General features: G+C 35.5%; 4 protein-coding genes, 3 long non-coding RNA genes and 1 pseudogene across 15 annotated transcripts; 5 read left to right on the top strand and 3 right to left on the bottom strand.

Annotated features, from left to right (window-relative positions):
• The first annotated feature begins 34727 nt into the window (after positions 1-34727).
• On the top strand, positions 34728-36809 carry LOC149494772 (uncharacterized). The gene is made up of 3 exons (XR_016321612.1): positions 34728-34830; positions 35821-35892; positions 36669-36809. It is a non-coding gene; the product is annotated as an uncharacterized LOC149494772 (long non-coding RNA).
• A 738-nt stretch (positions 36810-37547) lies between these two features.
• On the top strand, positions 37548-39389 carry LOC149494773 (uncharacterized; annotated as a pseudogene).
• Positions 39390-42519: 3130 nt separating this feature from the next.
• On the top strand, positions 42520-44832 carry LOC149494774 (uncharacterized). Its single transcript, XR_016321611.1, has 3 exons — positions 42520-42622; positions 43844-43915; positions 44692-44832. It is a non-coding gene; the product is annotated as an uncharacterized LOC149494774 (long non-coding RNA).
• Positions 44833-52814: 7982 nt separating this feature from the next.
• Positions 52815-77458, top strand: LOC105644225 (phosphatidylinositol deacylase). 5 transcript variants are annotated; one of them, XM_089723651.1, is made up of 19 exons: positions 52815-53116; positions 53321-53676; positions 54773-55016; positions 55463-55653; positions 55741-55912; positions 57281-57418; positions 57490-57664; positions 58726-58871; positions 60184-60360; positions 60579-60689; positions 61185-61304; positions 61661-61817; positions 68245-68408; positions 68495-68581; positions 73827-74155; positions 75277-75358; positions 75652-75794; positions 75895-76168; positions 76726-77458. In XM_089723651.1, exons 2-19 carry the CDS (start codon positions 53381-53383, stop codon positions 77047-77049), a joined length of 3330 nt encoding a protein of 1109 aa, XP_089579777.1. In that variant the 5' UTR covers positions 52815-53116; positions 53321-53380; the 3' UTR covers positions 77050-77458. The 5 variants fall into 5 exon arrangements, with proteins under 5 accessions (XP_089579777.1, XP_089579778.1, XP_089579776.1 ...); XM_089723652.1 differs by having other exon boundaries at positions 53341-53676; XM_089723650.1 differs by having other exon boundaries at positions 53351-53676.
• Positions 77459-79231: 1773 nt separating this feature from the next.
• On the bottom strand, positions 79232-82839 carry LOC105644226 (uncharacterized). The gene is made up of 3 exons (XM_012229507.4): positions 82019-82839; positions 79835-79952; positions 79232-79738 (listed from the first exon to the last, which is right to left on the bottom strand). The coding sequence occupies exons 1-3, from the start codon at positions 82735-82737 to the stop codon at positions 79520-79522; spliced, it is 1056 nt and encodes a 351-aa protein (XP_012084897.1). The 5' UTR covers positions 82738-82839; the 3' UTR covers positions 79232-79519.
• Positions 82840-84317: 1478 nt separating this feature from the next.
• LOC149494775 (uncharacterized) lies at positions 84318-98412 on the top strand. Of its 5 annotated transcripts, none has more exons than XR_016321651.1 (8): positions 84318-84458; positions 85265-85348; positions 86146-88308; positions 88843-88884; positions 89221-89306; positions 90144-94464; positions 95382-95465; positions 96263-96466. It is a non-coding gene; the product is annotated as an uncharacterized LOC149494775 (long non-coding RNA). The 5 variants fall into 5 exon arrangements; XR_016321650.1 differs by lacking the exon at positions 88843-88884 and having other exon boundaries at positions 86146-87062; positions 87390-88308; XR_016321649.1 differs by lacking the exon at positions 88843-88884.
• A 22481-nt stretch (positions 98413-120893) lies between these two features.
• On the bottom strand, positions 120894-122134 carry LOC149494776 (receptor-like protein 9DC3). Its single transcript, XM_089723737.1, has one exon. It carries the CDS (start codon positions 122132-122134, stop codon positions 121055-121057), a length of 1080 nt encoding a protein of 359 aa, XP_089579863.1. The 3' UTR covers positions 120894-121054.
• Positions 122135-122173: 39 nt separating this feature from the next.
• LOC149494777 (uncharacterized) lies at positions 122174-124096 on the bottom strand. Its single transcript, XM_089723738.1, has one exon. The coding sequence runs from the start codon at positions 124094-124096 to the stop codon at positions 122174-122176; it is 1923 nt and encodes a 640-aa protein (XP_089579864.1).
• Positions 124097-144179: the final 20083 nt, after the last annotated feature.

Consider the following 144179-nt stretch of genomic DNA (forward strand, 5'->3'; position numbering starts at 1 on the left):
ATTTAAGCTCTGAATTTGAAATTTTGACTCAATCATGTTCATTGATCTAAATTATTTGTTTCTAGACTTTTAAACACTGATTTTTATGAGAGTTATGATGTATAGGTGTGTTCTACTCTAAGTTATTTAAACCTTGGCATTCCTAGAACAAAACTTAGAAATCTCTTCGAGGCGAAAAATTTAAATGTTTACTTTTTGAAAAAGATGATTTATGCAATTTTTGTTGAAACCTATATGTAGCCTAGACCACCTGAATAAAAATATATGACCTTTGAAACCAACTTTGAAGCCTTAAACCGTAAAATTTTCTTCTTCACCCTCAATAAACCGAGCCATTAAAGCCAAATTCAAATCTCCTACCCTAAGTACAAAGGATTGTATGATTAAAAGATCGACTTTTAAATTAGAATATAGCAACAAAAGAGGGAGAATTCATCAATTAATACTAGCAAATAAAGAAAAGAAGAAAGAATCAAGAAAGAGGCACATGAAAAGCAATCAAAAGAATTCAAGAAGAATAGAAAAAGGCAAGGAAGAAAAAGTGCCAAAATATTAAGAAAAGCCCTTGCCCAAGATGCCTCTAGCTAGTAAGAAAGTTTCAAAACAGACACTCCCTAGAACTAGAAAAAGTTTAATTAAAATAGAATCTTGTATGTTATACATTCTTTTGTACTCCTTGTCTACCTTTTATCCCTTTCTTTGATTAAGCAAAGTTTACACCAAGAAAGCCCCATTACAACCCAGAATAAAGACCTTTTGATCTTTTAATCGTATGCATTTAAATCGTGGAGAAAGGATGACTAATTCTGCATATGGGAATGCCACTGTTGCGCTATCAATTGTCTTATTTTTAAAAGGTTGAAAATTCTTTAGATAATTCATGTCCTATTTATCATAAATTGAATAAATATTAGTGTTGACAATCTCTTTAAACTTATATTTTACTCAATGAACGTGCTTTATTCAAAAATAAAAGTCAAGCGTAAATGTGAATAGCATGAAGAACAATTGAGTTTATTGACTTATTTACTAATCATGATATCTTGAAAAGTTTATTGAGATCATCTCCAACCATGGTAAGCTAGTGTCGTCAAATTATTTTCTTTTAGTTTTGTTGCTTGAGGACAAGCAATGGTTTAAGTTTGGGGAATTTTGATAGGTGTTAATTTTATAGTGTTTTAATATAGTTTTTATTAGAATTTTAGTAAGCTTTTATTGCTTTAATTTGATTTTAAATCACTTTTAGTATAATTATGTTCAAAAGCTTCCTTGACTTTTAATCCGCTTGATCTAAGAGAAAATTGTAGGAATTTGGCGCAGAAAAGAACTTTATAATACAAGGCACTTAGCTTCTAGCACGCCCAGGCCGTGCTAAAAGGCACAACCGTGCTAGAAGCCAAGGAAACCAAAGGAGAGACAGAAGAGAGCACGGCCAGGGTGTGTCAAAAGGCACGGCCGTGCTACAAGGGGACCAGGGCGTGTCAAGCATAGCACGCCCATGGCAACTCTAGGCAGACTTCCAGAAAAAAAAGCACGCCCTGCCTGTGCTTTGTAGCACGCCCGTGCCTCAGTGCTTCACTAGCCCGTGCTACCTAGCACACCCTGTGCTTCACTAGCCAGACTTCCAGACTAAAGCACACCTAGCCCGTGCCATGAAGCACGCCCGTGCTACGCAGGCGGAACCAGCGTGAATTTAATACGCAAATCAAGCTTTTTCTCACATGGGCCGACTTCAGGGAGTTTCCTAAACACACTAAACAAGACCTGGACCTATTCTTGGAGAAAAAGGAGTCCTAATCAAGAAGAAATCAAGAACCTAAACAGTCATGATCTCCTATAAAGGATTTTGCACTAAATAAGGATTCCATTTCCTAAAAGGAGTCAGACTTGCCTTCAGGAACTCTATATAAAGAGAGGAACTTCTCCTAACAAAGGATCTCGTTTTTTATGCAATTCTTTACATAATTCTCTCTCTCTCTCAAAGACTTCAAGCATCAAATAATTGTGCCAAGATTCAAGGAAGCCATCAACATAGTTGTGATACAATTTTTATTCTAAACTCTTCATCTTGTTTCTTTCTTTTATTATTGTCTTTCATTATGATGAGTGATTCAAGAATGATTGAGTTAAATTTAATTACTATGTCCAGCTAAACTCTTATACTAGGGATTTGATGTAACTTAATTCGATTCCAGTTTATAATATTAGATTTATTTTTCATTGTTCTTGTTATAACTTATTATTGTGCTTAATGCTTCCAGGCAGAAAATTTCCCCTGGATTGAATTATTTCAATAATCACATTCGGAAGAAGGGTTATTGATATGAAAAAGATAATAATTTACTTGAGAATAATAACTTGATGCGGGAGCTATATGGTTTGACTCAAGGGGGGTTTTCATAAGTTAATAAATTATTAAGTTGTGAACTCACAAAACAACCATAAAACCTAATGATCTGATTTATGTTTAATTTCTCTATTAAAAGTTAAGTAATTAAATTGGATTAGAATAGCTAACAATAAATCGGGAGAGCTTGTTAGCAACTTTAGGGTTGTTTCTCCTACTTGAACAATTGAAGTTGATTAATGAACTAATAGAATAAGCTGGATAGAATTAAGTGAAATCAAATTCCCTAGTAGTTTACTTCTCTGATTTCTTTTCACCTGAATTTTGTGTTTGATTTCTTCTGTTTCTATTTTAAATTCTATTTACCTTATAGCAAATCTCTTTTATCATCGTCTAAATAATAATAGGTTCACATAATTTTGGTAATTGATAAACAATCCCTGTGGATACGATACTCTCTCACTCTATATTACTTGTTGCGATTTCGTACACTTGCGAAAAAAACGCTGTCAACTACCTGCGTGACGCGGCTGTTCGTGTCCAACAACCCTTCATTCGAACTGGACTACCTGCGTGACGCAGCTATTTGTGGACTCAGTAGATATCCTTATTTTCATATTTGTATTTAGTGTGATATCATGAATAAATAATTAATAAACTTGAGGATTTGGAATAAATCACAAATAGTTCCGTCACGTGAGCGGTAGTTCCGTCACGCGACTGTTCTTCATAGAACACCCGCGTGACGCGACTGTTCTAAGTGCTAGCAACAAATGGTACAGTTCCGTCACTCGACTGTTCTTCATAGAACACCCGCGTGACGCAGCTGTTACAAGTCCCAGAATAGAAGATAAGAGTTGCGCTACGCGGCTATTCTTCGTAGAACACCCGCGTGACGCGACTGTCTTCCAGTACTAGTACATTTTTATTATTTTTGGTGCAGTTTCATTTCAGTAAATAAATTTTTTTTTAAGTTTAATCCGGGAAATGGTCAATAATGGGTAAATTGAGTTTTAATCAAACCAAGTCAATTAATTATTGGTGATTATGAGATTTTAGGATTTATTTCTCATTGTTTATTGATTATTAAATCTGGTTTGTGGCCCACCTTTAACCGTAAGGCAAGAGCGGGTCTTTTAATTATTTTATTTGATGAGTATTGTGGATGAATGATGGATGGATGATTAATTTATATATGAATGCAATGAATGAATTTATTTGGGACGATTAAATAATTTTCCGTATAGGAACTCGGTTTGATTTATTCGGGTTGGGTTTGTATAAATAATTTGGCTTTTCTAAATTAAAATAAAATTAGAAATCGTAGGTTAAAAGAGGCCGGTTTTCCGGGCGTCGACTTCCAACGGGTCGACGTACCCAATTCCCTTATCTAGAACCTCATTGGTTCGCTTGACCAGTCTTTCTAAATAATAGGCCTTAAATAAACTTGGGTTAAAAGAAGCCATTTTTACAAAATTGGAAACGGTCCCATTACCGAAAAAAATGGGTGGCGACTCAAAGATTTTATAAGACCGATTTATCGGCATCGCTTATCCAAAAAGATTTTTTATCACCTTCTTCCAAAACAATAAACAATAAATAAAATAAATAAAGTCGTTTTCCGAGGTCCTTCCGGGGTTGGGATTTCGACGAAAACAGTGTGGATACGCAGCAACGGTACAAAAAGTGAGCTGCGTCACGCAGCTCTCGGGTCCGTAACGCAACTGTTAGTTGCGTAGTTGCGTGACGCAGCTTTGTTCTGTTGCCCTACCCATATAAATATAGCATTTTTATTCTTTAAACGGAACTTTTTGATTTTTGGACTTTTGGAGATTTGAGAGAAATTCTTAAGAATTAAGCTGCGGCTAGGGTTTTCTGCAAGAACTCCAGTGAGTTATCTTGAAGAAAATCAAGCCATTAGAGATTAAATAGATTGAAACACAAAACAAAAAGTCACAAAAAGAGGAAAAGAAAGAAAAGAAAAGAAAAAAGAGTTTTTGCTTTTAAAACTTGGCAAAGAACATTTCTAGGATCCTGAAACACTATTCCTAAGGCACCCAAATCGCATTCCATCCTCAAATCTGAGGGTTAGGTAACCATCTAAACTCCTCTTTTTTTTTAGTTGTTGGGTTATTAAATATCTTGTTTTATTGGTGTTTGGGTAGTTTGATATTGGTTAAGTAGTATTCTGTCCATTATTGAGTATTTCTGAGTAATATTAAACAAGTTTCGATAAAAAGAAAACGTAAAAAAGGTAGTTTGAATGGTAGTTACGGACCAGAGCAGTTGCGTCACGCAGCTACTACCTGCGTGACGGAACTGTTCATGTCCAAAAGAAGTTGACTTTGTCCTGACTAGCCGCGTGACGGAACTGTTCGTGCTCAATAATTTTATTTCGTTTATGTTTTGTTATTTAATATTATGTTTTAAATAAATGGTTGATGAATTTGAGAATTTTGATAAAGTCACGACACGCAACTAGGAGTTTCGTCACGCAACTGTTCTTCCATAGAACAGCTGCGTGACGCGACTGTTCTAAGGTTCCAGAATAATTTCATTTTTTTTATCCAATTTCGTGTAATTAAATAAAAGTTCTATTTCTTTTGTTTATAATTCAAGAAATAACTGATAATGGGTAGATTATGATTTAATCATATCAAATATATTAGTATTTTATTATGCATGTTTATGGGATTTTAGGGTTTATTATATTTTAATTGAGTATAATATATTTTAAATCCAGTTTGTGGCCCGCCTTTAACCATAAGGCAAGAGCGGGTCTTTTAATTATTTTAATTGCTATGGGTTGAATGATTGATGTGGTTTGAATGATGATGAATGATTATGAATGCAATGAATGGATCTATTTGGGACGAATAAATGATTTTTCACCTAGGAACTCAGTTCGATTTACTCGGGTTGGGTTTAAGTAAATAAATTGGCTTTTCTAAATTAAAGTGAATTAGAAGTTGTAGGTTAAAAGAGGCCGGTTTCCCAGGCGTCGGCTTCCAACGGGTCGACGTACCCAATTCCCTTATCCAGAATCGCATTTGGTGCGCCTGACCAGTCTTTTAAAATAATTGGCCTTACATAAAATTGGGTTAAATGAAGTCACTTTTACAAAATTAAATTAGAAACGGTCCCATTGCCGAAAAAATGGGTGGCAACTCGAAATGTTTTATAAAATCGATTTATCGGCATCGCGTTCCTAAAAGGTTTTGTCACTGTTTTCTTAATAAAAAATCACATTTCCAATCCAAAAATAAATAATTAAAGTGAAACGAGCGTTCTTCGCATCGCTCGGGGGCGGGGCGAAAACACTTGTTAAAATCATTTATTGTAAAAACTCAAAAACAATATCATTGTAAGACTCATTTGTTTAAAACATAATATCTATGTCACTTAATCAAACTCCTTGAGTTTGAAAAAAAAAAAAAATTCTAAGCAACAATTTAAAGGTGCTGTTTTTGCCAAACTATTCCCTCAAGTAGTCGATTCACTTGATTTTTATAGTCCAAAAATGCTTTGAGTTTTTTGTGATAGAATAACTTTGGTATAATTTTTTATTAGAAAATTTCAAAGTGAAATGGAAGTATCTTAAATGGGTAAGATTCTAAAGTGAGTGATTTAGTTGTTAATTTACAAAACAAGTAGAATAATTGGATTAGGAAAGTATATTGCACAAGAAATCCGTAATCTTACTTGTTTAAAAACTGGTGGTCTATATCATACTTTTTGAAATTTATTAATTCTTAAAGTCAATTATCGGAAACACATTTCAAACCATTCGTTAAACCCATATTTCAAAACAAAACTCAACATGATTCTTTCAATAGCAGATCCCCTATACAAGTTTTTTTTTTTTCTCAAGGCTAGATCCCTTCTTCTTATTTTGCCATTTATTCACATGAAGTTTGAATCCTGAACTTTTTACCATTTCATAACTAGTGATACTCATTAACTGTTAGAAATATTTCCTACCGAGTCCTTGTTTGTTCTTTTATCGCCTAGCTCCTCAATAGTAGTTCCTACAGTTGATATGCCCTCAAAATATAATGAAAATAATATTTTCAAACTATAACATCATTGAGACCAGATAGATAAAACAAAGGATACGATCACAATAACATGTACACATTTTTTTTTCAAATACATTAAAATTGCTTCCTTAATCAAATTTATGTTTAACTTAAAATGTAACTCAAGGAAACCATCGTCACTCAAAACTTAAATTTTTTAATTGAAAAGCACATTCGTGATTTAAATGCTTAAACCGAGTAAGTTAGATATATGAATCAAATCCTCCTATGGTAATTTGAAAGTATGAGATTTTTGTTAAAATGAGACTAAATTTTTTTAAAAAATTCTAATCCAAATAATCATAAAGATATTTAGATAGACAAACATATCAAGTTTAAATCATTTAAAGCTATTTTTTCCACTTGCAAAGCCTCCTTTTTAATTACCAATCATTCACAAAGTTAAAAAGTAATAGTTGCTCTGAACGTCAAAATCTTTTCCAAAAATTTTGTGAAATTTTGGTCCTGCATATTTTAAATCAAATAGGTAGAGTTTCAAAATAACTAAAGAAATTGAGATATAACATTACATCATAAAAATTAAAGTCAATTTACAAATTCAAAATTTGTTGTTTTATACTTTAAAGCATTAAATATCTCACAAGAATTAAATCTCAAAAAGGTTTAACTCAAATATTGTAACAATAATATTAATTATTAGAATTTGATATTAAATATAAGTTCAACTTGAAAGAAAATGGTCATGTAGCATCCCTTCCCGGTCCACCCGTTAACCCGAATGAACTGAGCCGAGACGCTACAATCTGGTTGAACCTATGTCCTGTCATGCTGATATCATCCTGTATGCTAAATATTATGTCATGTTGTTGCTTTATACCTCAATATTTACTTAATATTTACAAGACATTACACTATTTTCCAAAATGAAATGGGCCCAACTATGTGCCCTGTACATGCCACAGAACCAAAATATCAAAATCAGTAGCTACCCTGAAGCCTGGGTCTTCAAAAGATGAATTACAGCAGTTGTAAAGATGACTCTCTATGGTCCAGACCCAAAACCTACAAGTTAAAATAGGTAACTCGCTGAGCAAATAAAGCTTAGTGGATATCAACTTAATAAGAACTAAATAAATAAACATGTAAGCATACATAACATTATTCTTTCATGATCTTACCTACTGTTCCTTATGTTGTATGATTTGCAACTTTTATTAAACATCGTATAATTTATAGATAATACAATCTCATACTGTATGGCTCCATAAGGTTGCAGTGAAACCTAAGTGATAAGAAGAACTGTATGAAACTGGATGAATACTGTACGGCTGGGCTGCTATGTCCCGTATATAATCATATCCACTCAACGGCCTGTAGCCGGAGTACCAAACTGTATGGGGCGCAGATCTGCTATCCTATGTCGCGACATAGCCTTATCTACATGGTTTCTACCTAACCTCAGTGGAGCATATTATCCGTATTTCAATAAAATAATAAACATATGAAATTATTCATAAAATGCGCAAACCATACTGCTTACCTGTATGCTGTCTCCTTCTGTACATTGTTAACTTGTTTCATGCTTTAAAAAGATTTCATAGACAACTACAAGTAATATCTGATGAGTAATAATGCAAACAATTGATCACTTGTAAAGGAATTTGCATGGAAATAATCTGACTGTTGCGCCCATGACGCAACTCTTACTAATCATTGTGTAACTTAATTTATACCATTTAGATTAAGAAAATTCTTAATTTTAATTTAAGTTAACTCAGAAGGTTAAAGTTGGTAATAATCTTAGGCTGAATGAATCTACACATGCATTCCAACATCATTTCTAATGTAGCCTTGAAATCTGCCACGCCAGTCTGTACATGTTTAACAAATTCTAGCATAACTCTTTCTACATAAGTCCAATTTAGGTAATTCTAAATTCTATGGTTGGCTAAAAAATTAGGGTACAAATATGTCTTCTATCACATCTCTTGAATATGTTGGTAAAGTAGTCAAATATTGAGCTAAAGTAGCAACTTCCAGTCCTCCGAGCTTTTGGTTTCCAGCCTGCACAATTTGTACCATTTTGGTCATATCTTTTAAATTATACGTCCAATTTAGGTAATTCCTAAGCTCATGGATAGCTAAAACATAAAGGAACAAATAACTCTTTTATAACACTTCCTAATTCCATCGTTTTTGTTTTTAAAACCTATGATTCAAGACATAGAAAATATTCAGCATTAAAATAAACTTGACCTTTGCTGAGTGTTTAAGACATAAATTGAGTTATAGGGCTTCAAATTGAATGAAATTAGATTCATTAGAAATATAAGACAAAATCATACAAATGTTATGAAGGGATCATAGCCCAGATCAATGTGTAAGATGGTAAAACAAAACTAGGAACACAGACCAACAGTCTAGACCTAATTCAGTAGAACCAAATCCAATGTTTATTGAATTTCTACTTATCCAAACACTCAAATTAAACCAATTCAAAACCAGAGAAGTCTCAAGACACAGAGAAACAACTCTCATGAAGAACTCAAAACATAATCTTGCCATTATAGCGGTCAAAATGGGCACTCAATTCAGTGATGCATGTGGCCCATCATAACATAGTCAGTTTGGGTGTTTCAGCCATAAGTTGAGCTATCTATATCCAAATTAGACACAAGAGGATGGGTTGGAAAGCTCAGAAGTAGATTGAAAACTTTCATGAAGGACTCAAAAACCACTAAAAATTAAAACAGATCGAAAAATAGTCCTTAATCACACCCAATAACACTTTTTTTTTCCAATTTCAGCTTACTTAAATCATATACAAGGTAGAGATTTCTACCGCATACTAAATACTCATCAAACATCATCTTAAGAGCATAAACCAACAAAGAAGAATAATAAAACTTAATGCCTTATTCATCAACAAGTTCTGCCACTCTTGGAAGATGAAGAAGAAAATGTTTTCCTCATCAATTCAACATATAGGCATGCTTAGAAATCTCCCAAGAACACATTTATACCACCAAAGTTCAATAATCAAATCATTTCATATAAAATTCCCAATTTTCACACAATAGTATAAACTTCACAAAATAAAAAATTTAAACAAGGTAAGAGTGTTTATGAACACTTACCTTAAAATCAAGCTTGGAATACCCAAAAATCACCAAATCAAACTTTAGTCTTACCTTTATCCAACTTAGATAGCTCACCTTGTATTGAACTTTAACTAAAACTAAAAAATTCTTCAAATCCTTAAGCTCCAATACAATGAATAACCTTGAATCTTGAAGAGGAAGGTCTTGGCTTGAGTTCATATGGTCTAGTTATAGTGATTTCTTGTGAGAGATTGAAAACAATAAGGAAGAGAATGAGAGAATAAGGTTCGGCCAAGAAAGAGAAGAAAGAAAGGAATTCACGTTGAGGAGAAGAAGAAGAAGAAGAGAAAATGGTTGCTCAAATAATTAAGCAACAAGGGTATTTTAGTCTTTTCTCAATATTGGATGGCTAAGATTAAGTCAATGGTAATCTAATCCAATGGCTAAAAATATTCTCCAATTTATTTCCTTCAAAAATATTATTTATCTTCACAAAAGTCTCAACTTTACTCCATAAAACTAATTCCTCTAACTTCCTTAATTAATATAACACCATCTCAAATTTACTCCATAACAATAATTTCTCTAATTTCCTTAATTAATATAACACCATAATTCACTATTCACTAATTATCTAAATACTCTAAAAATATTCACTACTTACTTTCTACCCATAAAAATCATGTATGTATACTCCAAAAATATTAAATACAATATGACATATAGATAGTAATTTTTTCGAACCAAAATAATACTTATACCCAGACCGATGACACTATTCACAGACCGGTAACTTACTATTTCAGACACAGAAAAATGGGGCGTTACAGGTCAAACCAAATATCATTCAAAGTTACGAAAGAAAATGTGAAGTAATCATGAAAATTTCCTTGAATCAAACTATTTATGGTTCAAAATTGGCATTTCCTTTAAATTGGATTTCAATGCACATCTAACTAAAGGAACTTGATCAGCTAAAAAGGAACTGCCTTAAAATTTCAACTTTATGTTCATAGGATAAAATCTAAGTGCTACAAGACAACAACCCATTCACTGATTCCAGATTTCTTGGACATTTATGTCATCATAATAAGTTCTAAGTACTTATTTCTAAATTTTCATCGTAACATTCTAAATTTATTCAATAGTTTATAGAAATTCCTATTGTTCACATACACACTTGTCTTATTTACTTCATGGACGGACTTTTGCTTAAACCATCCCCTTGTTACCTATTCCATCAGTTAATGATATAGTCCTCATTAGAAAGAGTGCACTGGTTGATTAGGCTACTACACTTCTTCCAATTTCTCATGTGTCTGCAAAGCTTAATAAGGAAATCATAAAATATTATTTATTTATAAATAATGTTAAGTTTCGCCATAATTTTCCTTGTTTCTATGCAATTATGGATCTGCAACCACTTTAGTGCACAATGCGCCCACCTGCACCAAAACAGAATCGTCCAGAATGCCACTCCCTTGGTTACGACCGATCTCAATATGGGGTCCTCTATGCAATTCCTAAATTTCGTAATTGATTTTTAAGGCCCATCTTATGCACTGATACCATCACAACCCATATCTAAGGGTGCCACTCCTAGGCCCGTAGTAAGCCTAAATCCGTTAAACCAGTACCCAGCTTTTATCAAGACCTTTGACCCAATGACCAAATCCATATAAACAAGGTTGTAGGCCCATTCAAACATTTTGCAATTAAATTCAAATATCCAATAAATCCATTCTCACAGTTAATTAATACATCATAGTTACATTTTGTGAGATAGAATACGTATATTATTTTATTCAGTTACAGCCCAATCGGGAAACAATTGTGGAATCTCTATATACATTTTCAAATTGAAAAGGGCATACATTTCTAATTTTTAAAATGCGGTTCAACTCATTTGTATCCATGGGACTTTCTTGGCTTCTTAAGACCTGCGAAAAAAAAAAAGGCAAGGGTGAGTGCCAAACTCAATGAGTAGGGTTAGATAACTCTCTCACCCCACACAGTCACGCATATGATATTCATGTTATGCAATCTGTAGCCCTTCGGCTAATAATGAATGAATAAACGAACATTTATGCATACTTATCAAATAGTGGACATTAGTCAACGGAATCACCCATTATAAAAAAGGATAATCCTCACCCCCAAAGCATGCTTTAAAATAATTTTTGAAGAAATAATCCATGATTCTTGTGCCAAGTGCACTCAGAGAGCCCACCCCTATTTGGGCTTGAAGGATCTGTCCGTCCAATTTTTCTTTCTTTTCCTTTCTTTCCCTTTTTCCCTTTTCCTTTTCTTTTAGTTTTTCTTTTACCACTAATGCGCATCAAATTAAAGAATGCACAGGTGGGTGCCACTCCACCCGCTTACGGCCAACTGATGACATTCTCACCATGCCCATGCTCTCACCTTAGGGTGACCCACATCATCCTAACTCTACGGCACATCACATACAAATCACAACCATTCACGACATTTCACATCATTCACACGGTGTATAATATCAGAGTTCACCACATTTCAATGCATATAAGTATATGTGTTCGATGCAGCTCATGGCATACAAGCCTATATGGTGTTTCTACATGTATGCATAAATATAAATTGCATGAGCAAGGGGAGTTAATTTACGCATGTCCTTCCCACTGGAACTGCTGCAAACAACGTGAAAACGCTAAAGAACGAAAGTGCCACTATGGCTGAACCTTCAAGTTCTTCTCCCTCAAAATCAACACAGTAATAGCTCAAAACAAAGCCAAATTCTTATCTCTTGTGTTGAGTAGATTAGTTTAGAGCCTCCAATTGTCAATTTTCATGAAGTTTGGCCAAAGAACTGAAAAGAAGCAGCAAGGAGGAGCTAACGCATGAAGAGGAGAAGAAAAAATAATAAATTTTTAGGGTTTCCTCGCTTTTATACTCCAATTTGGTCCAACCTAGGCTTGATTTGGTTTAAATCGTTTTATATTCGGTTTCCTAAGATTTTGGGTTTAAGTCTGGTTTTCACAATTTCAAGCTCGATTTAGGAGGTTTTTCATTTAATAAATTAATTTGTAATAATATTTTAATGAATAATTGAGAAAATTCTCAATTCGAGAGTTTTGATAACAATGTTTTTTGGCTTGAGCCCAGCTCTTCGAATTTGGGCTTGGAGTTTAATTGTTCAATACTTGTGGCCCACGTAATTGAAAATCCAGATTTTTAATCTAAATAAAATTCGAAAGTTTGAAAATAAAATTACAAGTCATTTCATGGACAATTAATTATAAACAGTTTTAATTAGGACTTATATGTATGTCCTTGGATTTTTTGTTTTGTATATATTGTGCATGGACAATTCATTTGATTATAAACATCAAAATCAACATATATATATAGATTGATTTTGCTATTAATATGCTTCTAAAGTGAGCATCTATATTAAATTTTTCATATAAATCCAGTAATTCAAATGAATTGAAATTAACATAGATGATTACTTATTTGATGGGTAAATGCATCCTATTACCTTTGCATGTTAACATAACCATCTTCAATTATAATGCCTCATTATTCATAAAGAGATTTTAAATTGACTTCACTTGCAAAGTAGGTCAGTTGTTGATATAAAATATTTGAAAAGGATTACAAACACTATGAAAAAATTAGAGTCTTATTTTTATTAGACTGACTTACGTAAATGTTTTCTTTCCTTTTTATTTTTCGAATAGAACCTCCCTTTTGTGAGTCTGATTACTATTAGACTCACTTTGCCTATATGTTTTCTTTCTTTTTTCTTTTGTTCAAGCCACCTCCCTTGTGGACATAAAAATTGTTTTGTAGCCTAATGAACCGAATGAGGGTTGTAACTCGATTGGCAATGAAGCACATTGCTTGGTGTGGTGGTTGGGGTTCGACCCCTCTTCATATTAGTTTTTTCCATTCTTTTTTATCACGTCTTCAAATTTCCTTTTTTAAATCTTTTCTTTTTTTTAAATAAAAAATTTAAACGTGTTAAACCCACAAACAAATCATTTACTGTGGTCCCTAACATATTATTAAAAAAAAAAAAACTTTATAGCCCTTCTTGCAAAAGTCAATATGAATCCATTACTAAGTATAAGAGATAATGAAAATTTGAATTTCATTATCTCTATACAAACCCTAACATATAAAGGGCAAAATGGACATTCCAGGTCTACTTAGTGGAAATGATCCGAATCATCATAATCTATTGAGCATCCCTCTTTAAATTAATACTTCTCCGTTTTATCTATATAGAAAAAGTCAAAAATTTCTCTATGATTAAGGAGGTGGACCTTTTGTGGATTTTTTTTTCTAACTTACCTATGAAAATACAATTAAATGGTCACCAAATTTCAATAAAAAGGTGGTAAAGGATGATGGAGAAGATGGTAAAGTATGAGAGAGAGAGGATAAGTTACTTAAATGAGGAATTTTATGGCTCCACTATTATTGTACAAATGTCCAAATATTTTGCTAGGTTGAATATGTAAATTAACCCATGTACTTTTAACAAAAAAAACCCTTCTGAGACCCTCAACTTTTGTTTGACTCATTGAACACTTCAACTTATAAAATTGTACCTATTGAGTACTTTATTTGACTCATGAACACTTGAACTTATAAAATTAGATCGATCACATAATTATTGAAAAATTAGATAATGTAAAATTATTGTCCAAAAGTTGGGTTAACAACATATCAAATCAATATTTTGCATATAAAAGCCAAAAATAGCGTCTGGTACTCGAACATTAGCTCAAGGCATTTTCTCTACCCCTTCTTACCCTGAAAAAGTAGGGACACCGTGCGTCCTTGAACCGATAACCATCTTTCGGCTAACCTAGCCTCCTTATAATTTACTGTTTTTAGTGTAAGGAAGTGTGAAATTATTACAAAAAAATGAAGTTTAGGGTGCCACAAGGTTAATTTTATAGTTCAGGATGCCATAAGGTTTTTTGTCAAAGTTCAGGGGTTTAATGACGTATTCGGCCATTTTTGCTACAAGTGTGGATTAATTATTATGTGTTCGTAATACTTTAAGTTGTTTGTAAGGTAAAGTTATTTACAGGGACCAAATTATACGTGTACACAACTATTAACATGTGCAAACATTTTATTGTAGAAGTTGGCAAATAACCTTGTAAATATGAGCACAAATCATTTATATTTTCTGGTTATCTCATTAACAAAACCAGCAAAACATGATTAAATTAACACAAATATAAGAGTTATTTTTGCAATTTCTATTTTAAACATCATTAAACAATCACATTAGCACTTTAAAATGATACTGAACATCAGCATAGTTTAGGTTGTATCTCTCTCTTTAACCATTTAAGAAGTTAATTATAGGGAATATAAATGGGTACAACAATTTTGAGTTAAGCATTGTCGTTTAAAGGGAATTTTTCCTTCGTTCTGGATTTATTAGAGTTTTGTGTAAATCTCACTATACGTGCATACTTAATTATTAAGCGTATACATAAATCATGTACACAATTCAGACTATGTTTGAACTCCAAAAATTTAATTTATGTACATAATGTGAACAAGTTCTCATTTTCTTATAGCACGGTAAAATTTATTGTGGAACATTAATTGCCCAACCACAATAATGTCTTTCACTTTCTTGAAATTCTCCCAAAGTTAATGTTTAAACTAAAAACCAAAATAATGACATATTAGACTTTTTTCTTTGGCATTAATTCCAAAGTTACCATTTTTAGTAATTTTCTATATATAAAAAGCACATCATAAAAGGGAATTTTCTCCATACAAATAAAATGGAGGGAGTAATATATAAAACATTAAAAGGGTAGGGGTTGCATTGCTCACATTCCACCCTCTCTAGTGTGAATGTTTTGTAAGTGGATTTGAATTTAAGATAAAAATGTGTACTAGATTAATTGGTTAAGGTGTAGATTCAAATACTTATTAATATAGGTTTGAGCCCAAGCAGTGTTGCTTGGATATGTTTTTTTCCCCCTTTTTTTTGTCATTCTCCATATGTTAGTTATGTAAATTTGTTAGCAAAAGGTGTGTTACCCATTCAGATTAGTTTAAAAACATATGTTAGTCATGGAAAACCTTTTGCTTTCTCTATCTTTCTTTTTTCATCTTTCTGCATATAAAGGAAGATCTTTCATTTTCCTTCAATTTTCCCAAACGAAGCTCAAATCGCATGCTCATAGCTACAAAATCTACTCATTACTTATTATGGTACTTCAGAGACTTATCTTATAACGATCTAAATGGATCAATAATCAGTCAAGAGTAACAGATTACTTTCCGACCAACATGTCATCTCTAGCAAACTTTAGTGTATATGGTGAGTTTCAATGATAGAGGGAGGGAGGACTGGGGGGTAACTTCCCCTGTCTCCTTTAGATTCTTCCATGTTACTTAACTTGTATGATTCATTAGGTAGCTTAGTGGGTTTGGATGCTAATTTTAAGATTAACTAACTAGTGTTCAATTCTAAATAAAAATATATAACATATAATCAGTGTTCAATTCTATAATATATAATCTTTTTTAGTTTTTATAATAAAAATAAGTCTACAACCACTTAAACTATCATTCTTAGTATTGTAATATTTATTATTATTTTATTAGTTTTTATACTAAAGACAACCCACAACCGCTTTATCTCAACTACAATAAGAACTTTCATCCAATTACGAAATTAAATTAATTAAATTTTAAAAAGTAAAATATCATATTTAAAGTTTTTTCTAATAATTATATTCATCCAACTGCGAATTGGCTTTCTTCTGCTGATTTGTGGCATGCTTCACAGTGTTAGTGGCGCATGCCATTTGAGTAGTGCTTTGCACCACTACTTAGTGGCTAGCGCCACGGTAGCTTATGGAACACCCTTCTTTGGTATTGTTCGTCACTTTTGTTCGAGTTATCTGCAAGAAAACATAAAAATACGTCCCTTCGCACTTTATTAGCATACTTACAGTGTTTTATTTTTGCAGAGGAGCACAAAGCGTGAAAAGTCATGCAGTAACACATATGCAGTTAACAAGTGGTCCGATTGGCTACCTCCTTGAGTTCAAGACTGGGTTTGGGATGCAGGATTTGGCCATTTCATTGACACGCAACCTCAGATGCAGGGGCAGATAGTCCCGACTAGTATTGTGGTGCTTATGGAGCGGTGGATGGATACTACCTCTAGTTTCCATCTACCCTTCGGTGAGATGATGATCACACCGGTGGATTAAACTGCCATTACTGGACTACCTTTCGGAGGACAGTCTATCGTATTTGATGACCAGCTGAGGACTCTGGATCAACTGGGTTTACGAGAGAGTCTTCGAGCTGCATTAGGCATGGAGCCTACCATTTCCGACAAGAGGGTACGGTATGAGAGCATCATCTCCCATTATGAGGCCATGCCCCAGGATTGTGTAGTTAAGATGGACATGGATATGGTAGACTAAGCTTTTCTGTTTTACCTACTGTCGACTACCTTTATTCACAAATCATGGTAACGACGTGGATCTAGTGCTTCTACCCTGACTACAGGACTTCGATATGACTAGGCAACTTAACTGGGGTGCTGCCACCTTGTCATATCTGTATTATGGTATGGATTTATGCTCCGTGGAGTGCACTTAAAGGTTGGCTATCGGCAAGCCATTGAGGTATTTTTTTTTTTATTATTCTCTTTCTTCCATGCTTTTATTCTTTTCGCCTTATTTATTACTATCTTATTTGTGGTATAGATCTGGGCTTGTTAGCACCGTGTTCTCCCTATGTCGAGGTTACATGGCTTCGAGGCTAACATTAGCATGACATCCCTCCCTCAAGTCCGGGTATAAAAGTTCAGTCGAAAGTATGCATACACCACATCGAATATCTCGGTGTTCCGACAGCTCTTGAACGACCTAACTTGGGACCGAGTAAGTGTGCAACTTCACATTATTCCTAATCTTTTTCTTTTTCTCTTTTTTCTTTTCTTCTCATTTTTCTTTTTCTTCTGTCTTCTTCTTCCATTTTTTTTGTTTTTATTTTTTGTTTTTATAGATAATGAAGCACCTGTGGGGTGATGTAGCTGATTGCCCCAATTTCATTCAGGTTGCCATCGTGTACCAGCAGAGGCGGCTTCTCCTTCTTGATTTATTCTACGATATGTATTACCTAGGTGAAAGGGTGTACGAATGGGAGCTAGGCCCAGATCAGAGAAGAGTGCCTCATGACGTGCCATACTACATGCTTTCCTCTAGATCTATCCAATTGGAGCAAGATATTGTGGCTGCTCAGAGGGGGTTAGCTGCCACTGTCCACTTCGCTGCTTTTGTACCAAGTGCTTATGCCATCTTTGTACGGACCCAACTCCTAGTCCATCTTCCTCCTCCCGCTGAGTTTGATCCATTTGTAGAAGCAGAGAGTTAGATAGGGGACATGACAATGCCTAGTACAGGTGAACTTCATCCACTCTTGATATTCTGTCCACGGCTTTACTCTAATATCTGTTTTCCATTTATTCACTGGCTGTTTTTTTATTCTTACTACAGCGCGACAAGCGTGCGGAGGAGGTTTTGACTCTAAGGCTCCGAAGATGGTTGTCGCAGTCGTTAAGCTAGAGCATGGACCGAGTGCATCCTTTTCTTTTATCTTGGATTGCACAGGTCAGACTACTTAGGGCATGCTGGAGACACATCTGGTGAGTTTGTACCGGATGTCTGCACCTGGTTGACCCATGTGAGTACCTTCTGCTTCTTTTATTTCGATTATTGCTTTTGATTATTTTGCTTTCTTATTGTCTGACCTTGCTTCATCCTGTAGGTATCCATTACCAATTACAATGAGGTGAGCAAATTGTACGAAGCGGCATGTCTCAAGCTTACTGTGGTGAGGCTTTCCAATGAGCATGTATTTGTAAGTATAAACAACAACAAAAAAAAAAAAAAAGAAAATATGCAATGCATATGCCATTTTTGCGTGTAATGCAATTACTGATATCTATGAAAGTACGTAGAGAGCTAGCATGGCGCCTCCAGTAGGTCGAGGTAGGGGAGCTCAGTGTGGTGGTCATGCTTATTGTAGAGCTGGATGCCAGCCAGTTGTTGTCGAAGAAACTGAGGATTCTGGTAGCGAGGACTCGGAGGAGACCACTTTAAATATGTCTTGAGGGAGCTGCCCCAACATATTTCTGCTTGTTTTTCTTTTTTCTACTCTTTTGTATTCGGATCCGGTTTGGGGAACATTTTGTAAAGAATCATTATTTTCTTATATTAGAGGGCCAAAAACCATTTTCTTTACATATTTCCGATTAATATTAGAGTATTTATGCTTCGTAGCTGATAATTACATTGCTTGTTGAATCCGAGAAGTGAAAATAATAAGGCAATATTTTCTGCAATTGTCTGCCAAGTAGTTGCGTGTGCTGCTAAAGTTGCAGTGGTAGCTAGCTGTTAAGCTGTCCTTTTATTCTCTTGCTATAAAAGCCCATAAAACTTGTTCACGTTACAAAAGCTTTTTTCTCTTTTCCATATGAAGCTCTTCACTCAAACACTTCCCCAAACTTCCCATTTCTTTCATCTTTTCATGGATCAATCCTTAACACCTGTATTTGAAGCATTATTCTGCAGTCTTAGCTGTAAGGATTGGGAATCGCTGTCACCATTCAAACTCAATTGGTTGAGTTACTACCAGAACATTCAAGTTCAACCTAGATTATTGTAGTGGTTGATCAACCACTTTGATCCTTCGGACAACTTATTTTGGCATAATGACTTCGAGATGTGTCCATTATTTGAAGAACTCAACATCATTTCAAGGAGAATACCTGTGATTAAAGAAATTCCTGTGGTGCTCTGGCTGGACATAGACCTTACTTCATTGACTCTGCTTGTCTTTGGTTTCTCGGCTTATGAGATACCGTCTTATGACTTTGGAGCTGATACCGTGCCCCTGCGATCATTTTTAGAAGGTGCAATGAGTATGGACCACAGTAGCCCATTCTGGACTTCTCTTGTCTGCTTCTGCCTTCTTAGTCAATACTTGCTACTCAATGGCATCGATGGCTATGGTAGCCTTAGGCTGGTGCCCATAGTTGAATAGATGGCTAGCAAAGACATTTACTTGGCTCTCAAAGCATACTCGGGGCTCTAGCTCGGTGCTCGGTCCGATAGGGAGTCTGCTTCTACTACAGGTAAATGCTTTTCATTTTCTTTTCTCTTTTATGCTATAACTTTTACTTAAGTCGCCCTTGTAGGTTTTCGACTTAACGAGCTTTTCTCCTTTTTCATCATTATTTATTATCTATTTTTTTGTGCTCTAACTCTTTTTTAAGCCGTGCTTGTGGGTCTTCAACTTAACGAGCTTTTCTCTTCTCTTTTTTTTGTCTTTATTATATTTTTTGTTTCTCTTTTTTCGAATGCATTTGCAGTTGTGGTCTTTTGAGAAGCTACAGGTGATGGCTCCACCACCGGACCATTTGATGTTCGATTATAGACCACGAGTCTATGTCTGACGTTAGTGCCAATTGATTGGTGAGACTATGGAAGAGTGGACTGCTATTTTTCAGGATCTTACCTTCGAAGGAGTCAGATGGACTTGCCCCTAGTGGTACCTAGAGCGAGTCACAGTTTCCTCTCACATACTCTGTGTGGCCCTGTGTGGATTATCCATGACACTTGCTTATTATCCTAGCCACGTAGTTAGGCAGTACGGTTGTCATCAAGCCGTCCTCGATTACACGCGGTTCAAGGGTGCCTTTTTACACAGCGGTTTCTATCTCGCTTTATTTCCACTTGGCCGAATCGTATGCCTATACCCATTACTAATGTGGCCGATACCTCTTCCTCAGACTTGTACCGTGCTTGGCTGCAGGCTTATTCCAGAGTCGGTGCTGATTCAGAGTCGGCTAATCTAATGATAGCTAGATTTCTGTTAGGACCTGACATGTAGATGCTTTTATCCTGATTTTTAATGAAATGTGCAATTTATGGAATGTACGCACTTATTCTAAATGAAATGTCTTTTTTTTCTTGAAATGCTTGATATATTTCCTGTTATTCTAAATCATCAGGGTAAATTCATGACATTTGCATATTAATATAAAATTAACATAACACACTTTAAAATTAATAAAAACACAAAAGGTGAATTTATTAATTGGGCTTTGCCATAAACATTTTAAGTTACATATAAAATTTCTTCAACCTATCCATATTGACTGGTTGGGTGAACTCATTGCTTTCCATGTCTGATAGCTTCACTTTGCCTTTGGAAAATATCTTCTTGATCAGGAATGGGCCCTCCCAGTTAGGCTTAAAATTTCCCCTTAGGTCGTGAGTTTTGGCTGCATCTATTTCAGAACCAAATCCCCCACTCTAAGTAACTTTGGATGAACTCTCTTGTTGAAGTGCTTAGCTATCCTCCTTTTATACAATTTATCCATGAAGTGGGAATTAAGCCTTTTTCCATCTAGGAGTCCTAATTCTTGAAAGTGATTTTCTGCCCATTAATATTCTGAAATCTTGGACTCCATCGTCATGTGTAAGGACTGCACTTCTATCTCAGTAGGTAGTACAACTTCCATTCCATAGAGTAAAGAGTAAGAGGTTTCCCCATTCGTAGATTTGCTTGTGATCTAGTATCCCCATAAAGCATATTGTAGCTTGCTAGTCTAATCATGGTGATTTTCTGCCATCTTCCTTTTCTTGATGTTTTTGTTTGCGGCCTTGACTGCCCCATTAGCTTGTGGTCTATAAGGTGAAGACTTGTGGTGTTTGATTCCATATTTCTCTACTAGTGTTTTCACTTTTTCTTGGAATTGAACTCCATTGTCTGTCACAATATGATGAGGGATTCCATATCTACAGATCAGGCTCTTTTCAATAAATTTGGCCATTTGCTTGCGCCTATGTTTTTAAATGATTCTGCTTTAACCCATCTTAAAAAATAGTCTACTGCAATCACTATAAACTCATGTCCATTAGAAGCAGGTGTTGAAATCCTAATGATATCTATTCCCTAAGCTGTAAATGGCCATGGCGAAATAGAAGGATGTAATTCTTAAGGTGGAATATGACTCAAGTCTTCATGAATTTAGCATTCAAAGAACCTTTTCACAAAAGAAATACAATCCTTTTCCATTGTCGACCAAAAGAAACCATGTCTGAGAATTTTCTTAGCAAGTGCTTATCCATTCATATGGGTGTCGCAAATCCCTGCATAGATCCATTCCATAATCCCTTTGGCTTCTTTCTTCGATATGCATATTAACAACACCCCCTCTGACATTCTTTTGTACAACTGACCGTCTAAGACTACAAATTGTAATGTCAAACACTGTATAGCTCTTCTGTCATCTCTAGTAGTTGAATCCGGGTATCATCAAACGCAGGACATCATAACACCATGGTTTCTCTTCCTCCTCAATATCCATAGTCTTTTCGCCTTCATAACACGGCATGCTACCCGAAGACATCATAAACGATTTCTTAGGCATCACTAAAATCTCTTCCCAAGCTGATGCTAAGTTAGCCAAAGCATCTGGTACTCGGTTGTTTACTCTGCTTGTATGTGTGAAGGTTACCTTCTTGAAGTTTTGAACAACAATGTGAAGATGGTCAATATATAGCTTCAACCTGTCCTCTTTAACTTCCCAGCCGTTAGCATGCTCAATGACCAGTTTCGAATCACCAATAACCTCAATTTCTTTAGCGTTAACTGCAATAAGATCTTCCAACCTAAATAGGTAGGCTTCATTTTCTGCCATATTGTTTGTGATTGCAAACTATACCCTCTTCAACATCGAAATAACTTATTATGGAGATTCTAGCAAGACGCCTACTCTAGGTCCTTTACTATGAGTTGAACCATCAAAGTAGAGCTTTCATCCATTTTTTTCTATCCAAGTCAAATGTTCATTGGGAAAGTCAATCTGCCACTATTCATTATCTTAATTGGATGTGCTGTTAGAAAGTCTGCAATTGCTCATCCTTTGACGGTTTTCTTTATGGCATATTCAATATCGAATTCTAATAGTAGGATTAGCCATCCTGCTAGTTTCTCCACTAGGGTTGGTGTTCCATATAAATATCTAACTGGATCCATTCTTGATTCTGCTATCACTTTATAAGACTGAAAGTAGTGCCGAAGTTTTGTGGTAGCCCATACCATTACTAAGCAAGTTCTTTCAATCAAGTTATATTTTTGTTCATTTAGAAGAAGCTTTTTACTCAAGTAACACACTGCCTTCTCAACACCGGCTTCATTTGCTTATGCTAACATGGCTCTAATTCTAGCATCTTCCATCGTCAAGTACAAAATTAAGGGTTTCCTTGGCTTTAGTGGGCACAAAACCGGGGGGAGTTGACAAATATTTCTTGATTTTCTCAAAAGCTATTTGGCAGTGATCGTTCCATTTTACTGGCTGAACTTTCCTTAAAAGCTTGAAGATTGGATCACATATTATAAACAACTTCGATATGAACCTGCTGATATATTGAATCTTTCCCAGAAAACTTCTCACTTGTTTTTACATCTTAAGTGGCTCCATTTCTTGAATCACCTTAATCTTGTCTGGATTGATCTCTATTCCCTTAGGTCCTACTATGAATCATAGCACTTTCTCGGAAGTCACCTAAACACACATTTCTTCGGGTTCAACCACAGCTTGTATTTAATCACTCTATCCATGAAGTTTTCTAGGGCTGTTAGATGCTCTTCTGGTGTCTTCGTCATGGCAATCATATCGTCAATATACACTTCTAACTCCTTGTGGATATGTCATGAGATTATGTAGTAGCCATCCTTTGGTAAGTAGCCCCAGCTTCCTTAAACTAAACGGCATCACCCGATGGCAGAAAGTACCGAACTCTGTCACAAATGTTGTCTTGACCTTGTCCAGTAATGCCATAAGAATCTAGTTATACCCTGAAAACCCACCCATAATAGAGTAGCATCCTATCATTGTTGCACTGTCAATTAAGAAATCAATATGAGGGAGAGGAAAATCATCCTTCGGTGATGCTTTGTTCAGATCCCTATAGTCCACACACATTCTGACCCTTACGTCTTTTTTAGAAACCGGGACTATGTTTGCCAACCATTCTGGATAGTGAACCACTTCAAGAAATCCTGCATCTATCTACTTGGTCACTTTCTCTTTAATTTTCTCGGCCCATTCTAGTCTTAACCTTCTTCTCTTCTGTTTCACTAGCTTGGCTCCAGGATACAAAAGAATTGTGTACTCATCTATTGCATTCAGTCGATCTATGCAGAGTGAATTGGTCCCTAAGGAACCCTCAAAAGGGCTGCCGTTCGATGGGTACACGAAAGTGACGAAGTTGCCCTCATCCCCGTCCCATTATGGAACAACAGTTCATTTTACCTAGTGACAAAGGAACATGAATGACCAACATTCTATCTTCCAAAGACAAAAATGGCACCAAGCCAGGCATTCCTACCCCACCTGCGGACTAGACTAATCAATCTGGAGAGACTATGAGCAAAACTCTTCAACCTTGTTAGAAAGCCAATCTTACTAGTCTAAAACCTCAGTTGAAGCATAATTTCATCGACAAAGGCAATTTCACATTAGATCCGTCTATCTTGGCATATCCTCATAACTCCATGTGAAGGCTTCCTTTTTGTCCATGAGTAGACTTTGAAATTTTGTGTTTAACTCTGGTGTTAGGTTTGGCCCAATTAATAGAATTTGTGGATTATCTTTTGTGCCAATATTAAATTCAAGCATGCATAATGAGTTAATGTCAAATATGCGCATATGCTTATCTACTCGATGAATGGAACCATTAGAAAAGACATCAAACAAGTAAGCAAAATTAAAGTCATTTCATTAAACAATAGAGAAAGTTCATTATAATTGGATTCATCCTTAACAGACATTAACACATCAGAAGGGGCCTCAGCTTCTTCAAAACTCTCTTCTATGCAGGTTCAATGGAGCCATGGGGTCCTCTTCTTCTTCGATACTTTCCTTTCCTTTATTCTTCTCTTCCTTCCTCTCTTCTTAGGCAACTTGCCCTCTTCTTGTTCCTCTTTCTTTCTTTCCTCGTTGGCCGTTTTTGGCCCCTTAACCCCCTCTTTCTCGGGTGTCTTCTCTTCTTCCTTATGTTCTTTCTCTTCCTCAAGCTTCTTGGACTCAACCGCCAAGAAATCGATAACATCCGCGAAGATCTCTAGACTAGAGTATCTCTTTCCCTTTTGTTGAAAAGGCTCTATTGGCATACATGGACAGGAATGCTCACTCGATCGGACGAATCATCTATCCATGTCCAACTAGTCATATGTGCTCTATGGTGTGCTCCCAATTTTGTACCTCAAGCCCATGCAATTTCTTTGAGTGCAGATTTCAGGTAGCTCCGTAATGCCCTGTTGATCTTTTCCAAGTCCTTTCCATTCTTCATAATTCATCCTCTTCATGATGTTAGAGACAGAGGGCCCCATGGCAATGCTCAGTATAGCAATCTGAAAACTAATCCATGGAAGGATAACCTGCTTATCCACATTTAGCATAGCTATGCTTCTTTCACTAGTAGCAGGTATGGTGATAATCTTCCCCTTAAATGGAAACTTGATTTTCTAATGTAATGTTGAAGCACTCCTCCCAAGGAATGGTACGATGGGTGCCCAAGCAGCAAGGCGAAAGTTGGAGGATATCGATGATGATAAATTCAGTCTCCTTTTCAATCAGCCCCACCTTGATCACAGTTTTGAAGATGCCCTCTACTTGTCTCTTAGAGTCGTCATATGCTCTAATCACAACATCAAAAGGTTTTAAGTCAGACATTTCTAGCTTGAACTTGGAAAGCAGTTTTAATGGAGACACATTCAGAGCTGACCCATCATCTATCATCACATTTTCGGTCACTCTCCCTTTGACCTCAACTTTTATAAATAATGCCTTGATGTGATTCCTTCCTTCAGGAGGAAGTTCATCATTCGAAAAGGTGATAGTGAGGGGATTATAGTGCACTATCCCTACAAAATCAGCTAGAGAGATGGATGATGAAACCGAAATCTCTACCATAGCTTTTAGCAATGCCTCTCGGTGTTGTTTAGAAGATACCAACAAGTCCCAAATCCTTATGTTTGCATGGTTTCTTTTCAGTTGTCTCATCAGGGCATCATCTTCTACTTCCTTCTTCGCCACATCCGATGAGCTTGCTTTCTCATTTTCTTCCCTCGGCTTGATCATATCCATTTGATAAACTCGACCACTGCGGGTCATATGATTCACTACTCTTGCTTCTTTTTCATCCTTGCTACTCCATATATCCAAAATAATAGGATTCACTTCTACTTCATCCTCACTTCCTACCCAGACTTACTCGCTCTGTTCTGACCATTCCTTATCGTTATCCCAAACATTCAGCACCATCACATAAATTTGCTCCAAAAGCATCTCCCTCTCTCTTTCCTCTTCCTCCTCTTTAAACTCAGCCAGCACCTCCTCGGGAGTCTTTGTACACTCAACCATATATAAGTTCTTAGGAGGTGGCACGTTCCTAAAATTTAGGAGTGGATTAGTCCTCGTGCTAGGCTTTGATTTCTCAGGATCAGTAACTTTGCCACTGTCGATCAGATCTTGTATCTCATGCCTCAATTGCAAACAATTATCCGTTATATGGCCCTCACTTTGGTGGAAATGGCAATAAGCATTCTGATCGAAATTCCTTGGCAGAATTGCTGGAGGAGGTATGTTCATCCTTACTTCTGCTTCATCCTCACTTCCTACCCAGGCTTACTCGCTCTGTTCTGACCATTCCTTATCGTTATCCCAAACATTCAGCACCATCACATAAATTTGCTCCAAAAGCATCTCCCTCTCTCTTTCCTCTTCCTCCTCTTTAAACTCGGCCAGCACCTTCTCGGGAGTCTTTGTACACTCAACCATATATAAGTTCTTAGGATGCGGCACGTTCCTAAAATTTAGGAGTGGATTAGTCCTCGTGCTAGGCTTTGATTTCTCAGGATCAGTAACTTTGCCACTGTCGATCAGATCTTGTATCTCATGCCTCAATTGCAAACAATTATCCGTTATATGGCCCTCACTTTGGTGGAAATGGCAATAAGCATTCTGATCGAAATTCCTTAGCAGAATTGCTGGAGGAGGTCTGTTCATCCTCACTTCTACTTCATCCTCACTTCCTACCCAGACTTACTCGCTCTGTTCTGACCATTCCTTATCGTTATCCCAAACATTCAGCACCATCACATAAATTTGCTCCAAAAGCATCTCCCTCTCTCTTTCGTCTTCCTCCTCTTTAAACTCGGCCAGCACCTCCTCGGGAGTCTTTGTACACTCAACCATATATAAGTTCTTAGGAGGCGGCACGTTCCTAAAATTTAGGAGTGGATTAGTCCTCGTGCTAGGCTTTGATTTCTTAGGATCAGTAACTTTGCCACTGTCGATCAGATCTTATATCTCATGCCTCAATTGCAAACAATTATCCGTTATATGGCCCTCACTTTGGTGGAAATGGCAATAAGCATTCTGATCGAAATTCCTTGGCAGAATTGCTGGAGTAGGTCTCGGTGCAAGCAGTTTCAACAAACCCGCTGCTTTCACTTTCTCAAACACTCTGGAGAGAGGGGTGCTAGAGTTGGAGAATCTCCTTGGTGGCACATTAGTAGCTCTCAATTCTAGAGCGACTGTTGTGTTCTTGGTGGTGCTTGGAGTCTTAGCTGACTGATTGAACCCTTGAAACCCAAACTTATTGAAACTTCTAGTGCGATTCTCATACTTCTTTTCTTGCATTATTTTATCTTCGATGGCGGTTCCTACCTCATAAGCTTGAGAAAACTCTACCAATGGCATATAATATAGCTTCTCATGGAAGACTGGCAGAGTCCCCTTGATGAACATTTTGATCTGCTCCTTGGTATCTGGACAGTTCCTCATTTGTGTGACCTTGGCTCTCCATCTAGCCATGTAATCTATGAAGGTCTCATCTTGTTTTTGACCTATTGCTTCCAAATCTCTCAAATTGACGTTCATTTGGAGATTGTAAGCATTTCCTTGAGGAAAACCATAGTAAGCTCGTTTCAATCTCTTATTACTCTCTTCTCGAGATTTTCATACCAAGTTTGGGTAGACCCAATTAAGGGCATCGAGAACATCTTCAATATTTCCCTCGACGGCAGACCCGTCAATTCCATTATAGACTTGTATTGCATGAGATGTACCTTCGGGTTACCATTACCATCATACTTTGCCACCTTTGGCATCTTGTAGGTCACAGGGATAGCTTGCTTCAATTCTAACTCCTCCTCATCATCATCATCGAGGTCGACATATTGGTCCATTCCCTTAGATCTCATAAACATATGCAACTTCTTGAGCTTCTTATTAAGTTTCTCGAATTTTTTCAACACGACTGGCTCAAACTCGGCCTTCTTGGCAGACATCTTCTTAAAGAAATATTCATCTTGCCAAGTGTCGTCAATATGTTCCATCTTATCAAACTCATCTTTAGCCTCTTCGTCTTCTATTACCACTTGCTCTTTTCCCTTATCAGATCTCATGAGCTTCTCAAGGCTACATGCCACTATTTTCTCAATCATCTTTTCAATTTTAGAAACATGAATGCTTAGCTCAGTCATTTTATCAGCAGAAGTAGAGACTAAAACTAGCGAATGTTTTTGACCTAGAGAGTTTTCAATTTCAAAGCGAGAGCCCAACGGACTAGAGGAAGCTGCACTTGATAGATCAAAGGGGGTTGAAGGTTCTTCAACTCTAATCAACTGGCTATCTGTCCTTAACCAACTCACTACTTTCAGTGCTTTCTCTCTTTGTGGAGCTATCTTGACTGCACAAAATGAATGTTAGAAAACATGACATGATGCATGTATGCATGCATGCATGCTTATGAAATGGTATACAATAATGCGATCATACAATCACAACATCGTGAAATGCACCTAATGCTATATTCCCTCGTGGCTTTATTATGATTGCTCAAATCCAAAATCAGAGAAAGGCCCTTGAGAACTGTTAGGAGCAAAAAGTGTCTTATTTCATAGCCAAAATACTCATAATGACCTTATTGCTTATTCTTTTATTTTGTATCCTATTCTTTTATTTTGTATCCCTTTCTTTTTGCCTCAAGCATGATAATACTTAAGCAAGATTCTTTATTTATATACAATTGAGATTTTTTCTTTTTTTCTTCTTTTTTTCATTAATAATATTTGGCTGAAAAAAATAGACTCTTTCATTACTTTTCCAAAAGTGAACTTCTTACATTAATTGTTCTTTTGAGGCATTAACTAAATATTTACGATTTTTGAATCTCCAAGCCTAAGAGGTTTGATAAGGCTTCGGATCCTCTAGAGTGAAGTGGCCAGTTTCCATAAGGCGGTTGGTGATATTGAACATGAGCGTGAATCGCGCCTCTACACCATGGAAGAGAGTCATAGCTTCAAGTTGCGCTTGCTTGATTTCAAGCAAGAGTTGATGAGCCTCTTCTAATTGGTCGTCCTTCGTCAGAGTTGGAATCGTAGGAGCTTCCCTCTTAGCCATTTGTCCTCGGCCTTACAGTCACTATTGGAAAGAGCTCTTTTAGCTCGTTTTGCCTCCAACACTTCTCTTAAGTCTTTCGGCCTTTGGCGCTTTGATTGTTGGGATCGAGCCATGATGGAATATACCCTATATTGCTATAATAAATAAGTTAAATGATGCATGAATAAATCATAACACAATCATAGCAATTATATACAAACAAAGGGGGAATGGGAGTAAGGAAATGCATGACCTCCACCCTTATATCTACCACACACGATTCAAGGTAAGGTCTTTTTCTAAACCTTAGGACATATAGGTTAGGCCCATAAACTATCATGGGGTTTTGGACCGACGTCTCTCGCATTTATTGGATGAATGAAACAATCAAATCTTATTATGGTAAACCTAAAGGAAGGAACTAGGGTCATTTACATATGCTTAGGTCGGGCTTATTAAGTCTTGGGTTCCATAAGTGAGAATTGGTTATTTCCTCCCATTTGCTTTGGGTCTAAGCATAATGGTGATAACAGATTGTGCCAATTCTTTTGATAATACCGAAAGGTACTTCACTTACGGGTGGTGTATATTAGTGGCGAATCCAAACAATGGAGTAGAATGAGAGGACCACAACCCCCAATATCACCGTTAGGGTTTAGGGTAGAAAGGAGATTAAGAAGAGAATGAATGCATAAATGCCAGTTTATAGGTAAGAAAAGTAAACTCAATTTGAAGTTAATAACATTATTAAAGATTTGAATAAGTGGACAACTTTCAGAGCAACTCTCTTACTTGAACCCAAAACCGAGAACCAGACATTATGGGTTCGATTCCTAGTGCAGTCGCCAGGATGAGGACGTCGGATTTTTTCCAAAAGATTGGAAAAAAAATCAAATCCAATGGGCTTGGTTAATTTTATTTAGCAAAATGGTTTTCTTTTATTAAATTCGTTTAATCCTCGAAAAAAGGTTCTCTTACTTTGGCAAGAGTTTTATTTTTGGAGTCGCCACCCTTATTAGGAAAAATTCTCAAATTAGTCGATTTTTTGGAATCGACTAATTCAGTTTTAAACCATGGACAGGGTCGGGAATTAGGTAAGAAATAGGAAGGTGTTAGGCATCCATTTCGCCCTGTTGAACCGGCCTCCATGTTGTCCAAACATTCACAATAATCAATAATGAGATTAACTTTTAATTGATATGTAAAAAAAGATTTTAATGCAATTTTGTAAAATGATGTCATTCAAGCCAATTATTGCAATCATCAAACATGCAAAGAAGGAGGGAGGAGAAAATATTACAACCCAAACCTAAAATACAATATACCCTTAAGCCCTTCAAATTTCCCTAAACCCATAAATTATTACAAATAAACAATAATAGGAATCCTCATGGACCCCTTACATTAAGCTTAACATAATGAATAAAACAATGATCCAAACATAAATAATAACAACCACAAAATAATAACAATCCAAGAAACACAAGACATACATTCATTCAATAATGACACAAATGATGAATGTTAATGTTAGAATGTTCTAATACTAAAGTTAAAGGTATTAAATTTACATAAACTAAAGAGCATTAAAGTAAAGTGCATAATAATTAAAGGACTGAAATGTAAAGTGTTGGAATTTAAAGAATAGTAATTAAATGACTAGAATTTAAAATGTTAAATAGGATTTAAGCTCATGGTCTTGATGTTCATCTTGTAGGATGAACAAATTCATCAATCATTAATCTCAATCTTATTTTATTATTTATTTGATCATCCGAATCAAAAACGAGTTTTATGCTCTCTTTAAGCAAGGATGCCTAAGGCTTAATTTGATTTTATCTCAGAATCAAAGCATGATTATTGGTTTCATATTGTTTGGCCTCTGAAATGAAGGTTCATGCGCCACTGGGAATGGCGAACACCATATGTAATGGTGCACGGATCTTGCCCTAATCAGAGAACTCAAAATAGATGTTTTAGAGCCTTCTGGGAAGAAGTGACGCAGGGACCATGCTTGTGGCGTGCGCCATTACACTATGGCTTGCGCCACAGCGTGTAGCTGGCGCCACTAACACCTAGAATGCCTCCTTTATGGTACTAGACTTGAAAACGATGATTTAACACCAAAATGAAAAGGAAAAGAGGAGGAGAAAAGGTTTAAACTCTCAGCGTATCTTGTTTTGAAGAAAACTTTGGGATTTGATCGCAAATGGTAAGAGATATCCAACCTTGATCTTTGATCAATGATCTGAGATTAGTTCGATTGATTTGTGTTTCGGGAAATATTGATTACCAAACCCACTATAGTTCTTTGTATAAAAAGTCTCCCTTAATGCCAAATCAATAACACTTGCTAATGATTTGGGTTGAGCGGTTTTTGAGAATCAAAATTGTAAGAGTTTGACTAGGCCACCTAAAATTTCTCCCTTAACCCATTCCCATGCCTCTATTTAAAGGCAAATGGGGGGTGTTGTCCATTTTTAGGGCTTAGGTGGCAAGTGCCACTGGTGGGCCCTGAAAATGGGCCGGTCCAGTTTTCACGAAATCAGTCGGGTGGAGCGCAAAATGAGACAGTGCATCGGGATGCGCCACGGGTGTACCCGAGATGCATTTCCGGGCCCTGTTTCGATGCAAACCCTGAAAACGTGAAAGTGGCCCTATGGGTTACATTTCTTAAACTTGGATCATTGGCTGGAGAATCAAATTCATCAAATATCTCAAACTCATTTTGTCACAAAAAAAGTTGTTATCAATGAGTCTTTTTTAGGCAAAAATTGAGCGTCTACAACAATGTTCTCCTGATTCTTGCTATTACGATTTGAATGTGTTCCTCTTGAATTGGAACTCACAATTCCATTACCATTAGTTGAATAATTAATGTGTATAGCATATTGTCTTCCAGATTGCAATACCATGCATCACAGTAATCATGAATAATTAGGAAACACAAATAATTAAATGCATTGAAATGACCTGAAATTAAACTTGTTTTTTGTTATAGGGACATAAGAGCGAAAAAATAACGCAACCAGAAGGCTGAAATGGTAAATAATTTGGATCCTTTGAAATTAATCTTTGGTAAGGAGAATAATTTTTAGTGACATGAGAAGGAAGAACATTTATTAGCATGGCACTTTGCTCAAAGAGAAAATTTCCAAAATTTTAATGGTAAATTGGCATGAGCAAGAAGAGTTAAAGAAGTGTCAACTAAGTGATGAATTTTATGTTCAACAATGCCATTTTGTTCATGGGTATATGGACAAGTTGTATGATATCAAATTAGTATTAACTTTGCTAGTTGCAACTGCAAGTGTGGAAAGACATTTTCCTCAATAAAGATTGTGGAAAATCGGTTACGTAATAGAATGGATGATCAATTGATGAATGATTTTCTAGTTACTTATATTGAAAAAGATATATTTGATAGTATAAATAATGAAATGGTTATTCAGTGCTTTTAAAATATGAAAACTCGTCGAGGACAGTTGTAATTTTTTCAAGATTATATATATTATATTAATGTTGAGATGAAATTAGCCCTATTAGCCAAAGTTTCTAACCCCACCACTGCATAAAAAGGGCTAGATGTGACACTCCCTTTTATTGATTTATTCTTTTACCGTTTTCTTTAAATGCTTTCTTTACTTCTTTTTATAATTGTCATCCATTAGTCCATCTTAAAATCGTTTTCACTCGACAAAGCATGAAACCTTAAGCCAACTATTTGATTATTTTAACCCGAAAATCTAGTTTCTGAATCCTTCTTTGGTTTGGATGATTAGTGCTTTTATCTATTTGGACCAATGTCCGGAGTCAAATTAGGATTTTCCTTAGATTTTTTTCCTCAAAATAAGAAATATAAGCGGCAACTCCTTTTCAAAAGAAAGCAATCAAATTAAATAGGCTTCACACCGTGAACCTAACTCAATATGAATTTTCTGATTCAATATTTAGAGGATTGGACTAGGCATTTGGGTCGAGGCCTCGTAATCCCATAACTGCATATTCCCTCTCCAAAGCTTTCAATCCCCCAAATTTTAAAATTTATCTTCTATTTATGGGTTAAATTTATCTTTTATTTATGGGTTTGTATGTTTTATATAGACAAATCATAATGCTACATCGGCTTATTGTGGATATGATCCAATCGATGTTTTTAAAATCGGACAGGATATTGAACCGCCGTGACGACTGGATCGCGGTTGAACTAAGTCAACTTGGTTCAACCGGATTGTTTTCCTTTTTTAAATAATTATTTATAAAAATTTTGTAATTTGCTATTAAATTGACTTGAAGAAAGTAATATTTTAAATTAACTTTGTAATTAATTTTCATTGATAAGTTAAATTTTAATCTAATTATTATCAAAAGTTAGAATTTAAGTGTAAAATATAATTTTTTAAAATTTAGATATCAAAATAGATAATAAATTTATAGAGCATATCATAAAAAGAATGATATATAGCCAAAAGATAAAAAAGAAAAAGAAAAAGAAAGCAGCGATTTTAAGATGGACGAATGGAATGCTTTCTTTACAAGATGGACGAATGGTATGCTTTCTTCTTCTTCAAATGGAAATTCATAAATTCTTTACAAGTTTGGTTCCTCCATGGTATTAGAACTAGCAATATGGTTCCAATCTTTTTCTCTCATCCATTAAAAACTCAATAAAATATAAAAAATGGGCAAGCATGAAGTTGGGCGACCAAACTCAATGAAAAAAGAAGCTTCAAACAAAAAATAGAATGTGACGAGTGAGTTCGGTTTTCGGGTTTACCCGATTTTTATCGGTTCGATCTGGTTTTTTTATCTTCTGGTTATTGATGTCAAAACAGATTGAAACAATCAACGATTCACGGTTTAATCGGTTCAACCAGCCAGTCCGGTCCGATTTTAAAAACATTGGATCCAATAGATTTGGTCCCACGTGTTTTCTCCTGTATCTAGGGATGACAATTTCACCCGACTTGACAGGTATTCAATATAGTCCAACCCTATTTTTTTGCTGATTTGAGTAATGTATAAACAGATTTGGGACAGATTCGAATAGTGATTTTAGAACCCGCACCGGGTTCGGATCAGATTTGGGTTCAAAGGTCGGGTAATGGTTACTCGATAGTACCCATTCCGTTACCCATTTGATTTAAAGCAATTTACCCATTTGATTTAAAGCAAAATTTTTATGATGATTAGCAAAATTGAACCCATTATCTCCATGTAATGTTTAAGCTAGTAGAACACCAAGTTACTTAACATCTGTAATATCCTCAACTTTGTAGTTCCTGCTATTCTAGCTTTTTCGATGAATTCGGTTATCCGAATGAAAGGAAAACTTAGAATAATGGGAAACACTATATATTGAGGATGTGAATATTAATTAAATAGTAATTAATGTGATTACAAATCAATTTGAAAGATTAAAGGAAATAAAAAATGAGTTAAAGAGGAATGACTTCTTGGTAAAGCACGATTTTACCCGAAAAGCCCGAAAAACGGTAAGTTCAGTATGACCTTTCTTAAGTGGGGTTTAGAATATTAAATACACTTGGTTGATACTTACTAAGACTAAAGTGAAGTGATTAAAAATATTAGAGTGCCAAAGGATGAAGGGAAAACAAAAGGGAGGATGATAGTGCAATTTTCATTTAAAGGATATGGAAGGAATTTTTAATAATGTTTAGTATATATTATTATGAAGAGATGGAGATAACCACGCCATTTTCCACCCACTTTTACAGCCCAATTCGTTCAAGAAGAGAGGAGGAGAGTTTTGAATACAAATCAAGCAAAAAGGAGGTGAAAATCAAGGAATTTTCAAGTAATTCTTAAGAAAAGGTTAGTTATCTTCACTTCCTCCTTCTTTTCTATGGATTAATTTGTGAATTCCATGAACTTTGAAGTGAGGTGCTTGCTTGTTCATTCTGATTTGTTGAAGATGAAGTGATTAGAATTGATTTTAAGGTGATTTAAGATGAGTGAAACTAGTTATGCATGAATTCAAAGTCTAATTTGCATAATTCACCAAGAGGGATGATTTTGAGTTTGTATTTGATATGCCATGACCTAGGGATTCTGATATATCTTATATTATGATGTTATGTAAGTAATAGAAGAGTTGAATTGCATGAATTTGTGCTGGAATTGAGTTGAGAATGCTTAAGCAAACATATCATTGCTGGACCTGTTACAGTTGGGCTGTCTGAACTTCAGCTTCTGTAATTGACCTATTTGACTAAGCAAATGAACTTCAAAATTCATGAAATTTTATATGGAGATAGGCTGAGATGTTGGGTAGGTCGTGTTAAAAGGGGAAGGCCATTGGATAAAACGAAACGGAGTTATAATTAAATCAATGCAGGATGCTCAGCATGAGAAAAACTGAAATTCAGATTCTATAATTATGTCATTTGAAAATGAAAATGAGCTTTAAAAATTATGAAATTTTACAGGGAAGTACCCTAAGATGTGGGGAACATGCTGTAAAAATTTCAGGGCAAATGAATATGAGGAAAGTAAGATATAGCCAACGGAATGCAAGCTGCTCATATGCTGAAATTCTGCATGTCATAAACATTGAATGATTTTAGCATGCCATTGACTTCTATTGTTGTAATTGTTAGTAGTATGTTTCTAGGATGTGGTTAAGTGTTGGATATGAAGTGTTTCATGCTTAAACTAAGGTCATATGACACTTGGACAAGCATAGTGAAAAGGAAAGAAAAAGCATGATACTACATTCTAATGCTTAATTTGCATTCCTATAGAAATGCATGTGTGTATATTGTGTAGTATGAAGTTAATATGAGTATTAATCTCATGCTACAGCTTCTGAGAGAAAGGGAGTTGAGGAGAGGGTGGTTGATAGAGGAAAAAGGCTAGGGGAGCCTTCTAGCTCAGGTTAGTGTACTATGCCTTTCCTACTTTTATTTAAACAAAATGAGATTGATTTTGCAAAATATTTTCAATGGATTTACTTTATGAATCATAATTATAAAAAGTATTAATGATTTCACATGTTTTTAAAGAACAAAGCTTATTTTGAAAGCATACGACCTAATGACATATGTAAATGAATTTTATGATTCTTATACCTTGAAAGAGGAGGATGTTGGCCAATTGATAACTGTAGTATGAGGGGTGGCCATGACTGAATGATTTTAGTAGTGTTTGCGAAATGAAATGTTGCCCACAGTGATTTTAATATTATTACATGAGTGGAATGGTTTAAAAGTCTTACAGCTGATATAGACATGGTTGTTACCCCGAATATCACTTCATTTGTTGAAGTTGATATTACGATCGATTGAATATGGATATCATCACTAGATGATATATGATTGATATGAAATTCTCCCTCCATGTTGAGGTTGTAGATTGCTCCCTCTTCTGTTGAAATCATATCACAGATTGAGGTTGTAGATAGCAGGTCTAGATGTGCACATTAGACACTGATGGCCCTCAGAATTGATTCTATAAAAGCTGTAAAGACTACATTATGAATTTATGATTTAAATGGTATTGTTTTGTTTTCTTATTTCCTTTAACATGATGGGTTTATGACTTATGATTCATTATTTCATATAAAGAATTTGATTTCATAAATTTGTGTTTATTTTATAATAGTACACCACTAAGCAAAATGCTTAGCGATAGTTGCTTTTGTGCTATCGCAGGAAAAGGCAAGGAAAAAGAACTAGGAGAAGATCGTTTTTGTTTGATGTAGATAGTATGCTACTGATGTAGCTATTGTATATTTGACTTCTTTTGGAATATGTATGATGTATTAAACATTAACAGAACATCTATGTATATTTGAGCAGAGACATGTAAATTATGATTGTATGAATTTCTATTATGTATCTAAGGTGTGAAAAGGATTTCAGTATGTAATTAAACCATCCATGGGCTTATGGGTTATGGAACCATTTTATGTTTTTGCCAATATAATTGATGTTTAAGAAATCATATTGAGCTTAATGGAAGTTATGTTTCATATGTTTAGTAAATTACGAAAAAAAAAAGAGACATTTCTTTATAATAGATGAAAGAACCAAAAGGAGTTTTACATTTAATAATTAAATCTACTTTTCTACAAGATATAATTTGAAAGAATCAACAGTATTAAGTCCCTTGTAGTATACTTAGTAAGCATTTATAAGACTTAAGTGCTTATTAAGTATGTTACGGGCGACATGCCATGTCTTACAGTAAGGTAAGGTGTGACATGTTTATTTTGGTATCAGAGCAGTTTTAATTGCATATTGGATCATATTTTTGCTGAATATACATGTGAAATGTAATCTGCTCAAATATTACTTGACTGTTAATTGTTGGATAGCTACATCATACAATATTCTAATAAGATGAATGTTTTTCTGTGATAGTATACAGATAGCGTTTTGTTGTTGATAGATAGTATGGAGGGTGTTGGTCAGGGAGATAATTTTAATCCTCCTGAGGAGCAGTCTGAGGTGAGGCAGGAAGAGATTGGTGATGCTCCCGAGGGTTCTGATGTCCCTGTTGCACCAGCTGCTGACCCTATAGCCCAGCAGATGGCTGCGTTATTGAGACAAATGGCAGGTAACTTACAGCAGCAGCAGCTGCCAGTTAGACAGTATGATAAGTTGGTTAAGTATGGGGCCACAGAGTTTTCAGGCACCACTGACCCGATGGTAGCTGAGCAGTGGCTAAAGAGGATTGATAGGGTTTTCTTAAAGCTCTAGTGTGATGATGCTCAGAAGTACGATTATGCAGTCTCTTTACTTCAGGAAGATGCATATGAGTGGTGGAAGACAATTCCTAGGAGCAAAGTGCAGCCACCAGTTCTGACTTGGGCAGACTTCCTGAGGGAGTTCAAGAAAAAGTATGTTCCATCTACCTATGTGGATGCCAGGATAGAGGAGTTTCTGCAGCTCAGACAAGATCATAGGACTGTAGCTGAGTATGAGAGGGAGTTTACTCGGTTGAGCTATTATGCTGGGCGTATGTTAGTTACAGGCAGGGACAGGTGCAAGAGATTTGAACAGGGATTGAAGCCCAGTATTAAGAGTCATGTGATCGGCTTTGAACATGAGAATTTTTCTGCATTGGTATCACAAGCTCTGAATCAGGAGAAGGTTGAGCAAGAAAAGGCTACAGAGAAGGAGAAGAGTGTCAGGAGGACTTTCCCAGGGGCTAGTAGCTCTAGTAGCAAGAAGAGGAGATTCTTTAGTCCATTTCCTCCTAGATCTAGCAGTGTGAGGCCACAGAGCCAGAGGCCGTTCAGACCACCATTGCCACCTCCACGAGCTCCTCCAGTTACTCGTAGTTGTGTTCATTGTGGTAGATATCATGGAGGAGTGTGTAAGTTGACCACAGGACCATGTTTTAACTGTGGTGAGGTTGGACACTTTGTGAGGGATTGCCCTAGACCGAGAACGACTACGGCATATGCAGCCACAGAGGGATCGATTCAAAGACCAGCTGGTAGTTATGGATCTTCTCAGTCTGCAGGCAGAGGTAGGGGTAGAGGTAGACGTAGCATGTCGGCTAGTCAGGGGACAGTGAATCAACCAGAGCCTATTGGTGGGCCAGCTAGAGTTTATGCTATGAGGCAGAGGCAGGATGCCGATTCAGCTGATGTAGTGGCTGGTATGTTTTCTTTATTTAATCATGATGTTTATGTGTTGTTTGATCATGGATCATCTCACTCTTATATTAGTGCTGGGATTTCTTGTTATGTATCTGTTCCTTGTTTGAGATTGGGTTATGATGTGCTTGTATCGAGTCCTTTAGGGCAGGAGGTTATTGTTAATAGATTATATCATGATTGCCCACTCATGATCCAAGGTCATGTATTCCTTTCTGATTTAGTTGAGATGCCCTTTAGAGATTTTGATGTTATTTTGGGTATGGATTGGTTAAATAAATATCAGGCAGTGGTTGATTGTGAGCTTAAGAAGATTATATTTAAACTGCCAGAATATGTAGATGTGGTAATACAGGGCGAGAGACAGATACTGCCTTCATCTGTGATCACTGCAGCTTTAGCTCAGAAATTGATCCGTCATGGGTGTGAGGCATACCTAGCTCACATTGTTGACACAAGGGTAGGTACTCCTAATCTTAAAGACATTCCTACTGTGTGTGACTTTCCAGATATTTTTCCAGAAGAGTTACCAGGATTGCCTCCAGAAAGGGAAGTTGAATTTGAGATTGAGGTTATGACAGGGACTCAACCGATCTCCATTACTCCTTACAGAATGGCTCCTGCTGAATTAAAAGAATTTAAAGCACAATTACAGGAGTTGCTTGATAAGGGGTTTATTCGCCCTAGTGTGTCACCATGGGGAGCTCCAGTGCTATTTGTAAAGAAGAAAGATGGCAGTTTACGGTTGTGCATTGATTACCGCTAGTTGAATAAGGTCACAGTCAAGAATAAGTATCCTTTGCCAAGGATTGATGATCTCTTTGATAAGCTTAAAGGTGCTTCTGTATTCTCTAAGATAGATTTGAGATCGCGGTATCATCAACTCAGAGTTAAAGAGCAGAGTATTCCTAAGACGGCATTCAGGACTAGCTATGGCCATTATGAGTTTCTAGTTATGCCATTCGGATTAACTAATGCTCCAGCAGCATTCATGGCTTTGATGAACACGATCTTCAGACCTTACCTTGACCAGTTTGTTGTGGTTTTTATTGATGACATTCTGATATATTCCAAAGATATAGAAGAGCATGATAAGCATCTACGAATTATTTTTCAAACTCTTCGAGAAAAACAACTTTATGCTAAGTTTTCTAAATGTGAATTCTGGTTAGCACAAGTTGCTTTTCTTGGTCATATTGTATCTGCAGAGGGTATTGCAGTGGATCCTGGTAAGATTGAGGCTATTTCCAGTTGGAAGCCACCAAAGAATGTTTCCGAGATTCGTAGTTTCTTGGGTTTGGCTGGCTATTATCGCAGGTTCGTTAAGGGATTTTCTATCATTGTTTTGCCCTTAACTAAACTATTGCGAAAGAACGTTGGATTTGAATGGACAGATAAATGTCAGGAGAGCTTTGATAAGCTGAAGAAGTGTTTGACTGAAGCTCCAGTTTTGACTTTACCTACTCCAGGTACAGAGTTTACTGTTTATAGTGATGCTTCTCATAATGGATTAGGTTGCGTGTTAATGCAGGATAGAAATGTTATTGCTTATGCATCACGCCAACTTAAACCACATGAGAGGAATTATCCTACACATGATTTGGAACTTGCAGCCATTGTATTTGCATTGAAGATATGGAGACATTATCTTGATGGTGAGAAATGCTATATCTTCACCGATCATAAGAGTTTGAAGTATCTAGGTACTCAAAGGGAGTTGAATTTGAGACAGAGAAGATGGCTTGAGTTGATAAAAGATTATGACTGTATTATCGATTATCAGCCAGGGAAAGCTAATGTGGTAGCAGATGCACTGAGCCGTAAGACTCTTGCTAGCCTGAGAACTACAGAGTTATCTCTAGTCCATGATCTACGGTCTATTAATGCGAAGTTTGAGACGATTCTGACAATTGGGTGTTAGTTAATCTTCAGGTTAAGCCTCTACTGGTTGATCAGATTAGAGCAGCAATATTGACTGATGATAAATATCAAAAGATTCTTTCAAAGACACAAGATGGTAAAAGACCAGATTTTTCTGTCAGTAGAGATGGGTTATTACTCTTTCGGGACCGGTTATATGTTCCTTCAGACTTAGATTTGAGACATCTCATTTTGAAGGAAGCACATGATTCTCCATTTGCTATGCATCCAAGCGGGACCAAGATGTATAGGGATTTGAAGAGGAACTATTGGTGGACTGGTATGAAGAAAGATATTGATGAATTTGTATCTAAATGTCTAACTTGTCAACAAGTCAAGGCAGAACATCAAGTACCAGCAGGATTACATCATCCACTTCAGATTCCAGAATGGAAATGGGAAAGAGTGACTATGGATTTTCTAATGGGACTTCCACTGACTCAGAGGAAACATGATGCAGTTTGGGTTATTGTGGATAGATTGACGAAGAGTGCTCATTTCCTACCTGTAAGATCAGACTATAGTCTAGAGAAATTGGCAGAAATATATATTGGTGAAATAATTAAGCTACATGGAGTGCCAGTATCCATTGTTTCCGATAAAGATCCAAGATTCACATCTAGATTTTGGGTTAGCTTACAGAAAGCCCTGGGCACTAGATTGAATTTTAGTACTGCATTCCATCCTCAGACAGATGGTCAATCTGAGAGGATTATTCAAATATTGGAGGATATGCTTCGAGCTTGTGTTCTTGAGTTTGAAGGTAGCTGGGATAAATATTTGCCTTTGATGGAATTTGCTTATAATAACAGTTACCAGACCAGTATCGGAATGCCTCCATATGAAGCTTTATATGGTAGAAAATGTAGGACACCCCTATGTTGGGATGAAGTTGGTGAAAGGCAATTGCTAGGTCCTGAAATTATTCAACAAGCAGAAGAAAAGATCAAAGTAATTAAAGAAAGATTGAAAGCAGCTGCAGATAGACAAAAGTCATATGTGGATCTAAAGAGAAGAGATATAGAGTATAATGTGGGTGATAAAGTATTCCTTAAGGTTTCCCCTTGGAAGCGTGTTATGAGATTTGGTAGAAAGGGAAAATTGAGTCCTCGCTTCATAGGACCTTATGAAATACTTGAGAGGATTGGTCCATTGGCATATAGGTTAGCCTTACCACCAGAACTCGATAAGATTCATAATGTTTTCCATGTTTCTATGCTTCGGAGATATAGATCGGACCCTTCACATATATTGCCTTTAGAATCAATTGAAGCTAATCGAGACTTCACATATGATGAAGAACCAGTGGCTATCATAGCTAAGGAAGTTAAGCAACTTCGGAATAAACAGATTCCCTTAGTTAAGGTGTTATGGAGAAGCCACTCCAGAGAAGAGGCTACTTGGGAACGTGAAGAAGATATGAGAAGGCAACATCCACAATTATTCAGAGATTTATAACAGGTAAAATTTCGAGACGAAATTTCTTTAAGGAGGGAAGAGTTGTAATATCCTCAACTTTGTAGTTCCTGCTATTCTAGCTTTTTCGATGAATTCGGTTATCCGAATGAAAGGAAAACTTAGAATAATGGGAAACACTATATATTGAGGATGTGAATATTAATTAAATAGTAATTAATGTGATTACAAATCAATTTGAAAGATTAAAGGAAATAAAAAATGAGTTAAAGAGGAATGACTTCTTGGTAAAGCACGATTTTACCCGAAAAGCCCGAAAAATGGTAAGTTCAGTATGACCTTTCTTAAGTGGGGTTTAGAATATTAAATACACTTGGTTGATACTTACTAAGACTAAAGTGAAGTGATTAAAAAGATTAGAGTGCCAAAGGATGAAGGTAAAACAAAAGGGAGGATGATAGTGCAATTTTCATTTAAAGGATATGGAAGGAATTTTTGATAATGTTTAGTATATATTATTATGAAGAGATGGAGATAACCACGCCATTTTCCACCCACTTTTACAGCCCAATTCGTTCAAGAAGAGAGGAGGAGAGTTTTGAATACAAATCAAGCAAAAAGGAGGTGAAAATCAAGGAATTTTCAAGTAATTCTTAAGAAAAGGTTAGTTATCTTCACTTCCTCCTTCTTTTCTATGGATTAATTTTTGAATTCCATGAACTTTGAAGTGAGGTGCTTGCTTGTTCATTCTGATTTGTTGAAGATGAAGTGATTAGAATTGATTTTAAGGTGATTTAAGATGAGTGAAACTAGTTATGCATGAATTCAAAGTCTAATTTGCATAATTCACCAAGAGGGATGATTTTGAGTTTGTATTTGATATGCCATGTTAAGGGGGGGTGAGCGGTGGCTGCAGAGAGGCAGTGCACTCACCTTAGGCAAATCCCACATCGGCTATGCACAAGGTTCACGATCAGTACATAAGAGGGGTGGTAGCTTAACCTGGTAGGCGCCTTTTGGGGTGGGTTGAAAAGCCTGGCCCAAGGGACAAAACCGTGCGGGCCTGCGTGGCCCAAAGCGGACAATACCTACCAAGGTGGGCTGCCCATGACATTCCATGACCTAGGGATTCTGATATATCTTATATTATGATGTTATGTAAGTAATAGAAGAGTTGAATTGCATGAATTTGTGCTGGAATTGAGTTGAGAATGCTTAAGCAAACATATCATTGCTGGACCTGTTACAGTTGGGCTGTCTGAACTTCAGCTTCTGTAATTGACCTATTTGACTAAGCAAATGAACTTCAAAATTCATGAAATTTTATATGGAGATAGGCTGAGATGTTGGGTAGGTCGTGTTAAAAGGGGAAGGCCATTGGATAAAAGGAAACGGAGTTATAATTAAATCAATGCAGGCTGCTCAGCATGAGAAAAACTGAAATTCAGATTCTATAATTATGTCATTTGAAAATGAAAATGAGCTTTAAAAATTATGAAATTTTACAGGGAAGTACCCCAAGATGTGGGGAACATGCTGTAAAAATTTCAGGGCAAATGAATATGAGGAAAGTAAGATATAGCCAACGGAATGCAAGCTGCTCATATGCTGAAATTCTGCATGTCATAAACATTGAATGATTTTAGCATGCCATTGACTTCTATTGTTGTAATTGTTAGTAGTATGTTTCTAGGATGTGGTTAAGTGTTGGATATGAAGTGTTTCATGCTTAAACTAAGGTCATATGACACTTGGACAAGCATAGTGAAAAGGAAAGAAAAAGCATGATACTACATTCTAATGCTTAATTTGCATTCCTATAGAAATGCATGTGTGTATATTGTGTAGTATGAAGTTAATATGAGTATTAATCTTATGCTACAGCTTCTGAGAGAAAGGGAGTTGAGGAGAGGGTGGTTGATAGAGGAAAAAGGCTAGGGGAGCCTTCTAGCTCAGGTTAGTGTACTATGCCTTTCCTACTTTTATTTAAACAAAATGAGATTGATTTTGCAAAATATTTTCAATGGATTTACTTTATGAATCATAATTATAAAAAGTATTAATGATTTCACATGTTTTTAAAGAACAAAGCTTATTTTGAAAGCATACGACCTAATGACATATGTAAATGAATTTTATGATTCTTATACCTTGAAAGAGGAGGATGTTGGCCAATTGATAACTGTAGTATGAGGGGTGGCCATGACTGAATGATTTTAGTAGTGTTTGCGAAATGAAATGTTGCCCACAGTGATTTTAATATTATTACATGAATGGAATGGTTTAAAAGTCTTACAGCTGATATAGACATGGTTGTTACCCCGAATATCACTTCATTTGTTGAAGTTGATATTACGATCGATTGAATATGGATATCATCACTAGATGATATATGATTGATATGAAATTCTCCCTCCATGTTGAGGTTGTAGATTGCTCCCTCTTCTGTTGAAATCATATCACAGATTGAGGTTGTAGATAGCAGGTCTAGATGTGCACATTAGACACTGATGGCCCTCGGAATTGATTCTATAAAAGCTGTAAAGACTACATTATGAATTTATGATTTAAATGGTATTGTTTTGTTTTCTTATTTCCTTTAACATGATGGGTTTATGACTTATGATTCATTATTTCATATAAAGAATTTGATTTCATAAATTTGTGTTTATTTTATAATAGTACACCACTAAGCAAAATGCTTAGCGATAGTTGCTTTTGTGCTATCGCAGGAAAAGGCAAGGAAAAAGAACTAGGAGAAGATCGTTTTTGTTTGATGTAGATAGTATGCTACTGATGTAGCTATTGTATATTTGACTTCTTTTGGAATATGTATGATGTATTAAACATTAACAGAACATCTATGTATATTTGAGCAGAGACATGTAAATTATGATTGTATGAATTTCTATTATGTATCTAAGGTGTGAAAAGGATTTCAGTATGTAATTAAACCATCCATGGGCTTATGGGTTATGGAACCATTTTATGTTTTTGCCAATATAATTGATGTTTAAGAAATCATATTGAGCTTAATGGAAGTTATGTTTCATATGTTTAGTAAATTACGAAAAAAAAAAGAGACATTTCTTTATAATAGATGAAAGAACCAAAAGGAGTTTTACATTTAATAATTAAATCTACTTTTCTACAAAATATAATTTGAAAGAATCAACAGTATTAAGTCCCTTGTAGTATACTTAGTAAGCATTTATAAGACTTAAGTGCTTATTAAGTATGTTACGGGCGACATGCCATGTCTTACAGTAAGGTAAGGTGTGACAACATCCTTATAAAAGATATATACATAAAATATATATTACTTGTAACTATAGTTGTTTATACTTTAAATTTGATTAATAGATAAAATATTATCAGATAGTAATATAATCTTATTCATAAGTAAATTTTAATACAATAACATATATTAAATTATAATATCTTATTATTTTGAATTTATTTTTTTCATAAAATACGTTAAATATAGTCTTAATAATTTAATTGCATTTTTTATAGTTTGGTAATTATGAAATTTATTAAAAATAAAAAGTTATTAATCGAATGGAATGCTAATAATGATATAGTTTGCTTTCGTTCTTTACCGTCACCTCCGCAGTAATTGTGCTCTTCATGCGTACAAGTGCCAGGTTCGTTCTTGGTTTTTTTTATTTCGTTCTCAGTTTATTTTTTTTTCTTTTTGCTTCGTCCCTTTTCCTTTTCCTTTTTTTCTTTTTATATAAATACATATAAATAGATAAAGAGAAATTGTTGAATTAATTTGTGGGTTCAGCCGAGAGATATATGTTTATTGTTTTATTTTTTCATTTGTGGGTTTGTGCATGTTTTATTTGTTAAAGTATATGTGTTAAACGACCAAAGGATGATGAATATAAGCCAATTCGTGGCTATATGAGTGAAATTCGTGTTGGGATTATAACTGATCCCGAGTGGGGCCCGCAGAAAAATGCTCTAATAATTACGTATTGAATATTGACGATCGAATCCACCAGAAATAATAATCACGGTAAAAAATTAAATAATTACCGTAAATGCCAGATGAAAAAAAAGGACACCGAGATTTACTTGGTTCACCCTTCAACTGTTATGGGCTACGTCCACGGGACAAAAACTCTGAATAATTCTTCCACTAAAAACAGTAGGTGCAAAAGAGATTACAAAAATATTGGTACTCTAAGTGTTTCCCAAAAACACCCCAAAAAATTATAATCCTCACTATTTTCTCTCTTTCCCAATTTTAGGAATCCTTTCCTAAAATCCTATACACTTTATGTATTTCTATTCTTTTGTTTTTATACGCTTTGTTGAGTGAAAATCTTCTCCTATTTATAGGAGAAACGCATCCACCGAATGGATACGTTAATCACGCGTCCACTTTTCCCTTTTTTTCTTTCTTTCGCAGCCTTCTTTGACTGCCCAAAACAAAACGTGTTTGTTGCTTTATTTTTTTTTTCTTTCTTCAAACTTGTGTGGGTCCCACATGTTGGAGGGATCTCACAACGATTCTCCCACTCCCGACTACATGGTGGGACTCTCCATTCCTACTGCTTTGACACACAGTCCGAACTTCTCCTTCGGAATGACCTTTGTCAGTATATCCGCAGCATTTCTGTATGTGTGGATTTTCCGCAACTGGAACTGCTTCTCTTGAATGGCAAGTCTAAGCCAATGATATCTTACATCAATGTGCTTCGTTCGTGCATGATACATGGTATTTTTGCTCGAGTCTAACGCACTTTGACCATCACAATAAACTATATATACTTCCTGCTGCACACCCAATTCTTGAAAGAATCGTTTTAACCAAAGCATTTCCTTTCCTGCTTCCGTTGCTGCAACGTACTTTGCTTCGGTCGTTGATAACGAAACACATTTTTGTAATCTTGATTGCCATGAAATAGCTCCCCCTGAGAATGTAAATAGGTATCCTGATGTAGATTTTCTTTCATCAAGATCACCGACCATATCTGCATCTATGTAACCAACAAGTGCAGCCTTTTCACCTCCAAAAGTTAAACATAACTTTGAAGTTCCTCTCAGGTATCTGAAGATCCACTTCACTACTTCCCAATGTGTCTTCTGGGGATTTGACAGAAATCGGCTCACAACGCTAACTGCATGAGCGACATCTGGTCTTGTACACACCATTGCGTACATCAAACTTCCGACCGCTGAAGAATATGGAACATTTGACATATCTCCTTTTTCTTTCTCTGTTGATGGGTAGGATTTCTTACTCAACTTGAAGTGAGCGGCAAGTGAAGTGCTAACTGGTTTAGCATTCTTCATATTGAACCTCTCCAGAACTCGTTCAATATATTTTTCCTGCGATAACCATAACCTGCAGGACTTTCTGTCTCCGATAATCTCCATTTTGAGAATTCGCCTTGCCGATCCCAAATCCTTCATGTCAAATGCTTTTGACAAATCACTTTTTAACCTGCTAATCATATGTGCATCTGGTCCAACGATTAGCATATTATCAACATATAAGAGCAGGATGATAAATTTACCATCAGAGAATTTTTGGACATATACACAAGAATCTGCATCTGTCCTTTTGTATCCTTGATTCACCATGAAAGAATCAAACTTTTTATACCATTTTCGCGGTGCTTGTTTCAACCCATATAAGCTCTTCTTCAAGCGACAAACCATGTCCTCTTTTTCCTTGACCTTGTAACCTTCTGGTTGTTCCATATAAATTTCTTCCTCTAGATCCTCATGCAAGAATGCGGTCTTTACATCAAGCTACTCCAACTCAAGATTCAAACTGGCTACTAGACCTAGCACAACTCGAATAGAACTCATTCTCACAACTAGTGAAAAAATCTCATCAAAGTCAATACCTTTCTTTTGAGTAAAGCCTTTGACGACCAATCGAGCTTTGTATCTCACTAGTTTGCCATCATCTTTCTTTAGTTTGTACACCCATTTGTTCTTGAGTGTTCTCTTCCCTTTTGGAAGTTTCACCAGCTCATATGTGTCATTCTTTTTCAAAGAATTCATCTCTTCTTACATGGCCTTTGTCCAGCAATCTCTGTCTTTGCAAGATTGCACATCTTGGAAGCTCTCTATCTCCCCCTCATCAGTAATCAAAATGTAATCAGAACTAGGGTACCTTGTAGATGGTGGGCGTTCCCTGGTTGACCTTCTTAACTAAGGTTCAACTCCTTCTGGTGGAATGGGGTTCTCTGGCTCCCCCTGCTCAACACCCTCTGCATCATTGTTATCATCTACAATCGTCTTTTGATTTCCCACGACTGGCTCTTCTTCTTCTTCTCGTTTTGATTCTAGCATTCCTCCACCTGTGGCATCATCTGTAGGAATGCTTCCTAGTGTAATATCAATAACACCATCACTTGTGGATTCTTCACAAGTTGTATTTGCCACGATCTCATTCTCATGGAATACTATGTCTCGGCTCCAAACAACTTTCTTTTTCACTAGGTCCCACAACCTATAGCCAAACTCTTCATCTCTATAACTAATAAAAGTGCAAAGAACTGACTTGTCATCGAGCTTTGATCTTTGCTCCTTTGGAACATGCATAAATGCCTTGCAGCCAAATACCCTCAGGTGAAAGTATGAAATATTTCTATCTGTCCAGACCTTCTTTGGGATATCAAAATCCAAAGGTGCTGAAGGTAGTCGGTTGATTAGGTAGACAACAGTATTGACAGCTTCTCCCCAAAATGGCTTAGGTAAGTTAGCCATTTTGAGCATGGATCTAATTCTTCCAACAATGGTGCGATTCATCCGTTTAGCAACGCCGTTGTGTTAAGGCGTATCAGGAATTGTCTTTTCATGCCTAATACCGTGCAGACTATAATAATCTCTAAACTCCTTAGAGATGTATTCACCACCATTATCAGTGTGCAAACACTTTAATGCCACTCCAGTCTCCCTTTCCACCATTGCATGGAATTGCTGAAAGTGCTTGAATACTTGGTCCTTTGTGCGCAACAAATATATCCATGTTTTTCGTGAGAAATCATCAATGAAGGTTAGAAAATATCTACTTCCTCCAAGTGATTCTACCTCTATGGGACCACATACGTAAAAGTGTATCAATTCCAACTTGTTGTCTCTCCGTCTAGAGCTTTTCTGAAATGAGACACGATGTTGCTTCCCAAATAATCAATGATCACAAGGGTTTATTTTACCTTTGGCTAATGGGATGAGAGACTTCTTAGCCAATATATTCAACCCTTTCTCACTAACGTGTGCCAGCCACCTATGCCACAAATTTGGTGAAGCATCATCTTCAACTGTATTTAGTTGACCTGCACATATTGTTGCGTGTGTCTTATACAACGAGCAACATAATTTTCCTCTCGCCACCACCAAAGATCCTTTAGTGAGTTTCCAATTATCGTCACCTGTATGATGGTGATAGCCTTCCTTGTCTAGTACACTGACAGACAACAGGTTCAACCGAAGATCTGGAATATGTCTCACATTTTTAAGGGTTAATGTGCACCCGACACTTGTCTTTATGCAGATATCATCGATTCCCACCACTTGCGAGACACTATTATTTCTCATTCTAATAGTGCCAAAATCTCCTGCTTTATAAGTGGAAAAATATTCCCTTTTCGGAACACTGTGGTATGAAGCACCGGAGTCTACTATCCACTCGGTATCTGCATTTCCAACATGACAGCAATCTGCATCATGAGTGACTAAAGTCACCTCACCATCTTCTACTGAGACTATAGCAGATATATTTCTGTCATTCTCCTGTCTTCGGTTTGCATTATCCTGTTTGAGTAAACGACAATTCCTTTTGAGATGACCCTCCTTGCAGCAATGATAACACTTTCTCATTTCTCTGGACTTGGATCTACCACCTGAATTTTCATGCCTTGGACCTCTACTCTTGCTCCGGCCCCTATTCTCTGTGACAAGGGCTTGTGAACTGGTACTGGCAACATCTCTTCTTTGTAGTTCTTCATTGAGTAGTCTATTCTTTACCATAGACATTGTTACCACACCATTTGGAGCTGAGTTACTCAATGATACCACAAGAGTATCTCAACTATCCGGTAGAGATCCAAACAGTAGGCATGCTTGCATCTCATCATCTAAGGACATACTAGTAACTGCTAACTCAGTTATGAGTCCTTCAAAATCGTTCAGGTGTTGTGTAATTGATCGTCCCTCTGACAGCTTCAAGTTCATGACTTTATGAATCATGAAGACTTTTCCTTGAGCATTCGTAGCCTCGTACATATTCTCTAATTTTTTCCAGAGAACTTGGGGATCTTTTTCATTTCTCACGTGGTTGTACAGGCTAGCATCTATCCATTGGCGTATTGTACCCAATGTCTGCTTTTTTAATTTGTCCCACTGCCTTTGTTTCATTTCTTTTGGCTTTGCACTGTCACCTTTAATTGAATCGTACAGATCTTTGCAATTGAGGTAGTCCTCCATTCTGGATTTCCACATTGAATAATTCGAATTCGTCAATTTGATCATTGCCCCGTCGTTAGCCATGTTGAATTCTGCATCTGACAAAATTTTACTATTCACGAAATTCACTGTTTATGTGAATAGTAACTTTATAGAAAAATGGCAGAATTTACCAAACAAAGGCTCTGATACCAGTTGTTGGGATTATAACTGATCCCAAGTGGAGCTCACAGAAAAATGCTCCAATAACTACGTATTGGATATTAACGATCGAATCCACCACAAATAATAACCACGGTAAAAAATTAAATAATTACTGTAAATGCTAGATGAAAAATAAGGACACCAAGATTTACGTGGTTCACCCTTCAACTGTTATGGGCTACGTCCATGGGACAAAAACTCCGAATAATTCTTCCACTAAAAATAATATGTACAAAAGAGATTACAAAAATAGTGGTACTCTAAGTGTTTCCTAAAATCACCCCAAAAATTATAATCCTCACTATTTTCTCTCTTTCCCAATTTTAGGAACCCTTTCTTAAAATTCTATACACTTTATGTATTTTTATTCTTTTTGTTTTTGTACACTTTGTTGAGTGAAAATGCATTATTAACGCGTCCGCCGAATGGACGCGTTAATCACGCGTCCACTTTTTCCTTTTTTTTTTTTCTTTCGCAGCCTTCTTTGACTGACCCAAACAAAACGTGTTTGTTGCTTTATTTTTTTTTTTCTTCAAACTTGTGTGGGTCCCACATGTTGGAGGGATCCCACAACAATTTGACATGTTTGGTTTGTTAATAACGATTAAGATTGTATAGAGATACTGAGAATGAGATTATTTGCATATACTTGTCATGTACTGAGAATGGTTTGTTAATAAAGTTTTGTTTTTTGCTACTAAAGTTTAATTTGCTCCAAGTAAATTGTTGCTTTTTTTTAAAAAAAATTTTTTTCTAAACTGAGTTTGCTAGTTTAATTTGCTCCAAGTAAACTGTTGCTTTTGGATAGGAAATTACTAAACTCATTGAATTTTAGATAGGAAATTTATCAAATTATTATAATATAAAAGTTCTTATTTCTTTATTTTTTATATTCTTGTTCATGTGCGGATTCAAATGTTTTTTTCGTGCAGAAGAAGATGACGTTGATTGTTAATCCTTGCAATCTTGGTTCTTGAATAAGTGGAGTTCAAGAATCATGTTTATATTAAGAATATTATGTTTACGTAAAATTTCTTGTGTGTTTGTTGCAGGGTTGTTGTATTTTAATGTACTTTTTAATTCAGTAATTTCTTCTTCTTGAGATACTTTTTATTATGTTTTATATAGATTTAGCTCTAATTATATGATAATTTGTTATAGTTTATTATTATTATATTTTAATTGATTTATAGTTAGTTGTTGTTGTTATTGTTATTGAATTTTAATAGATGTTTGATTGTCAAATTGTTTAATTGAGATTGAGATATTGGTTTGAATTATTTACTTAGTTTGAATTTTAATTCTTTTATTTTATTTTAATATTACTATTAATTGTTGTTTTACAATATTATAGTTTAAATTGTTTTATTATTTTAAAGTTGAATTTTAATGCACTTTTTTTTATATTTTTTGTTGCACTTCAGGTTCGGATCCGGGTTCCACAGATTGAATAAATTTATGATTAAATGGTAATTTAAACGAGTTCGGATAATATAAGGGTAATTTTAGATGGATTTGGGATGAATTTAGGTATTATTGATTTATTTTTTAACGGATTCGGGTATTTAAATGAGAATGGATTCGGATAGTTTATTTCTAGTGGGTATCCACCCGTCATCCTTACAGGCTATATTTGAATGTATGATGTACGTTTTTTGAAATTTAGTCCTAGGCTAATCTTTTCTTGGAATATAGGAGATGGAGTCTCAATTCAACTTATGATAGCGAGGAAATTGGCAAATGAGAGTGGAAAGTGAGAATCCAAAATGAAGAGGAAAGACCGTGATGGTCCATTGAAGAGTGAGAAAGGTAAATAAATATGAAAGAGAGTGTGAAGGGATGAGAGAAATTTCCAACATAGTGATAAGACATGAGAGAGAAACTTCAATTTCCAAGGCTTACGTGAAATTAAAAAATTGTGATAGGTTTAAATGAATTATGCCACATAAGTTTTCCAAATCATTTTTCACTGGAAGGTGATTAGAGTCCCCTTAATATTACAAAAATAAAATATTTAACAATTTTAAGTGGTAATTTAAAGATAAAGTACCGTAAAATGATGATCCTCTAAATTGAGATTCCATAGATGAAAATAAGCCTGGTTCTTGCAATCCCCGATGAGGTCAGATTGGTAATTTCAGACGAGCAGGGACCAAAGTGTCCATTAGCGCAAACGTGAATGGCTTTTTGATAATTTGACCCAAAACAAACTAGTCCGACCCATATTCCACTCAAATCCGGCCGTCCATACATCGGATACCCATGCGGGAGGAAAGTAACGCAGAAAGTGCCGAGATTTTCTCTGTTCTGATAGCTCAGATTCGCAAAGCTTTCTTTCCTCTGCATTTCTCCCGTCAAATGTCTCATTACTGATTCCTGTCTCTTCCATCTTCTACTCAAAGCCAAAACCTGAAATTCCAATCACTGGTTCTTCTTCGTGAACGTTGAGTTCTAAGTTCTAAACATATCATCTCAAGTTGGAACAATCAAAACCATGGAAGCCTTCGATTTATGAACAAGGCAAGCAGTTAATCTTCTCTTTTATTTTCTCGAGCAGTTCTACTCAATTTTTCACTCTCATTGTTTCTGAATCAAGTTAATTAGAATAAGGATCTATTGACTAAACTTGGATTGCTTTTTCTATAAAGTGGACTCGTCAATTTTGATGTTGCTTTTTTTTAGCTTATCAAAACTAATTGCTAATGATTTTGGCTTTTCCTAAAGATTTTGAGTAACTGAAGTAGAAATATGCAGAGTTGGTGATATAGAAGATTGATCTGGAAAATGCAAGGTTTGAGAGCCAAGCTTAGAGTGGCAGTTCTTGTTATACTAACCATATGGATTGGTCTATTGGCTTTGTATGGTTTGTTAAAGCCCATTTCAAATGGTTGTGTAATGACGTATATGTATCCTACGTATGTTCCAATTTCTACGAATGATGGTGGGTCATCTGCAAAGTACGGATTGTACTTGTACCATGAAGGGTGGAAAAAGATTGATTTCAATGAGCATCTTAAGCAGCTTAGTGGGGTTCCAGTTCTTTTTATTCCTGGCAATGGCGGCAGCTACAAACAGGCAAGGTCTTCATTATTCTTTTTTTTTTTTTTTTATTTTACTTTAATGTGGTTTGTATTGGCATATGTTGAATTTGTTCAATAACGAAGTGCTGAATGGTGCCTATGTAATGCATGCCTTGGTGCTTGCATATTGTTTTAAAGACTTTCATTTGCAGCAGTATATATGCAATATATATACGTAAAGTCCACAAGGAATTTAGCTGGCCATTAGCTCATTAGTATTTGCTATTTGGCACATTGTTTAGTATGAAAATTCTTAAAAGTTATGCATGCTTTTTAAGCAAGGTTTCTTAACTTTCTTTCCGTGGTTTCATGTTGAATAAAAATCCCAACTGTCCTTTTCATTTTTGTAGTTGCTTGTAAAACAAAATAAAGGGTGATGCAAACTTTAGGTGAAGAGGCTGAGGCGTTTAATAGTTGATAAGATTTGAAATGGTTAAGAGCCTTCTCCTGCTTAGCAATTCGTTTGTTGGTGGCATATATTTTGAATGTCTGCTTCAAATAATTGATGGAAGCAGGTTGGTGGTTGGTGGTAGTAGTTTTTATGCTTAATGTTTATGATGGTCTTTAACTAGTGGATTGTTTGTTGGCTGTGGACATGGTGAAGATTGGAGCTGGATGCACTTATGTGAGGTCTAGGGAGTTCTTCTTGCCTATGAACTGAAGTTTTTACTTTCTAGTCTATAATTTTGCCCTGGCCATAGTATTTCTTCACACTTCGATGAGGGTCAGGTTTCATATTTGTTCAAAGGTGTATAAGTTTAATGGGAAACTCAAATTCATTAAGTGAATTAGAAAGAAGTTGTGAAAGCAGGTTTATTATTCCATTTGAGTTCAAGGAAATGAAAGCATCTTTCGCAATCCCTACCAACAGCGAGCCCCCACCACAAAAACCAAAAAAGAAAAGAAATTGTTAACTTCCTTTTTCCTTTTGTTTTGACATTAATGCATTGAACAAGATCCAATATGAATTCTTATATACACCATATGCAATGGATTGATAATTATATCATGCATTGTGCATTTGTGGATCTATATGCTTGCACACACATTTTTCTTTATTTATCATATTGGCTGTATTGTTTTCCTTACAGGTAAGATCCTTGGCTGCAGAATCTGATAGGGCGTATCAAGGAGGTCCACTTGAACGGACATTTTATCAAGAGGCTATCCTGACTTCTGACGAGGGAGGGTTAGATACAAGTGTAGCTGGTTTTCAACTACCTAACCAGTATGCTAGCCGGCTGGATTGGTTTGCTGTAGACCTTGAAGGTGAACATTCAGCAATGGACGGCCGAATACTTGAAGAACACACAGAATATGTTGTATATGCTATACATAGGGTACTGCTTCTCAGTCATATTTGGATTATTGTTATATCTAAAATCTGACCTGGGTGGTGTTGTTAATTAAAATGAAATGGCATAAGCTTTACCTTTTTCAGTACATGGGAATTTCTTACATATCATGTTATATAATTGAGAAGCTAAAGTGCTTAATCCTGCATAGATAATGTAAAATGCCGTTCTTCTTTCAGAATTAGGAATGGCTTTTATTAAAGTATATTTTCTTCTAACTACGTGGGTTTGCTTCTGAACACTAAGTTATGTCAATTCATTTGTTATCTTCTTCTTTGCATGAAAATACTGTCAGTTTTCTGCCCCTCAAATGGCAATGGGTTTAAGCTCTCCTGAAGTCATTTAAACTTGAAGATTTTCAGTTTCCAACAACTCCAGATTTTTCTTTTATATATTTTAATTTCTGCAAGCGGTTCTTGTTATGCCTACAGATTTTGGATCAATACAAAGAATCTCATGATGCCCGAGAAAGAGAAGGTGCTGCAACCTCTGGTAGTTTACCAAAAAATGTGATATTGGTTGGTCATTCTATGGGTGGTTTTGTTGCTAGAGCTGCAATTATCCACCCAAATATAAGGAAGTCAGCAGTTGAGACCATAATTACGCTTTCTACACCACACCAGTAAGCTTTGCAGCTTCATTAATGTCTTTGGTTGTAAATTTCACATATTTCATATGCCTTTTTAACAATAATTTTCATTTTATTCAGGTCACCTCCTGTGGCCTTGCAGCCATCATTGGGTCATTATTTTGCATATGTGAACCAGGAATGGAGGAATAGATATGAGATTCAAAAGACTCGGACAGGACATTATGTATCAGATCCATTGCTCTCTCATGTTGTTGTTATCTCCATCTCTGGTGGCTATAATGATTATCAGGTTTGTTTAAATATTTATTTTGGTCCAAAGGTTATTGGTAGTCACATCTCTTGAGTAATTGTTATGGTATACATGGTTGGTTCTTTTAATACTCTTTGCTTTGAGTTGAAAAAATCCGCTCTCTACATTTATTGTTCTCTTATTCAATTTGTTTTGTCCTTTAAAAATTGTAACAGTTTGTATGAGTGTTTTATCTGTACCATGACCATTCTTGTGTTTTACATCGAGCAAGTAGCATCTCAGAGTAATTGCTTAGAAGTCAAAATAGTCTTTTTCTATTTATCTTATTTTTCCTTTATTGCTGGTATTGGAGCATTCAATCTAAAAGGTTAAGCTAGTCAGTTGGGAGCATAGTAATTAAAGGCGCAAGGCGCACTAAGGCACAAAGGGATGCTAGAGTGTAGGAGCTAGCCTCTAGGCGAAGGTGCGAGCCCGAGTGAAGTGAGGCGCCCAAAAAAAAAAAAAAAATTTCAAACACATAAATCCGACAATGAAAAAAAAATTTTTAAACATATAAAAAAATGAAAAAGAAAATTAGAAAAAGATGGAAAGAAACACACATAAATCAGGAAAAAAAATAGCGCAATGACAATTTATATTTTAAGATATTAGAGTAAAGATAGAGAAGAGTAGAATCAAGAAAATGGAAAAAAAAAAAAATTAAAAAGCAAATATAGGAAGAGAAATTGAGAAAGGTATATCTGAATGGTTATTGGCTAAAAACTAGATTGCAAGAGGTGAGTGCTAGATGTAGGAGAGGAGGCTAGGTCACGAAGCACATTACTGGTTTTTGTGTTGCATTTTATTTATTAATTTGCCTAAGCAGATGCTGGCTATAATACTTTATATTGCAAGAAAATCCTTAGGTGACTTCTTCAGAAAAACAAAAAAATAGAAAGGCGCGCCTTTCTTGACCTTAGGTGCAAAAAAGGAACAAAAAGGTGCACGCCTCTACCCAGAGGTGAAAACCTGAGTGAAGTTGCCCGCCTGAGGACCGTTGAGACAGAAGCCCTTGAGCCTTAAGGCGTTCCTTTAATAACTATGGTTGGGAGGCCTATGTCATGTTAAATTCTTCAAGTCTTTCATATGATTTTGATTAATGATTATTAGTGTTATTATATTAATCTCTTTATTTGTAATTTATTATTGTAACAAGGCTATCAATAGTTGAAGTTCTCTTGTTATTATCCAGAAGCAATTTGTATTTTAGCCGAGCTTTGTGGAATATACTAGTAAATCAATATGCTGGGCTGGGCATTTCTACTCTTCGCATTATTATGAAACACAGGATGTATAGCTTGATATGTTCTTGTCTATGCCCTCACTTTTTATTTGTATGATTTTGTGTATTTTTTTTAATGCTTCCAGGTACGATCAAAGTTAGAGACCCTGGACGACATTGTGCCTTATACTCATGGATTTATGATAAGTAGTACAGGCATGAGAAATGTGTGGTTATCGATGGAACACCAGGCTATTTTATGGTGTAATCAACTAGTTGTACAAGTGAGTATATTATCTGTCTTGGAACTCAAATTTAGGACTGTGTGAGCTCAAAATTTTTATATTCTCTGTAGGTATCTCATACTCTCCTTAGTCTGGTAGACTCCAGAACAGGTCTGCCATTTCCTGAAACTCAGAAGAGATTAACAGTATTTTCAAGAATGCTTCGTAGCGGGATACCACAGACATTCAATTGGATGAGGCAACCACACTCTCATGCACCCATTAAAGATATAAAAGATGCTTTTGGTAATTTTCAATTGTCATTTTATGTTTGTTTCAGCTGAAGGCTATTAAGTATTTTGAAACTTTGAGGTTTATATTAAATAATTAGGTGAAATTGCTGAAAGTAAAAAAAAAGTTCATGGTGGTTTGTAAAATTACTTTCTTGCCTTACCAAGGCATGTGATGCATCTACATGTGTGATAGATAGTTGGAAATGGAGTTGAGGAAATAGTTGTAAAAATAATGTCGAAAATAGGGAATACCAAATTGGAAGAGACTATACAGGGAATACCAAATTGGAAGAGGCTAAACTAGAGTATATAAATGGATTATATGTTAATTTATTTTCAATACATTCACAAACACTTGATATGTTTCTACAAAAAAAGAACTGAAGAGAACACTCTAGAGTTGGATAAATGTCTGATGCCAGTACAGTTTAGGGAGTGGCACAACCTTCACATCATGCTGTTATCATAAGATCAGAGCCAACCTTTTACTGTACGGCTTTTTCCTATTCCATATGTCTTTACTTTTGTGGCATTTTGCAGTAAGTACCAAATGATTCCTTTCTAGTTACTTGGAGGATAGCTACAATCTGAATAACTACTTTTAAGATGAAGGCAAAATAGCTAGAGAATTAAAACTTCTTTCGACCAGCCTTATCTTTTGAATACTCACTATAAAAAACATTGTATACCAATGCATGTGATGTACTTTCTGGACTCAAGCGATAAATCATAGGAACAACTTAGTTTTAAAATTCCTTTAGTGCCATTAGGTCAACAAGGCATTCTCTACTGCTGTTTGACCTTTAGAGGATGATTGACCGGGTCAAGGATTATCATGTGGAACTTTTACTTGAGCAGATAATCCTGTATTTGGACTTTGGTTTTTCAAGATCATTAGCATGCCAGATTTTAATATTATTGCCAGCAGAAGCCACTGTTAAGGTGCATGTAGAAAGTTCTATTCAACCTTTTACTATTTTTTTGTAGTTCATGTTATTGACTTCTTTATTTCCTTGACAAATTAGTTAAAGAGCAAAACAGTAATTTATTGGATAAACTTTATCATACTTGCAGGCTCTCAAGTGCATGCTTTATCCAGTTGTCCCAAAAATGTTCACTGGAATGATGATGGCCTTGAGAGGGATCTGTACATCCAGACTACTACTATGACTGTTTTGGCCATGGATGGGAGGAGGCGGTGGTTGGACATACAAAAACTGGTTAGCGTTGCCAAAGTTTCTCATTGATAGTGGTGAAAAGTTCAATTTATGTTTTTTATCTTTGATGTTATTGTTGCTAAGAGGGCTGATTCTGGTTCCGGATGGTTCTTAAGAGAAACCGGAACCGAACCAAAAATTTGGTTTTTTAATTTTTAGGAAACGGAGTCAGAACCGAAGGACTGAAGAACCAGGTTTATACTGAATCAAATTTTCGGTATGGTTTTGGTACAGTTTTTCACTTTTCGTTTAGGTTCTTTAGTTCTGGTTCCTGTTCCCCATTGGAAATTATTATATTTTCGAAATACGCTACAATGTTCCTTTACATAAAATATTCTAATATCAAAATAAATTTACAATATATGCTAATTAAAAAAAAAAAAAAAAGAATCAAACCGTACAAGGATAGAAATTAAAAAGTAATGGTCGATACTATATAAACATTTATGATTAACAAAGTGACACTTATAATTAAAACACTTTTTATTTAAATTATAGATATAGTAAAATACTATATAAACATTTATGTTTATCATATTGTTAAAATATTATATACAATAAGTGATGATGGGAATCATCCGATACCAATTTTTCATTTTGAATAACTAATTTCAATTTATACTCCATTTTATTATTAATTAAATAGTACCAACTAATAAAGATTTTGTTTTCAAATAATAAAATTTGATGCCTGCAACAAATAACATAATATTCTAAGAGATAGAAAAAATATATGTATAAATTGGTTTTTCGGTTCGATTCGGTTCAGTTTGGTTCTAGTACAGTTTTGGTGCGGTTCTTTATAAGAACCGGAACCAAAACCAAAATAATGAATTGCATTCAGTTCAGTACGGCTTGGCTCCTACTATCTTGGTTCTTTTTTGGTTCCGGTTCGGTTTAGCATGGTTCTTCAGTTCGGTTTGAATCCCTAGGAACCATTCACAGCCCTAGTTGCTAATATGTTTGGATTTCACTCGAGAGTTCACTTCCGTCTTTCATTTCCTTTGTTTCAGCATTCGACTTCCAAGGCATTAACATTGCTCTTCCAATATATATATATATATATATTGAATTTTGCATATAAAATGTCAAAATTTGATTGTCTTGTACTTGAACAAATATTGCTAAAACTCATTAAAGTTCTAGGATGTAGTTCAAGTTCATGAAGCTTCCTTGTTTGCACATCTATAGATTGGCTCAGCAGGTTTAGTTGTTGTGTTCTCCTCTTTCGAAAATAAATTTTTATTCATTTGATCTCCTGAATTCTTGAGCCAGCACAAGCATGAAGTTGCTTAGATTTTAACTTTTCTCATAGGGTTCAAATGGAAAAAGCCATTTCATCTTTGTGACAAATCTTGCTCCATGCTTTGGGGTTAGACTTCATCTTTGGCCTGAAAAGGCGAAATCAACTTTGGACTTTGCTGCTAGTAAAAGGGTTGTAGAAGTGACATCAAAGCTGGTGCAGATTCCTTCAAGACCAGCACCAAGACAGGTATTAAATACCTCCTTATGTTCTGAGGGGAATTTTACATTATTAGGCCTAATGTTGCTTTTCTTTTTTACATGCTTGTGTGTTGTAATGGTGAATCTTTCAATATATTATAAAGGGAGGTCTAAAATTTTCTCCTATTGAAGTTTGTTTGGACTAAACAATTGTCAAGATGAGTGGTATGTTCACTTTATTTTCTGAATATGATGCATGTTTATCAGGTTGAACCTGGTAGTCAGACAGAGCAAGCGCCACCATCTGCCATTCTTCGTTTAAGTCTGGAGGATATGCGCGGTTTCAGATTCCTGACCATCTCAGTTGCTCCTCGTCCAGTAATGTTTCCCTTAATTCTTTTTCATGACCTTCCCTTTTTCTAAACATTTGTCGAATCTGCATCAGATAGGTTTCCTCGTTTGTTTAGTCTGTTTTAACCTTGCGCCGGTCCCACAGATTGCATTTTTTTTTTTTTTTTTTTTTTTTTTTGGGAAGCAAATAATACCTTCATTTTGACTGCTAATGTGCCCAAAGTTTCCTTCCTCATTCATATGTATGCTTTTCAATGTAAATATCAAATAACATTGAATGACCTATACATTATTGATGCTTGCAGTTTGCAATGGCACAACTAACATATGAATCATGTACATTTTCGTTAGCAATTTGCTTTTTGATTTCCATATCAGCAAATTATCACTAGAAAGTTTTAATAAGCTACTTATTTTTTTATACTATAAATAACGGGTGTTAATGATTAATATCAGTTGTACCCTTCTGGTTTGTAATTCAGAATGGTGTGAATAATTGACGTATCTATTTCTGATGCTCAGAGTATTTCAGGCAGGCCTCCACCAGCAACATCCATGGCAGTTGGGCAATTCTTTAACCCAGAGGATGGGGAGAGAAATTTATCCGTTCAATCGATGCTTCTATCTACCTATTTACAAAAGGTTAATATTTCTATGAAATGGCTGAATTACTTCTGAGGTCTCTAATTAGTAGAATCTGAACACTTCTTTGGGATAAAAAATATGGGAGAAGTGCAGGTAGGTAAATAACAGGAACGAAAATAGAGACGTGAAATTTATTTTCATTCCTGAAAATGAGAGGAAGAAAAAAAGTAAAACCAAGATTTTTTTTATTAATGGTAAAATGAAATTGTCCTTTAATTTTATGAATGACAAATTTTGTTAGTGGTAACTTATTAATTTAACTCATTTGCTTTTAGTTTCCTCTCAAAGATGGGGGGAAAGTTTTGGTGAGCCCATGGGACTTCTGACTGGTGCATGACTTTCATATTGTGCAGGAAATATTTTTGGAAGAGGATCATCCCCTTGCTTTCAATCTATCATTCTCCATTAGCTTAGGACTTTTGCCTGTTACTTTTTCTCTGAAAACTATGGGCTGTGGAATTAAAAGGTCTGGGCTTCCTGCTGAAGAGGCTGGAGACATCGAAAGCATTAGTAAGGAATTTAATTTATTTCTATAGTTAGCTCAATTTTTCAATTTCTATAGGCTATGTGAAATATTGTGACCATAAATGCATTTTTGTAAATTTGGGCATGGTCGGACTTTCCTAGTGGCTGAACTCCTAGATTTCATGAATTTCGAGTGTTAGTCACCAGGTGCTCGATGCACTCGCCGAGGCGCTAAGCAAGGTGAGGGGTAGGCACCTGCTGTACAATGAGTCGAGCGCCTTCAACTAGGCATTGCCCAGGCACCAAGGCACAGCCAGGCGAGGCGTGATAGCAGCAGCAGAAAATAAAAAGAAAAGAAAGAAATTTTATGGAAGGGAAAGCTTTATTTGCTTAGTCCGTATGGAGAGGACCAGACTCCTTACAACTCTGATTAATACTTCAATAATAATATGAATAAAGAACAAGAAAACGAAATATAAATACTGACAGGAAAGCAAATCAAATCCTAAATAATTGGGAAGGTGGGGAAGTGGATAAGTGATAACTGCAGCAGAAAAATCAGGCATGTAAAGCAGTTTCTATACTCTGAGAAATTCCAGCAACTGATTAATTCCATCTTCTCCAACAGTTTTGACTTCTTCCAAACGCTCTAAACCCATGTGCAAAGCACTTGAGGAGTTAAATTTCTTTCTTGAATAAGTTTTCAGAGGCGGGTTTGTATCAGTACTCCCCCGTTGAAAACTCGACTTGTCCTCAAGGCGAAATTGAGGGAACTGGTCAACCAAGAGGTCGTACTCCTCCCAACTTGCTTCTTCTACTGGACGTTTCTCCCACTGAATGAGGAGCTCCAAAGTTGGAGTGCCTGAACGATGCAACCAGCGGTGGTCTAGGACTTTTGCAGGTGTTAATTCCAGTTCCCAATCGTCATTTACTGGCAGCGGAGCTGGTGTAGTCGGAATATGGTGGCCAAGTGCAGGTCGAAGCAATGAAATGTGAAAAACAGGATGAACCTTAGCATCGGATGGGAGCTCAAGCTCATACGCTACTGAACCAACTCGCTTGATGATTTTATAAGGTCCAAAGAACCTAGGAGATAGCTTGGCATAGCGTCGGCGAGCAAGGGACTGTTGGCGGTACGGCTGAAGTTTCAAAAGGACATAGTCACCTACTTCAAAGGATAACTCCCTGCGATGAGCATCTGCTTGTTGTTTCATACGTGTCTGGGCTTTTTGCAAATTGTCTTTGAGGATTTGAAGCATGGCATCACGTTCTAAGAGTTGTGCTTCCAAATCAGCGATGTGAGTTTCACCACGTACAAAAGGAGTTATCATAGGGGGTTCTCTTCCATAAACAATTCGAAAAGGTGAGGTGCCAGCTGAAGTGTGAAATCCTGTGTTGAAGGAATATTCTGCCCAAGAGAGGAATTTGCTCCATGAACGGGGTTGCTCCAAGGTGAAGCACCTCAGATAAGTTTCCAAACAGCGGTTCACCACCTCGGTCTGTCCATCTGTTTGAGGGTGGTAAGCAGTACTAACCCGAAGCTTAGTCTGACTTAGGCGAAAGAGCTCCTGCCAAAAAGTGCTAAGGAAGATGGCATCTCGATCTGATATGATGGAACATGGAAGGCCATGGAGGCGCACAATCTCCCTGCAAAAGATTTCAGCAACCGACTTGGCAGTGAATGGGTGAGCAAGAGGGATGAAGTGAGAATACTTGCTCAACCTATCAACTACCACTAAAATTGTGTCAAAGCCACCAGATTTAGGAAGACCAGAAATAAAGTCCATTGAGATGTCCTCCCAAATGTTGGTTGGTATCGGTAGGGGTTGTAATAGACCTGCGGGTGCCAAAGCTTGGTACTTAGCCTTCTGACAGATGAGACAATTCTGCACATAAGCTTTGACATCTTGTTTGAGCTTTGGCCAGTAAAAGGTAGAACTGAGACGTTTCAAGGTCTTCAAATACCCGCCGTGGCCTGCTGTTGGAGTGTCATGAGCTTCAGCTAAAAGTTTCTGTCGCAAAGCCATATCATTTGGGATGACCAAACGATTTTTGTAAAAAAGCTTAGAATCGGCCACATGAAAATCTGGATAGGAAGCCGAATCTGCTTGGAGGGAAGCTAGTAAATCTCGGGTATATTCATCGTCTTGTAATCCTTGGGCCCAATTGGAGAAATCGAGCGGGATAGGAATTGCAAGTGCCAAAAAGTCAGCGTGTTGTGGGCGACGTGAGAGTGCATCAGCGCCAATATTTTCTTTACCTGCTTTATAGACAATAGAAAAGTCAAAAGGTAAGAGTTTCAGAAGCAATCTTTGCTGTTCATTGGTGGAAAGGCGCTGCTCCAAGAGATATTTTAAACTTCTATGATCTGTACGAACATAAAAGTGGCTGCCCATCAAGTAATGTTTCCACTTTTGTAAAGCTAGAACCAAAGCCAAAAGTTCTCTGTCATAAGCAGATTTGAGGCGGCTGGAATAAGATAACCCTTTGCTAAAATAAGCAATAGGGTGATCATCTTGTAGCAAAATCGCTCCCACTCCCTCAGAGGAGGCGTCACACTCTACTGTAAATGGGGAGGAAAAATCTGGAAGTCGAAGAACAGGAACAGATGTGAGGGCCCTTTTGAGAGTCAAAAATGCAGAGTCGGCTACTGGGTTCCAATGGAAGGCATTCTTTTTTGTAAGAGCAGTGAGGGGCCTGGCTATCAGCCCATAATTCTGCACAAATTTCCTGTAATATCCAGTGAGCCCTAAGAATCCACGCAATTCTTTAACTGAGGAAGGAACTGGCCATTCCAACACTGCGCTGATTTTATCTTGATCTACTCCAACACCTTGAGCTGAGACGATATGACCAAGGAAGGCCACCTGCAGTTGTCCAAATAAGCACTTGGAAGGTTTAGCATAGTATTGCTGGTCACGCAATAATTGGAGAACAGTTTCCAAGTGTGATAGATGCTGTTCTAGTGAAGAACTATAAACCAGGATGTCATCAAAGAAAACAAGCACAAATTTTCTAAGATGAGGTCTAAAGAGGTCATTCATGGCTGCCTGAAAGGTAGATGGTGCATTTGTAAGGCCGAAGGGCATGACAATGAACTCGTAGTGGCCAGAATGGGTCCTAAAGGCAGTTTTGTGAATGTCGGTTGGGTTGACTCGAATTTGGTGATACCCAGATCGTAGATCAATCTTAGAAAAAATGGTGGAGCCGTGGAGTTCATCAAGTAATTCATCCACATTGGGTATTGGGTATTTGTCAGGGATGGTGATTTGATTCAAGCGTCTGTAGTCTATGCACATACGCCAGGTGGAATCTTTTTTCAGGACAAGAATAACGGGGCTAGCAAAAGGGCTAGTGGATGGGCGAATGAAGCCAGCTGCAAGTAATTCAGCAACTTGTCGCTCGACTTCGGTTTTCTGTGAGTAAGGGTGGCGGTAAGGTCTTGTGTTTGGCGGCTTTGAATTAGGTAATAAAGGTATTGAATGAGTATGGGTGCGATAAGGTGGTAAAGAGATGGGACCCTCAAATATAAATTTAAATTTTGAAATTAATATTTGAATTTCCTTAGGGATAGGGTTACTTGGTCTATAACTTTCTTTGGACAACGCATTGAGAGAAGCTTCTGCAGATTTCGGAGGCACACCTTGGAGTTTATATTGCTTGCCCTCATGGTTAAAAATCAAAAACAATTCAGCCCAGTTGGCCTGTATCGTCTGAAGTGACGCTAACCATTGGATTCCGAGCACCAAGTCTGCGCCGCCCATAGAGAAGAGATAAAAATCCTGTGTAATCGCCAAACCTGGAAGCTGAATGGTGAGATCAACACACAATTTGTTACATTGAATCACCTGCCCATTGCCGATTTGTACTCCAAAGGCCGGAATTATTTTTTCCGGTAATTGCAAAGTTTCCACCAGCTGATCAGAAACAAAGTTATGGGTTGACCCACTGTCAACCAGAATTAGGACCTTACGTCCTTGAAGGGTTCCTTGCAGCTTCATAGTTGCACAAGAATTCTTGCCCAAAATAGCATTAAATGAAATTTCAGCAAGGTTAGTAGGATCTTGGGCAGCTTCTTCCTCTTCCTGCTCCAATTCATCCAGCTCCATTAGGGTTAAAGAGGCAGTCTTGCAGCGATGTCCAGGTGCATACTTCTCATTGCATCTAAAACACAAGCCACGAGCAATGCGATTCTGACGTTCAATGTCCCATGGCTTTGCTGGGTCCTTGCATGCGCCAACCTGTGGAGTGGGAAGCAATGGTTTTGTAGGAGCAGAAGGTGGTTTTGTGGGTGTTGTCCAAGTTTGAGATCGTGCCCCACGAGATGAGCCTAATTTTTGCTCAAACTCGATGGCCAAGCTCATAGCTTGGTAGACTGTCCTTGGCTTGTGAATCCGGATATCTGCTTTTAGTTCTTCTCGCAATCCATTAAGGAAGACACCAAGGAGACAATGCTCTGGCCAATTGGAAACACGGGCAGATCTCTTGGCAAACTCCTGACGATATTCCTGAATGGAACCTGTTTGCTTGATATTGCATAAATGCTCGTCGGGGTTCTGGAATTCAGCAGGTCCATAATTCTCCTGAAGAGCCTTTACCAATTCATTCCAGTATAACAGTGGTTTTTCATTATTAAGCCAAGCAAATAGGTCAAGGGCATCTCCTTCGAGGTACATGGTGGCAACATCGACCTTCAACTCTTCTGCAGTTTGATAATATCGAAAGTATTTTTCAGCCTTTAGGATCCAACCACGTGGATCGCCTCCCTCAAATCGTGGAAACTCCATCTTAGTGTGAGGACGGCGCTGAAAATTTCTGGAACCCCATGGAGAATTGTGTTCCTCTGCTTCATCATCTTCCCAGGCATTTCGGTGTGAGTAATGTTGGTCAGCAGCAGATGCAGGACCTTTGGCTCGTGATTGAGCTTTCATAGCAGCATCCATAGCTTCCATCTTAGAAGCAAGGTAAGCAAGCTGCTGTAGAACAGTTTCTGTAGTGGAATCGGGTATGGGAATTTGTGGTTTGGGTGGAGGTGGAGGCGGTTGTGGTGGTGGGTTATCATTTGAGGTGGAGGCTCGGGTGGACACTACCATGATTGGCTCTGATACCAGTGATAGCAGCAGCAGAAAATAAAAAGAAAAGAAAGAAATTTTATGGAAGGGAAAGCTTTATTTGCTTAGTCCGTATGGAGAGGACCAGACTCCTTACAACTCTGATTAATACTTCAATAATAATATGAATAAAGAACAAGAAAACGAAATATAAATACTGACGGGAAAGCAAATCAAATCCTAAATAATTGGGAAGGTGGGGAAGTGGATAAGTGATAACTGCAGCAGAAAAATCAGGCATGTAAAGCAGTTTCTATACTCTGAGAAATTCCAGCAACTGATTAATTCCATCTTCTCCAACAGTTTTGACTTCTTCCAAACGCTCTAAACCCATGTGCAAAGCACTTGAGGAGTTAAATTTCTTTCTTGAATAAGTTTTCAGAGGCGGGTTTGTATCAGCGATATGTGGGCGAGTGCCTCAAACAAATTTTGCTATTTCCCTCTGCAGATATTAAAATATTAGGTTTAAGAATATATATATATATATATATATATATATATATAAAGAAAGCGGCTGGAATACAGAAAGTTTGATAGCCATTAATAGGTCAAAATATAACACATAAATATGGAAAAGAAAAAAGTTGCTGAAATTGGAAAGTTTGACAGCCATTAAATATCTAGATCAAAATCTAATCTAACCATTAAAAATAAGTACGACAAAATGGAGGAGAAAAAAGAAAGTGGATACAAATTGGAAGTTTGATAGCCAACAAAAGAATTAGGTTAAATTAACAAAACAATTCAACGTTTTGACTCTTCAACATTTTATCTAGAATTCTAAATTATCCAATGTTCTTTTCTAGAATGAATTTTTGAATGCACAATTCAAAATGCATATTGCATGACATAGTTTTGATTCTTTAATAATATATCTATTCTAAATCATATAATGCCTTTTGGAACCAATATAAAATTCTAAACTTTGAGTTATCTGGAATTCCTCACTTCACTTGTACGAGCCCCTTGGGCAATGGGAGGACCTTGTGGCCTCAAGGGCGCCTAGCGCTTTTGATATTTTCTGTACTTTTAAACCTCTCATGTTTGTTTCCCTGGTGGACTGAACTGTGCTTAAGTCTTAAACTATTACAAACTCGGTCCTGATATGTGCTTCTACCCTCTTCAATTTCATATGCTAGGTTTAGCCTTTTAGCATTTGTAATAAATTTATCCTTGAAATATCTGACCTCTAATCGGATCTTAGGGAAACTCACTTTTTGGACATTTTGTTAGATTTGAATTTAACATAGATTCACTTGATAAGAGTTTCTAAATCCTCAAATATGTACCATTCCTCATATCCTTTATATATTTCCTTAATAATCAAAATTTCTGCTAATCTAGCTTTCTTGGTATTTCAGGGCTTTGCAAACTGCGGTGTTTTCCACCTGTAGCACTTGCATGGGATCCTACTTCGGGTCTTCACATCTTTCCTAATTTGTATGGTGAAACTATTGTTGTTGACTCCTCACCAGCAACGTGGAGTTCTGTTCAGGGATCTGAAAAAACGACTGTTCTGTTGCTGGTACAAAGTTTTTTATTTATTTGAATTGTATAACTAGTTAATTTAGTGTTATATATTTATTTATTTTGTTCAAATTCTCTTTGCAGGTTGATCCTCACTGTTCTTATAAAATAAGTTTCGCTGTTTCTGAGACGGCAGCAGCAAGCAGGTTTTTGCTTTTGTATAGTTCTCAGGTGATTTTAGAGTCCTGATGCGACATTTTGTGCTTGTGCAATGTTTGCCTCTTCTCTTTCTCTGCTTCATGTCAATTTTGGGATCCTGTTTTCTTGCAGTTTCTTCTCATCATAGTTGCTATGATTTGTCAATGGTTTAATTAATTATTGTTTGAGTGATTCCTTAGACATTGATTCTCTGTGATTGGATGTGATTCACCTTTCAAGAGAACCCAATTAGAATGTACATGTGGTGTTCTGGTGTAAAATTGGCCATGTTGATATCGCGATGACATTATTTTGTCTTTCACATTACTATATGAAGCTTAAGGTCTGTGATTAGGATTGTGTAGAACAGGTATGGCAAATTGGATACCTTGTTGTGACCACCCTAGATCCTTTAGATCACTTGATTCTTTCTGATTCACTCCAAATGACTTTTTCTTTGAGGAACCATATGGTGTTTGGGGATGTAATTACTAAGAAAATTTTCCTATCTATTAATGATTCAAAACATTGCCATCCAAAAAAATATATCTTCTGTAAAAGGAATATTAATCAAAAGAAGAAACAAAAAGAAAAACAAAAGGACAGAAGTTTCTTGTTGTGATCATGAAAACTGGGCAATCAATATGCATATTTATATATTGTACGAACTCTGTGATCAAGAAACAAAATAATATATTTTGTTGAAGCATGCATTTTAAGTATTCAATTTTTAGTTGGACTGAAACTTTGTTTGTTTTTGGAAAATAACTTATTTTTGGGAAATATTTTTTCTAAATAATTTATTCTCTATTGTTTAGTTGCAATATTGAAAATTAGTTAAAATTATTTGTTAAGGATTTGTTGTAAATAGAGTTCTATTAGGAGTTAGATTCCTAATTAGTTTATGATTTGTATTCCTAAATAGCTAGGTAGCATAGGAATTCCTTATATATAGACCTATGTAATCGATTGATGAGATACAAGAAATACAATTACAATATAATCTCTCAACATGGTATTAGAGCCTTCCATTAAAAAAAAAAAAAAAAAAAAAAAAGAAATTTCCAGGAACTTCCTTACGAGAAGACACTGCCACCCTAGGAAGCCTTTCTAGGGTTAGTATTTTGCCTCACCGCCCATCCTGGTATATTCTCCAGCCACCGATCAGCGACACCCCAGAATCAGGTCGCCGGATTCCAAGCGAATGGCCACCACTCACCACCTCTTTCTTCCTGCTCTGGTTCACGTGCTGGCGCATGTCCAATGGTCTTTTTCACTCTGGTTCCTCTCTCCGATGTTGGCTTGAAGAGAGACGTGCAACCCAGTGAGTTGCATCGTCATTGTTGGGCTTATTCAATAGGTTTGTTTGCTGCGATTCTGTTGCAGCTATGTTGGGCAGTCCTCTGCTACTGTTGTTGCTTTAATTTGCTGAGGAAACATATTTTTCCTTTGCTGTGACAATTGGTTTAGGTAATTTTCGGTGATTTTCTAGTGATTCCTTTTTCCATTAGGGTTTAGTACTGCACCTTTGCTGCAGTTACAAGTATTCTGCTTTTGAACCTTCTCCTTTGTCGAGAGCAGTGCAACCCCCAATATTTCCTGGAAGAAGGATGATAACACTTGTATCCTTTTTGAGTAGTAGAGTAACCAACAAACACACACTTCAAGGCTCTAGGATCTAATTTGCGAAGACCATTCTGATGAACAAAGCAAACACATCCAAAGACTTTAGGAGGTACAATGTAAGGGCTTTTTCCTTGAAGAACCTCTAATGGAGTTTTAAAATTCAAAGTACGGAGAGGCATACGATTGATAAGGTAAGCAGCAGTCAAAATAGCATCCCCCAATATGGTTTGGGAAGATTCATAGTGAACATAAGGGACCTAGCTACTTCCAGTAAATGCCTAATTTTCCTTTCTGCTACTCCATTTTGAGCACTAGTATTGACACAACTAGTCTGATGGATAATACGATTAGAATCTAAATAGGTACGAAAATCGGCATTCATGTATTCAGTACCATTATCAGTTCTTAGGATTTTAACATGCGCATCAAATTGAGTACAAATCATTTATGAAAATTCTGAAAACACGGAAAAACTTCATTTTTTGTTTTCATCAAATAAACCTAAGTCAATCCAGTGCAACAATCAATAAAGGTTACAAACCATCTATAACCAGAAAGAGAGACAGTTTTAGTAGGACCCCAAACATCAGAATGAATAGTAGCAAAAGGAATCAAATTTTTAATATTAATCGGAGAATAAGAATGTCTGGTGTGTTTGGCAAGTTCACAACCATCACATACTAATGAATTAAAATCACATTTAGCAGACAAAGTGGGAAATAAACGTCCTAAAACAGAAAAAGAGGATGTCCTAATCTCCTATGCCATCGAATAACTTCATCGGAAGGATTTCTAGAAGTTCCTAACAAAGCTTGACTGGTACCCGAATTTGAAAAACGACAAATGTCATCCAACAGATACAGTCCATCGCGCAAGCTACCACTGCCAATCATTCTCCCTGTGTTCAGTTCCTGAAATATACAATGAGGCGGGTAAAAAGTTACTTTGCAATTAAGTGCTTTTGTGATTAAGCTGACAGATAACAGATTAATAGGAAATCTGGGACTATGAAGAACATGAGAGAGTTTAATATTGGAAGTACAGTCAATAGAACCTGTGCCAGCAATTGGTATTAAAGAGCCATCCGCAATGCGAATTTTGTCTGTGCCTTGATATTTAGAATATGTGAGGAAATGTTTTATAGAGCCTGTTGTATGTTTATTTGCTCCTGAATCTATAACCCAAGAGGGTTTTGCAATTTTTGCAAGAAAGGTAAGAAAAGCATTACCTGAATTAACAAAATTGGAGGCCGCAGTCTGAGTTGAGGACGAATCAAGCTGTGACAATAATCGTTTCAGGGACTGAATCTCCTTATCAGAAAAGCTTCTAGTAGTAGATGGTTCCTCAAATAAAGCTCCACTATTAGATATATGTGCCTGTGGTCTGAAAGAACTGACCCGCTTTCCTCCATGCCCTTTAGTTGGGCGTCCATGTAATTTCCAGCAGAACTCCTTGGTGTGCCTGTTCTTACCGCAATAGTCACAAAATAAATGATCTCTATCTGAAGAACTGTTCTTTGTAGGCTGAATATGTTCTCTTGCAGAATTAGCAATCAACCCTACTTTGTCAATGGTAGATTTGTGAACCATAGCGTTCCTCCTAGTCTCCTCTTGCTGTACAAATGAGTATGCTTGTTGTAAGGATGGAAAAGGATCTCGTCCAAGAACTTGGACTCGAATATGATCATTCTCGTTATTTAGGCCAGCCAGAAAATCATACACGTTCTACTTCAATCAACTTCTGAACTTGAGTGGCATCATTAGTACATCTTGCTTGAAAGTCTTGATAATAATCTAGTTCCTGCCATAACCCACTAAGTTCCGCAAAATACTGAGCGATGGTCAGATCTCCCTGCTTGGTTTCATGAACTTTCTGTCGCAATTCATACCTCTGAGCATAGTTTCCAGTTTGTGAATATGTCTGTGAAGCAGCATTTTATATCTTCTTAGCTGTATCAAGAAGCAAATATCCTCGGGAAATAGTTGGCTGCATAGAATTTATTAACCAAGACATAATAAGAGAATTCTCGGATTTCCATTTGTTAAAACCCGGATCTGTCGAAACTGGTTAGTCGCTCCACCATCAAGGTATCCTTGCAAACCTCTTGCTTCAATAAATAATAAACAAGACCGAGGCCAAGCCAGGTAGTTTGTTCCATCTAACTTCACTGGACTAATTTGAAGTGAGGGATTCTCTGAGTGAAAACTTATATCCACCTTCTTTCCGTCACTCATACTGTCAGATTAAAAAAAAAATTCAAACAGAAGTGTGAAGGACCAGCAGTGGCAGAAAAAACACCGAAAAAAACGGAAAAAAAAAATTCCAAACACAAAACTGTTGCTGAAGAACAGTAGGGGAAAAATCTCCACAAGTCGTCGAGCTTGTCGGAACAAGAAATGTCGACGGAGCTCGCCGGAAACAGCCCCACGAGCCGGCGCGTGAAGAACGGCCGAAGTCTTCTGGAGGCGCGTGTGCACACGCGCTTGGTCGAACGGCGATGCGGCTTGGACGGAGGGTCGATCGGCGGTCCCTCTTCCTTCTGAGGTGGGCGGTGACGGCCAACTCCCACTCTCGGCGGCACTGTTTGTATCTCAGTCCTATTTCAAACCGAAACCGTTGCCGAAAAATTCACGGTAATGGCTTTGATACCATGTAGAAATTAAAGGAAAGAATATGTTTTTATTTCTTTCAATTTGTGATGTATTTTCAACCTCTACTCCACTATATATATACAAAAATTGTTCCAATATAGGAAGTAATCTAAATAGGAATATCCCTAAACTAGGAAACATAATCTTTACACTAGTTAGGAATAAACCTAAACTAAGAAACACAATATTTACTTTAATCACAAAGATTTCAACACTTATATATAGACCTATGTAATCGATTGATGAGATATAAGAAATACAATTAAAATTTTTATCTAAGAAATAGGAAAATATTTCTAATTATAAAACTTCGTATTATAAAAATTTATAAAATATGAAAGAAATACATAACAATAATCAGTTGTGGTAGTTACCAGTCAATGATGGTAGCTGGTAGCTAGTGATTGGTGTTGGTTAAAGGTGGTCGGTAATAGTGACTATTGGTGATCGTTGGATTTATTGTGTTATAGTAAGTTTGTTAATGTTTGGAAAATGTTTCTTTTTCTTAAAAAGAGACGTCACTTTCTTTTAAAATGACATAATTTTTCCTTTAGCCAGGAAAATATTTTCTGTTGGCTAATTTTCTTGAGTGTCTTAAATATTGGAAGACCTAGAAAATGTTATACAGGAAAATATTATCCGGAAACAAATGGAATCTATGAAACAGCGGTAGTTATGAGCTGTTGTACTAAATAGATGTAATTGGCCAATTATCCAATATTTTCAGAAGGAACTTACAGTTGTAGAATTACTTGAAGCTCATATATGAGTGACAGTTTCAATGCCTAAAATCTTTTGTGAACTTATATGATATGTTTGCCAAAATGCATTTAGAAATACATATTTGGTTCCATATAGTGATTTTGTCCTTATCAAAGGAGAGTTAGTAATATGTTATACTGGATTCTATACGGATATGAAAGCTTAACTTTTGCTGGTATTATTTAAAGCTTGGCGAAAAAACTAAGCTGTATCATGTTATGGGATTTTCTTCTGTGCAGATAGTTGGTTTCTCCATTGCAGCTATCTTTTTTGCTCTAATGCGGCAAGCACATGCGTGGAATCTTGATTTGCCCCTCCCTTCAATGTTGACAGCTGTGGAATCAAATTTGAGAATGCCATTACCGTTTTTACTTCTAGGGGTCATACCCATTTTGTTTTCTTTGCTCATTTCCTTGCTGATGTCTCAACCCCTTCCTCCATTTGCAAGCTTCATCATCATTTCAGTGATTTGCTATTTATTTGCAAATGGGTTCATAATTCTGCTTACATTTGTTTCCCAATTGATCTTCTATGCGGCTGCCATCATGCATGTTTTCATCAAGACAAGGTTTGTAAGCTTAGCTGCCTTTATCTTTTATGCTATACTTATTCAGTGATGTGTTTATTAATGTTAGAAATGGCGGTGAAAAGGAAAAGAGGAGATGGGAGAGATAGTGAGATACTTCATGGTTCTGATATTAACTCCATTTACAGTTAGCTGTCTTTTGTTATGGAGCCCAAAGATTTTGAAGTATCATGTGCTTAAAACTGTTTTATAATTGAATTTCAACAAAATCACTGGGAGCATATGTGTTCTTAGCTCCTACATGTAAGGAACATTGTCTTTTGTAAACTTATCCATCAGCTGGTTGATTTCACTTTTTAAGCATGTTATATATATTTTTGATAGGATTGCTTTAATTATGTCAGACTAGTTTTTTTTTTTTTTTTTTTTTTTTTTTTTTTTTTCTTTTGATATGTTCAAGTGAAAAACCACTAGATAACACAACTCAACATCCAAAACATTGTTATTCTACTGGACTTGGATTGAAGAGAGGAGAAAAACTGTAACTAGGAATTACTTGTTGAATAAATATGCTTTTTTCCTGCATGTCAAGGACCTTCAGTTCTGATCCAGTGTAAACAAAAGATGTCCTTCAACCAGAATTTGGCCAAACTGCATGGTTATTGAAGGAAAATAGAATAGATATTGTGTACTGTAGTATTTTACTAGTTATTTTATTTTTGCTTTTGATAGACAGTACTGGTTTCTCTTGTATTTGGCTATTCTTTTTCCAATGAAACTAGGGTGCTATTCTAATCTTAGAACCTCCTTTAAAGAGAATTTTGAGAGATTTTTAGAAGCCATCATTCCCAGTGATTGTTAAAATTCTATGGTGTTCTTAGAAAAGCTGTTTAATACTTTTTCTGGGAATAGATGATGGGCCAATGACAGATTTTCTGAATTAAATTATTAAATTTTCAGTCGTTTCTCAGCAGCTTTACCTTGATATTTGTTTTTAGCCTTTAATTACAGATTCTATTGCTTGAAATTTGATAATTTATGAAATGTTTAGAGGAATCTAACTGATGGAAGCCTCTTTTGTTCTAATATATAATATATATGTATGTATGCATTAGCTTTAGCTACTACTATATTTACTGAATAAGGAAAGTTAATACTTGTAGGTGGCAAGGATGGGAAGGAAATTTTTGCTTAGGATTCCTTCATTGGTTTATTAATCTCTCCTCCAGTTTTTTTTCATTAAAGGTGAGCTCTAACCTGTCGTACAAATTCTATAATCAGAATGGTAGCAGTAGACTGTGTAACCTGAGCTAAGCACGCTCTTCGTTTGTAACACTCTACTTGAATTCTGGTCCTGGGTTTCACTTCAAGGCAAGGGATAGTCCACTTGGGTGTTATACCCAAAAAATATAATTCTTTGGATGGTCCATTTTGATTGATATGTCTTTATTTTCCTGCTGGGACTCTTTCCCTACTCATTTTTCTTTTCCCCTGGTTGATGCTTTGACTTATTTTCTTGATATAATTTATTTATAAAGCAGGTCGTAAGGGTTCTAAGAGTCAATCCCGTACTTGTAACTGCACTGACTGCAATTACCCTTGGATGCTTTGTTCATCCAGCGCTGGGTTTATTCATACTTCTCTCGTATCATGCATTATGCTGTCATAATGCATTGTGCAGGTACTTTTGAAGCTTTAACTTCTACATGCATTGTTTTACACACTTTGTTCCAGTGCTTTTTGTGGATACATCCTAAGAGTTGTTCCATGTTCTGTAACAGTTTTTTGACGGCTTCCTTTCGCAGTCATGCACGGAGAAAGGAACTGTTTGATTTTAAAGATCAAGGAAATGGAAGAACTGAGGAATTGGCATCTGAACATGAAAGTGTTTTCAACCGGAATTCACCAATTGAGGAGAATAGCATGGGTAGTCCAAACTCTTCAAAAAGTTTCGGTGACACACAATTAGAAATCTTCCATCACCAACAAGGCTTGCTGATCCTGCATCTTCTTGGAGCACTGATGTTTGTCCCCTCTCTTGTGGCTTGGTTGCAGGTGCGAATGATTTATCTGTTCACTTTATGGGGTATAACCACTGCATCTATCACTTCTTTGACATCTTGAATGTGTCTGGATCATCAATTTTTTTCCCTGGCATGCCACTAGCCAAATTAATTCCTAAAATAGTGCACAGATATGGGACTTGAATAATCTACTATAAGTTGTACCAAGTTTTCCAACCATGGAGAAAAAGTAATATATCTAATCTTAAACTCGAATGTCATATGGGCTTGGAAGAAATAGTTCTTTCACACATTATTAATGCTTTGTTTCCTGTCGGATAAACCCTTGTTATACATACTCTTCAGTCATGAATTTTTTTTTTTCCAAAATGCAAAATGATAGATACAGTATACCTCCAAAAAAAAAAAAAAAAAAAAAAAAAAAAAATGTTTGAGCCAAGTGGTTGTGACTTGAGCATTTCTACCAGTACCAGGATGTGTTAGCATAATTTTGATACTAACGAACCAATTCTCTTTGATGTAAGAAAAGATAGGTTCTTCATTCATTCAGTTAAATGTCTTCGTATTGAAAATTGTGTATGATTGCAGAGAATAGGATTGGGTCATAGCTTTCCATGGTTCCTGGATTCAGCTCTTTGCATTGGGGTCATTCTTCATGGTATCTTTAATTCGAAACCCGAGAGCAATTCCCTGTTTGCCTTCCCAGCCATTCTTGGTAAGGAATTGAGATTGGATTTTGTCTACCTACTTGCTGGCTATTATTCCTATCTCTCTGGCTTGGGCTTGGAACCATACAAAGTATTTTATGCCATGTCTGCCATAGGGTTCATATCCTTTGTTTTGAAGTTATTACAGAGCAGGGAGAAGGGAGAGCCGCGTTTTGGAAAAAAGAAGCATTCTCATAAACAATAAACTAGCTTCTTCTGAAACTCATACATAAATACATTGCAGAGGTCACTGCACAATCCTCATCATGTCCCATTTCTAGGGATCTGGAATCCACTTTACTTGCAGGTGAGGAATGTAACCTAAACTATGGATCCAAGATACGAGTAATGGAAAAAAAGGTAAAAGGGAAAATTTGTTGTGATTTTAGTTAGGCAATTTTTTTGCAGTGGTGCATTTTTTGTATATGATCATCATTTTGGTCTGAGGTTGGTGAGAACTTGATTAGCAAGTGAAATGAGAGATTGATTTTGTAACATTACGCTGGTGGAAAATGTTCTTACAAATTGCAGAAGTGTAACTCACCCCGAGATATCGGACCAGTTAATTGGTTTGTAATACTACTAGCTGCTTTATTACAAGAGGATTGAAGTAATGTGTTCTTGCGTTTTGCCCATTTTTTATAATTAGATATGATGATTTCTCATGTTTCAAAGTTAAAATAGTGTAATGGGTCATCAGGCAAAAACTATCTATCCATTCTGCACAATTGCGTCCCCATAATCTTGTAATGGTTAAAGATAGATGGGGAATTTTCTTTAAAGATAGTGTGAGCCTCTATCCTCAATACTCTTATTGTGCTCAACTTTAAATCTCTAGGGTGGGCATTTTCCTGGTTTGGGTCAAATTGAATTAAATTAATACAAACCGAGTAACTGAATATTTTGAGGATAAAAATCAAATTGAACCAATTAGTGCATTGAATCAAAATGAATAACTTTGTTAAGAAATTATTATGTTGGAGCTCGATTTGTTTGAGGTTTATATATTGAATTTAAACTCAGTTCGTTAACATTAACTCAGAGTTGGATCTCGCATTTAAACTCTCAACATTAACTTAAGAGTTGGATTTCGAATCTACACTCTCGCTAAGAGCTTAATAAGAGGTATTCAATTTGAATACATGTTTCCAATTACTCAATAATACAATAATAATAATATTATTGAAATATTGTGATAATTAAAATGGTGATAATTGGAGAACTATGTCAACAATATAGTTAATTAAAACTATATTACTAGTTGTCAAAATTAATAAATAAATTCTATTACTTATGATTATTTATGTTTAATCATTTTTGAAAAAATTTATGTTTAATCATAATACTATATGTTATAATGATATTAAAGTTAACTAAGATCATTATAATTTCAATTATTCATATATAATTAATTTATATGAAATAGATAATATAAACGTAGGCTGGATATATGGAAAGAGTTCTCAGGTTCGATCTTCACTAATCCCCCAGCCGGATTAGACGGTCTTAATAACAGGTTCGAATACTGATGATTTGAAAAAAAAAAAAAAAAAAAAGACAGATAATATATTTATTCATATATACATGTACACACACATATAAGTCTATAATCTATTTTATATATACATAAATTTTTTTATTTAACGCAAGACTATATATACTTACTAGTTAAATTATTTATATATATGTATAAGAAATTACATAATTAACTATATAGAAATTATTAATCCAATTATTTTTTTTGAGGGGAATATTATCCAATTATTAGTTTTATAGTTTAAAGTAAAAATAATATATATTAACTAACATATATATTAATTGAGGAAAGTTTTAGATTTATTTTGATTTAAAATGATGCAGTTTAATTAAATTAGTTATGATATAAATAAGTATAATTAAAAATCAATAAATATACTTTAATCGGTTATTTACAATTTATTTTTAAAGTGAAAAGTTGTATATAAATATTGCTATAAAATGTTGATTAGATCATATTCAAAACTATGTAGCTTTTGTATAAAAACATGTTCTCTATTTTAATATATTATCTAATTATAATTTCATTTCACTACAATAAGCAGTTTGTTGAAGTTCAAATTATAGCTTATTAAACTTCAACTTATTCATTTAGATAATAAAAAAAACAAATTTATTTATTCATTTAAATTATATTAACAAGTTATTTATCTAAATTTGCAAATCAAATTTTAACCGAATCAAAATTTATTTTTAAACTGATTCAATAAGCTATGTAACTTATTAGATGAAAAGATAAAATTACCCTTATAACCATAAACCAGTACCATATTAACACTTCTTAATCATTTAGCCCAACAATATAGCAGATAGAGATTCAGCATTCAACTCAAACAAATAACTCTTAAATCTATAACAAAAAATTATCATAAGTATAAATTTATTTATTAATATAATAATTAAAGAAATTATTAATAAAATTAATATATTTATAATAAAATACAATAAATATTAATGAGCTAATTCACGAGCCTATTAAATGAGCAGGCTCCTAAGCCTATTAAACAAGCCTGTTCACAAGTCTAATAAATGAGCCAACTCGCGAGCACGTTGAATAGTTTTACAGTTATGCATGCTTATAAATATGCTTTAAAAACCAACTAGCTAGCGAAGTTACTCACATCTGCGTCTGTGTTGTTTCACATGACAGTTTTACTCAACCTCAAAACTTCCTTTAACAACCTGCTGACAGAAGCCTTTATCTCATCAGGCACTAACAACTCTGGTTCTACTTCCTCCAAAGCGTACAATGTGATGGCTCTCATTGCAACAGCCAAATTCAAATTCCTGTAATCGCCTTTCCACACACTTTGGTTCACAAACTTGCATGAATGTTTTAAGACACATTTATCACATACCTGAGAAGAGCATATAAATGGAAATAGAAGAAAATTAGAATTTTCATTTGAATGCTGAAACGATGATAAAATCAATTGGACAATTAGATGTCTTACAGTGTTCTCTTGAATTTTGAAATAATTGCGCAATCTTTTAGCAGAAAAAACATTCTTTTTTGTAAGGGAGGGACAACCAAAGAGGGCAACCTTTTTCAAGTCACTTCCTGATAACCATCTGTAAATCCAAGATTTAATTTGTAAATATTAGAGAACAACAAATAGGAGGAGGAAACACAGGGGAAGTGAATGTTTATGGAACTAAACCATATGAACAACAAATTATGAACATAACCATATTTCTATCGGATGTGATTCTCAGACTCATAGGGAGAAAAATTTGCAAAGGAGTCAGATGAGGCAATATTTAGCCTAACACAAGATGGCTGAGTTTTGTGAGGTACTTGCAAAAGCCAATCTGTAATTTGATACCTCTGATTATGGAACATAATATTGTAACAATGATACTTTTGAAAATTTATAGATAAAAATCAAATTATCAGTCAATTCATTTATCTCATGTTGAAAATCCAATGTCATGTTCCCATAGTGAACAAAAATGGAGAAGCATAACATTGTAATTCCGCACTTTGCAGAATTTCATTACCATGAACAGTTTTTACTCTGTACCTGGTCTAAATGTGGCAGCAAGGCAAGGAAAATTAATTTTCTAGCGATCCTTCCAGCTGAAAACTAATAGTAGTGTGCTGCAGCCTCAGTTCTTTACCATTTGCAATTTCAGATTTACTAATAAAAACCCTTCCTTTAAAATAGTTGAAAAGCTTCAGTTCCAGCCAAAATGACAATTAACTTCAAAAGGAATGAACTTCATGAGCCATGAACTCTATCAAAATACCCAACTTAGAAATGCTTTAGAATTGAAGTTTACCCATTCCTCCCCGCCGCCCCCCCCCCCCCCCCCCCCCCCCCAACTGCAACTGCATTTGCATTGAAGTTCGAAAATTGCAGTCATAGTTGCTTGTTGGGAAAATGAGACCACTGCATAAATTACCAAACATCCGCAGGAATTGACGATTTTTTCAAGTGAAAAATTGTGAAAAAGGGTCTTATGATCCAACTATATCAGAAGCAACTGTAATATCTCAGTGAAAACCATGATCTCCAGGAGATAAGCAGGATTGGAATATCTCCATTTATTAAGACTCAAATATGCCATTTATCTTTTAATTGGATTTTATCCATAAATTCTTTTTTAGTCTTATGTTTCTGCATTTTATTTACATTACAATCTAAAATACCTAGATCCTACAAAGCTTCATGCTGCTATAGAATGACGCAGTGAAGGGCTAAATATAAATCCAACTTGTACAAGAGCATTTGGTGTGTGCAAGTATAGAGATTAGACCAGGTATTTACTACACCCACAATTGCTCCTCTCGTTGTACTGTGCTACTTGTTTAAAAAAGCTTTCAGCCTTTGACAGACGACGATATTGACAGAAAGTCTAAAAGTACAAAATACTGTCTTCCTTGCTCTTAGGCCAAGAAGGTGGATATTTATTGGTAGCATTTGTAGAATTCAATATATCCTACAGGTGCAACACCTATTACCTGATATATAAGATTTTAAACAAGTAAAGGTGATGCTGAGTTCAATAACCTCTTGGTTGTATTATTTAAATGGGATTAACCTATGTAAAGCAGATGACCAATAAGCACAGGCAATGGTGAGCATAAAGACACAAGGGAAGATAAAGGAACTGGAGAAGACATGAAAATGCTAAATTGAATATCTGTCTAAAACTAAATTTTAAGTTCCCACAGTGCTCTTAGAAAGCGTCCCCCATTTTTTCATATTCTTCTAGACCTCTACCATATCCAAATTCACATTTAAAGACATTAGACAAGACCCAAATTGGAAGCACCTTGGAAACTTAAGAAAGTTTGTATGCTATGACTGCTTCAACTCTATAAGAAGCTCTTCCCTAAGCACACTACTGTAACTAAAAGCGCAAGGCAACACATCCTGATGTGCAATTCTAACAAGGCTTCAGGCTCTTTTCTCATTTTCCATGGCCCTAAAATGTTGAAGCTCAGAAAAATGAGAAGGAAAAAAAAGTGGCATAACAGCATAGCTCCACCTAAATAAACAACAAGATCTATAATGCAAAACTTAATAATAATTACTCTCTCCAATGGATTGTCAAATGAAGAACAACATATTGAAACAATTACATCAAAAATATAAATTATATTACAAAAAAGGAGGCAGAAATCATCTTACTTAGCAATCTCTTGGTGATCCTGGCCAAACTTCTCTACCGCAAACCTAATAAATCCCCTGCCATAGCTATCATTGAAGCAATTAAAATCGAGCTCACCCCTCCTCAAAAAATTAGCTTCCTTAAGATACCCATTTTCATACAAATGACTAAGAAAAATTTTCATATCGGACGAAAACTCCTTAAAAACCCTAGGCCCTTCCTCTTCCTTTCTCTTAATTGCGGCATTGTCTTTCCTTTTCCCTTCCTTAAACATCACATATAAACTATTGGGTTTCGCTGATTCAACTTTCTTTCCATTTCGATTTTCTTTTTCATCCTTTAACTCCACATTCTTTTTCCTTTTCCCTTCAAACAACACATGCAAACTATTTGGTTTCTCTGATTCAACTTTCTTTAAAATTTGGTTTTCTTGTCCATTCTTTGACTCCGTTTCTTTTAAATCCCTAACTTCTCTCTCTAAATCCAATAACTTCTTCTGTAACTCATTGCTTTGGCTTCCACTTTCCACGTCTGTTTCATCTTTATCACATAAACCTACTGCTTGTTGAAATAGAAGGCTTAGAGGCTTCTCGTTTTGGTCGGTTTGGGTTTCAGATTGATTCTGGGGAGAGGAGGTAAATGATCGGTAGATATCAGAGTTGAAAATGATGGGTACAAGTTTATCTGATTTATAGAGAAGGTTTTGGGGTTTAAAGAGGATGGTTCTGAAGAGAGACATTAGGCGGTATCCTTGGAATTAAGGGTTTTGGAAGGGTTTAGACTTTAGAAGACAGAAGACTAATGCTGTGGTTGGGAAGGAGGAAGTAAAATGAGAGAGGAGGTAAAATTAGAGTGTAAAATTTTACTATTTATTTTCCTTCCAAAATGAAGTGAAAATGAGGCTAAAAATTATTTTACATCTTCTTTTATATTTTCATCCATACTAAACAAGGGATTTTGATAATTCCAATAAACTTGGCCAAATGCATAATTTTCCCTGAATTTTTTTTAAATTACCTCCTTAAATTTTCTTTAAATTGTCATTTTGTCTCTTAACTTTATGAGAGACCGTTTGTCAACTTAATTCTTTTTTTTTTTTTTCTTTTTTACCCATAAGCAAATTGAAGCTTGTATGTAAATTACACTCGCATTGACGTCTCATAAGCGGTTGAAATGTCATCGTTTGAAATGCCATGTTGGTTTCCACATGTTCAAGAACTGATGGGAAAGAGAAAACGAAAATTTAATTGAATAAGATGGAAGATTTTAATGCCTCTGGCAAAAAAATCGCTCAAATTTGCAATTGAGAGGAAAATAAAAAAAGACAAAAAAGATAACTCACAGCCCAGTAATTATCATTGATGATATTCTAGCGATCAATATATTGCTTAAGGTTATCCAAAGGGCTTTTCCTTCGCGTTTCGCTACGAATATTAGATCTGAGTTAAGTTTGAGGTCTCTTCATTAAGATGCCTTCTCGTTTCTTATGGTGCCACTATTCCATTCTCACTTTCACCAACCTCTGCAATCATAACAACCCAGATGAAAGATCAGAAATTTTTTTTTTGAAAAATAGAATTCAAAGAAAGAAAAATCTGTTTAAAAGAAAAAAAAAAAAAAACATTACTTCAAAACAAAGAATCTCAAGATGAGGAGAAGACAAAATTGTGGGTGAAGAAGATGCGCAGAGAAAGAGAGGCGAAACAAAACTGAAATAACTCGAATTTTTATTTTCAAAAATTTTCCAATTAAATTTAATAAACTGACAGCCTGGAAATGCAGTTAATTATTTAAATGCAAATTCAATAATTCGTACAATGATAAACCGGATCGAAAACCAACTGAAAAATCAAAATCAAACAAAAATCGAGATTTGGGCTGAATCGAACCGAAACAGCCCAAACCATCTAGAAACATCTCCTTTTTTTTATTCTTCTTCAACGCTGATCTCACCTCACTCAGCCTAGTCTAGCGCACCACCCACGCAGCACCACCCGATAACCCACGCTGCCACCAGACGCCACCGTCGCCACCTCCTTCTTCTTCTCCTCCTCCTCCTTTCTTCTTCTTCCTTCTTTCTTTCTTTCTTTTCTTTTTTTTCTTTTTCTTTCTTTTTCTTCCCTGCGCCTGCGACTCCACTGCTGGCAGAAGCGGATCGGGCCTCCACCAACTCGAGCGGAGACGTCGCGCGCCAGCACCACCCCTCCGCCGCTCCTCGTCGCGTCACGCCAGCAGCGACGCTCCACCCTCTGCTAGATCACGCAGCGCACAGCAGCCCCTAACGCAGCACGATCTCCAACTCGTCAAGCCGCCACCAGCCTTCTGCAGCAATGCCACAGCCCGCCGCTGCCACTGCCGCCACTCCAGCGTGCCTCCGACCACCAACAGCCACTGCTCTTCGATCCGGCACGCGTGGAAATCCCTGATCTAGCGAAATTCGACAAAAAAATTATATTTGGGGTATAAATTAATTTAAATACATTTTAGTTAATTAATTTACTTTTATTAATGATAGTTAATTAAATTTAGTCATTTTAGTTAGTTTAATTTTAATAATTTTAGTTGATTAATCTGATTTTAGTAATTTTAGTGAATTAAATTATTTTAGTAATCTTGATTAATTAATTTAATTTAGCAATTTTGATTAGTTAAATTAATTTAATGTGGTTAGATCTACTGATTAGTTTAATTACTTGATTAATTAAATTAATGTAATTTAGTGTTGATCCATTGATTAATAAAAAATTACTTGATCGATTAAAATTAAATTCGAGTAATAAATAAATTAGGAAATTATGATTTAAGGAATTATAGAAAAATGAACAAAATATTGTTGATGTGGATAAATGTGGAGGACGGGACTAATTGACTGAATTGATTGCCCGATGGATGGGCTGTGAGAACTTGATAAAATGATTAACTGAGTTAATTGGTGGATAGTTGAATTTTTAGGGGAGATGCTGCCGCGATTTCGGTAGAAAAATAAAATAAATTTCGGTATAAAATAAAATAAATTTCGGTAGAAAATAAAATTAATTATAAGCAATTAAATTACTTATAGAGATTAAGTTGTTTATAGAACTTAAACATATAGAGTAAGATTATTAGAGTGATAAATAAATACGGAAACCCAATATATATCTATAAATATATATAGTTTAAATTAATAAGTGAATTAAATGACCGATAACCGAAATAAATAAACGAATGTGAAATATAAGTTTTTAAATCGAAATTCTTATTTAGAATTTTCTTGTTTATTTTAGAGGTTTATAAATTCCGAAATGCAAGGACAAAGGCTGGAAGCATGTGGCTAGAAAGGCAGTCCCCTTAGAGGACAATAAAGAATTGTGAGTAGTGTTAGATAATTTGCCTCATCCGCTTGCATTCATGCATTCACGGCTAAATGTTATCATGCATTATTGCCATATTGTGATGCACTATTTGTTGATATTAAATATTGCTTGATTATCTGTGAATGTGATATTGTTGTGCCTTGTTTGTGTGGAATTGGGATGAAGTGGGTCACCATGGGTTTGTGAGACTGTTATTGTTATATGGATCCTGATACTGATTACTGTTAGCCGGGTAAATGGGAGATCGGCGCCCCCGTGTGCACCTACTGTTACCGTTACTGTTAACCACAGGTTGGCTTCTTTATTTGGGCGCACCGGATAATCTAGGTTTGATCGCAGCCCGCAGGGTGGCCTCCTGTTGTGAGCGCCTGATGATCTAGATTTGATGGAGACGACCGGGTTGCCTCCTGTTGGTATAAAAAAAAAAAGAGAGAGAGAGAGGATGGAAAAACAATGAGAGGGCTGGTCAAGTGAGGATTAGACCGGTCGGCCAGAATGGGGGATCGGCTCCCTGGTGCACACGTGAGAGGATGGGCCATGTGGGAGGACGGCTCATCGGGGGTTTCGGTGACTCCACTGACTAATTTCCACGTGATGTGATTATATGAAGGTGATAATAATTGTGATTGCTGTTGTATTGCCATTTGTGTGACAAACTGCATGATCATAAAATTAATCAGTGACTAGATAAAAATATTTTTAGCATCTGTGTGATTGTGTGGGGTGAGAGAGTTATCTAACCCTACTCATTGAGTTTGGCGCTCACCCCTGCCTACTTATTTTTTTTCCAGGTAATAGAAGAAAGAAAAATCCTATGGAGTTGAGACAATAATTATATAAGATTGTTAATGATAGAAATGACGATGTAAATGTAAAGGTAGAGTTCCGCAATTGTATTCCAGTTGGGTTGTAAATGAATAATAAAAGTTCATATTAAATATATGAACTGTATTAGTGATACATAACTGAAATAAATTATTAGGCTTGCATCCACAGTTATGAATAGGAAATGACGTTTGCATAATATAGGCTTACTACGGGCTTCGGGGGCCTTAAGCCCACCCAGGTCCTAGTGCCGCTCCGGCCCACGGAAACGGGTCGTGACAAAGTTGGTATCAGAGCATTAAGTTGGGCCTTAGGAATCAATTGCGGAACATAGGAAATTGAATATAAAACTCCTACGTTGGGATCGGCCGTAACCAACTAAGGAGAGACACTAAATAGAAAACGGTCTTGGTGCAGGTGGACGCACTGTGCACTAAGGCGGTTACAAAATCATAAATAAAATAAATAATGATAATAAATACATAAATAAATGGGGAAAAATAATTATATTAACAGTTAATCAAAGCTTTGAAACGCAGGAGAAATTAGAAGGAAGTGCAGTGGCCTGATCAACCAGTGTACTCTTTCTAATGGAAACTGTGTCCTTAGCTTAAAAATTTAAATTTTCTCTTATGGAATAAATAATTCAATAATGTAATTATGTAAGAAAATAAGTGATATATGATTAATAGGTTGAAGTTAAATGATAAAAGTATGCTAGTGTATTTATGTTGAGAATGAGTTGTTAGTGTTAATTAATAGAGAACTAGATGATTCGGATTCAAGGACATTAGGATGTATGTAATTAGAGTATTGATTTGAACATATCTATTTGATGAAGTTTATGTGATATTGGTTGGTGGAATTTATTATGGCTATTGAGGTAAGCATTTTTCTGGATGGAATATATACATTGGTGTCATTGCAAAAATAATATTTATAAGGTGTAAATACTAAATGAATTGGTGTGATTTGCAATAGTAATTGATGATGAGTAATTTTTGTTGTACAAAAAAATGTTGGTGGAATTATTTTATGAAGTGATTTTTAATTATAAGAAGTGATTTTAATTGTGAGAAGTAATTTCTGCTTGATGGAATGAAGTGTTATTGTGGTGTTCATCAGCTATTTCTTTTTAAGTGTATGAATACAAGGAATAATATAAATTATTGTGGTTATAAGAAAAGTACATTGTGATTCTTAGTAAGAGATAAATTGCTTTATATAAATGATGATGGAGATTGTGTGGATTGTGGCACCTTATGGTTTAATAAGACGTGATTATGAGTTAAATGCAACGAGATTTAGCCTTTTTATGTATAAATAAGGACTATTGTTTAATGAGAGATTCTATGAACTAAGCAAAAGTAAATGACTTATATTAAGAAATTAAGATAATTATGTTATATAAATAGTGAACCATGATAGTTAAGTGAATTGATGAACGATATGGGACATTAAGGGATAATTGTCCTATTATTGACTTGATGTTATACCAATGAATTAGATAAGTAAGAATGGAGCTAGTTCTGTTCTTGTATGGATATTAAGAAAAGAATTCATTACGGAAATATGAGGAGTATAGATTAGTATGATTTAAATGAGGGTGAAACAACCCGAATTTTTATTTTCAAAGATTTTCCACTTAAATTTAATGAATCAACAGCCTGGAAATTAATATTAATATTTTAGTGCGAATACTGTGAGAAACCGGATCGAAAACCGATTGAAAAAGCTAAAAACCAGTTAAAAATCGATGATTTGGGCCGAATCGAATCGAACCGAACTGGTTCGACCCAAACCATCTAGAAAATTCTTTTTTTTTCTTATATCCAGCGCTGCACCTTCATTTCTCACCCACCATTTCTGCGCCACCTCCAGCCCACCACCGCACCACCACCTCCTCCTCCTTTCTTCCTTTTCTTCTTTCTTTCTTTCTTTTCTTTTCTTTTCTTTTCTTTTCTTTTCTTCTCCTTCCTTCTTCCCTGCGTCTATCTCTGTGTGACTGGCGAGAAACAGCAGATCCACTGCGCGCCGCCCAGCCCTCGCCGCCTCTCTCCACACCGCCAGTCGACCTCCGGCCACCAGCCCCATTTCCGGTTAATCGAATTCCGGCAACAATATATTAGGTATAATTTAGTTTTAGTGAATGAAATTAATTGTTTGTAGGTAATTTATTTAGTTAAGTTAGGGTTCTTGAATTTATTTAGTTAATTTATTTAGTTAATTGATTTAGTTTAGTTAGATTAATTTTAATAATTTTAGTCGATTTAGTTAATGTTAGTAATATTAGTTAATTAAATTAATTTTATTATTTGAAGTTAATTAATTTAGAAATATTAGTTAATGATATTAATTTTATTACTTGTAGTCAATTAGTTTAGTTAAGTTAATGTTAGTAATGCTAGTTAATTAAATTAATTTTATTATTTGTAGTTAAGTAATTTGGTTAATTTAATTTGATAATTGTGAGTAGTTAACAGTTTTATAATTTTAGTATTGATTTAATTAAGGTAGTTTAAATATAATGTTATTGTAATGTATAATTTGGATTGTGTGGTGATGTTGAGATTGAAGGAGGATGGGAAAATGTTGTTTGATTAATTGCCCGACGGATGGGCCGTATGGATTGAATATTTGATAAATTGTTGATATTTTAACAGGAGGATAGTCCAACTTTTAGGGGAGATGCTGCCGAAATTTCGGTAGGAATTAGATTATTTTTAGAACTCTAATAGATAGTACGAATTAAATTATTATTGTTAGTAATATTATATTATCAATCATATTATTCTTATTAATACTATTATTATTATTAATATTAGTATTCTTATTAGTATTATTATAAAATATTACTTAACCTTTTATTTAAAGTTGATAAATTAGAATAAATATATAAATTAGAAAACTATAGATATATATATATATATAGTTTAATTTAATAAGTGAATTAAATGACTGGTAACCAAAACTAATAAACGAATGTGAAATATAATTTTCCGAATTAGAATTCTTACTTAGAATTTTCTTGTTTATTTTAGAGGATTATAAAAATTCAAAAATGCGAGGACAAAAGCTGGAAGCATGTGGCTAAAAAGGCAGTCCTTTTAAAGGACAATAAAGAACTGTGAGTAGTGTTAGATAACTAGTATCATCCGCTTGCATTCATGCATTCACGGCTAAATGTTATCATGCATTATTTTGTTGAATTATCATACTGTGATGCACTATTTGTTGATATTAAAAATTGTTTGATTATTTGTGTTGTGACTATGCTGTGCTTTGTTTGTGTGGAATTGGGATGAAGTGGGTCACCATGGGTTTGTGAGACCGTTACCGTTATATGGATTCCGATTATGATTACCGTTACCGTTATATGGATCCTGATTACCGTTAGCCGGGTAAATGGGAGATCGGCGCCCCCGTGTGCACCTACCGTTACCGTTAACCACAGGTTGGCTTCTTTATTGGGCGCACCGGATAATCTAGATTTGATCGCAGCCCGCAGGGTGGCCTCCTGTTGTGAGCGCCTGATGATCTAGATTTGATGGAGACGACCGGGTTGCCTCCTGTTGGTATAAAAAAAAAAAAAAAAAAAAGAAAAAGAAGAGAGAGAATGGAAAAACAATGAGAGGGCTGGTCAAGTGAGGATTAGACCGGTCGGCCAGAATGGGGGATCGGCTCCCTGGTGCACACGTGAGAGGATGGGCCATGTGGGAGGACGGCTCATCGGGGGTTTCGGTGACTCCACTGACTAATTTCCACGTGATGTGATTATATGAAGGTGATAATAATTGTGATTGCTGTTGTATTGCCATTTGTGTGATAAACTGCATGATCATATACTAAATCGGTGATCAGATAAAAATATTTTAGCATCTGTGTGATTGTGTGGGGTGAGAGGGTTATCTAACCCTACTCATTGAGTTCGGCGCTCACCCCTGCCTACTTATTTTTTTTTCAGGTAATAGAAGAAAGTCCTATGGAGTTGAAACATTAATTATAGAAGACTGTTAATGAGAAAATAATGAAGTAAATGTACAGGTAGAGTTCCGCAATTGTATTCCAACTGGGTTGTAAATGATCAAATAGAGTATAGACATTTATTATGTGGGTTGTACTTTGGATATATATTTGTGAAATAAATTATTGGGCCTGAATCCATAATTATGAATAGAATGTAAGATTTAAATAAGTTAGGCTTACTACGGGCTTTGGGGGCCTTAAGCCCACCCAGGTCCTAGTGCCGGTCCGGCCCACGGAAATGGGTCGTGACAGAGGGTAATTAGTATTTAGAGTTTTGATAAATTAGGAATCACTATTATTAAGAGTGATTAGAATAGAGTAATGATGTATCAGGGGATTTAAGATAAAAATTTGTATACTGTGAGATTTCATGATTATGGAAAAAAAAAAAAAAAAAAAAAATTGTGGTTCATGTTGATTTCACTAAGCTTGTATGGAAATAAATTCTAAGCAAAAATAATTTAGAGTCTATGAGTCATCATTACTAAGATAAAAAGATTTGCCGATAGTAATGACAATATTTGCGAGTTGTAGAAGCTTTATGAGGCTATATGAGGTATCTACAAAAGAAAAAGGACCTAATCCTAAGGACATTCAGGGATATAAAGGGGTGTGTGGTAGATAAATGATAAGTTGGGTAATTAAATTGAATCGTCAACAGAATTATAAAGGTAGTGTATACAATTAAGGGATAATTAGTATGACCCAGGAACTAATACAGTGAGAGTTTAATATGTAGTAAGTGTATTAGATAGGGTAGAACTAAGATCCTAATATATGTAGGATATTTAATAAGGCAGACTAAGTTTAAGGACCTCGTATAATAAAATAAGAGTAAAAGATAATAAAGGAAATTAATGATTTTGGAATTGAAACGCTATTAGGCAGTAATTATATATAAAAAAAAAAAAAAATGTGGCTATTGAAGTAAGTAATCTATTCCTTTGTGTGCTTAAGATAAGATATATGTGAAGGTACATTATATTTTTTATTGTAATTGAATTTAGTAGTATATGTAGTATGAAATTTAGTTAGGCTTCTTAATAATTTAGGTGGATAATAGCCATTATAATTGAATGTTGAATTAATACTTAAGAGTAAGAATATTTGGTAGGAATAGGAGATACTGAGCAAGTACAATATGGGTCCTAACAAAAAAAAAAAAAAAAAAAAAAAAATCTATGTATATATATAATAATACATGTATAAATAAATAACATAATAATAAATCGATAAATAGATATAAAGATATATATAGAATAAAAGAAAATAATAAAAAGTATATGTGACATAAAATAAGAATAATGATAATAATAGTAATAGTAACAGTAATAATGGTAATAGTAATAATAATAATAATACTAACAAAATCTATAAGGTATAATAATAATTTACGAGTTATATCGACCGAATTTATATATGGAGCCTATCGATATACTATGTGTAAGTGCCAAGTGTTGTGCGTAGGAATAATTGAGAATAAGAGTTGATAAAGAATCATATGACTATGATTGTGAATAAATATAATTTCTTGATGTAAAGTAGTTAAAATAAGAAATTCCTATTACTTAGTGTAATTTTGTAAGTTACTTATTTTATTGGATGGAGAAGGAAAGTTATAATTATGATCTTAGTAGAACCTAAAGGTATTTGGAGCATTTTCATTTATTAATAAGCCAGTGAGGTCTTAATTTATGATTCATTTGGAATATTGTAGATTTGTGTAAGAACAAACCAGTGAATTTGGGATAATTTTTGCGAATTTAGTAAGGAAAATACACACAAGTATTCGAGGATTGAAAACATAAACTATAAGATTATTGGATGGGTAACGAGATGGTTAAGATTACATCTTAATTATGTTGGAATGCCAACTCATGTGTGTCAGTTAGATAAATTATTATTTTAAATTACCTATGGAGTGATCGAGGTACCAATTAAGGTGAGAATGATTGAAATATAATTTGGAGTCAATGTAAAAACCTATTCCAAATTTCTTAGTAATTGGTAGCAATTATGATTGAATGAATATAATTGTGTTATAGATGGCAATTTACGATATATCTTGTGGTTTAAGGGAATACTTCATTAGTTAAATCCATTCGAGGACTGGTACATTGTAACTCTGATGTGGAAGGATTCAATGAGGTATTAACCTTGTTTGAGTACAGAATATAGAGGGAACATAATTAAGGTTGAGGATATCGTATTAGGTATAAATTTTACAAATTTTGGAAGTGATAGACATTATGATAGACTTGGAGAAAAGGAATAACCCAATAATATTATTATCTGAATATTCATAGGCATTCATGGGATTAAGAATAAACTTAAAATAAAGGAAATACTTAATCAGGAGTTGGATAATAGAATGGTGTTTGCAAATTTTAGAAAAAAAAAATTAAGAATTATCCGGCATGGCAACAGCTTACCTGGCTAGTTGCATAAGTTCTTGTCATAATTAGTTAAGAAATGGTATGGTATGACAAATTGGAAAGAGGAATACAGAAGTCAATAACTAAAATAGGGACTTGATTGTGAATTTAAATTCTCTCTATATAGTTGAGGTACTACTTGTTTTTATGGGATTCTGATTGGTAGGATTTGAAGAGAGGTTGTATATCTATCTTTCGTTGGAAAATGGTGAAGTTGATAAATGAGTGATGAGCTTGGGATAGAGGTTAGGATCTCCTATCTGTTGATAGCAACTAGCTAGAGAAATGTCATGATTTTGTTTGAAATAAGCTTGTAGTAATACCATGAATTTGTTCTCTTTAATTGGAAAGGATCAAATGGTACTTAATGGTAGAACTTAATGATAATCGAAAACCTCCTTGAATTGGTAGCGACCATCTTATCTAATTATAAACTTCTTCCATGATTTTTGGAGCAATGATATTAATAGTTGGAATTGATGGAAAATGGATGAATCAGCATGTAGGTTTTGAGTTTTGAAATAAGTATTCTAAATTGGGATAGTAGTAAATTTGAATTTGTGGATTCGTGTATCATATGATTTAATACTTGGGCGTCTTATTAAGTGATTGTCATTGCCTATAATAGCTAATGAGAGATAAATGAGGCGAGTTACATAATATATAGCTAATGAGATTAATAACCCTTACTTGAGCAGAGGTTATGAATAACTTAAATTCTTAAGTGTAAAGATGAATACTAGTGTTGAATTTGTGCCTTGGGTTATGAATATTTTACTTGATTTGATGACTTGTAGATGTAGCACAACTCGAGTTTAAATTAACTATGGTGATAAGATAGATAACTTTGGAAATGGATACATCTTATAATCATCCTACCTTCCCTATATCTTAGATTTTCTTCACAGGTTCGTTCATTGGATTGTTTTAATTAATAAATTTAATGAAAAAAAAAAAAAATTATTAGTTTCGCCACTCTGACTAACGAACTCAAAAATATTTACCTCATCGTCTTGCTTCACCCGTCTAGTTATTTTCAAAATTCGAGGACGAATTTTTATAAGGGGGGAAGACTGAAATAACTCGAATTTTTATTTTCAAAAATTTTCCAATTAAATTTAATAAACTGACAGCCTGGAAATGCAGTTAATTATTTAAATGCAAATTCAATAATTCGTACAATGATAAACCGGATCGAAAACCAACTGAAAAATCAAAATCAAACAAAAATCGAGATTTGGGCTGAATCGAACCGAAACAGCCCAAACCATCTAGAAACATCTCCTTTTTTTTATTCTTCTTCAACGCTGATCTCACCTCACTCAGCCTAGTCTAGCGCACCACCCACGCAGCACCACCCGATAACCCACGCTGCCACCAGACGCCACCGTCGCCACCTCCTTCTTCTTCTCCTCCTCCTCCTTTCTTCTTCTTCCTTCTTTCTTTCTTTCTTTTCTTTTTTTTCTTTTTCTTTCTTTTTCTTCCCTGCGCCTGCGACTCCACTGCTGGCAGAAGCGGATCGGGCCTCCACCAACTCGAGCGGAGACGTCGCGCGCCAGCACCACCCCTCCGCCGCTCCTCGTCGCGTCACGCCAGCAGCGACGCTCCACCCTCTGCTAGATCACGCAGCGCACAGCAGCCCCTAACGCAGCACGATCTCCAACTCGTCAAGCCGCCACCAGCCTTCTGCAGCAATGCCACAGCCCGCCGCTGCCACTGCCGCCACTCCAGCGTGCCTCCGACCACCAACAGCCACTGCTCTTCGATCCGGCACGCGTGGAAATCCCTGATCTAGCGAAATTCGACAAAAAAATTATATTTGGGGTATAAATTAATTTAAATACATTTTAGTTAATTAATTTACTTTTATTAATGATAGTTAATTAAATTTAGTCATTTTAGTTAGTTTAATTTTAATAATTTTAGTTGATTAATCTGATTTTAGTAATTTTAGTGAATTAAATTATTTTAGTAATCTTGATTAATTAATTTAATTTAGCAATTTTGATTAGTTAAATTAATTTAATGTGGTTAGATCTACTGATTAGTTTAATTACTTGATTAATTAAATTAATGTAATTTAGTGTTGATCCATTGATTAATAAAAAATTACTTGATCGATTAAAATTAAATTCGAGTAATAAATAAATTAGGAAATTATGATTTAAGGAATTATAGAAAAATGAACAAAATATTGTTGATGTGGATAAATGTGGAGGACGGGACTAATTGACTGAATTGATTGCCCGATGGATGGGCTGTGAGAACTTGATAAAATGATTAACTGAGTTAATTGGTGGATAGTTGAATTTTTAGGGGAGATGCTGCCACGATTTCGGTAGAAAAATAAAATAAATTTCGGTATAAAATAAAATAAATTTCGGTAGAAAATAAAATTAATTATAAGCAATTAAATTACTTATAGAGATTAAGTTGTTTATAGAACTTAAACATATAGAGTAAGATTATTAGAGTGATAAATAAATACGGAAACCCAATATATATCTATAAATATATATAGTTTAAATTAATAAGTGAATTAAATGACCGATAACCGAAATAAATAAACGAATGTGAAATATAAGTTTTTAAATCGAAATTCTTATTTAGAATTTTCTTGTTTATTTTAGAGTTTAAATTAATAAGTGAATTAAATGACCGATAACCGAAATAAATAAACGAATGTGAAATATAAGTTTTTAAATCGAAATTCTTATTTAGAATTTTCTTGTTTATTTTAGAGGTTTATAAATTCCGAAATGCAAGGACAAAGGCTGGAAGCATGTGGCTAGAAAGGCAGTCCCCTTAGAGGACAATAAAGAATTGTGAGTAGTGTTAGATAATTTGCCTCATCCGCTTGCATTCATGCATTCACGGCTAAATGTTATCATGCATTATTGCCATATTGTGATGCACTATTTGTTGATATTAAATATTGCTTGATTATCTGTGAATGTGATATTGTTGTGCCTTGTTTGTGTGGAATTGGGATGAAGTGGGTCACCATGGGTTTGTGAGACTGTTATTGTTATATGGATCCTGATACTGATTACTGTTAGCCGGGTAAATGGGAGATCGGCGCCCCCGTGTGCACCTACTGTTACCGTTACTGTTAACCACAGGTTGGCTTCTTTATTTGGGCGCACCGGATAATCTAGGTTTGATCGCAGCCCGCAGGGTGGCCTCCTGTTGTGAGCGCCTGATGATCTAGATTTGATGGAGACGACCGGGTTGCCTCCTGTTGGTATAAAAAAAAAAAGAGAGAGAGAGAGGATGGAAAAACAATGAGAGGGCTGGTCAAGTGAGGATTAGACCGGTCGGCCAGAATGGGGGATCGGCTCCCTGGTGCACACGTGAGAGGATGGGCCATGTGGGAGGACGGCTCATCGGGGGTTTCGGTGACTCCACTGACTAATTTCCACGTGATGTGATTATATGAAGGTGATAATAATTGTGATTGCTGTTGTATTACCATTTGTGTGACAAACTGCATGATCATAAAATTAATCAGTGACTAGATAAAAATATTTTTAGCATCTGTGTGATTGTGTGGGGTGAGAGAGTTATCTAACCCTACTCATTGAGTTTGGCGCTCACCCCTGCCTACTTATTTTTTTTCCAGGTAATAGAAGAAAGAAAAATCCTATGGAGTTGAGACAATAATTATATAAGATTGTTAATGATAGAAATGACGATGTAAATGTAAAGGTAGAGTTCCGCAATTGTATTCCAGTTGGGTTGTAAATGAATAATAAAAGTTCATATTAAATATATGAACTGTATTAGTGATACATAACTGAAATAAATTATTAGGCTTGCATCCACAGTTATGAATAGGAAATGACGTTTGCATAATATAGGCTTACTACGGGCTTCGGGGGCCTTAAGCCCACCCAGGTCCTAGTGCCGCTCCGGCCCACGGAAACGGGTCGTGACAAAAACCATGAAGAAGAATCAATGGTGGGCTTGATCTAGATCACACCATGGTGTTTGGTTTGGTCTAGTTTTCTTTGTTGACTCAATGCTTAATGCTCTGGTTCAGCCTGTTTAAGAGAGAAAAAGACAATAAGATAGATGGAGAGTGAATATGTGCTCGATTTTAAGCAAATGGAGTTCAATATGACATTGTCACTTACATGTAGGATAAAAACATTAATGTTTACACTCTATACAACAATTTCCTCCACGCTCCACTAATCCAGTGTGGCAAGGGATAAAAAAGCTAAAAAAAAGCTAGTTAAGGTGCACAAATGGTCCCTCGCAAAGATAAAGGGTACAAATGGCAATTTGAACAAAGTTCAAAAGGGAAATTATGCAATCGACCCAAGAAATTTTCACCCCCTATTTTACATCTACCCATATCTTACACCATCCAAACAAAGCATAAGTGAGAGATTGAAGAATCGAGTATGGTAATATTATGATTAATGTTTTTAGAAAAATTGAACTATATAAAATACTGCATCCAAACACAACCTTAAACCACACATCTTAATTCTTAACTTTTTCTCACTATTGCACCTTAAATATACTATCATATTACATTCTAAATTCAAATCATGGTAAGCTTTTTATATAATTGCATATCCTAAAATCAAATTGTAGCAAACTGTCTATATAATTATACCCTAAATTCAAATTTTATCGCATTTTAATGATGCATACCCTAAACTAGTGGAGAAGAAAAGTAACTCAAAAGAGATGAATTTCATAATGAAGTAAAACACTTTGCATTCCCTTTGTATATGAGTTTTATGGCGAAGAGAGAGGAAGTAGATGTATGGAAGAGAGATATGGAAATCCTAAATTAGTGGAGAAGGAGAGTAATCCACAAGAGATGAAGTTTGGAATAAAGTAAAACACTTCACAATAATTTCATAGACAAAGTTCATGACAAGACAAGGGAGAGGAAGTTGAGACATGAAGGAGAGAGATAGAGACATGGACTAACTGTTGATGAATAAGTAGGAAGATTAAAATGAGTTGGTTAAAGTGGAAAGTACTATTTCACTTAACTAACCCTTTGGGATAGATTAACCCAATGTACCTAGGATCCACATTTTTTCTATTTTATATTAATAAATTTGTCTTAGTTTGAATTTAGGGTGCAATTGTAATAGAAAGTTTGCCATAATATAAATTTAGAGTGCAATTGCGCTCTTAACCAGCACCTTGGTTAAACTAATTCAATAAATAAATGTGAGACCCATATTTTCTATTTTTTATCCAGTAAATTTGCTATAATTTTGAATTTAGGATGCAATTGTAACATAATTTTTCCATAATATGAATTTAGGATGCAGTTGTAATAAAAAGTTAAAATTAGTTATCTGAAAAGGTCATTTTTGGATGCTTACAACTCCAAAAATATTCAAGATATTTTACATGTTTAGCGATGCACACTCCAAAATTGATGGTGCGACGATCTTAGGGTCCAGATAGGCTTAAGGCCATCGGCCACCTCGTAGAACCCATAACTGAACTAATCCAATTGCACACATTACTCATCTTAATTAATTACTTAGGTGGGCTACAATCAACTTATTTACTTTCATTTAATTTCGTGATCATTGAATACAATCTTTCATGCACTTTGTATAGTCACATATCACACTCTCATAACACTGTTTACATTATAGCTTACATACATAACATACTAATGTCATTCACAAAGGTACTATGAAGCAACTGGAGTTCATATAACTTAACGACAACTTATAATATCTAACAACTATTTACATTATTCATAGGCGTCTTGTTGGAAGAAGGAAATCAAGAAGTTGATGGACCTGATCACCTCTACCTAAAACCATAAACGCTTGATTGAGTCGTCAGCTCAATGAGATTATAATGTCATATCGCTAGCATGCAAATTGAAAAGTATGCCAAGATTCTACATTCATAGTAACACATGATGGTAGTACTATTGTAGCTCATCAACAGAGATAAGTCCATGTAAAAGGATTCATAGTATTTGGATCAAGAGCACAAAAGTGATATCAATAATATGACAAATAATCACATAGATAGCATTGAAGAAAACATATCACTATGCATATTCCAGTGCTATCACACATCATACACTTTAGGGCAGTAACTTCTCCTTTTAATCACAATCTCTACGTGCACATAGCTTCATGGTATAGCCCCCATCAAGTTGGGATTCTGTCATATTGGGTAAACAAATGGCTTGGTACAATCAAATAGGCCTAGAGATCAAATAGGTTTCACAATTCACAATCTCAATGTGATAATTTTCAAATGATTTCAAATATCAATAATGGTATGCATTTGATTAAGTTCCAATGCAACAAGGAAGGGGTAAGACACTATAACTCACCTTGAACTTGAGAATTCAATTCCTCTCGATCACTTATAATTTCAAAATGGTTATATGGTAATCCTCGACCTATATTCACATTTACACACACATTGCACACTTAGTTTTGTTTCTAGCTCTTTATAGATATTCAAGGTTCATTGAATTTTTATTCAAGTTTTTAGGGACATTAACAACACATTTTTAGCTTTATATTCATTTATTTTATACTCATGTTCATGGTCAAATCATTTACATTTAAGTTTTCTCAATTTTAGTGCAAATTAAGGAGATCCAGAATTTTTAGCATGAGTCACTTGCATTCTCTTGACTATATCTTTATTTTCACAAATCCTTTTGCTATGGAATTTTTAGGGCACTCCCATATTAAATTTCATGAATTTTGGAGTTTATTTACCTATTCAAATAATTTAATTACTGAACCACAATTTTTAGCTTTCACATATTAAGCAGTCTTTTTTCTTTTATTAATATCTCCATTTTCCCTCAACATTTGGACTTTTCATTTTTTTTTTTTGAATGCAAATGAAGGGACAAAACCCCATAAAAACTAAGCACTAACTACTCTAGGCCAAGCTGTGCCAAAACCCCATAAAATGAATTTTTTTTTTTTATTCCTCATGAGCTAGAAAGATAGATTTTCTAAACTCAAGTTTCGCATAGATAATGCGGCCTAACCTTCAATATTATCTCGAACTTTTGAGCAATTTTAATTTCACCAAAAATCAACCTTTATATCTTTCGCACCCGAACTTATCAACCTAGTTGCAATTACACCCTAACTTGCTTTTAGGGTGTAATTGCATCCTGAAAGTGAATTATAATACTATGACCTTGTCGATTTATTGCAATTGTACCCTAAAAATAAACTAAGGTTGGAATTTCGATTAAAAAAATGTAAAAATATGGACTCCAATCCAAGTATTTAAACAATGAATAATAAAATCAAACCCAAGTATTCATATAATAAACAAAAACAATCTAGATTGCATCTTTGATTTTACAATTAAACTAATTTTAACATGCAAAAATAATGAGTTGGAGACTAATTCAAGGTTACAATTCCTATGGTGAGGAAATAAATATGGTAATTCTTTTCTCACTATCGTTGTAGCCAATATTTAATTTTCTACAAGGGAAGAAAGACAATAAGTTTAAGGGCTAAGGATGCAAAATGATAAATTATTTCTTTTAATTCAAATGTTATGTATTGCATTTAATTAAGTTTGGATTAGTTATGGAGTCCATTTTTATATTATTTTAATTATAATTCCAACCTTAATTTGTTTTTAGGGTGGAATTGCAACAAATCGCAGGGTGTTTTGATTCACTTTTAAAGTGTAATTGCAACCTAAAAGCAAACTATAGTGTAATTGCAATTAAGTTGATAAGTTCAGGATGATCTGGGCACAAAGATCAAGTTAGAGTGAAATTGCAACTACTAGAAAAGTTACGGGTGAAATTATTGGTTAGCACTAGATAACACTAATATTACCTACTAAGGTACAAATTAAAGTGTGTTGAACGACAATGGCAAGAAGTAACCCAAACTGTTGATCATTTTGAATGTAGGGAAAGGAAACCTGCAAGCATTCCAATGCTTAAGTTAGAAATAACATGAGAGAGTTTGCAGAATAATTAAAGATTGAATCTATGTACATGTACATAAATGGAGGCATAATGAAGTAGGAAGACTCATAAGTATAGGCCGAATATATAAATTGCCCCTGAACTTGCGCATAAAAGTCTTATGGCCCCCTTTACCTTCAAAATGACCTTATGGCCCCCTGAATTTTACTTTTTATAAACTATACGCACCTAGATTGAGTGAAAAACATTAAGTGAATTAAACGCGTGTGACATGCATTAATGGCGATACAAATAACAATTATGGTGCCATGTTGAATGCATGTCACTTTAATGGTTTAATTAGTTTTTCTCTCTAAATAAAATATTGACAACTGTAACTTTATTAAGAAATTAAAAAAAAAAAAAAGAAATTGAATGGCCTCAACGCCACCCATCACTACAACAATCGAAACCTATCATCAAAACCACCCTTATCGATAAAACCATTTAAAGAACTACCATCAAGCCATCATCATAATCCTAACCTTATTGGACTAACAAAAATGCCTCTCTTGCTAAACATCCTCTCTCTTCTCAGCTCGCAATGTAACAAAAGCAGAGGCTTCCGCCATCGTCGTCGCCCATATCCAAAATCCCAACTTTAGAACATTTGACCATGTGCATGTAATCAATTGGTGTCATACCAAATCCATGATTATCCGAATCTAGATTAGAATACTCATCTTTGCCATGACTACTAAAAGCAACAGCAATTGAAAGCCAAAAGCATAAGAAAGCAAAAACAGGGGAGAAATAGAGGAGTACTTTACTTTAGAAGGTGAAAAGTTGTTAGTAAGAAGGAAACAGTTTGGTCACATGTGATGAGTGGAAAGCATAAGATCTAGTCTGCAACCATGCAGGAAATTTTATGAGATTGATGATGGACTAATTAATCAAAAAGCAATATTCTTTAATTTTGTGTCTAAAAGAAAATGAGACAATCCATTTTCACATAATCACAAAAAGAAAATAACATAATCAAGATTAAAGATTAAAAATGTTAACCAACCTGAGATGAAGAACCAAAACATAAAAGGGTGAAATGAAAGCACTATTGCAATAAAATGTAGAAAAATTGAGAGCACAATACGATTTGGTAACGGTGGGTATAGGCTTTCGTTGAGGCGAAGCTTTGGGGATGAACTTAGCCTGCATATGGAATTTTTGACATGTATTCTTGCTCTGCATCATTCTTTGGAGACAAAGCTGCACTAAGCTTGAATTGTGGAGCAAGAGGTGTAGTAACAGGTTTTGACTTTTCATTCATGCCAAAACGTTTTAGTACCTTTCTCAGATACTACTTCTGAGTTAAACAAAGTCTCCCCATTTTCCTATCTCTGCTTATCTCCATACTAAGTATCTTCTTTGCTTCACATAGATCTTTCGTTTCGAATTCCTAATTCAACTGAGTCTTTAGATTCTCAATTTCTTCTTTATTATTTGAAGCTATTAGCATATTATCAACATAAAAAAGAAGATAAATGAAAGATCCATCTTGTAGCTTGCTTAAATACATAAACTGGTCATATTTGCTCCTTGCATACTTCTGCCCTTGCATAAACTTGTCAAATCATTTATAGCATTGCCTCGGAGATTGCTTCAGTCCGTACAATGATATCTCAAGTTTGCATACCAGATCTTCTTTACCAGCAACCTTGAATCCTTCTGGCTGAGACATATAGATTTTCTCTTCCAAGTCTCCATGTAAAAACACAGTTTTTACATCCAATTGAACCAGTTCCAAATCAAACTGTGCTACTAAAGCCAACAAAATTCGAATGGAGGAATGTTTCACAATTGGAGAAAACACTTCATTATAATCAATACCCTCTGTCTGAGCATAGCCCTTGGCTACCAGCCTTGCCTTGTAACGAATATTATTCTTGTCAAGAAATCCTTCTTTCTTTGCATATACCCATTTGCACCCAATTGTCTTTTTTCCCTTTCGACAGATTAGCTAGCTTCCATGTTTGATTCTTATAAAGGAAGAGCATTTCCTCATCCATAGCTTTCCTCCACTTTTCTTTTTGTGAACTTCGAATAGCTTCACTAAAAAGGGCAGGAATATCATCATTTATAATTGGAGATGCATAAGTCACCATATCTACATAGCGAGCAAGCTTTCGAATATCTCTTTTTAGCTTACTTAAGGCAATTGATTTATGTTTCCCACAGGTTCTTAGATTGAAACCTCTTCATCACTTGAGTCGCCTTCTACCGTAGGAGCTATTTCATCATCTATTGCTGGGTCAACAATTCTTCTTTTAAACTCCACCAGTTTTGGAGTGCTCTCCACCTATTGCGGAGTACTATCTGATTGCTCCTTAGGCACCTGTTTTAACACGGTAGACTTATCAAAGGTGATATCTCTACTAAAGATTATCTTCTTTGTCTCTAGACACCAAGGTCTATATCCTTTCACCCCCGAGGCAAATCCTAAAAAATGGCTTTCTTTGCTCTTGGGTCTAATTTTGATTCCTTAACATGGTAGTAAGCAATGGAACCAAACACACGTAAAAAATCATAATCTGTAGTATTTTTTCCAGACCATACCTCTATAGGTGTTTTTCCATCAATAGAAGCTAATGGTAATCGATTAATAAGGTGACTTGCGTATGTTACAGCCTTAGCCCAAAACTGTTTACCTAATCCAACATTGGACAACATACACCGAACTTTCTCCAGCAACGTCCGATTCATGCTTTTTGCCACCCCATTCTGTTGTGGTGTGTCTCTTAATGTGAAGTGTCATATAATTCCTCCATCTTTATAGATCTTTATAAATGGATCACTTTTATATTCTTCACCATTATCTGTTCGAAGGAATTTGATCCTTCTGTCAGTTTGGTTTTTCACCATCTTTTTCCATACGAGGAAAACTCGTAGAACTTCATCTTTTATTTTCAGAACATACACCCAAACTCTTCGGGAAAAATCATCAACAAAGGTCACAAAGTAGTGTTTACCTCCCATTGAAGTTGTCTTGGAAGGTCCCCACACATCAGAGTGAACATAGTCCAAAATACCCTTGGTATTATGGATTGTAGTGCTAAACTTCACTCTCATCTGCTTCCCTTTGATGCAATGTTCATAAAAGTCTAATTTGCAGGTCCGTGCATTCTTCAACAATCCTTGATTTGATATAATTTTCAAGGATTTTCCACCTACATGTCCCAAGCACATATGCCACGACCTGGTTGCTTCTAGTTCCTTTATGTCGCTAGAAACTGCAGCTGTTGTTGTTTCCATAACTGCATTACCCTTATAGTAATACAAGTTATTCCTTCTTCATAATCCTTTCATCAATACCAATGCACCAGAGATGACTTTCATCACTCCATTTTTTTGCAACCAGTTTGGAGCCTTTTGATTCTAAGACTCCCAAAAAGATAAGATTCTTTGTCAAACTCAGCACGTATCGGACATCAGTCAGGATTCTAATTGATCCATCATATTTCCTCAAATGGATTGTACCAATCCCTTCTGTGGTGCAAGGATTGTCATTTGTTATGTAAACCACTTTGTTCTTCAAGGTCTTTGAAGTTAAAGAACCATTCTCGATTAGGACACATATGATGGCTGCATCCTGAATCAAGTAGCCATGCACCAGATAAGCTTGTTGAGCATGCAATGGAAGAGCTCGTTGATGTCATCACAACTAATGAATAAACTAAGTCTACATCATCACACTCAGCTACATTTGAATCAATGAAAAATTTTCCTTCGTTTATGGCCTTTCTCCCGGCAAAAGGCACATTCATCTTTATTTGGTCTGGATTTTGAACTATCTTTCAGTTTTGCAAAGGACCTCTGATAATCAATGCCTCTCCTACTTCATTTGCTCTTTCTTTCTTCTCCTTTTTCATTATTTCATGGTTGTACAGGACAACACAAACTTCACTGAGAGTCACTGCAACTTTCACATGAAGTAGAGTAGTTTCAAGATGCTCAAACTCATCAGGAAGTGATCTCAACAACATTAAAGCCAAATCTTCATCTTTGTATGTCTCATCAAAATTCATCAGATCAGCCACAAACTGATTGAAATTTGTAATGTGGTCATTCATTGTGGTACCAGGAACATAAGGAAAGCGAAATCATCTCTTCTTAATGTAAAGCTTATTTTGACTACTTTTCTTCATAAACTTTTCCTCCATTGCCTTCCATAATTTATTTGTAGAAGTCTCTTTCGAGAATGCGTACTTCTACTCTCTAGAAAGACACGAGCAAATTGTACCATATTCCAACCGATTTATGTTATTCCACTTATTCTCCTTCATCTCTTTTGGTTTCTCCTCTTCAATAGCAACATCTAGACCATGTTGAAAGAGAGTGTCTAGAAGTTCACTTTGCCACACGCCGAATGGCCAGTCCTATGAAAAATTTCCATCATAAATCTTGCATTTGTCACATCATTCCTCATTAGAACAGATGAGGAGGAAGTCGACATTGAAGGTGGGGAAGTTTTCTTTACATCAACCATTTTTGCCACAAATTCTATTTAATATCTATCAAAGACAAAATCCAATAACCAAGGATCGTTTTTGGTGCGAAAGATCAGACCAAGCTGCAACCACAGAACATACTCAGAAACCTTAGCTCTGATACCAATTGTTGCGAAACTATTGCTATTTTAATAATTACTATTGCATGAATAGTATTCAAATATGTGTAAGCGCGTAAACGATTATACTAAAAATTACACCAAATCAATTCCTAAATCATTGGAGTGGTCAAAAATTATCCCACTAAAATCCAACGACCTAGGCATGTAATCAATAACACAATATATCACTCACAATAGCTATACACACTAATAAAATAGCTGCAAATGTTATGCATAATAATAAGCTATAAAATAGACAATTAGGAGACTCACCAAATTTAACGAGATTCGACCAATTTTGCCTATGTCCTCGGACACTACTCAATTTAATATTTCACTAATTAAAAATATTACAAATTGAGAGAAGAGACAATTAAGCCAATAGGCTTTTGTTGTTGTCTCCAAAATTGAGAGCTAAAAAACATGAAAGAGGTGGCTTTATTTATAGCCAAAGTCCACCGCCCATTTGCTCAAATTTCCCAATGTGGGAACTGAGCTACAAAGTCAACATAGATTGTCTCAACCATTATTTGCTTCAACATACTTTCGATTATCTCCACTTGCTAATTTTAATTTGAATTTATTTAATTTAATTTGCAACTTAGTTTAAATCAATTTCACTCTATTCGGTCTTCCTAATAATTGTTGAGCTAGAAAATTAATAGCCTATTCTCCAATCTACTTATACGACCCGTGCACTTGCGGAGCACATTTCAAAAAGGAAATATCGAACAAATTTTTGGTGCCGTTGTCGGAGATTGGTGTCTAAAATAGATATTAATTTAATTGTGAGACAATTAATTAGGAAACTTTCTTTTGATTTATTTTCATAAAAATAAAACCAAACAAAAAAAAAATTAAATAATTTATTTCTTTTCTTTTTACATTAAGTACGCAAACGTACTTTTAATTTTAACCGTTAACTTACTTTCAAAAGAAAAAAAAAAAAAAAAAAAAAAATATATATATATATATATATATATATATATATATATATATATATATATATATATATATATATATATATATATAGCTTTCTTTTACTCATTTGTTTTCGGTTATTCTTTTTTCTTTTCTTTTTAATTATATTTTGAATTTTATTTTTCCTCAATTAGTTGGCTTATTTAATTTTTAAAATTTTCTCTTTTTATTTATTTTCATAAATTTATTTTATTTTCTTTTTTATTTTTACTTCTTTATAGTTATTTAATTTGATCTAATTATTTCTTTTAATTTTTTAAAAATTTCATCTTCCTTTTTCCTTTTTCTAATTCTTTTTATTTTTATTTTCTTTTAATTAATTATTTTTGTATACTTATATTATATTATTTTCATTTTTTATTTAAATATTATTTCTTTTAATTATTAATTTAAGTTAATTTAAAAAAAAAGAAAAAAAGATCTTTTCTCTTTTTTCTTATTGCTTAGCGAGCTAGTCTTTAATGCTAAGATCAAAAAGTGCAGAATTAATACCTCTTGATTTAGAAATTGAAAGAATAGCTTGCACTTTGAGAATAAAAAATCCGGAGTATCAAAGAAGAAGGCGAAGCCCTATATTAAGAAGACGCGGAAGTGCCGACACAATTTTAGAAAGAGTCGAACTGGCAGACCCGTCGGAGATTCTTGAACAAAATCGAGTCAGAGACAAAATCAATAACCGAAATCAACAACTGAACGTGATGGCTGAAGATGTTAGTATACTATTGTAATTAATTGACTATACTGTTGTAAGATAGCTGTAAATAACTATCAATTAGGAGACAAATTAGGCATCAATTAGGGAGCTAATTAAGGTTGTAAATGTCAACCATAATTAGGAGACAATGGGCATCAATTAGGAAACTAATTAGGGAGCCAATTAAGGCTGTAATTGCCAGCCATAATTATGAGACAATGGGCATCAATTAGAGCTGCAATTTAGGAATTTATTCCCCAATATGTGGGTACTTCAGTCTATTTAAACCCAATCAGCTTGGGGGAATAAACAAGCAAATTTCTATCAAAATTCTATTGAAATACAGTAAGTTTGTCATGGTATCGGAGCCTAATTAGGTAATTTTAGAGCTGTTCTTTTATGAGTTTTAGGTTTTTTTTGTTTTTTTGAAGAACAAAGTGCAGATTTTGTTGTCTCTAATTCTGTAGTTTCTGTTTCTGCTTTATTTGTTTAGTTCATATCTTTGATGAACTCTCGGTCATAGAAATTCTAAATTTCTATTTGGAGGTTCTCTTCATTTGGAAGAGATTCTGGTGGACATTTTTCTATCTTGTAACTTTCTACCTGTAGGATTTTTTTCATGGTGGGTCTGCTGCTTCTTCTAGTCTGCTCCTGGTTTTGTTATTGCTAATTTTGCATTTCTGGTCTTCTTATGCTATTTGAAATGGCCACTTCAAACGCAGTTGAGAGTTTTCATGTTCGTTTCACCGGAAAAAATTATTCTTCATGGGAATTTTAGTTCCAGCTCTTTGTTACAGGAAAAGAACTGCTGGGCCATATAGATGGAAGTGATCCAACTCCTACAGATGCTAAGGAGTTGCTTCATTGGAAAGTTAAAGATGAAAGAGTAATGACATGAATTTTGGGGTCAGTTGATCCTCTTATAGGTCCTAATATGAGGTCTTCTAAAACTGCAAAAGCCATGTGGGATTACTTAAAAAAGATTTACAATCAAGACAATGTTGTAAGACGTTTTCAATTGGAGAGTGATATTGCTAATTATTCCCAAGGAAATCTCTTCATTCAGGAATATTATTCTGGTTTTCAAAATTTATGGGCTGAGTTTACTGACACTATTTATGCTAAAGTGCTTGCAGAATCTCTCCCTGTACTTTAAGAAATTCATGAGCAAAGCAAAAGAGATCAATTCTTAATGAAGTTGAGGTCTGAATTTGAGACACTTCGCTCAAATTTAATGAGTCGTGTTCTTTCACCTTCTTTAGATATTTGTTTTGGCGAATTACTTCGTGAAGAACAACGTCTTCTCATTCAAAACTCTCTCTAATAAGAAAATACTGTCAAGGTTGCTTTTGCTGCCTAAGGAAGAGGAAAGGGTCAGGACATGAGTAGAATTCAATGTTATAATTGCAAAAATTATGGCCATATTGCTGCTAATTGTGGAAAGAAGTTTTGTAATTATTGCAAACAGTCAGGACATGTCATAAAGGAGTGTCCGACACGGCCTCAAAACCGAAAAGCGAATGCTGCCCCAATTGCACCAAATAATCTCACTCATTTTGCTGCTCCAACAGTTTCTACAACTCCCTCTTCAGCTGCTGAACCTGTGATTCTTACTTCAAAAATGGTGCAATAAATGATTATTTCAGCTTTCTCCACCTTAGGACTACAAGGTAAGAATACCTTCCCCTCTCAACTTTAGCTTGTTAATTCTGCTGCCTCAAATCATATGACAAACACATCTAGCATGCTTACCAATGTTCGCAAATATCATGGTTCAACTGAAATTCAGATTGCAAATGGTAGTACAATACCTATTACTGAGATTGGAGATCTTAGACCATGTTTCAACAATGTTTTTATATCTCTAACGCTCTCAACTAAGCTTCTTTCGGTTGGTCAGTTAGTAGATAACAATTATGATGTGCATTTCTCTCGTAATGGTTGTCTTGTGCAGGATCAGGCATCAGGGACAGTAATCGCGAAGGGGCCTAAAGTTGGGAGACAATTTCCACTACTATTTTCCGTTCCTCGTATCTCTTCATTTTGTACTATAGTTATTAGTAAGAGTGAACTATGGCATAGACGTTTAGGTCATCCTAATCCTATTATTTTGTCTCATTTATCAAATTCTGGTTTCTTAAGCAATAAAGAACTCCTTGCTAAGGTTCCTTTTGATTGTTCCACATGTAGACTCGGTAAAAGCAAAACTCTTCTTTTTCCTTCTAATGGTAGTCGTGTTGTCCAATGTTTTGATATGATTCATAGTGATGTCTGGGGCATTACGCCCATTATTTCTTATGCTCAATACAAGTACTTTGTGACATTTATTGATGATTACAGTAGATATACATGGGTATACTTCCTTCATTCTAAATCTAATGTATATTCCGTTTTCAAGACCTTTTTGGCCTATGTTGAGACTCAGTTTTTTACTTGTATTAAAGTATTACAATCTGATTCTGGAGGAGAATATATGTCTTATGAATTTCAGAATTTTCTTCATGAGAAAGGGATTGTCTCACAACGTTCATGTCATTATACACCACAACAAAATGTAGTTGCTGAGCCTAAAAATCGTCATCTTTTGGATGTAACCCAAACTTTGTTAATTGGATCTTCAGTTCCATCTAAGTTTTGGGTTGAAGCCTTATCTACTGCAACTTATCTAATTAATAGAATGCCTTCTCGGGTATTAAATCTTGACTCCCCATAGTTTCGTCTGTATCATCAATATCCTAATTATCATGATTTACACACATTTGGTTCTGTTTGTTTTGTTCATCTACCTTCTCATGAACGTCATAAACTTTCAGCTCAATCAGTTAAATGTGCGTTTATGGGTTATAATTCTTCTCAAAAGGGTTTTGTTTGCTATGACTCCACTTCTAACAAATTTCGTGTTTCTCGAAATGTTATTTTCTTTGAGCATCAATATTTCTTTCCTAATCTTGCTAAGTCTTCTTCTACTTCTCCCATTCTTCCAATTTTTGAGGATTTGCCAATTGTTCCTAATCGGTTTAAGCCTGGATTTGTGTATGAAAGACGTCAATCAATGGTGCCTCTTCCCGAGACTAATCCCTCATCTATATCTGATTCTCCTGAATCTACTCTGCGTTGATCTACCAGAGTATCTAGACCTCCAAGACGGTATGGTTTTTCTGATAATCCTGCCGGATATTTTACCACTTTATCTGATATTTCTATTCCATCTTGTTACTCACAAGCCTCCAAGAATGAATGTTGGCAAAAAGCCATGCAGGACGCACTTCAAGCTCTTCACGACAATCATAAATGGGAAATTCTTCCTTGCCCTCCAAATGTTAAGCCCATTGAATGCAAATGGGTTTATTCAGTCAAGCTTCATTCTGATGGAACTTTGGATCGATATAAAGCTCAATTGGTTGCTGTTGGCAATAAGCAAAAGTACGGAGTGGACTATGAGGAGACCTTTGCTCCAGTTGCAAAAATGACTACCATCCGTACTATTATTGCAGTTGCTACTTCTCAGGGTTGGCCTCTTCATCAAATGGATGTCAAAAATGCTTTTCTTCATGGTGATCTTAAAGAAGATATTTATATGAAACTTCCACTAGGTTTGACTTCCCCATCTTCAACACATGTGTGTAAGTTAAAAAGGTCTTTGTATGGACTAAAACAAGCTCCACGTGCCTGGTTTGACAAGTTTCGGTCTACCTTACTTCAGTTTTCATTTGTGCAAAGTAAATATGACTCCTCTTTGTTCCTTCACAAGAGTTCTGCTGGTTTTTTTCTACTCCTTGTTTATGTAGATGACATTATTATCACTGGCACTAACACATCAACGATCCTCAATCTTCAACAATCTCTTCAAACTTGTTTTAATATGAAGGATCTTGGTCCACTTATATATTTCTTAGGGTTGGAAGTTCACTATGATTGTTCTGGGATATTTTTGCATCAACAAAAATATACTACAGATTTGATTACTTTAGCAGGCCTTCAAGATTCATCCCCAGTTGATACTCCTTTGGAATTAAATGTCAAGTATCATAGTCAAAATGGAGATCTTCTTCCTGATCCATCTTTTTATTGGCAATTAGTTGGCAGTTTGAATTATCTGACAATTACAAGGCCCGATATTTCTTTTGCAGTTCAGCAAGTCAGAGTACTCCGCGTCACTTACATTTGGTGGCAGTTCGTCAAATCATTCGCTATCTTCTTGGCACATCTTCTCGGGGTTTATTCTTTCCTACTAGCTCTCTCGTACGCCTTGTTGCTTACAGTGATGCTGATTGGGCCGGTTGTCCAAACACTCGACGCTCTATAACTGGTTGGTGTATGTTTCTTAGAGATTCTTTGATATCTTGGAAAAGTAAGAAACAAGACCGTGTTTCAAAATCTTCTACTGAGTCTGAATATCGGGCTATATCCGCTGCTTGCTCAGAGATTGTTTGGTTACGTGGGTTACTTGCTGAAATTGGATTTCCTCAGCCTCATTCTACTCCTCTGCATGCTGATAACACTAGTGCCATACAAATTGCTACAAATCTAGTTTTTCATGAACGTACCAAACATATCGAAGTCGACTGTCAGTCTATTCGAGAGGCCGTAGATACAGATGTCATTTCTCTTCCACATGTCTCCACTGCTCTTCAAATAGCTGATGTATTCACAAAATCTATGACAAGACAGCGTCATCAATTTCTCATTGGCAAATTGATGCTTCTTGATCGCTCGACATCAATTTGAGGGGGGATGTTAGTATACTGTTGTAATTAATTGACTATACTGTTGTAAGATAGTTGTAAATAACTATCAATTAGGAGATAAATTAGGCATCAATTAGGGAGCTAATTAAGGCTGTAAATGTCAACCATAATTAGGAGACAATGGGCATCAATTAGGAGACAAATTAGGCATCAATTAGGGAGCCAATTAAGGCTGTAATTGCCAGCCATAATTAGGAGACAATGGGCATCAATAGGGCTGTAATTTAGGAATTTATTCCCAAATTTGTGGATACTTCAATCTATTTAAACCCAATCAGCTTGGGGGAATAAACAAGCAAATTTCTATCAAAATTCTATTGAAATACAGCAAGTTTGTTAGAAGAAAGAACTTTGTGGGATTTAAATGTTTCCAATCCCGAAGGAGCACAACCAATTATCCTAAGACCACTAGTAGCGGCCAACAATTTCGAGATCAAGCCATCTTTAATTTCTATGGTGCAACAATAACAGTTTGCAGGACTACCAGATGAAGATCCTACTGTTCACATTGCCACATTTTAGGAGCTTTGTGATACATTGAAAATAAATGGCACATCAGACGAAGCAATTTGACTGAGGCTATTTCCTTTTTCATTGCAGGATAGAGCAAAGCTTTGGCTACACTTTATGCCAGCTGGATCATTCACCACTTGGGATGAATTGAGTCGAGCTTTTCTTCAAAAGTATTTCCTGCTTAGTAGGACTACAAGGCTAAGGAAAGATGAGACACTGTACTAAGCCTGGGAAAGATTCAACGACCTTCAATGCCAATGTCCGCATCATGGATTTGAAAAGTCAGCTTTGGTGTTACAAGTCTACAATGGAGCAACACCAACAACTCGAAGAGCCTTAGATGCCGCTGCAGCTGGATCATTTTTAAAGAAGCATATTTCTAAAGCATATGGATTATTGGAAAAAATTACATCCAATAGCTATCGGTGGAATGAGGAGAGAAGTACAACAAAGAAGGTAGTAGGACTTCTAGACGTGGATGGATTGACGCTTTTGACTGCTAAGTTTGATGCATTTGCGAAGAAATTGGACAACCTGAGTGTGAAGACAGTAGCAACTCCGCCAATAGGATGTGAAGTTTGCAGAAATATCGATCATACATGAATGAAGTGTTAGTATGGAATGACTGAATATACAGTGGAACAAGCCAATTATATTCAAAACAATGATTGGCTTAGCTTTGGGAAATCCATTTTCAAATACCTACACACCCAAGTGGAGAAACCAAACTTTTCTTGGTCAAACCAACATCCACCTCCAAGACCTACCTTCACTAACAATTCGAGACCATCACCAGCTGGATTCCAAAAGCCAAATATTCCTCAACCTCATCAGAATCCACAACCACAGCCTTACAAAAATCCTATATCCAATCTCGACGCCATGTTTGAAAGTTTTCTATAGAGTCAAAAGCAGAGAGTCAATGCGCAAGATGAACTTATCAGACAGTTGAATGAGAAAGTCAATCAACTTACCAACCATCAAAAGATGATGCAACATTAAATGGTGCAACAAGCTAGCTCTTCGAACTCTAAAGCTTATGGAAAGCTTCCAAGTCAACCAGTTCCAAATCCCAAAGAACAGTGTAATGCAGTAACTTTAAGGAATGGGAAAGTTTTAGAAGATCTGAAATCGAGACTGCAAAAGGAGAGGCTACCTGAGAAAGAGGTGATAAACCTAGAAGAAGAATCTAAGCCTATGGAGGAAGAGAAGAAGAAGGAAGAAGAATTGAAAATATTGAAATAAGAAGGCATATAGAGAAGGATGAAAGCTTTTGAACCTCCAATTTCATTTCCACAAAGATTGAGGCAAACGAACCTTGATAAACAATTTGGAAAGTTCTTGGAAATGCTAAAGCAGTTCTATGTCAATATCCCCTTTATGGATGTTACCGCTCAAATGCCATCATATGCCAAATTCTGAAGGAGATACTAACAGAGAAAAGGAAATTGGATGAATTTGAAATAGTAGCACACACGGAGGATTGCAGTGTTGTGATTTAGAATAAACCACCACCCAAACTGAAAGATCCCGGTAGTTTCTTGGTACCATGTGAAGTAGGAGCTATGAAGATTGACAAGGCTCTATGTGATCTTGGAGTAGGTGTAAGCCTTATGCCCTTGTTTATTTTCAAAAAGTAAAACATTAGAGAATTGAAGCCCACCAAGGTGATTTTGCAACTCGCCGATTGATCAGTCAAATATGCAACTAGAGTAGTCAAAGAAGTGCCGATTAAGGTTGGAAAGTTTTTTATTCCAGTAAACTTTGTCGTGTTGGAAATGGATGAATACATACACATCCTGATCATACTTTGGCAACCCTTCTTGGCTACAATAGGAGCATTGATCGATGTGAAGGAAGGAAAGCTTACATTGAAGGTTGGAGAAGAAGAAATCGTGTTCAACCTGTTTGAGATGATGAAGCAACCAGCTAGAGTTTCAGAATGCATGCGAGTCGAATGATAGAAGAAGTGGTGAAAGAAACTTTCGCTAAAGAAACTCTCATCGACCCACTAGAGTCCTATCTGATGGACACCGAGGAAATAGAAGGAGTAGAGGAGGAAGCACAGAGTTCTACCCCGAGGAGTTTTCAAAGCAATTGCAATGATGAAGAGCAACCCTATCCAGCCTCGCCTGACAAAAAGAAGGAAGCACCACCTGTAGAAATCAAACCTTTGCCACCTGGATTAAGATACGCATTTCTTGGCCTAAACTCTCTTATCCATGATTATAAATTCCTCATTAGATGATAGCTAGGAAGAAACCTTATTGAATCTGCTTAGAAAGCATAAGAAGATATTAGGATACAACATACATGATTTGAAAGGTATAAATCCTTCTATATGCACACATAAGATACTAATGGAAGAAGGATTTAAGCCTTCAAAGAACCTTGAAGAAAATTGAATCCTAACATGGGTTAGTCCAATCCATGTGGCACCTAAGAAAGGAGGTATTACCGTAATGAAAAATTAGAATGACGAAACTTTAGCAACTAGAATAGTTACGGGATGGCGTATGTATATAGATTATAGAAAATTGAATAATGCCACCCTTAAGGACCATTTCCCTTTACCTTACATTGATCAAATTTTAGAAAGATTAGTCGATCATTCACACTTTTGTTATCTCTATGTTTTTTCTAGTTTCTATCAAATTTATATTCATCCATTAGAACAGGAGAAGACCACTTTTACTTATTCTTGTGGTACATTTGCTTTTAGATGAATTAGGGCTCTGTAATGCCCTAGCTACATTTCAAGATGCATGACCGCTATATTTTTTGATTTTGTCGAACAGATCATGGAGGTATTCATGGATTATTTTTTTATGTGTATAGGACTTCCTTTACTTATTGTTTGACTAACCTATCAGACGTCCTAAGAAGTTGTCAGGAAGTAAATCTTGTCCTAAAATGGGAAAAATGTCATTTTATGGTGCAAGGAGTAGTTCTCGGACTCATTGTCTCTGAAAGAGGAATCGAGGTTGAAAAAACAAAGGTAGAAATCATCGAGAAAATGTTGCCACCATCTTCAGTGAAGGAGATTCGGAGCTTTCTTGGTCATGTGGGATTTTATCGATGATTTATAAAAGATTTCTTTAATATTTCTAAACCTTTATGTAATATTTTAGCTAAAGATGTTTTGTTTGTTTTTGACAAGGAATGTTTAGACTCTTTTTACAAGTTAAAGGAATCTTTAGTATCAGGTTCGATTATTCAACCACCAGATTAGAATCTTCCTTTTGAGATAATGTGTGATGCAAATGATTATGCAGTGGGAGCTGTTCTTGGACAATGAAAAGATAAAAAGCTATATGTCGTTTACAATGCTAGCAGAACTCTTGATGGAGCATAGATGAATTAAAGCACAACGGAAAAGGAGTTTCTGGCAGTAGTATGTGTAGTAGATAAGTTCAGAGATTATTTGTTCAGATCAAAAGTCACTATATTCACCGATCATGCAGCTATTAGGTACTTAATGGCGAAAAATGATGTAAAGCCGAGATTGATTCGTTCGGTACTACTCCTACAACATTTTGATTATAAGATCAAGGATAAAAAAGGAGTAAAAGATGTAGTAGCCGATCATTTGTTTAGAGTTAGAAGAGCGAAAGATGTTGAGGATGATATGAATTTTTCGATCGATGACTCATTTCCTAGGGAGCAAATGTTTACTGTCAAAGTTTACAAGATGCCTTGGTTTGTAGATTTTGTTAATTACCTTGTGTGTAAAATTATTCCACCCAATTTAAGCTATAACCAGAGGAAGAAATTCTTAGCAAAGATAAAAAATTATTATTGGGAGGAACCTTTACTGTACAAGAAATGTGGAGACGGGATCATAAGGAGGTGCCTACCAGAGGAAGAGATTTAAGAAGTACTGTTCCACTGCCATTATGGAGGTCATTTTGAAACTACCAAGACAACTGCTAAAGTACTGTAAATAAGGTTTTTCTAACATGTACTTTTTAAATATGCAAGAAATTATGTAATTTCTTGTGACAAGTGCCAGAGAACTGGGAACATGTCCAGAAGAACGAAATGCCACTCTGTGGATTTTTGAAAGTTGAGATATTTGATGTTTGGGGAATAGACTTCATGGGACCCTTCCCTTCGTCTTTCTCCAATAAGTATATCCTATTGGCAACTGCTTACCTCTCCAAATGGGTAGAGGCAGTTACTGCACCAACTAATGATTCGAGAGTGGTGATAACATTCTAGAAAAAAGTTTGTACTCACCAGTCGAGTTCTCATAATTGATGGGGGAACTCATTTCTGTAATCGATCGTTGGAAACACTTTTGAAGAAATATGGGGTCACCTATAAGGTAGCGACTTCCTACCACCCGCAAACCAATGGACAAGTTGAAATTTTCAATCGGGAAATTATGGGCATTTTGTAGAAAACAGTGAACAATGCAAGGAAAGATTGGGCTTTAAGCTTGATGATGCTCTTTGGGCCTACATAACTTCTTTCAAAACCCCAATTGGAATGTCACCTTTCAGGCTTGTGTTTGAAAAATCGTGCCATCTGCCAGTAGAATTGGAGCACAAAGCCTTTTGGGCAATCAAAATGTTAAATGTTGACTTGAAAGCAGCTGGTGAACGCAGATTACTGCAACTTAATGAGCTTAAGGAATTAAGATTGGAACTTTACGAAAATGCCAAAATCTACAAGGTAAGGACCAAGGTGTTAGGAAAGAATTTAAAGGAGATTATGTGTTGCTTTTTAATCCCTGCTTGAAGCTCTTCCGGATAAATTGAGGTCACGATGGTTTGGACCCTTTCAATTGATTCAAGCGTTACCTCATGGAGCCGTAGAGGTTTTGAGCGAAAAGATTGGAAACTTTAAAGTCAATGGGCAATGGTTGCAACCCTACCATGTTAAGGAAAATTTCAAAGGAGATAGTTACTCCTTAATAGACCCACCATGCTGATTGCTGAAGAAGGTCAAGCTAAGGACCGAAAATTAGCACTTATTGGGAGGCAACCAGCAATAAGAAAATATAAAAAAATAATAAAAAATTGATAATAAAAAGAACATATATAATAATAATAAAAAAAGAGAGAAAAATATATACAAAAAAATGGAATAATATATCTAGATTGAGCTGAAATTTTTCATTCATTGCGCGAAAGTTATTTTGCATTGCTTGGGGACGAGCAACATTTCAAGTATGAGAGATTTTGATAGCAACAAAATATGCATATGTTTTACCATTTATTTTAATTAAATTTAGTTATATTTTAAATATAAAAATAAGAATAAAACCCCATTGGCATGGTTTTCTATCTTTTGTTTGGTTGGCACTTAAGCAATATCAACACTTGCTATTTTTAAGCAAAATGGACCAATCAATTGATGCTTTCATCAACACAAAAGGAGGCTCTTGAAGTGAACAAAATTTTTGAAGTCCAAATAATGCCCCTAAAGCCAAACAAATTCGAAGCCCAAAAAAGATCTAGCCCGAGAAGAAAGAAAGGAAGGGAGAGGCTCAACGTGGAAGAACTTGGACCAGTGCAACAATAATCTGCGAAATGATCTTCTAACAGATCGTTTGGAGCAAAAACTACGCAGTGTTTTGAAGAAACGTTGCACCTGATTCCAGAAGCAGCTCCCTCTATCATATTTTATCATTTCTTTTCCAAAGTTGGCGGTGTACACCAGCTTTTCAGAAGCAAGTAGTATAAGTGGGTGAAGTGGACCAATCACAAACAAGCAAGAAGCTCTATATAAAGGAAACAAAGAAAAGAAAGTGGGTTGGACTCTCTTGGCACTAAGAAATACAAGTGCTGCACATGCTAGAATATGAAACAAGTGAGAGCCAATCAAAAGAGACAGTAGCCACTAGTGTTATTACTACACAGTGACCAACCAATTAAATAAATCCCAAAGTTTGTACATTTATGCCTTTTATTTCGTTTGTGTATTTTATTTGTGTTGGTATATTTCTAATAATGCTAGGCAAAATATCCAGATCTAGTTATGAGATTTTTCTATTAATTTAAATTGCACCTTTGAATGTTTGATTTATGTCTAAATGCTAAAATTCCTGATTTAATGTGTTTGAGCTTGATGCCTATGAATGTGTTGGGGCCCAATTTTAACATTCCATTTAAACTCGAGAGAGGAGCTGGACACTTCAGGTTAGTTCTCCTTTTGGAATTGACATAATAACGTTTTAATCATATTAAGCTATGAGAGTAGATGTCATGTGGTTTTAATGGTCCATTTAAACTCGAGAGAGGAATTCGACACTATAATCAACTATTCATGGTTTGCACTAAGAATTGATAGAAATCCTAAAATGTCTCAATCATTATTTGCTTAAGTATACTTTTATTATCTCCGCTTGCTAATTTTAATTTGAATATATTTTAGTTTAATTTGCAACTTAATTTAAATCATTTTCACTCTATCCGGTCTTCCTAATAATTGTCGAGCTAGAAAATTAATAGCCTATTCTCCAATCTCTATGGGACGATAATCTTTTTTTACTACTTGTATGACCCGTGCACTTGCGAAGCACATTTCGAAAAGGAAATATCGAACAGTTAGTTCGGTTCAAATCAAACTAAATTAGAGCAAATTGAACGAATTATTTTTTTTAAATGAAAACTAAATTAAACAAAATAGTGTATTAAATCAAGTCAAATCGGTTTGAATCAATTATATTTTTTTAACAGTTTGGACTTATCTTTTAGCTTTATGAAAATTAAACCAAACCAAATTGGTTGCATTCAACGGTACGGTTTAACCTATATATATATATATATATATATATATATATATATATATATATATATATATATATATATATATATATATATATATATATATCCAACATTGGAAAAATAATTATTTAGTCCCTAATGTTTAATTAAATTAATCAACTCATCTTTATTATTCAGCAGTATTAATTAGCAGTTCCCCACATTTATCTCCGTTCGACGACTTAGTCCTTCCGTCCATTTAACTAAAAAATTTCCGTTAAAATCATTTCAAAAAGACTAAAATAATCTTGTGTATTTCTTGCCAAGTCTATGTGCGGGACCCACAAATTTTTGTCCATCTCCATGTCTCATGTCTCTCTCCTCAGTTCTTACCTGTATGTCTCCCTCCTCCATTTTTAGCATATGCACAATCAACATCAACATCGCTCAAACAACCTCCATCTCTTATATGTTATTTGTTTCTTCTCCATCAAACTCACCCTGTTTCTCTCTCACCAACCCAACCCAAACAAACACACCCTGCAGATTGATCAACTTGTAACTCAACAAAATTAACTCACAAAAAGCCAATTGAAACTCAAATACCAATAAAAATTGAAAGATATGAGCCAATTAAAGCCTAATTTTTTATTTTAATTCTGCAATAACTTTAACATTGATTGCCTTTTTCATCCTCACTTCTCTGTGCATTCCTTCAAAGTCAGTTCCATCAAAATATCACATGCATCATCATCCTTATCAAGAAATCTCGGCATCCATTCCTAGTAGCCATTTCATACTGATAAAGTATGACTAATTAGTTCCACCAAAGGAAAATCCACTGGCGCAACCAAAGAAAGCCCATGATTGAACAGTTTCCATCAAAGACTCTTCTCGATATGTACTGTGTTGTCTATGTATCGTCATATCGGTTAATATTCGGATTAATTTTCATATTTTCTTGGAAAATGAGAATTTTGCATGGAATGGAGCAAAGATGAGAACAAGGCAAGGGTTATTCTAGCAAAGTAAAACTGAAATGAAATATATGAACAAGCCAAATTAAATAGAGGATTTTTTCTATATTTTATAAAATATAAAGTATGTAAAAGTGAGAAAATTTAATTATTTAAACACAAAATCAAGTTTTTTTTTTTAAAATTTAATTAGTTATTCTATTTTAATTAATTTTTCACTAAATTATAATGAAATGTTATCATTAATAAAATTTTTAATTTCTTGTTTATAAGCATCAAATCAAATTAATTTTTTTTTCATATTCAATTTTCTTAGATCTCTACGTTTTTAGATTTGGATTTGGGAAAATTTTTCTATTTTAATATTTTTATTTTGATTGATTTTTCTTATTAGTGTTGTTAATATTAGAATAATAAAAATTTAAATTGTTTGTGGGTATTTGCATGATGTATTGAGAAAATATCTCAATACACAATAAAAGCTATTATTTTCATTTTAGATTAATTCTCTCATCTCTCTCCTCTTTTTTTTTTTTTTTTTTACCTCATTCGAATAGAAAAATCTAAAAAATATGGACCTAAGAACTTACTAGTTAGATGAAGGTAAAACTGGAGAACCATTAATTAATATTGTAAAATAATAAAAATGAGTTGATTAATTTGATCAAACATCAGAGACTAAATAATTATTTTCCCTTTTAACTCTTTATTACTTGTAGTAAGTTAACACACTTTGTAAAGTATATTACAAGGAGTTAAAAATATAAAGGCATAAAAGTGTTGAAGGCTAATCACCCAAATGACTTTAGTCATTTGGATAAATGATTAATTCATTACGGGCAATACAACATGGTAGTCTCTCTAAATTCACCAAATTGATGAAAACATTTGTGATCGAGAGGACTCAAACTTGAGAACTGCTATTCTTCACATGAGTAAGAAGACCAACTAGACCACGTCAGATTCATAGTATTATAGTAGTTATATAAGTGTTTAAATGTTGAGCATAGTATTATAGTAGTTATATAAGTGTTTAAATGTTGAGAAGTGAATTATAAAATATTACTCTCCTTTGCTAATAATAGTAAAAGATGACAATCACACATTCCTTATTGAAATTTCACTACATCGAAGGCATAACTAGAACTTTCAAGGCATGCTAGTGATTATGAAAACTTAGCAAAATCATTGAAATAAAAAGCAGCGTCTACATTTACGGATTGCTCCTCCTCCTGCCTCGCAAATTTCGTCTTCTTAGTCTCTGGTATTGATGTCCTTCAACCATTCTCACAAACCATTGCGGTTTTCCCGTCGCAAATACAATATATCCAATAGATAATCCAAACACTAGTCCACATCCATAACCCATTAATGCAATTTTCCAATCAAACCAACCTTTAGAATCTTGTGCTTCTTCTTCATCTTCATGAAATATTGGTTCGGGCAATTTACCATTATTACATTTCTTTGACATTGGAAATCCACACAAACCAAAATTTCCAACATAAGAATCATTTGAAAATGTACTAAATTGGTTGCCTTCAGGTATATGTCCCTCAAGTCGGTTATATGAAAGATTCAAAACAGCAAGAAATGTCAAGACTACTAATTGCTGAGGAATTTCTCCAACAAGTTTGTTGAAAGAGAGATCTAATGATTCAAGTTCTGCCAAATTTCCAAGTGACAATGGAATATGGCCTGTTAAACCATTATGAGAAAAGTTAAGCACAATAAGTGACTTCAATAAACCAACTTCTTTAGGAATCTCTCCTTGAAATTTGTTGCTTGAAAAATCAATGGCTGTAAAAATTGTGAGAATTTCCTTCATTTCAAACTCCTGTCCCTTCATTATCAGTTCTACACCAAGTGAATCTTGGAAATAGTAAGAACTATCCCCTGCATATTTTCTCTCGAGTTTGCCTTTGTTCACTTTCATCAAATATTTCATATATTGCAGATATTTTCTTGGTAAAACTCCAGTGAATTCATTCTGAGAAAGATCAAGAATTTGTAATTGGCGAAAAGGAGAGGCAGTAAGAGGATTTCCTATAGTACCATGAAATTTATTTGACTTCAAAATAAGAATTTGCAGCTCTGGAAGATTTTCTAACCAGTTTGGGAAGATGCCATTTATCTTGTTATTCCCTAAATCCAACACTTGTAGCTTACAGCAATTAACCAGAGATCGCGGCAATGGCCCTTCCAAGTTATTGCCATTAGCATTAAAATACACTAAGCTGCTATCTTTTGCAAAAATTTCTGGAATTCTACCACAGAAGTTGTTATTTTGCATATCTAAGCTAAAGAGAAATTTGACAATGTCTCCAAAACATTATGGAATCAATCCTCCTAAGTTATTATTAGACAAATCAAGTGATACGAGAGAACTCAAATTACAAAGTGAGGGAGGAATTTTTCCTGTCAATTTGTTGTTTGAAATCAAGAAAATTACTGTGGAAGTTGGTGGTATCGGAAGTTTTCCTTTGAGCAAGTTGAAACTCAGATCAAGTGTTTCAACATCATTCCAGGGATATTTCTCAATATCACTCAAGAAATTGTGAGAGAGTTTAAGAGTTCTTAAATTTTTCCATCCTTTAGACTTCTGTTTGGTAATCCTACCATGAATTTTATTATTGGAAAGATCTAAATAATTCAAATTGCCAAAGGATTTCAAGAAATATGGGAATTTAGTTATGTTACATGAAGAGAGAGCTAAAGATTCAAGATGAGGCAAGGTAAAATTGACACTTCTGTCACTTGTTAATGACAATTCACTGTTCCATGAAAGATCAAGTTCTTGAAGATTTTGAAACATGTTCCAATTAAAAATCCCACTCAAATTATTAGAAGAAAGAATAAGACTCTTAAGCTTCACTAGTTCAAAAATGGAATTTGGGATTGTACCATGTAATTCATTATCACTCAAATCAAAATCAACTAATTTGCTAAGATTACCTAAAGTACCAGGAATCTGCCCTACCACATGGTTAGATTTTAAAGCCAAAGATTTGAGTTGCTTAAGGTTACCAAGCGATGCTGGAATCAAGCCAGAGAAATTGCTGAATGAGAGATCCAAGTACTCCAAGGACCTGAGATTTCCAAGTGATGCAGGAATTGAGCCTGACAGATTGGTGAATGAGGCATCTAAGCACTTCAAGTTACTTAGATTGACAAGTGATTTTGGAATTGAGCTCAAGAAATTGTTGAAGGATAGATCTAAGTATTTCAATGACTTAAGATTGCCAAATGTTGCAGGAACTGAGCTAAACAAATCATTATTTGAAAGATCTAAGTACTTTAAGGAATTGAGGCTGCCTAATGATTCTGGAATTGAGCCAAATAACTCATTGAGGGAGAGATCTAAATATTCCAAGGACTTGAAGTTGCTTACAGAATAAGTTATCTCTCCATATAAGCCCGTCTCATGAAGATCTAACACTTTTAATGAAGCAAACCAGTTAGCTTTCGAAATATTAATTAATAAATCTAAATTGTAGTAAAGGTCAAGCACTTGAAGGGATTGAAACCTTGAAAAATCACTTGGTAAATTCCCTGCTAAGAAACATCGAGAGAGATAAAGAGATTTCAGTGAAGAAGAAAGGTTTAACAAAGTCTTAGGTGCAACTAAAGACATATTCACTGTACGTAGGTCTAGAAAACTCAATTTTGTTAAATTTCTTGAGAATTTTTCAAAACCATGATTTTCAAATTCCAAGAAATAATCAGATTCAGTATCATAATTATATTCTGAATTCAAAGAGAGATCAAGTGAAACCAATTTGGACAAATGGGAAATTTCAGGTGGAATTTTCCCTGAAAAGAAACAAAGAGAGAGATTAAGGTGTGTCAATTTTGAAAATGAACCAAACTCAGAGGGGATTGAACCACTTAGACCAGTTTGAGCAAGGTTAAGCCTCTGGAGGTGAGAAAGGAGGAAAAAGGTATTGTTTGGAGTTATGGTTCCACGAAGTGCTCTACAGCTAAGGTCAAGGCCTATCACGTGACCTGTTGATGGATGGCACGTGACTCCATCCCATGAGCAGCAATTCGTACCTTCTACCCAAGTGTTCTTCAGAGGGTAAAGGTGTTCAGTGTTTGAACAAAAGTAATCATCATCATCACCTAATACAATATCCTTGAAGTTAAGTAAGGCAGAGCTCTCATTTGGATGGCAGGTTTTTGCTGAAGATGATGAATAGTGAAGTTGGAAATGGAAGAAAAACAAGAAAAAGGAGAATGAGGTTAGTTTCCCCATTTCTTTTACGAGTTAATGAGGGAGAAAGAAAATAAGATTGAAGGATGGGTAAAAGATGAAGGAGAAGATGTAATTATATAACTTCCTAATGGATAGTAAGTCTTTGTGAAGTCTTCCCGCACCCACAAGGCCACTATAGTCCACTGCTATTATGTATAGAGTATACTTGACCTTGCTAGAAATATTTTGCTCAAAATCAAATCTCTTTTCTTTAAGGGCAAATTATTATTTAATAAGGATAAAATTTATCTATACCAATATAGTTTCATATACCAAAATATTGAAAATAAATTTTTTTTTTAAAAAAATTACTGCTTTATTTGTCTTTTATTAGTGTACAATCAAAAATATTTTCATTTAAATTAAAATACTATTTATAATTGAATTATAGTCAAAAATATTTTCGTTTAAACTAAAATACTATTTATAATTGAATTAATGTGCAGATGGATGTCAGATTTTTTTTTTTTTAAATGAATTAAATAATCAAGGATATCAAAAGTTTTTCCACACCTCTAAACACGTTGATTGAATTAGGTATCTGCCTACTATATAGCTTATCTGACTATAGTTTATCAAGGGTGGAAAAATACTTTTTTCCTCGGACTTGACCTAACCGAACCGTAGCGAGCTCAAATTTACTGAGATGGTTTTTGATTTATTTAAAGAATGAGCTTCCAGCCTTCAACATATTATATAATTGATAAATTATTTATCAATAAAAAATCTAAAGTTAATAACTGATGTTTTTTAATTTTTAGGAATTCAAAATTAAGCAATGATATAAATAATTAATGACATAAACATTAATGTAAAAAAATTACAATTACATATTCAGTTTTGGATAAATATTTCCAATATAATTAAATGATAGAAATAATGCATTAAGACATTTGGTACGTGAAATAAAATGGGAAATGAAATAGAATAGAAATGAGAATAATTGTTTATATTTGTATGTTTCATACGTAGCATAGAATAAAAATTTTGGTTCCATTCCTTTGATTGGTTATAATGATAAGATAAATGGAATGGGAAATCACTAAAAAGACCAAAAGGCCAAAATAAGGATGTAATTGATCCCATGGCAACCCCACTTCCTTTTACATCTTTAGAAAGTCAATCTATTTCTAGACCACTTTTGTTCAATGGTTCTAATTACTCTTATTGGAAAACCAGAATAGAAAATTTTATAAAATCAGTTAACATAAACTGTTGGAGGAATGTCATTACTGGTCCTCGTATTCCTATGAAAACTGTAGAAAATGAGAGAGTTGGAAAAACAGAAGAAGAATATACTGATGCCGATTGGAATGATAATTTTATAAACGCAAAAGCTATTAATATTCTTCACTGTGCATTAGATTCAACAGAATAAAACAAAGTGTTTGGATGTAAGTCTGCAACGGAAGTCTGAGAAAAACTTAAAGTTACCTATGAGGGTACGGATCGAGTGAAGGAATCCAGAATTAATATCCTTTGTAGAGAATATGAAATGTTTAGTATGAGAGAACGAGAAACTATTACTGAATTAAATTCTAGATTTACTAATATAGTTAATCCTTTGAGAACTCTCGGTAAGAAAATTTCAGAAGATGAGCTTATTAAGAAAATCCTTAGAATTCTACTAAAAAATGAGATTCTATAGGAACCGTTATGAATTACAAAGAGACTCTCGTTACTTATGATTACTTGATAGGAGCTCTTATTTTAGAAGAAATGAAATCTTCTTTGACTGTAGAAGATAAGAAAAAGAAAGGACTGACTTTGAAAGTAGATTCTAGTGAAGAAAGTTCTTCTGATCTTGATAGTGATGATTTAGCACATGTTACTAAGAGATTCAAAAAGTTCTATAAAAGGAGTGGAAGGCCACAGAAAAAGTTTATCAAAAAGAACTTTCCATCTAAAAATAGCAACATGCCTAAGAAAGAACCTTCTAAAGTAGTTTGTTATGAATGCAACAAGCCTGGCCATATCAAGCCTAACTGTCCTAAGCTGAAAAAGAAGTCAAAGAAAGAAAAGCTGAAGCAGGCATTTGTAGCTGCTTGGAGTGATTCAGATGTTTCTAATTTTGAAAGCCAAAGTGACCAAGAAGAAACTGCAAATATCTATCTAATGGCCACTATCAATTCTGACTTCAAGGAAATCAGCACTCTGACTTCAACACAGAAAGCTGAAAGTAATGGAACAGATGCAATGGTCCAAAAATGTGAAGAAAGCAATGTAAGTATCTCTGAACCTGAATCTGAAAATAATCTTCTAGATACTTATAATACCTTTGCACTGAATTTGAAAAGCTTGTTAAAAAGCATAAAGTTCTAAAGAAAGATTTTAGAAAATTAAAAACTAAATGTAATCATTTGAAAGATGCTTTTTACTAAGAGGTTACATGTAAAGATCTTATCATAGAGAACAAAGATCTTAAAGATTGTAATAATAAAGTTTTTGAAAATCTAAAAACACTTTGAAGAAAAATATAAGAATTTGAATTCTGAAAATGAATCGTTGAAAGCTGAGATTAGAATTCTAAAGTCAATTTCAGAATTGTTTCTAAAGAAAAGACAAGTTCTAGTTATAGTAGCATTTCAAAATAGAATCATGGTTCTAATAAGAAAAATGTTGTTTCTAATGTTGTGGCTTTAGAACATCAGAAATCTAACAGTCTCAACAGAAAGAAAAATCATTGTAAGCTGAACACACCTGTTACTACTAACCCTCCAGGACCCAATATGAGTTGGGTACCTAACTCTACATGATCTTTCCAGGTGTGCCTAAGGAGTGAGCTAAAAATAGAAATGTGGTATATGGACAGCGCTTGCTCTAGGCATATGACTGATGATAGAAAGAAATTCACTAGATTAGAAAAGAAAAAGGAAGGTACAGTAAGCTTTAAAGACAAAGCAAAAGGTAAAATCGTTTGTGTTGGTGTGGTAGGTTTTAATCCTTCAATAGAAGATGTATGCTTAGTAGAAAGATTAGATTATAACTTGTTAAGTGTAAGTCAGATTTGTGATAAGAAAAAAAGAGTGATATTTGAACCCTCTTATTGTGAAGTTCAGAACATGCATGATAACAAAACTTTATTTATTGGAAAAAGGTTTTAAAATATATACCTAGTAGATCTTTCTGATATGCATAACCTAGATATATGTTTAGTTTCTGTTGATAATTCTAATTGGTTATGGCATAGAAGACTTGGACATGCAAGCATGCACCTTATTTCTAAACTGTCTAAGAAAGACTTAATTCATGGTTTGCCAAAACTAAAGTTTGAAAAAGATCACATTTGTGATGCTTGTCAATTGGGCAAACAAACCAGAACATCTTTCAAATCTAAAGGCATGGTTTCTACTTTTAGACCTTTAGAATTACTACACCTTGATTTATTTGGACCTATTACTCTTTCTAGTCTTGGAGGAAAATTCTATGTATTTGTTATTGTAGATGATTATTCTAGATTCACCTGGACACTCTTCCTTAGAAATAAGGATGAGTCATATGACGTGTTTGTTCATCTTTGCAAGAGAATACAAAATGAGACAGGATACAATATCTCTGCGATTAGAAGTGATCATGGAGGAGAATTTAAAAATCAGAAATTCGATGCATTTCGCAAAGAGTTAGGAATCTTCCATAACTTCTCTGCACCTAAAACAACCTAGCAAAATGAAGTAGTAGAATGTAAGAATAGAACACTTCAAGAAATGGCCAGAACCATGCTGAGTGATTCTAAACTACTAAAGTATTTCTAAGCAGAAGCAGCAAACACTGCATGCTATATTCTAAACAGGGTTTTGGTGAGATCTAAACTGAAAAAGACTCCATATGAGCTATACAAAGGTAGAAAGCCAAATATTGGTTATTTTCACATTTTTTAGTGTACATGTTTTATTCTAGACAATAAGAAAAATCACCTTGCTAAATATGATGCTAAATCGTAAGAAGGAGTTTTTCTAAGATATTCTAGTAATACTAAAGCATATAGAGTGTTCAATAAGAAAACTCTAGTTGTAGAAGAATCTATTCATGTTGTGTTTGATGAATCTGACTCTACTTCTAGAATTTAGAAAATGATGGTGTTGTAGATTCTAATCAAGAAAAGCAAAATGAATAATCAGAACAACTAGAACAGCTAAAAAATGAGCAGAATGTTGATAATCAGGCTGAACTAGAAACTGAACATGAAGATCAGAATGCAACTAAAAGTCAAATGCCAGAAACAAAAAATGAGAATTCTGAATTACCAAAAAAGTGGCGATTCCACAAGTATCATCCTCAAGAAGACATCACAGATAACCCGTCAGAAAGGATGATAACTAGAGTTTAATTTAAGAGATATTTTGGTAATGTTACTTTCGTTTCTCAATTAGAACCTAAAAATTTAAAAGATGCTCAAAATGATGAAAGTTGGATTCTTGCTATGCAAGAAGAGCTAAATCAATTTGAGATAAACCAAGTTTGGAAACTTGTTTTTAGACCTAAAAACCACTCTGTTATGGAACAAAATGGGTGTTTAGAAATAAGCTTGATGAACAAGGTAATGTTGTGAGAAATAAAGCAAGGTTAGTGGCTCAAGGGTACAACCAAGAGGAAGGCATCGATTTTGATGAGACCTTTGCTCCAGCTGCTAGACTTGAGGCCATTAGAATACTTTGTGCATTTGCATGTTTTAAGAATTTCATGTTATATCAAATGGATGTGAAAAATGCTTTTCTAAATGGTTTTCTAAATGAAGAAGTGTACATAGAACTACCACCCAGTTTTAAAGTCTATGATAAACCAAATCATGTTTACAAACTTACTAAAACTCTTTATGACTTGAAACAAGCTCCTAGAGCTTGGTATGAAAGATTAAGAAAGTTTTTATTAGAAAATGGTTTTTCTAGAGGAAAGTTTGATACTACACTATTTACTAAAAATAAAGCACATGATATTCTAGTTGTGCAAATCTATGTTGATGACATAATCTTTGGTTCTACTAATGACCTTCTTTGTAATGAATTTTCTAAGATTATGTAGGGTGCATTTAAAATGAGAATGATGGGAGAATTAAATTTTTTCCTTGGACTTCAAATCAAACAATGTGATAATGGAATTTTCATAAACTAAGGTAAGTATACTAGAGAATTGTTGAAACAGTTCAAAATGGAGAATGCTAAGGTATGCAATACACCAATGAGTCCATCCTCAAAATTAGAAAAAGATGAAAAAGGTAAGGATGTGGATATTAAATTGTTTAGAAGTATGATTGGTTCTTTACTATATCTAACTGCAAGTAGACCTGACATTCAATTTAGTATTTGTTTAGGTGCTAGATTTCAATTATGTCCCAAAGAATCTCACTTAATTGCTGTAAAAAGAATTCTAAGATATCTTTGTGGAACTTCTAATCTGGGTCTGTGGTATTCTAAAGGTTATACATTTGGTCTTATTGGGTATAATGATTCTAACTTTGCAAGAAGCAGAATAGATAGAAAAAGCACGTCTGGAACTTGCCAGTTTCTAGGTAGCACCCTTGTATCATGGTTAGCAAGAAATAGACATATGTTGCTCTTTCTGCTGTAGAAGCAGAATATATTGCTGCTGGAAGCTGTGCTGCACAAGTCCTATGGATCAAGCAATAATTGGCAGACTATGGTTTGAAATTCGAAACAGTGCCAATTAAATGTGACAACATAAATGCCATTAACTTATCTAAGAATTTAGTCTAGCATTCTAGAACCAAGCACATAGAACTCAGACATCACTTCATACGTGATCATGTTCAAAAAGGTGATATAGTGATCGAGTTCATTCCTACAGAGAAGCAATTGACGGACATTTTTACTAAACCTTTAAGTGAAAACCAATTCTGCTTAATTAGAAGAGAACTTGGCATGCTAGTTCTAAACTCTTAACTTTAGAACTCTGTAAGTATGTTCTAAAATACTTTCTATATTTGAGATTGAAAGACTTGCTTTGTGTTATCGTATAATATTATATTCTACGTAACTTTGAAAAACGTTTTTGTCTAAAAGAGATGCATAATGCCCTGATGTAAAGTTCTAATATCACCATCAGATTCTAATTTTTAGACAAAATTTAAAACAGTCGATTTCTTTTTGTGTTTATTTTTGTGTTTACTTTATTTTGTGTTTTTTTTTTATTTTGGCGGCATTTTCTTTATTTCTTTTATTTGAATTTTTTTTAGTGTATCGATTCAATTTTCCTTAAAACCATTTTCTTTTATTTCTTAAAATTTTTTCCTCTTTATTATAACTTCTCTTTTAAGTGTTTCTCTCTTTCCTAAAAGCTTATAACTTCTTAAATTAATCAATTTTCTTCTCTAGTAAAATTGTTCTATCTTCTCTTTTTCCCCTCTTGTAATGAAACCCTAAACTCCTTTTGCTTCAAAATCCTAACCATGGCCGGATCAAGTTCTACTTCTTCCTCCTCTGATTCTCTAACAGAATAAGAACTTCAACTTTTTAAGAGGTTATCTGAGAAGTATGAATAGAAAGAGTCAGGACAGAAGAAATCTGTTGAGGAATCGAGTTCAAAGAAAGAAAAATCAAAAACGGAAAAATCAAAAGGGAAAGAAAAATCAAAGGAACAGGTCTCTGGTTCTCACAGCAAAGTTAAAACTATTCTATCTCCTTGGCCTCTTATGCGCTTATATGTTATTAACTAGAAGTTCTTTGGAAAAGAAGAATTCAACTTTAGGGAACTATTTGAGTTCTAGGGATGGATGGAGTTTCTGTCCTTGAATAGATTTTGCAATGAGAATGTGGTAAAGGAATTTTATGGTTCTCTTAAAACTAGTGGTTCAGAATCGATTTCTGTGAAAATTAAGGGTGAAGCTAAAGCGTTATCCTATGTTGATTTGAGCAAAATTTTCAAAATACCAAACACTGGGTCTAGGGTGACAAAGATTAAGGATATTTCTAGGGTACATGGGTATAAAAGGAAGAGTTTGTAAGGAAAATTGTGAAGAAAGGTTCTGCGGAAAAACAGAGTGTGATTGAGTGTTCAAATTTGATTGACAGCATGAAGTGGCTATATAAGTTGGTTGATTGTGCACTTTATCTATCCAAAGAGTGCTTCGCTCATATATGTTAATCAAGTTGAGATGTGCATAATGTGGCATATAATTGAAAAGAAACCCTTCAATCTGTGTCATACTATTTTTGACAAAATGCGGAACAACCTAAAGAAATTACCCTATGGTATGGTGCTTACCCTTGTGTTTGAGTTTTTGAAAGTAAATTTAAATGATAGTGAGGGTCACAGTGTTTCAAAGTTGGATGGTGGATGTTTGAAACTAAAGGATGAAGAAGGTGATGAGGAAAAAGAAAAAGGAATTGCTAAGGAAAAAGAAAGAGCAGAAAAAGAAGAAGAAACTGAGAAGAAGAAAAGAAGATTGGAAAAAGGAAAAGAAAAATTGGAGGAAGCTGAGAAAGAAGAAAAGAAAGAAAAATTAGAAGAAGAGAAGAAAGTAGAAACAGAAGAAGAAAAGGAGACAGCAGCTGAGGTTGAGACAGAATCAGAAAAGGAATTAGAAGAAGAAAAAGAGAAATCTGAAGTAAGAGCTGAAGAGAAAAAGGATTATGAAGAAAAGACTGAGAAAGAAGAGGCAGTAGAAGTTGAGGAAGCCAGTGATGCTGATACAGAAAAGTTAGAGTTGAGTGAAGAAGAAAAAGAAACTGAGGTTAAGGCTGAGAAGGGATCTGACCTTCTGACAGCACAAAGGAGTAAAGAGGCTATGCTGGGCAAAATGGAAAAATAACTTATTGAAGAGCATAATAAGGAGCTTGATGAGGCTATTAAACAGATTAAGGCTGTGATTGCACACAACCAGTCCCTCATTGAGTCTTTGGAAAGGATGAAGAATGTCAATGAAAGAAGGCTAGCTACTCTAAAGGTGAAGGGCATACCCCACACTCCTACCTCAGAAAAGCCTAAGAGAGTGAAGCACACTACTGGAAAGCATAGGGTTCATGGAGTGAAGCATCCTCTACATCCCTCTTCTAAACATCCTGAAAGTCCTGCTAAAACTTCTCCTGCACAGAACCTCAGAAATTCTAAGAGACTTAGAACTGATTCCAAACTGCTCTGACTTCTTTCTAATCTGCTCTGACAATGTTTTGTGAACTGTTCGTTGTTTGTGTTTGTAGTTATTGTATGCTAGTTCAATTTCCTAGGTTTGTTTATTTGTTGTTTTACTTTTATATTACTCTAGTTTACTAACCCTCTTTTCTGATGACAAAAAGGGGGAGAACATAGGATATTCTGGTGATTAAGTACATGAGGAAGTATGTTACATTTATAGTACTAATATTTGAATGCTTATCATGTTCTAATCTGTGTTATTTTGTTATATGAGCTATATGTTTTTATATGATGATCTGATAGTTAGAGTTTAGAACTTAGTTCTCTATTCTAACGTATGCTCTGCAGGTTAAATTATAATTTTTTTTAATTCTAATATCAGTTTCTATTTTTCTTTTGCTCTGATCATATGCTCTAATTATTAGCCTTTCGAACTAAGATTTCAATTCTAAATATAAGTTCTAATATCATTTTTTAAAACTATTTTCTATTCTAAATTCCCATAGATACTATACTGCACTTATTCAGGGGGAGCTTTATATATGTTTTCATCTTGCTTCATGGTAAAATATGTTATGTTTAGAACTTATAATTTTATTGACATGCATAAATTTAGGGGGAGTACTTGTTCTTATGTTTGATAAATTTATTGGTTTTGTCATCATCAAAAAGGGGGAGATTATTGGCCCAATGGTCAATTTTATCTCGAGATTTTGATGATTAAAGCAACAAATAAATTTAATTATTTTATTTGTGCTAACATTATTTTATGCAGATTTAAATATGAAAAATAATAAACAAAGTAAAATCCTACAAATCCAAGGATAATCGAAGATCATGAAGACCATTGAAGATTTTTAGTGGTTAGCTCTTTAGGATTTATTGTAGGATAGAGAGAGTGTTCATCTATAAGCAGGAAAATATTTCTTCTCTCTTTCTCAAAAATATTTTCAAAAATGTTTTCTTAAAAAGTCAAAGATTTCGTTCTTAAATCCTCTTACCTCAAATGAAAGAGATCATGTCTCAATCATTTCGATAACAAATTTTTTGGAAAAAGATTCTCTTTTTTTTTTTTTGGAAAAATAACTCTATAAAAATCCTATTCTTATCCTCTTACCTAAATGAAAGAGATTTTGTCTCAATCGTTTTTTTGGTAATAGAATAATTCGAAAAAGATTTTTCATATTCTTATTTTCGAAAACTAATTTTTAAGGAAAATTCAAAATCTTGCTTTTATTTACTTACCTAAATGAAAGAGATTTTGTCTCAATCATTTTTGATAATAAAATATTTCAAAAAAGATTTTCATATTCTTATTTTCGAAAATTATTTTTAAAAGAAAGTATAAAATTTCTTTTATTCGCTTACCTTAAAAGAAAAGATTTTGACTCAAAAAATTTTTGGTAACAAGATCACCGTATCTTCTAAAATTGGAAAGTCAATATTCTGTTTTGAAAAGAAGAGATTTTACTTTCTAAAACGGGATTCTCATCTCTCTCTATATAAGGCGTCTTTCTCTTTAAAAGACGCAAGGGTTTTTGTTTTAAGAGTATAAGTCCATCGATCAAATCTTTACTTACTCTCAACCACTGATTTCTTTTCATCTTATTACTTCATGTATTATTTTTAAAAGAGAAAAGAAAATTTTGTAACAACTTTTTTTGAAAAACAGTTCTGAGCTCTAAAACGATTTTTTAATCTTGATTACTATTTTTCCTTTGCTTATATTTGCATTTCTGTCTGTCTATATAGATTCTGTAATCTTTTGTGGACAGATTTTTAGTCAAAAACATTGTGTAATAGCTTAGGTGAAAAGCTATTGTGAAAGGTTATCAAGCAACCTTCTACTGAGAGAGATTCTAATTTCTTGATTTAAGTTTTTGTTCTCTGCCAAAAATAGAAAGGGTTGAGGTTAACTAGAATCTTTGGAAAATCTAGTATGACAAAGGGTAGATTTAGGTGTTGATCTATTGCCTTATATTGTTGGTTTGTCTCTTACCCTTGAAAAGAGATAACATAGTTGAGGATCTCAAGATGAATCTCGGGTAGTGGATGTAGGCGAGTTAGTGCCGAACCACTACAAATCATTGTGTCAATCTTTTTATCTTCTGAAGTTCTGCTTGATACTATTTTACTTACACTTCTGTTTATATTTTTTAGAAATACTAAGTTATTAATGGTTTTGATGTTCTAAATTGAATAAGCTTTATCTTTACTGAACATTAGAACTTTGGACTTCTGCATTATGAATATACTAAGTTCTAATCTATTCTTCTATATTCAGTATATTTCACAATTTGTGTTTCTAATCAGTTTTCTGAGTTTTTTTAAAGCCTTGAGAAGAAATTTAGAAAATCAATAACTGTCTCTCACACATTTTAAATATTTGTCTAAACTTTATGAGGTGGTTCAAAAATATAATAATTTTCCTTCATAAAATAGTTTTGAAATTGATTAAGATTTTGTGAAGTAGTTCTATCTATAGTTGCTCTTTACAAAGTCTTTCTATTTTTTGCATAGAGGTTTGTGAGGAAGTTCTAATCTTAATAACTTACTCTCACAAATGCATTCTATTTTCGCTGCAACAGAATTCTGATCTTTCTTTTGAAATTTAAATTTTTATTTTTAGAAAATACAATTCATCCCCCCTCTTGGGTTGTGTCATACCTATACGGGACCCACACACGAGACATATATATTTGACTAGATTGAGGTTCAAAATACTGATGGCAATAATGTTTAAGTAAAAACCAAGATAGACATAAGGTATGGAACGTTGTTATAATTTATGCTTGGTGTATGGTTTGAGCCATAGGTGACAAAGATAACCAAAGGCATAGATATTTAATTTGGAGATTCTTTAAAAAGAGTATATATGGGGATTGCTTTTGTAAGTTGGGAGTGGGTAGATGATTTATTAGATATATGGCTTACTGGCAAGCAAAAGACCAAAATTTGGAGGGTAAAGAAGCTTAATGTAAGAATTGTTTTTGCAGTCTCTATGATATGTCAGCAATGACATTCTGTGAGAGCCACTCGTTGAGTGGTGTATGATGAGGATAGAAGATGTTCAATAACCTCTGAACTTAGATATGTTATGTCCTGCAAATTCACCACCACCATCAGTGTAAAAGGACAAAGTTTTGGTATTAAAGCGACGCTTTATCAATGGTTGGATGGTTTTAAAAATATCTTGAACTTCATTTTTATTTTTGAGTGTGTAGAGCCATATATATTTGGTTTATTGGCCAACAAAGATAGCATAATATAATTTTTTTATCAATTGATAGAATAGGTGAGGGTCCCCATAAATCACTATAAATAATTTGAAGAGGGTGAACACTTTGTAAAGTACTTTGATAAAATGGTAGCCTGTGGATTTTGTTATAAAGCCAAGAATTACAAGACGTAAACTTATTTGAATGACAAATAGGTAAGGAAAAATTATTAATGGTAGTTTTTAAAATATGAGAATTGGGATGACCTAATATTTGATGCCACAAGTACATGGGAATACGTTTGACAACCAAATTTGCTTAAGGAGTTGAACATGTAAATTTATCTCCTGATGGCTATTGATACAACCCATCTCTATTTCGAATGCACACTAGTGGAGCTCCCTTATTTTGATCCTTCAAAAAATTTGGATGGGAAAAATTCAATTGAGGTTAGATTATCATGGAAAACTTAGAAACATAAATTAATTTTCTTTTAATTGCAGGAACACAAAGAATTTTAGATAAATGAAATCTATAATTTGAAGCACAAACTGAGAATTACCAATAAGAGAAAATGGAATTTTATTACCATCACCCATGGAGATTTCTTTTGGCTCATGATAACCTTGAATTGCATTCAAATTCTGAGAGTCAGTTGTAATTGTGGGTCCCGTATATGTATGGCACAACCTAAGAGGAGGGTAAATTGAGTTCTCTAAAAATAAAAATTTAACTTTTAAAACAAAACTCAGAATTCTATCTGCAGCGGAAAAGTAATGAACTTGTGATAATAAGTTATTGATTAGAACTGCCTCACAATATTCTATTTAGAGACAATAAAAAGACTTTGCAAAGTGCAACTATCAATTAGAACTACTTCATATGTCTTATTTAATATCAAAACTGCTTTGTGATGGAAAGCTATCTTGATTAGAACTTCCTCATAAAGTTTAGAAAAGCATGAAAGACTATGTGAGAGACAGTTATCGAAATCTGAACTGCTTCACAAAGCTTTACTCAAGTTTAGAAAACTGATTAGAAACTGTTTTCCCCCCCGGAGAGAAATCGCGGTTTTATTTTGGTGTACTTAAATACTTTATTAAAAAAAGTGATAAAATCTTTTTGGATATGCGGCGCCGATAAATCGGTCTTATAAATCGTTTTTAGTCGCCACCCATTATTTCGGCAATGGGACCGTTTTGATTTTATTTTAAAAAAATGACTCCATTTTAACCCATTTTATTCAAGGCCTTTGGTTTTGAAAAACTGGTCAGGCGAACCAATGAGATTCTAGGTAAGGAAATTGGGTACGTCGGCCCGTTGGAAGCCGACGCCGGGAAAAAACCGGCCTCTTTTAACCTACGATTTCTAAATTGATTTTATTTTAGAAAAAGCCAATTATTTAAACCCAACCCGAATGAATCGAACCGAGTTCCTATGTGGAAAATTAATTAACCGTCCCAAATAATTTCATCCATTGCATTCATCACAAATAAAGCATATCATCCACCATCCATCCATAACACGTATCAAATAAGATAAAAGACCTGCTCTTGCCTTATGGTTAAAGGCGGGCCACAAACCAAATTTGATAATATGATAAATAATAAACAAAAGAAGTAAACCCTAACACCTCAAAAATCATTAATAATTAGTCGGTTTGATTTGATTAAATCTTAATTTGCCCATGTTTGATCATTTTCTGAGTTGAGATTAAAATCTGCTTAATAATATGAAATTAAGGTGAAATAAGGAAAATACACTGAAATCATGAGACAGTTGCGTCACGCAGGTGTCCCATAAGGAACAGTCGCGTGACGCGGCTCCCTTTATTCGTCCTGGAACTTTTAGAACAGTCGCGTCACGCGGGTGATCTATGAAGAACACTCGCGTGGCGCAACTCTTATTGTGTTACTGGAAATTGGAACAGTTGCGTCACGCGGCTGTTCTATGAAGAACGGTCGCGTGACGGAACTCCTAGCTGCGTGACAGAACTATTCGCGACTTATTAATATTCTCAGTTTTATTGATTATTCATCCGAAATATCACATTAAATACAAAAGTATCCTGGGTTTGCGAATAGCTGCGTTACGCAGGTGGTCCAATCCATATTAAAGACTTTTGGACATGAACAGTCGCGTCACGCGGGTAGTAGCTGGGTGACGCGGCTGCTCTGGTCCGCAACTACCACTCAAATCCCCTTTTTTACGTGTTCTTTTTGCCAATAGGGGCTTAATACAACTCAGAAACACTCAAATATGGGCAAAATGTAGTTTAATCAAAACCAAACTAACTAAAATACTAAGAAAATGGGATTTTCACAAATAAATAACTAGCTAAGGAAAAATGCAAAAAGAAGGGTTTAGATGATTACCTAACCCTCAGATTTGAGGATTGCATACGATATGGTTGATCTAAGGATGAAGTTTCACGATCCCAGAAAGGTTCAACGTCCAATCTTAACAATAAAAGCCTTTCTTTTCTTTTTTTTCTCTCTTACTTTTTTATGTCCTTTTTATATTTTCAAGTTTTCAATCTATGTGCCTAATGGCTTGATCTTCCTCAAAGTTACTCACTGGAGTCTTTTAGGAAAACCCTAGCCGCAATCGTTTTCTTTTTGTCTAAAATGCCTTAGTCTTTTTGAGAGAAAAATGAGAAAGTGTTTCCAAAAGTCCCGTTTTTGCTGTGTAATGCAGTATTTATATGGCTAGGGCGACAGGGCAGTCGCGTCACGCAGGTAGGAGCTGCGTGACGCACCCGTAAGCCTGCGTGACGCGACTTACTTTTCGTACAGTTGTCGCGTATCCATACAAACAGTGCAGGCCACTGCATGGGCGCGCGCCAAGGGTGTCAGACCCGTTAGAGCTGCGTGACGCAGCTAGAAGTGGCGTCACGCAGGTGATAGCTGCGTGACGCAGCCCTAACGGGGGTCAGGCTCCTTTGGGCGGTTTGGTTCAATTTTTAGTTAACACACTTTTGGTTTATTGTGAAACCTCATCCTTTGTCCTCATATCATCATCGGGTCGGGTGGAGGCATAAATCCACGCGTCAACAGTTTGCCCCCCCACTTTATCATTAATTGTATAAACGATTAATGCTAAAGTGGCCTATTGACGCGCCTTTTTTCAGGCAATCCTCTCGAAGTTCGGTTTGATCGGTTCGGAGAAATGCTGAATCAATCATCTGGTCACCTCCTAAGCTCGGTTTGATTGGCTTTGTCGGCTTCCATGTAATCTGAAGAGACATCCTCGAAGCTCGGTTTGATCGGCTCGAGAAATGTGGATTTAATAGCAAAGTCTTCGAAGCTCTGTTTGATCGGCTTGAAGAACTTTGATCTGGCCACTCACTCAGCTTGGTTTGATCGGCTTTGTCGGCTCCAGTCGGTCTTGAAAAGGTATCTTCGAGGCTCGATTTGATCGGCCCGGAAAATGTTGATTTGATGACAAAGTCTTCGAAGCTCTGTTTGATCGGCTTGAAGGACTTTGATCTGGCCACCTACTCAGCTAGGTTTGATCGGCTTTGTCGGCTCCAGTCGGTCTTGAAAAGGTATCTTCGAGGCTCGGTTTGATCGGCTCGAGAGATATTGGTTTTACCCTGGTCAACTTCGCAACTCAACATCATTGACTGGGGAAGAAGATTTCAAACAGCTTCGCAATACATCATCACTGTTTTGAAATTGTTCTGACTAACTTCGCAATGCACCATCACTAATCAGCAGGACTTATCGGCTTCGAAAAACCATCACCGGTTGGCCTAAAAGAAATTGTTCACGAGAAAAAGACGAGCACTGTCGTGTACGAACAGACCTTGCTTTCTGTTAGAAAGGTATTGGAACATCACATGTTCCCATGCAAAAATTCTTATTAAGGCAGAAGGTCCTACTTTTCCCCCCAGTCTGGAATCCCAGCCTAGAACCAGAAGTATTCACTTTTTATAAACGCATTATTATTATTTTTGTGAAAATTTTACCAAAAATTTTGGCAGAAAAGACTTAACAAAAACTGTTGCCTGTATTTTTAAGTATATCCTTTATGATATAGTGTTTGAAAGGGAACTTACCTGAGGGTAATCTGGACAATTTGATGCTCCTGATCCCGGTGCGGTGAGTTGATGAAAGTTGCAGCCGTATATGAGCCGTACATCGACGTCATGTCGTCAGAATGGGTCGTCGTGAGCTTTTGAAATGGGCCGTGTGGGCCTGTTGGGCTCGAAAAGGGATAACAGGCCCAGTGCTCTTGTTGGGCCCAGTTGAATGGGCTTCGGCCCAGCTGGTTTTACTATAAGTAGCTTCCTTCTTAATCGATTCAATTTCACTTATTCACAAACCCTAAGCAATTGGAAATTCTCTGAACTGTTCAACTGAAAAGATGTCTCAAATCTCAGAAATCCCTGCTTCCGCCTATACTCCAGAGATGGAGGTTCTCGGGGCCCTGCCCGATATTCCTATGTTTGATGGTGAGCCGGTGCCGGTGAGCCGGAACCTGCTAACCCCCGGGACGCGACCATTGCAGCTCCTTCCGTTGCCGGGTTCGGAATTTCCAGTCCGGTACGAAACGAGTCAGATGCGTGGCTTTCGATCCGAGGTAAGTACAAAATTTCTTCAATTTTCTGTTTTTACTGCTTTTAATCCGTAACTGTAGCAATAGGATTATTTTTCACTGTTTGCGCTTGCGTCGGCAGTCGCGTCACGCAGGTAGGAGTTGCGTGGCGCGGCTGTTCTTCCATGAACAGTTGCGTGACGCAGCTGTTCTTGTGGGAATAGTTGCGTGACGCGGCTGTTCGAGACGCCAGAAACCCTAGCTTGCCTTGAACCTTAGGATTAATTTCTTTTGACTGTGTTTAGACCTTGATTTGTTAACTTTTAATTGTTGATAACTCTGGACGGCTTGATTTTGCCCTGTAATTGCACAAAAATAGTATAAACGTAGTAAAACAAAGTTAAAATTAAACTGCTGTGTACCTTCGACAGTTGCGTCACGCAGCTGTTCTTAGGAAGAACAGTTGCGTGACGCGACTATTCGTCAATGAATGAGGTCTTGAACAGTTGCATGACGTAGCTAGAGAGATGCGTGGCGCGGCTTTGTGGCCGCGTGACGCATCCGTTCTTAGGGCCACGCATGTTGAACAGTTGCGTGACGCAGCTGTAGAGTGGCGTGACGCTAGTGCTGAGATGCGCTGCGCAGCTGTGCTTCCGATCGCGCAGCTTGGGTAAAGTTGCGTGGCGCGACTCCGTAGACGCGTGACGCGACTGGGAGCTGCGTGACGCAGCTATGGTTCGAACCAGTACTCGAGTTTTTGTTCCTCCTGTTATAGAAGAAAATGAGCAATTATCAGTCTTATATTTATTGAAATTGAAATTTACTTACAGGTTAATCTGGGCAAGGCCCGCTCAGGCGGATCGGCTACTGATGCTTCTGCTTTCTGGGATCTGCTGGACCCTCCTATGCGAGCTCGAGTTGTCGCTGCAGGTTTCGGGGATTATGCCACCGGATTGCGCCGCACACAGCCTCGTTTCCCGCCCGCTATGCGGTATGCATTGATGGAGCGGTGGAACGACTGCACGCACACTTTCGTGTTCGGGTTTGGAGAGATGACCCTCACTCCTGTGGATTACGCTGCCATTACCGGTTTACGCTTCACTGGCCCGGTTCCCCCGCTAGACGCTCGGTACCAGACGGCTGCTATCGGAGCCCAGCTTTTCCGTTCCCTCCTTGGTGTCACGACGCAGACCCGATACACCGTACAGGGGTGTATGTCTTACGAGACGGTTTATCGGTTCTGGGCCGAGAGGATCAGGACCTGGTTGGAGGCTTGGCGAGAGTTGCCAGAGGATGTCCGACCCGCTGCTCCTGCGTATACTCGCGAGGAGAGTGACCAGGCTGCTCGGTCCTTCTTGTTCTACATCATTTCTTCGCAGCTATTATGCACCTCCCAGAATAAGGGAGATCCTGCAGTGCTGGCGTGTCTTCGGGATCTGAGCCAGGTCGGGTCCTTCGACTGGGCCACACTTGGTTTGGCTCATCTTTATCACGGTCTAGATGTCTGGACCCGAGGTAGCGGTGAGTCGAACTGGCTGTTCATCCGGCCTTTGGAGGTAACACACTTTCATTCTTACTTACTCTTTTTTTTCTTCTTTGATCCGCTTTTCGACTGTTCAACTAACTGATGTCATTTTCTGTTTCTGTTACAGGTGTGGTCTTACGAGTACTGCATCTATCCGGGCGGTCCGAGCGGTGACTCTCCCGTCGAGTCTAGGAGGATTCCTCGCTATCTGGCCCATTGCCATCACACTTACGCCAGTGGCGAGGATCCGGAGTACTGGCAGAGCTTCCTTAATGATCGGGAGTTGTCCGATGTGAGTACAGAAAGAATCTCTGAACCTGTAGCTTGTCTCTCTCTTTATTCTGACACACTACTAATGCTGATTTCTTATCATTTTTGCAGCTATCTTTAGAGCCATGGGACTGCGAGGCCTGGAGGACCTATCCGGGCTGGGAGGTGGCTGAGTTGCATACCCGGTCGAGGCTGCTGCTGCGAGGCTACTGAGCTGACCGATACTTCCTTGGAGAGCGGGTTTTTGACACTCCGATAGCTCCAGCACGACGGAGAGTGCCTCATGCCCCTCCCCGGCATATGTGTCTGCTGGAGGGTTTGACCCGAGAGGAATTGGAGGTAGAGTATAGAGGCTTCTCGGCGAACGATTTCCTGTCCGCCGGTGATTTTCCTACTTACTTTGCCTCTCGGATGCAGGCTCGACTTCCCGAGGTTCTCGAGTATATTCAGGTAACCCATCTGACCTTCAACCTCGTTTACTGTTACTACTCTTCCTCTTTGTTTCAACTTACTGAAGGTATTACTTTCTTCGTAACTGAATGCAGGAGCGGAAGACGCACAAGACCGCAGCTCACTACCGGGCTGAGGCAGCAGCCGAAGCCGGTGGCGTGGCGGCTTCGACCGGACCGGTCGGCGTGGTATTGGGCGATGTCCCGTTTCCGCCGGGTATGGAGGTGGTGTTGGATCCTGGCCTTGGCTTGGGATCTGGCATCATTATTCCTGCAGACCTACGGCAGGCTCCTCCTCCAGTACAGTTGGACCCTGAGCACACTACACATGTAAGTTATAAACTAAATTTACAAAGTTAAGAGTACTTTACCTGAATATCCTTTTAATGGATTTTTATGTTTGCAGGTGCCAGCCCAGAGATACCAGGAGATCTGCCAGCGGTTCGGCTTTGCCCGATCCTACATCGACCGGCTCTACTCCGAGCGACATGAGCTGGTATGAATCTAACACATTTTTACCTTTTCACTTCTCATTATTTTGATGACCTTTCTTACACATGCTTGTCTTTGCAGGAGCTGGAGAACGGGAGGCTACGGAGACATCAGTCCCACCAGTCCAGTGCCGTGAGCCGGCTTCAGGCGGAGGTGGAGCGGCTTCGGACGAGGCTAGAGGTTGAGGGCATCCCGCTCGACTCTTCTGATGAGGATGAGGGTGGCTCTTCTTCCGACGACGGGCCACCATCGCCACCCCCTCCGACTGTCGCTGGTCCTAGCCGTAGGCGGCGATAGTCTTATTGCCTGACTCCTCCATTTTTTGAACATGTTAAACATTTTGAAATTTTTTATTAATTTTCTATTTATTTATTTTTTTGTGATTGTACAGCCATATCAACATCTTATGGTATTATTTACATTTTTATAACACTTGGTTTTTATCACTTTATGTGCGTTTATGTTTTGTAACTGTGAAGTCTTGTTCCTGTAAAAACAAAACACGAACACAACACCAAATACAAAATAGCGATGTACCATTTATTCATAAGAATGGTTCACCTCATTAGCAGTCAGTAAATCGACTTATTGTAAATGAATAAATGAAATAAAATGAATAAAGAATAAAATAATACACTTAACATGGAACATGATTAAGAATCACCTTCTAAATAGAAAACGTACTGTAGTACTTACCTGATAGGGCGGTCCACTTAGTGAATGCGGATGTAATGGCTCAACCACCCTTTCTCGATTAATGCGATCATAAAGACTCGACTTCCTTATTGTACAAGCCGTTCTTGTTGTTGATCAATGCAGGTTTAAATGCTCACCGTCCCGAATAGACCCTTCAAGATCGTCCTTCCAACTACCTCTGACGATGACTGTTAAATTGAGTGATGATGACGTTTCGCCCATCGGTTTCTTCACTTTCCTATAAATATGAGTTTCGCTTCGCACCTTATTCCCATCCAGTGTCCAAAGCACATCGATTTCTTAAGTGACTTTCCTCCATGGCCTTCAGAAGCCAAGTCTTATCTTTCGTCCAATCCATTTCTGACGACCTATGGCAAGTCTCTCCTTTGGATCAACTTGCCTGGTTAAGATATTTCAAAGACCTGAAACCTAACCATGGCTTCCTGTCTTGGCTCATTTCTCATTTCAATCCGAACACCATGGTTTTCCGGTTTGAAGACTCTGAAGTGACTCCGACCTATGAGGAAATGTGCGCCGTGATGGATCATCACCCTGAACAAAACGAAACTCCGGCCTTACCCCCATGTTCTAGGTACGATCTAACTGAGATCATAGCCTTGTGCCCGGTTTACCTTCCTGAAGGCATGAGCGTGGATCAAGGTCTTCCTTTGGAACCTTTCTTGAACAGAGTTTTGTCCACTGATCTAGATCTACCTTGGATCCGAGCTTGTTGCTTCTTGCTGCTGAATGTGTATGCCATGAAGAACCGTCAACCCGGAATCGGAGATTTTCGACTTCTGACCGTT

Source organism: Jatropha curcas, chromosome 7, assembly GCF_041381405.1.
Source record: "Jatropha curcas cultivar XTBG-Jc1 chromosome 7, XTBG_Jcur_1.0, whole genome shotgun sequence".
In the NCBI taxonomy this organism is placed as follows: Eukaryota; Viridiplantae; Streptophyta; class Magnoliopsida; order Malpighiales; family Euphorbiaceae; genus Jatropha; species Jatropha curcas.

What these genes read in the sequence shown, in the direction of transcription:
- LOC149494776 (XM_089723737.1), bottom strand. Translation starts at nt 122,134, where the DNA reads ATGCAAAATAACAACTTCTGTGGTAGAATTCCAGAAATTTTTGCAAAA.
- LOC105644226 (XM_012229507.4), bottom strand. Translation starts at nt 82,737, where the DNA reads ATGTCTCTCTTCAGAACCATCCTCTTTAAACCCCAAAACCTTCTCTAT. An exon ending in GATCACCAAGAGATTGCTAA is followed by an intron (nt 79,953 to 82,018) that starts GTAAGATGATTT and finishes TTGGATTTACAG; the next exon opens with ATGGTTATCAGGAAGTGACT. An exon ending in TCAAAATTCAAGAGAACACT is followed by an intron (nt 79,739 to 79,834) that starts GTAAGACATCTA and finishes TGCTCTTCTCAG; the next exon opens with GTATGTGATAAATGTGTCTT.
- LOC149494777 (XM_089723738.1), bottom strand. Translation starts at nt 124,096, where the DNA reads ATGGGGAAACTAACCTCATTCTCCTTTTTCTTGTTTTTCTTCCATTTC.
- LOC105644225 (XM_089723651.1), top strand. Translation starts at nt 53,381, where the DNA reads ATGCAAGGTTTGAGAGCCAAGCTTAGAGTGGCAGTTCTTGTTATACTA. An exon ending in GTGGCTATAATGATTATCAG is followed by an intron (nt 55,913 to 57,280) that starts GTTTGTTTAAAT and finishes TAATGCTTCCAG; the next exon opens with GTACGATCAAAGTTAGAGAC. An exon ending in GTAATCAACTAGTTGTACAA is followed by an intron (nt 57,419 to 57,489) that starts GTGAGTATATTA and finishes TATTCTCTGTAG; the next exon opens with GTATCTCATACTCTCCTTAG.